The 144,179-nt window shown below is 42.4% G+C and overlaps 1 protein-coding gene and 1 pseudogene across 5 annotated transcripts; one reads left to right on the top strand and one right to left on the bottom strand.

The window, feature by feature from the left end:
* The first annotated feature begins 38,529 nt into the window (after positions 1-38,529).
* LOC147639806 (protein HUA2-LIKE 1-like) lies at positions 38,530-100,107 on the top strand. Of its 5 annotated transcripts, none has more exons than XR_015262009.1 (14): positions 38,534-38,701; positions 38,856-39,235; positions 39,519-39,595; positions 39,902-41,093; positions 41,222-42,537; positions 42,643-43,096; positions 83,291-83,399; positions 83,478-83,590; positions 95,964-96,151; positions 96,506-97,548; positions 97,670-97,921; positions 98,027-98,142; positions 98,230-98,276; positions 99,685-100,107. XR_015262009.1 is itself a non-coding variant. In XM_086774235.1 (13 exons), the coding sequence occupies exons 2-12, from the start codon at positions 39,116-39,118 to the stop codon at positions 98,092-98,094; spliced, it is 4,932 nt and encodes a 1,643-aa protein (XP_086630361.1). In that variant the 5' UTR covers positions 38,530-38,701; positions 38,856-39,115; the 3' UTR covers positions 98,095-98,142; positions 98,230-100,107. The 5 variants fall into 5 exon arrangements, 2 of the variants coding, with proteins under 2 accessions (XP_086630361.1, XP_086630377.1); XR_015262012.1 differs by having other exon boundaries at positions 97,694-97,921; positions 99,682-99,916; XR_015262011.1 differs by having other exon boundaries at positions 99,682-99,916.
* A 24,662-nt stretch (positions 100,108-124,769) lies between these two features.
* Positions 124,770-125,431, bottom strand: LOC147639805 (uncharacterized; annotated as a pseudogene).
* Between the last annotated feature and the right edge of the window lie 18,748 nt (positions 125,432-144,179).

The raw sequence follows: 144,179 nt of genomic DNA, 5'->3' as shown, positions 1-144,179 counted from the left end.
TGAAACTTTTGCAAGACCTTCATTACATCTTTCTATAAGACCATTGCAGTTTGGTAAGTCTCACCTTATATCTACTACTTTCTAAATTCTTTATGGGCCCAAAGTTGGTATAATACCTTTGTCATGAGGTACTACACACAATCCGCATGAAAAAGACTTGAAGAAATCAAAATTAGAAGAGTCAAAGAAAGCATTGTGTTGGAGTTTTCACTCGAAGGAGCTTCTACATGGGCACACTTTTAGTCCCATGTCCATTCGTGACACCTATAATATATATCCATGTGCTTTGCATAGACGCATAGGCACCACTCTTGATTAAGCCACATTGCCCATAATTGTACCATGGCAGTTGTACCACATTTGCCGAGAGAGCTGTACCATGGCAGGCATAAGCGTGGCCCATGGTACCAACCCATTTCCTAGATTTTTCTTAAATTATTAAGACCCTCCTATGGCCTTGTCTTTGACCATACCAACACTTAGTCTACCTTTCCTCTATCCCTAGTGGTTGCTTACACTAAATACCTTAAGCCACAGAGGTCACCCAGGTCCATTGTAGCTATTGGCAAAGCACAGAGGTCACCCAGGTCCATTGTAGCTATTGGCAAAGCCAACTGCCATGCATTAATAATCTAATGATCTTGACTCCTTAAGAAAAGGGATGTTGAGTATAAATGCCAAAGAAAGCAACAAAGAGAGTCAAAGAAAGCAGTTGAGATGGATAAATATTTGAGTTGGAGGAGTACACATCAAATGCCTATCCTTTAACATCCCCTAAACCCTGTATGTATATCCAAAGAGCTTAAATGCATGAAATATTTGCTTTGACTCTAATTTAAGTCCAACATAACCTCACCCTGGTTGACATATTTGCCCCAAAGAAACCTAATCTCTAAGCTCACAATTTGAGATCGAGGCATGTTATCATGTTGTGCCAAAAAATCCAAATCGCCATCTACCCATGCAAATCATTCCATGGTTGTCTTTGCACTCACACCAGGATTGCTTCTACCAACTACCTAATTTTAAAGACTCCTAACTATTTCCCCACAATAGAAGGAGGTCTTACATGAGGAATTTCTACATTGCCTATACCTTCCATGCTACCTCGACAAGGTGCCCAATGCTTATAACCACCGTGCCCTACATTGAGTGATGAATTAGTCCCGAATAATACCATGCACCCTCGCCTACCCACTTCAAGGCATATCATGGACCATCCACAAATTTTCACCCCATGAATAGTTTTACCACCAACCTTGGGTGGTGATGCAAGGATATGAAGGGGAATATTAACCACTCTATATGGTTTCACATCTACCTGACCTACCAGAAGGTGCTTACTATCTTGCCTACTTGAACGGGCACTTACGTTTTGTAAGATGATGCTAAAACATATAAAGTGGCCTTACCTTGAGCTTAATGTCAAGTAGGGAAAGTCTAAGGACTTTGTGTATATACTTGCAATAGAGGCTTAACTATTTTTAGGTTTGGTCGATCTAGTGTGGAAACTAGTCACTTATATATGTGTCATTTTTTAAGTTTGGCTAATCTAGTGTGAAAACTAGTCACTTGTATATAAGTCATTTTTGACACTAAGCAATGGGACAATCATTCCCTTGCAAAATAGAATATTTGTGAGCTTCAAATCCTTACTCTTGCCTTCTTGAAAGCTACTAGATTCATGCATGCTAGATGGATGCTTTCTTGAAAAGGTTTGCTTGTAGGTTTCCCTTAGTTGCTTCTTCTTCCCTTGCCTTTTATGAGAGAGAACCATTGCAATAAGAAAATTGTTCCCTCGTAATAGAATACTTGTGGGCTCTTCTCGTCCCTACATTTGCTTGCTTGTATGATATTAGGCTCATGTATCCTAGATGGATGTTGTTCGCTTGTAGGTTTCCCTCTTGCCATATTAGCTTCTTCTTCTTCCCTCAACATTTTTGAGAGAGAAGCATCGCACAACAAGGCTATCTCTTTCTGCCTCCATCTTGGCATAGAGAGCTCTTCCTCCCCCCCATTAGAAAAGAAGAATTTCAATGTGACAATAGTGTGAGGATGCAATGAATGAGCTAGCGCATCCCTGTCATGTAGTTGTGGTTCTAAGGCATGTCCCAACAATGCACGCTTCGACAAGGTTAAGGCAAGCTCTTGATTCAAACACACATATATAAGCTATTGATTCAAACACTTATATATAAGTGCCTAGTTTTTACACTAAGCCAACCAAACGTAAAAATGGTCCTATTATTATTACTAGTCTTAAATAAGCATGTATATAAAGTCCTTTTTCTTTCCCTATTTGAAATTAAGCTCAAGGTAAGGCCACTTTATATATATTGTAGTACTATTTTACAAAATAAAAGTGCCCGCTTGAGCAAGTAAGATGGCAAAGGGCCTTACGACAGTAGGAGTCTTACTAGGTTGGTGGGCACTAGGCTAACCAAACGTAAAAATGGTTCTATTGTTATTACTAGTCTTAAGTAATCATGTATATAAAGTCTTTTTTCTTTCCCTATTTGAAATTAAGCTTAAGGTAAGGCCACTTTATATATATTCTAGTGCTCTTTTACAAAAGATAAGTGCCCGTTCGAGGAAGTAAGATGGCAAAGGGCCTTACGGTGGAAGGAGGCCTTACAAGGCTGGGCACATGAAACCATGTTAAACTTTGGAGTGGTTAAACACAGTTTAACAATAGGTTTCACATTTGTGAGAATTGGTGCGTGAAAGTTAAGTTTTTTTTTCCAAGTTTCATGTCATGAGACTTGGAGATTCAAGTATGATAATATGAAAGTTCAAGTTTTCACGCCCATGAGAATTAGCACGTATGAAAGTTATGGCTTTAAAAAAAAATTTCTCATGCTATGTGAGAATTAGAGTTTTCACATTCCTGAAAGTTAAAGTTTCATGTGGGTAGGTTTTACATTCACGAGATTTAGAATGTGAAAGTTAAGGTCTTTTTTTGCCCCCCCCACCCCCCCCCCAAGTTTCACACTTTTCATTTACATGAAAGTTAAAGGTTTCATGTGGTGGGTTTTTATGTCCGTGTGAGAATTGGTGCGTGACACTTAAAGTTTTCTTTTCTTTTATTTTTTTGCAGATGCTCACACGGTTTCGCATTATAGGTGAGGGTAGATTTTTGTATTTTTAATAGTTAAGGATGACCTTACACAAATGTAAGGAGCAAAAAGTCAACACCCCCCTCAAATTCTTATGACACCCCTTTTCCTTGTTTAGCTTTTTTACACACGTCATAAGGGATCAACTAAAAGTGAGCACACCCCTTAAATGCTTATGACACCCCTTTCCTTTTTTGGTTTTTTACATATGTCACAAGGGACATGTCATAAGGGATATGGAAGTATTATCTGTACACTGTGGGTCTAGGAGCTCCTCCTGCTAATAGGGAGACGAAGACCCTATAGACCTATCCCCCAAGAGAACAGGAAATTGCTCATCACCTCTGTAACAAAGAGGAAGAGGAAGGGGGTGAGAGGGAACCCCTAACAAACTGATCTAGTGATTGGGAATCTATCCCTAGGGGCCCCCTATATAATGAACTGGATATTGCTGCTTGATAATTGGTTTCATAGAACCACCCCAAGCCTCAATTGCCTACTGTACTCATATGCTAAAGAGTCATACTAGAATTAGTGACATTGGTGAAAGTGGTATACAGATTATCTGCATTTTTTCTCATCCATACTGAAAGGCATAGTCTTCCCTGAATCTAAAGATAGGTGTCTTAGAGAATCATGGGTCCATTAAATATTTTAACCTATGCTCAAGATCGATAATAGAGTAAAGGCATGTGGATGTTTAGTTACCCATTTCAGCCTCTAAATCAGGCCGAAAGGAGGTAGGTTAAGAAAGTGAGCAAGGGTGAAAGTAAAAAATCAAGTCCTAATTTCATTGCGAAAAACTAAGCAACAAACTACTAAATAAACTGTAAATGCAAATTGATCATGCTTACCATCAAACATACTAGAGTTTTCTAACTTCACTATGTGGGCTCTTAAAGTTCCCATTCATCCAGTCAAATAAGTCTCTCCAAAGTTGAGAATTTTATTGTAAAAAAGAGAGCAGCTTAGTAGGTGACAATGGCCACCTTCAAGTTGTGAAGTTGACCACACAAGGCATCTTTTACAACAACTATGGAGTGTGTATGGCTCATATTCCTTTTTGACAAATCTTGGCATTGTGGATAGTTGTCCCCCACCTCCATCTTCACTAACAACAGCTGTTGTGAGAAACTCAATGTTTTATGCTTACAAAAATCACATTGAGGTCAAGAGAGGCTCACTTGTTGCTGGAGAGATTAGCATGGCTTATGTCTCTACACATGACAATGTGGTAGATATATTCACAAAGAAGTTTAAAGCTTTTTATAAAGCTTTGCACTTATTCATTTAGAGATTAATCAACCACGTGGTCCCTATACATGTTCACATCAGCATTATAGGGGGGACGATCAACCATGAGATCCCTATACATGTTCATATCATCACTATAAGGGGGATTTTGAGCCATTTATATGGTGGTGATGTGTGGACATAAGCTAATAATGGGTCAATCCGGGGGTACTTTTTCCCTCCTTAGGAGTTTTTTCCCCCCCCAAGCATGTGTACACACCCTTATGAGTGTGTTATGGCTCGCCCAAAATCCTATCGAAACACATTCAACAAGAAGATTACTTGGCAAACCACAACTGTCATGGGGATCTTTCCGATGGCCGAGCTCATAACCCTTGAGGTCTTTAAGCTCCACCACTCCTTGAGTAGTAGTTTTGACATAGCCTCCCTCGTGTGTTGTCATACCATCGCATTGCACTACATGCACTCTCCCTCCTCTCACCTCACTTCACTCCCACACACTCACTAGAATGCATTAGAGAGAGATTAGCAAGAGGATTGGCAAGAGCCACACTCAATTGCACAATTGGAGAGTCCTTTGTATTATGAGAGATTTTCACTTATATACATGGCCATAAGTGTTCACACTCACTTAAAACTATGGGCCAGCTGGGCACTTTAGGCTTATAAGAGGCCTGATGCTATTACAATGACTACTCTCATAATATATCCATGAAGTACGTTACTTGGGACTTCATTCTAACTTGCTACCACACGCTCTTAAAGCAGAAATTGCCATAAGTATTCCGTCGGACCATTTACGGGCGCTTGTCCAAGTTGTAGATTTGGACACCTTGCTTCATATCTTGAATGTATGACCTTTTGGTGTGTCTACCTTGACTCTTTGATATAAGATAATGGTAGTAGCTCTTATTAACCCTAGAAATGGGGTAACATTCCCTCCTCTTGATGTTGATCGCGTCCTCGTGATCACATTGATCAAGACCTTTGTGTGGGGAGAATTGACAAGCTTTGTTGATGGCTTTTGATATTGAGTGACATAGGCCTAATGATATTACAATGACTACTCTCATAATATATCCATGAAGTACATCACTTTGGGACTTTATTCTAACTTGCTACCACACGCTTTTGAAGCGAAAATTGCCATAAGTATTCCGTCGGACCATTACAGGCATCTATCCAAGTTGTAGATTTGGACACCATTGCTTCATATCTTGAATGTATGACCTTTTGGTGCGTCTACCTTGACTCTTTGATATAAGATAATGGCATTAGCTTTTGTTAACTCTAGAAATGGGTTAACATTCCCCCTTCCTAATGTCGATCATGTCCTCATGACCATGTTGAAGACCTTTGTGTGGGGAGAATTGACAAGCTTTGTTGATGGCTTTTGATGTTGAGTGACGTATGCCTAGTGCTATTACAATGACTACTCTCATAATATATCCATGAAATACATCACTTCTTTGGGACTCCATTCTAACTTGCCACCACACACTCTTGAAGCGAAAATCACCATAAGTATTCCGCTGTCAGATCATTACGGGTGCCTGTCCAAGCTGTAGATTTGGATACCATTGTTTCATATCTTGGATGTATGACCTTTTGGTGTGTCTACCTTGACTCTTTGATATAAGATAATGGTAGTAGATCTTGTTAACCCTAGAAATGGGTTAACATTCCCCCTCTTCTTGATGCCGATCGCATCCTCGTGTGATCACGTTGAAGACCTTTGTGTGGGGAGAATTAACAAGCTTTGTTGTTGGCTTTTGATGTTGAGTGACGTTCAATGGTCCTTGTTCCTCCGAAAGGAATGAGAGAGGCTAGTTATTAAATGATAAGGTTAGTGATTAGCGGACATTCCTGGGTTGTGGATTTTTATTTAGTGATTGCATTTTTATATTTTTGCGAGCTTTTTTTTGTGGGTATATTTTTTGCTCGCTTTGTTTTTAGCAATCATAAGCAGAGTTACATGTTATTCGTGCTAGTTGGGAAACTAAGAGATGTTAATAATGGGGGAGAAGAGAAGGAAGGATCCAGAGGAATGTAGATAAAATCATCATCAGAAGAACGAGATTGTGATTCTCAGTTTCTCATCTGATTCATTGAAGCGACATTGATCAGAACGAGATTGTGATTCTCAGTTGCTCATCTGATTCATCTGATTCATTGAAGCGACATTCATCACTTAAAGAATTTGGCCTTTGATGATGTCCCTTTTTTTTGGCAGGATTATTGTCAAATGTTGTTGAGTGGGACTTGTTCCTAGATATACATGAAGTACATGAGATGAGTCAAATAGACTCTTATTGAGCTGCTTGTTAAAGTAACCACTTATTGGCGAGGCATGAAAGAATTATGGTGACTTGCAAGGCTAATATAGATATATTCACTAAGGATTATATATTAATGTGTTGTGAATACTTAAGTTTTCATTTGGAGAGGTTTGCAATTTGAAGGAAAATCTAGGCGATGTGTAGTACCATTGACTAGGATTTCACTCCCCATGCCCCGCCATCTAAATATGTACCTGGAAAGTTGTCGATGATGAGGCTTTGGTGCCAATGTTCTCTAGTGCATGAGTATGGATATGTACTCATGGAGCAGTTGCTACATTAACTTAGCTAAAAGAAGTAAGCTATAAGCTTAACAAAAATGTATTGGCTATTGAAGATCGTTGGGAGTTTCTTGTGATATTCTACCATTTTTTGGTAGGCCATTTGTTTGAATCCCTTGTCTTGTTATCTTTTTCAAAAATGTTCTTTTTTTTTTGTTACCACCTTGTGAGCAATAGGTTCTTGTGGCTACTCTCCCTTTTGAGAGAATATGTTCTTATGTCCACCACATAGCTTCTACACTCATGCTTCTTATCCATAGGGGTGAAAAGAGCGTTGTGAGTTTGTCCATGATGCACTCGTAAGTCTCCGTTGACGTGAGGATTGATTCTTGAATTTGTGGCTCAAGTGTTGTTGAGAGGCAGTAGGTATAGCTTCTGGTTGATTGCCATTGGTGTTGTGACTAAACACGCAAGCTCTTGTGTATGTATTGTATGCACGAGAGGGGTTGAGTGGCTTGCTTGGTGTTGCTTGCACCTCTATTCTTGTTAAACTTTAGGTGAAGTTCTTGGAATTGAAGTCAGTTGGTGAGGCTTTCTTCACTTTGTTCGATCTTAGCAATCATATGATGGGATTTCCAGCATAATATCCTTGTTCTTGAATCACGTGCACATGCACCCATCTTTGATGAATATTATGAATTGGTGTGGTTGATGCTTTTGGTGCTAAGGTTTCTTTCTTTGTGTAGTTTTAGGTGAATTTTTGATGTGCTTGGGAATCCAAGCTTTGGTATTACCTTGGTAGTACCCTTGAGCTTGCAATAATCTTTTTGATACCCCACACTTGACTGGAGTTCTTTGAGAAACTTGCATAGGCTTTTGTGGACGACGTTGCAGAGTACTTTTATTCTTATTTTTCCTTTGTGTTTTATGTTAAGGAGGAAGAGGCTGTGATCATTGAGGCACAAATTGGATTGGCACCTTCGTAGTAGCCTTGAGCTACAAGTAGTTTCTTTTCCACCCACATTTTGATACCATTAAGATACCTTGATCTTGGTTGTCATGTGGTAGAGTTTTCTTTTTGGCTGAAGTGGAAGGTTTGGGGTCCTTCTTCACATTGATTAGTGATGAGGTTGCGGGTTTGAGACTCATGGGTGTTGTTAAATGAGGCTAGAGTCTCTTGTGGAGTGGTGGTTTGCTGATGTTGAGGCTTTTGAGCATGTATTTTTCTCCCTTGGTGAGGTTGGTTGATGAGGAGTTATCGAGGTCAAGGCTTTTCCGTTGAGGTCATTTTTAGAAGTAGATGGTTGTGCGTGGGGGACTTCATCATTAATGGCTATTGATTGCGAGGTTTTGGCATTGGACTTTGTTGGTGAGGATGGAGTTGAAGGGATAGATGCTTTGTCATAGTTGGTCATTGATGCAGATGGTAGATCTTTGACTAGAGAGGCTTTTGGAGGAAGAGGGTTGTAGCTTTTTACGCTCAGCATCATATAGATCCGTTAGTGTTGGAGCCGTTTCCTTGCAGTATGGTATCATCAACTTTGTGTCATTGACTATCATAATGATGACCCTATTGCTAGTAAAGCACAGTGGTGCTTGGGCAGCAATAGTCCATTTATGCCCCAAGATCAAATCTGCTTCCAACACATACTCAACCACAAAAAACTTGCAAGTAAGCGGGTTAGATTTTATATACATTGTTTGTTTAAAGTACCCCAAACATGGCATGTTCATGTCTTTTGTGAATGGAATTCTTTTAGGATGAGAGTGTTAGCTGACCTAACAAATCCCATAACTCGAGGGTCATGAGATTGTGTTTTCGTGTTTGTGGATAAAGCTGTGCTTGGATTGTGTAAAGTTAAAATCCAACCATAACCCCCTTGGGATATTCTGAGTAAGATATGTTGGGAGTTTGAGCTCCTCCAAGGTATCTTCCTTTTGTAAGAGAAATTTCACAATGCTTGCAGGAGTGTTCAAGGTGACTGTTTTCGCAATGCTTGCAGGAGTGTTCAAGGTGACTGTTCAAGGTGACTGTTCAAGGTGACTGTTTTCATGGATTCGTTAATTGAATACCATGAGTCACGTACCCAAGTTCCACCAAGGATGACATCATTTTTAAGGGAATTTGGGGTTGCATAGAATTCAAATTCCACAATTTGACCGATTGTTTGAGTAGCATAGCTAAAGCAACCTGGAACTTCAATGGTTTCTCCATTGGCACCTATCGCTCGCAAGAGAATTTCCTTTAGGGATGATTGCAGGTTGGCCGAATGATACCCATCTGTCTATTGTCACAAGGTTATGGCTTGCTCGAGAGCTAATCAATGCGCGTTTGTGCTTAACCTTATTTCCCATAGGGAAATGTAACCATACCATGATAGAATCCTCAAGCGGAACCATGGATGTTCTAGTGTTCGTTTCAACTTCAGTTCTTGTTTTGGTTTCATATTCCCATTCACTTTCATCCTCATCTTGGCTCTCAACTTTTTCAAGAGTGCCCAATGTGTACAATGGCACCTTGGGGTCCACTAACCACTTTAACTGAGGTCTATTTGAAAACTTGTGAATCCTTACAGTTTTGTTCTATGTAGCTCTTGAGATCTTGGTATAAATCATGGTTAGTCTTTAAAGGTGCAAGGCCTGAAGCTATGCTAGCCTCACCTCGAAAGAAGAGCACTCCTCCAAATGAGGATTTGATAGACTTCTTAAATTTTGTAAGGGATTCATCAAATTCCTCATGTGCAATTTTTCTCTGATGCCTCTTTTTTTAGCTTGATGAGTTCATTTGTGTAAGAGAGTACATCTTCCTCTTGAAAGGAGAAGCGATAATCCTCCGGTTTTTGTATTTTGGTTACTTTTTTAGGTTTGACATTATGAGGTTCAATCACAACCAGTGATCCTGTTTGACACTCACAACAATGCTAAGCATGCTCTCCTGAGCTTGGTTTTTGTGTTCCTTATATATCATGTGATCATAATTTTCAATTTGAGGTGGTTGGGTGGGTTCTCGTTTCTTGATTGGACTATGATATGCACTGAGTGACGAGTCATAATTTGTTTCTTCCTTACTAAGCGACATACTAGAACTTGTTTCATCTTCTGACTTTCCTTGGATCGTTAGTTTTTCATTATGTTTGTCCATGCGATGAGAACGAACTTTCTTTCTTTCGGGCTTTTGTATCATGTGTCACACATGTGGGTTTTGTGGTTTTAGGGGTAGCCCTTGAGCTAGATGCATTTGCATCATGTGTCACACATGTGGGTTTTGTGGTTTTAGGGGTAGCCCTTGAGCTGGATGCATTTGCATCATGTGTAGCTTTTGGCTCTTTTGGGGTTAGGTCCTCACACACTCCTTTCCCTTGTCCTTTATTTCAACCTTGGTTTTGACAGTTTGTTTGCCCTTATTTTTCTTGGGTTTAGAAGGTTTTTATCCTCTTTTGGTTCTCTTCTACCCATTTCGAAGTGTGTTCTTTTGCACTCTTTTTTACTGTTTCATGTGCCTTGGTTTAGAAGGTTTTGCACTCTTTTTTACTGTTTCGTGTGCCTTGGCTTGCAAGCATGTAAGCACATTCAAGGGTACCATGGACAATTGCCCATTTTGCATACTCATGATGTTAAGAGTTGTATTTTGCGAGACAGGTTGCATTAAAGCAACTCACTTTGGGAAATCTTGGAATATGTGATTGATGCCATATCATTCACATATGGGTTGCAAAGTGTCAATGACTATGGGCATGGAAGTATTCCAAACTATGCAGTCTGCCACTTTGTGCAGTCCACGACAATAGAAACACTGAAGTGTTTGCTTAACTTCTTCCTGAGCAGCTTCTACCCTTTGGACTATTTCTGTTTGAGGTAAGGATGGTTGTAGTATTGATGTAACTGTAGAGGTGAATTAGAACATTGAGATGTGTCATGACCCAAAGCTTTGGAATGTTTGCAAAACTCAAAGACAGGCTTAGGGTATGCACATTAGGGATTGGGGAGGTAGTGGTGGCAATGAACACAAGGCATTAGGTCCACTACCTTGAGAGGCATCAAGGATGTTTTGTCTTGTGAGGGAACTCATTCTCTCTTGGATATTTTGGTTCAAAAGGCTGTGTAGAATTCAAGGAATGACAATTCTGAGATCAATTTTTCTTTAGCCTCCTTTGCTTCACTTGGTTTAGATGAGGAACATCTCATATTGTGATCATCCTCCATCATGTTGTCATCTAAACGTATTGCTTCATTACAACATTGATCGAATGGATACAACGATCAAGTTGTGTAAGATGTTTTCCTTTATGCCCATCATGAAACATCTCTTCAATTAAGCATCGTTTAGTTTCTCCCATGGCTTACATCGTGAGTCCAATATTTTTATCCGAAGGAAAAAATCTCTAATGGTTTCGTTTTGTTGTCACTCAATCGAATAGAGTTCTCTTATTGTACTCCACCAATAACCTTGTCTTGAAAAGTCATGGATAAAGGCTATTTTGAAGGTCTTGAAATTCGTAGGCATCAATGTGATGAACCATCGACTAGCCTTTCCTACTAAGGAAAGGTTCAATGCATATACCTTGGTGGGGCAGTTTAGATCTCTAAAGACTTCACATCTCTATCAAATATTTGCATGAATTGAACAAGATCAGTCGTTCCATCGTACTTTTTCATGATTTTGGAAATCTCTATGGTCGTGTTTCTAGATGAGTCACTTAGATCGTGTGTGGGTGCTCTTGCGGTTAGGACCTCATTTAGTCCTTGGGCAACCTCCCTTCCTAGATTAGTCACAATATGTCCAAGGTTTGGGCATTTAGGAGTTGAAAAGGGTTGGTACTTAGCACTTCTAAAGGTTTAGGAGTTGAAAAGGGTTGGTACTTAGCACTTCTAAAGGTTTAGGACTTGTGGTAGTGCTAGTAGGCAAGGACCAAATCTCGGAGGGATTGATGTGATAGGGGATGTAAAACCCGATGACACGCTTGTTGTTGGTATGGCAAATGGTATTGGGAGGTGCATTTGGGGCATGGATTCTCAATGGCTCAAAGATTTCAGCCATTGGGTTTAGTTTGGGTGTGAGCCCAAACTAAACCCATTGGTATGGCAAATGGTATTGGGAGGTGCATTTGGGGCATGGATTCTCAATGGCTCAAAGATTTCAGCCATTGGGTTTAGTTTGGGTGTGAGCCCACATAATCCCTCTATCATTGCCATATCTTGACGTTTGCCAATTGTTCCTTAATGAGCAAGCACACTCCTGGTTTTTTTTTGCTTTTTAGGTTTTCTTACAGCCCATTATAGCCTCAAGACGCTTGGCGCATCTTTCTTTGGGTTAAACGAAGGTTCGTTTGCCTTAATTGGCTTAGGCGCCAAGTGCACATGAATGACTCTTAGATATATTTTTCTGAAAAAAGTATGTGCCATTGGTGTCTCAGGTGGAAGATGAGGTCTCAAAAGCATATGTGAACGCCCTTAGGATGAACTTTTCTGGAAAAAATCACACCTGTATTTTGGAGATCTCCTTGATTCGATGAGCAATGCCCGCAATTTGATGAGATATTTATGTATGAACATTGTGGCAGTCTCAGGACTTGAAAACGAACCCACCTCAAACTTTTCAACATGTACAACCAACTAACAAGCACTATACCTCGAGAGGCACATCAGTGTGAAAAATTAAAGACTCGTTTAAGGACTCCAAACTAGAAACAACTTGAAAACGCTAACCTACCTACCAGTCACCACACTACTACTGAGGATATGGTAAGAGGATGTTGTAGAGTCCTGGCTCTAGCCCTAAGGCTAAGCCTCTATCTACATCATCCAAATAAATAAAGTCAGCCTCGGTAGTGCCATGAGTTTCATCCGTCCATTCATTGTCGTCAGATATATCTTTTTCGTTTTCCCATCCACATAGACTCATCAAAAATGTAACCATGCGAGGATAGTCATCTTGTGGAAAAGGAAAGTCTTGGGCTATCGGGGATATGTCCTCTACGGAGTAGGGGTCAGCCATGGTCAATAGGCGAATTAGCCATTCTAATTCCTCAACATTTTCCTCTCTGGCTAGTATGTCTATATGATCCAATTCAGTTTTAATTATAGGATAGCACATGTGAAATATCTGAGAAAGGTATAGATGATACCTCTCACCAAAGGTGGGAGTGGATGAAGTGTGTAATGCTCGTGCATCTGCCATATCTGCAAACACAGATATAGCATCACTAGGTCTATGATAGGTCAATCTAGTTCCTAATTGTATACGGGTATTTCTCCTCTTAATGTGCTCTTGCTCTTTTTACTATTTTTTTTTGTTTTTCTTTTCTTTTCTTTTTTGTGTATGAAGCTATATATATACATCCCCTTGAATTTGGCAATTACATAGTCAGGGGAGAAGGTTAGGGAGGAAGCAATAGAATGTCGAGCGTGAGTACATGCTCCCCCTTTCCTTGGGTAGATCATATTTTTTACAATGTTGTTGCAGCCTCTTGGAACCAATTTGTCCAGCGGGTTATAGGTGGTGATGTGGGCAGATAGCTTTTTATGACCCTTGTGGCCACATCAAATTGCAGAGATGGTAGTGTACGCTGCCATGAACGAATGGAGGAAATGGTTTTCGACGATACTTTTACAAGGGGAGACATAGACTCATCGGTCTCTTGTTGGGTGTTGACAAGAGTAGATGTAGAGCATGAAGAAACTTCTATATCAACGTGTGCCTGGCATGAGGAGCTAGAAGCTTCATGTGGCTCCCCCCTTCCTGAGCTAGGTGGTATTGATCGATATCGTTTGGGAATCCAAACTAGCTCTGGAAGAAGTGGTGAGGAGCACTCTGTTACCTTTCCCTTACCACGGTCTTGAATTGTCGTTGGGGTGGCAACACTTAGTTTGCAAGGTTTTACAGGTGATGTAGAGGGATTCACCTTATGGTTAGGGACCTAAATCTGGTCATTCCCTTCGTAGTACCCCTGGGCTACTACTAATTTTTTAGGAATCCATCGTGATGTTACGTTGCCTTTTCTCGGGCGGGTAGTTGCTTTCCTTCTACGAGGCTTCTTATCTGAACGAGATTGAGCAGGGGAGGTAGCTGTTAGCGAAGCTTTTGGGACCCATTTGTATGTACTCTTTGGTATAGTAAGCGGAGCCTTGGAGACCACACTGCCCGTTTCCACTCTTGGCATTGAAGCGTTAAAGGGGTGGCAAACAATCAAAGATGGTTTTGCCACTCGACTTTGTGATTTTTCATTATCTAGCATTTTGTCCAGAGTCGATGGCTTAGGTGTGGGATTTTGAGCGGTGAGACCGAGAGAGCGGGTTCTTGCGTTGTAACTCGCCTGGTTGCCCAATCAATATTGCACTTGGTGGATAACATCCATTTGCGTCCTAAGTTTACAGTCCCCTCCATGGTACCAGCAGCAAGCATAACCAAAAAGCTTTGAATCACGGTCCCCTTGTCATAGGCAACCGGAGTGTGTAGAATTCCTGAGACAGGGGTTTTCTTCTTGTTGATACCTTTAACTTGGATAGCACTCTTGGATAAAGATGGTTTTCCAAGTTGACACCACATGCCATATGATAGCAAATTGTGTTGAGCTCCTGTATCCAATAATGCATTATACAGCACCTCCCTGCTGTAAGGACTCTGTAACTCAATTGGGTATCTTCGAAAAATGCTTGCGTAATCCCCAAGTTGGCTTCTCATTGGCGCCTAGCATGCTGTCGACGTTCTTTGGCTTCAATTCTTGCTTGTATCTTCTTAAGCTCAGCTTGTTCTTTAGCTGCCTTCTTCTGATGGATTGCATGTAACTCCTCTTAGCTCAAGGGGTCATATATCTTTTGAATTTACTCCCATTAAGGAATCCAATGGTTTCAAATCCGTCGAGAGTCGAGAATCTCCACTTGGATGATACCTTGCGGGGTAATTTCACATACTCTATACAGTCCCTTACCAGCATATTTGAGCTTCTTCTTTTTGTTATGCACTCCATACATCAGGACTTTCTTCGTTTAGCCACTCAAGGATATACAGACGCTCTACTAAGGGATTACCATCCCAACCCTCTTGAGTAGCAACACAAAGACTAGGAATGACAAATTCCCACGGCATGACTGCTTCTTGGCCATATACCATTTTGAATGGTGTGCAATTAATAGCCACTTTGTATGCAGTACGATAGGCCCATAGAGTTGTCGTAAGCTTTAGATCCCAATCCGTGCGATGAGCTTCAACAGTCTTTGTCAAAACAGAGATTAAAGTCTTGTTGGTACTCTCGGCTTGTTGGCCATTCGCTTGCGGATAATAAGGAGTAGATTTATGATGGGATATCATGAAATTTGTTGTGTCAGCTCCTTAATCACTTCATTTATAAAATGCGTACCATTGTCGCTCACAAGTTCAAAAGGACAACTGAAGCGTGTGATTATATTTTCAAAGAGGAACTTGGCTGTTGTCCTCGAATTTGCCTTACGTGTCGCTTTCGCTTCAGCCCATTTGGTCATATAGTCAGTGGCCACAATAATATAGCGAGATTGTGTGTAGCGGGCCGCTGGGCTAATTGGACCTACAAAGTCTAAACCCCACTTTTCAAGTGGTTGGTTTACTTTAATTAGCTGTAGGGGCATCTGATCTTTTCGCTGGGGTTTCTTGTATCATTGGCATTCATCGCAACCCTTCACAAAAAGTGATGCATCTTGGAACATAGTGGGCCACCAATACCCTGATTGTAAGATCTTTCATGCAATTAAGTCTCCTGAGAAGTGACCACCGGCTACGCCCATATGTGCCTCTTGCAAAATGTATAGATACTCATCCTCTCGGGCACAACGCCTAAGAACGTCATCCTTTTCTCTTTTATAAAGAGTCCCGACTATCATGCAATAGGGTTCGCATTCCTTGATTAGCTTTCGAGCTAGATCTTTACGAAGCTCCTTGGGTGGAAAGCCATTAACCAAAAAGTTAACAATCTTCTCACTCCATTTAGGCATTGTCTCTACCATGAACAGGGAAGTGTCAAGTAAGTCATCATCAACTCCCGTAGGAGCTTCACCATTAGGTATGAGAGACAAATGATCAGCCATGACATGTTTTTTGCCATGTCTCACAACAACAGTGAAATCAAACTCAAGAAGAATCAATAGCCATCGTGTGATTCTTCCTGTGGAGCATGGTTTGTTTACCAGATACAACAATGCTTGATGATCCACATAGAAAAAAAACTTGGTGGCAAGGAGGTAATAACAAAATTTTCTTACTGCATATATCATTGCCAACCCTTCTCGCTCCGTATAGTGGTGTAGTTTATCAGCATCGTTCAACTGGCGACGAGACTGGCAAAGCTAATGGGGTAGTCTAGTTTGTGTTCTCTAGGTTGAGTTAACACACACCCAATAGCAAAGTTTGATGCATCAATATGCACATGGAAGATTAAATCCCAATTAGGCATTCGCAAGATTGGAGCACTCGCCAAGGCCTTCTTTAATAGCTCATATACACGATCACAATCTTCGGTCCAAAATAAACTCGATGAGAAGCTTATACAATGGTTGAGCTATCTCGACGAAGAATAGAATAAATCTTCGATATAATAACCAACATGGCCCATAAAGCGTTGGACTCCCTTATAGTTGGTGGGTGGGGGCAATTCCAAAATGACCTTGATTTTACTCTCATCGGTGGAAATCCCATTTTTGGACACTATATGCCCTAAGATAACTCCGTGTTTAATCCAGAATTGGCATTTGAAAGGATTCAAGGAGATGCGATATAATCTACACCTTTCAAATATTTTTCGTAAACACATCAAGTGCTCGTCCCAAGAGGAATGAACACAAAGATCATCTAAGAAAGCTTCACAAAAGTCCCTTAGATATTCCTTAAAGGTTGTGTTTATCAATCGTTGGAATGTTGCAGGTGCATTGGTCAAGCCAAAGGCCATGACACGAAAGGCAAACACTCCAAACTCCGTGATAAATGTTGTTTTAGCTTGGTCCTCTACTGCAATTGTGATCTGATTGTAACCAGAGTACCCATCTAAAAAGTTATATGCCTCCTTGCCTGCAACTCTTTCAAGCACATGTTCAGAATACGGCAAGGGGTAATGATCCCTTCTGGTGGCTACATTAACCTTTTTGAGATCAACGCACACTCTGAGTTTCCCATTCTTCTTTGGTACGATGACTATCGGGGAAACCCATTCTGAGTGCTCAATAGGGTATATGAATCCACATTTTATAAGCTTTTCAATTTCCTCTTGTACAATCTTTGTATACTTAGGATTCATTGGGTAGGGACGTTGCTGGACTGGTTTAGCAGTGCTAATCATTGGAATCGTGTGTTGCACCACCGAGGGTGGAACACCCTTCATATCATGGTATGTCCAAGCAAATATGTCTTTGAATTCCTTAAGAAGCTTCTTGAGTGTAGCTTCCTCCGTCTGGGTGAGGTCTAGAATAAAAACTGGGTTAAAACTCCTCATCTGGATCTGCTAGTTCTATCTCCTCACCTGGATCTGCTAGTTCTATCTCCTTAACTACCGTTGGGCCATCGTAGACACTGCTACTCCCATTGGTAGGCGTTCGTTGGGCTTTTGTGTAGACGACTTTACGTTCCCCTGGTAAATGATTTGAAATGCTCGGGTGCGAGGTGTAAGTCTACCGGTTCCTGTTGTGCCAGGTTTTTTTCTTTTAATTCTGCATTCTTTTGTTGCTGAGCTAACTCTTAGTTTTGCCGCCTTCTCGCAGTACGACTTAGTTTTGGCTTCTCTTCGATTTCTAATTGGGCGACGTCATGAGGTTGCGGAATACACCACATGACACTTTGGAGGTATTGTCCCCAATTATCCGCTAACTTCCGATGAGCGTCAATAGCTCCTACATAACTATTCCATTCTGCAGTGGATCTCTCTTTGTTTATTGTAGTCGTACATTAGCTCGATAGCATTGTCGCTTATGTCTCGTTTTCTTCTTACCAAGTTTTTGATTTTTTGTTTCTATCAGATTCGAACTCACTTGGTCGATCTTCACTTGTGCCCCCCTCACTCTCGGATGAACTGTAGGAGGTCATTGTCCTAGGCCTTGAGCACCTTGCTTCCACACTTGGGTGAATATTTGATTCATCTCTCCCATTAAGCTCAAAGTCAGTTTCTTCTTGAGATTTAGACTCAGAATTGCATTGGTCAGAGTCTTCGCTACTTTCAGTGTCAGGGGAGTTTGCCACTTTCTTGCCATCAAGTGCATAACACCTATCATGTTTACTGGCACTAACGGTGCCATATCTTGCCCCTCAGGCGTTACCCAACTTGTGCCTCTATTTCCCCATGTGTCTATGGTTGCCGCTAGGTGTACCCAATCCACATTATCCGACTCAGTCATACCCGGTAGGACATCCATATAAGGAGAATCTTTCCCATCATCAGTCTCTTTTTTGCATGTATAGCAATACTTTAATGGGGCTGAGTGAATAGTGGTATCTGATCGATTATCGATGATAACCTTGCTTCCTAAAGGATGCGCACGACCATTCTCAAGATCAACTCGAATGACAGAGTCCTGGAATTGTAGGTAGACATGGTTTTTTGACCAGTCATGCACCATTTGTGCTTCCCTCATGAAAGGACATCCTAAGATCATTTGATATGACATAGGATGCTTGGAGAAATCCATTACAAGGAAGGTATGTCTTACCTTGTATCCCAAAACCTTGATCTTGAGGTCCCTTAACATCCCAATAGGTTTAGCAATAGTTCCGTTTACCATCTTAACCACTATGTTTGTGACTTTGAGGTGAGGTCTTTCCATAGATTCCCAACAGTTTTTAGTCACAATGCTCACTCTAGCACCACCATCAAGGATTCCCTTTAGAGTTAATCCCTTGGTAGTAAAATAGGGAGGGTTGCATTAGATTCATCACCTTCAAAGTACTGTCCCAACTTGTTAACAGGTATTTCAATAACCGAGTCTTCATCTAGGTTGGGTTGTAGATCCAAATGTTCCTCCTCATCTTGAAGCGTGTCGGGTCTATCCATATTTGCAAATTGCGGTAACCCTGTCTTCAGTTCTCCATTGAGAAATGCTCGAAGAGCTAAGAATAGCTCAGGATCTCCGTATAACTTGGATATGATCGTGGTTCTGATTTCAAAGGACATGAAATCCATTAGCTTGGACACATTCAACGGTACTTTTTGAGATATCGCCCCTTGACTAGGGACTGGTGAAGATGGAATCACTTCCTCTTCGATGGGGTCAGGCATTCCCTCACTAAACATTCTTTCAAGCAAAAAGGGTGGTTGCCCACTTCCTGATGTCCTATCCTCACTTTCTTCCCGAATGATACTAGGTATAGCTAACGGTTTATGGCTCCTGTGAGGCTGAACTTGTGTAGGAAACACTGTGTCTGGAATTTTGATTCTTCTAGGGTCTGCTGGCTCCAGTTCTCTTTGTGTTTCTTCCACCAAACCCCTTAAGTGTTGCACTTGTTCAATCTCCTCAACTGGGTTTGGGTAAGTTCCAATCTTTTTCTTGAGGGTTTTTGGCCCACGTGGCTTGTCTTGGGGAGTCTCAGTCAGTTTGGGTGGCTAAGAGGGCATTAGCTAACTTGGTTGTGGGGCCGGGGGAGTTTCCTTTCATTTCCCCTGATTTATGTATCACTTGATTCTCCTTCGTTGATCTCCCGAGTGGGTTCCTCCCTTAAGGTAGTGGCTTTGGTCCCCATGGTTTCTATTGAATCAGAATCATCTTCAGGATCATTCATATACACGGGGTCGTCTCCTGTTCCTATGTTAGTCCTTGAACTAGGCTTGGAGCTCGTGGCATTAAGCGATCTCTTCCGTCGCGTTTTCTTTTTCTTTGCTCGAGCAATTGATGCAGTATCCCTCTCTTCAAGAATGTAGTTTTGATTTTGAAGCATTGATCGTGTGACTACATTCGCAGCGGATACAACAAGTGTGGTTCCTCGTGTCTCGTTGGTGACCTCAACCAAATTCAATGGCATAATCTTGGGTGCACTAGGATTATGTGGACATTAAGCAATCAAATGATCTATGCCACAACAATTACATGTAAGTACCGGCATTCCCGATGTGCTCCCTTGATTCGGTTGCATTTGAGTAGCGATCTTCTGTAGCCTATTAGGGCACTCCGCTACACGATGCGCTCCACCACAATCGTAGCATTGAAGAGGTGGTCTCCTCTTGCCAAGGTATTAAGGTTTTGCCCTCTTGTGGGGCGAGAGCAGCCGCTTGATATACAGGCTTGACTTGCCCGAAATGATCCTCCATGTAGTACTGGGGAGTCATTTCAAACGTATCAATCCCATTGGAGCAGTGGGGTCTATCTCCTCGTCATAATCCCCACACGCACTATGTGACTCACAACCCATCTGGTTTATAGGGGTAATCCTTGGATGTGGAGGTTGTGGTCCTAGCACTGGCGGTGGTAACGGCACAGACTGGCCTACATTTGGGTTCCTTGGAACTATGTGTTGTGGCGGTTGCTCGACCGGTGGTGCAGGCATCAATGCGGGTACTTGAGGTGTGTTTGACCAGGCTAGTGGTGCTTGATTTGCTAACATACACTTAAGTACTAGGCAATCCTTAGATTGATGGCCATACTTACCACATGCATTGCAATTCCCATTGAATTTAACTCTAAATATACGACATTCACTCGTGCTATGTGGTCCTAAGAAAACCGAACACCATTGTTGCTCTCTTCTTAGGTACATATGGCTATTTTGAGGAGCTCGATTACCCCTAAAGTATTCTTGGAGAGCCTTAGTAAGGTCAGTCACACAGACATTTCAGGTATCTTGGGCTCCTTGGCAATAGGTTTTACGGTCATTGGCACGTGCCCAGATACTTGCGAACTAACAGATTTTGTCTCTGAAGACACCTTTTTACCTGCAATCATCAAGTTGTCTTCTAACTGGATTGCATTGGTAGTGACCGCTTCCCACGTTGTAAGACCTCGAATGACTAGGCCATTGTATATGTCCTCGTGGTGCAATCCTCGGATGAATCTATCAAGCAGTTGGTTGTTATTGAAGCGCTCATCAGGAGTGCAGCGAGAATTTAGATGCTTTAATCGACTAATAAAGTCTCTCACTGACTCCCCTTCCTCGCGTTCAGCTTTTTGGAGTTGAGATGCTACTCCCCAAAGCACACACGTATGTATTCCTTCAAGAACAATCTCTTGAGAGTGGGATAGTGAGTACGCTCTTCAACCCTTAAAGTTCGATACCAATCTCCGGCTTTTCCACTCAAGGTTAAGCCTAAGGCTTTACATTTATGTAGCTCATTGTGCTCTTCCAAGGAATCACACACGTGTTCAAAAACTTCAATGTGCTTCTAACATCTTTGTTACCCCACTGAAGTTCTGAGTGAGCTTAGCCACTTGTACCGCCTTGCTTCTAGGTTCTCTCTCAGGCATGCCCCGCATGTTTTCCGCAATAGATCGTCCGATCGTCTGAGCAAACGCTGCGAGATCACCTAGGTGAGCAGGCATAGCTGGTGGAGGCACTTCTCGGATAGCCGCCGTTGATAGGAGTTGGCATTGGTCTTGGTATGTATGCAGCTGACGTAGGATATGATATGTGATAAGGCGGTCGTGGAGCATATGCCATTGGCATAACAAGGGGCATAGAAGCTACATTAGCATGAGTAGCAATGGGTACATATGGTTGATATGCACTGGTACGCACTGTTGTAGGTACTCTACCACTAAGTAGCGATGTTGTACTAACTACAGTGGTAAAACTGGTGCACTTTCCGTCATGCTCATCATCGGAGTAGGCATTGTGGATTCCCTAATGGAAAGTTGAGCCAAGGTTGGAAAGCCAAAGTTACTGCTCGTGGGCTCAACCTGAATTGAGACTCCAGGCGAAACAACATACGAAGGGTCTATGGGACTCACCGGGGGAGTCTCAATGCAGGTTGAGCCCACGAGCAGTAACTTTGGCTCAACCTGCATTGAGACTCCAGGCGAAACAACATACGAAGGGTCTATGGGAGTCTCCAATTGTGACAGGGTTGGTTGTTTGGCCTTGCCCGTATCCAAAAATTTCATAGGGCCAATGGAAACTAGGTTCACTCCCCTATTTTGCCTCTCGAATTGGATAATTCTATAAATAACCTCACATATCATTTGTTGTTGCTCCTCTAGATTAGTGACACTAGATGTAGATCGTATGACTTCTAACCAACCTACATGGTATGTGTAACCCGTGTATAGGTCAGTCAGAGTCTCCGTGTGTAGATCATATTCCCAATTTTCATTGAGAAATATCCCATCTGGACTTGGCATGCCAAACGGTTCTCTTGAAGTGGACGCAATGTCACTTCTTATGGCCAAGATGCTAACGTGGAGGGATGGTGTGAGCCTACGTAAACTGAAATGCTTTCTAGTTGCTCAGACTCTAGCACCCGACCAGAGCATAGATGCATGTGACGTGGGTACCCTACGGGCGTTGGTAACTACCCTTGAAGCCCACCCAAGTGGTTTCTCGGGTGTTTCGCACCCCGTTTTTACTTGTTTTTGTATTGTTTTCAACCCGTTTTTTACCCCCTTACTTATGGTCGAACCTGGACTACGGCGTGTGATAGCTCGAGACGAGCGTATCGTTCAAGAGGTCCTAGCGTGCTTTACAGCACAATGTTCGCCTATCCGGAGCTCCCGTGGTCCTCAAAACACTCTATTTGCTTGTGGGAGAAAGGTGAAGGCTTTATCCCACATGCTCACTCCACTCCTTGGGTGTGGACTACATATAGAGCTCCACTTCCCTTAAGCTTTCACTTGAAAGAAAGCTATGGAGGCTCACTCTCCTATATATATATATATATCAAAAGATCGAGGTCGAGGTCAATTGGGGGTTTTTTCTTTTCAAATTTTTTTTCTCCAAATAAAAAATTTCTTTCCTCTCTACGCGGGTTTCGTTTTCTTTTTTTTTTAATTTTTTTTTTATTTTTTTTTGAATTTTAAATTTAATTTTATCTTTTTTTTATTTTTTTTTCAAATAAAGTTTTCTAGGGTTTGTTTTCTAGGGTTTGGGCTTGGCCGCGGCACCTTACTACTCGCACACAGCGTAGACCTAAGGATTCAGAAATCCCCTCGTCCGTGTTCCCGTGCACGTGCACAACTCAGAAAACCAGAAAATAGAGCGCGTGCACACTACGCGCGGAACAAGAAAATAACCAAGAAAATCGAAATTGCAGAAAACAAAAAACGTCAACACTACACACAATCGCCTTTCCTGCAGTATAAATTTCACTTCACACAGAAGCCTGAGCTGCAAACTGGAGCTTGGTGCATGGCATTTCCCCGACAGCGGTGCCAAAAATGTGCACTTTTACCGCACAAGTCGAAGCTGGGGACTTGCCGAACACCGTATGCGAGCCACGAATGGCTGCAAGCATACAACCACAAATTAGCAAGCTCAAACAGGAAGCAAAGGTGTGTCACTCACTACTCAAACCGCCGTCGTGAAGGATTCTCGTGTTGCAGTGAAGAAGGAGCCGCCGTCGCTGCCTATCGCCTCGCCACCGCCGTGCCGCCACACAGTGGCTCGATCGCTCTCTCTCTCTCTCTCTCTCTCTCTCTCACACACACACACACACACACACACGCACACGCACACGCACGCACACGCAGGAGAAGGGAGCAAGAAGATAAGGCAAGAGCACACTTTGTATTTAACACATTGAGAATAAGAGTTTTAGGATTACATTTGACTCTTATAGGTGACCTAGCCGTTCACACATGGACGTCCATACATGGTCGGTCAATCCTAACTCTTATCCTGCTGACATTCGAGGTGCGCCTCTCATCGGCGATCACCCAATCCCTTTATCCTTTACATGTGGTGCCGATAATCCTGGCCCGTGACTCAAAATACTTAAATTAATTACATGACATAAAACATAGTATGTCTCAATGTCTGTCTCATAGGTTAACACAGAGAGAGAGAGAGAGAGAGAGAGAGAGAGAGAGAGAGAGAGAGAGAGAGAGAGAGAGAGAGCAAGTGTGTATATGTGTGTGCATGGGAGAGAGAGAGAGAGTTTCAACATTTGAGAGTGTGTGTACGTGACAGATAGAGGGAGAGGGCCATGTGCATGTGCATGTGTGTGTGTGTGTGTGAAAGAGAGAGAGATGGTTGTAGAGAGGGAATAGTTCTTTTCTGGAACCTTGGTCAGCCGCCGCAGCAATGCGCGAGTGCAATACTAGTACATATAAAGTGGCATGGAATGCATCGAAAGAGAAATGTCCTGGCTCCAAAGAACATAGGATCGTGTCGACACTTGTGTGGAGACCAAATAAACACAACTCAAGGTTGGCATCATGCAAGATCAAATGTGAACCAATACCCTCATCCCATGTAGTGCCACTCGAACAATCAATAGCACGATCCACTACATCTATGTGTGTATAAACATGATCCCAACTATGCAACATACCCTCTACTAGGTCAATCTCTCCAATAACTAGATCTAGGAAAAACCCTAAGACAAATGAGTAACTCTTTAGATCCGTATGCATCAACCTGCCTCTCCTACGAGGCCTCACCTTAATAAAGTCCACATTACTCTTATAAACAATGCCTGACTACTCTAATATGTGAACTACATCCAAACAAACACTGCTAGGTAGGCTATGAGAGCTAAGAGTAGTGGTAGGGACAATATCATGAATGTCTCCACATGTGGAAGTCTTAAAAGAATACCCTATCCTATCTAGCATAAAGAACTCAAGCCTATGTCCACCGAGAACTCACAAGTAAAGTATCACTAAACTCATGTGCTATAATGGATGTATCACTAATTAAATGCACACTATCTCTAAAATGCTCCCATGATCAACTAATGTATCCAGAGGATCCATAGGAAGGAAGATAGGCATGGTAGTATTGATGCATGATGTGTTCGCTGCCATCTCTACCCTCAAGACCATGCCCGCATGATCCAACTCTACACATCACGATCATCATCATGTACATATGTGGCAATAGCATCATATGCATGTGTATCAATATAATCATATGCATGTGCACCACTATGATCATGTGCACGTGTACCAATATCATCATGTGTGTGCAGTACATCATCATGTGTATGTTAGAATCACGAGTATCATGTATGTGTACAAAGTGATTAGTATTAATCCTACACTAATATAATATGATTAATCTAATCTAAGGTGGGTGGCATTTAAGCACACACATGATGAAATTGCTAATCTAAGTAGAGGAATCAAGCACAATTAGGTTACAAGATTAAGACTTGTACACATAGAGAGGCTTGAGAGCTTGCTTCATGATTCATTACTTAAAATGGCCCCCTTTTATATGAGGAGGTACACCCTTGGGCTTGTACATCAATGTGGGATAATTCATGTTTGCTCATGTGGAAGCTCTCTAGGCTTTGCTTTTACTTGGCTACTCATACTCACTCCCTACCTCCTCCTTGTGCTCAATGGCACCACATTTCTCCACACCCCCCTTGGTGCCATGTTTCTTAGGCTACTTCAAGGTGGTTGGATGTGAGGTTTACAAATACTTCACCCCCCCCTTAATGTAGGTGGTAGGTGGATTGACATTTTGACTTGAACATGGGACATCTCCCCCCTGGGTGCTTAATTAGCTACTCTCAGATGGTCAAGAATGTTTGCATTTACATCACTTCCCCTAAGTGCTCTCGATTGTAAAACGTGCTTACAAACAGATAGATTTGCCTACTTATATAGTGGCTTACGACATATGAATTGATTAGGCTAGGGTAGTGGTTGGTATCTCCTTCATTGCTCAATGATGCTACTTGCTTGAGATCTCCTTGCTTTTGCTTAATGAATATCCCTTATTGTTTCCTTCATGTTTCATGTCAATATTGTGTCCTTGTGTCCTTCTTAGCATTGTTGGATGCTTCTTGGCTCTTGGTCTTTGCTCCTTTGACTACTTGTCCTTGCTTGTCTTTGTGTCCACCTTTTGGTGTTGTCTTCTTCATTATGCCTTTGGTATAGACTTTGCCACTCGATGCTTCTTCTTGGTGTTGTGATGCTTTGTTCTTGATTTCCTTATGTGCCTTTAATACATTTAATGTGGATGCCATGCTGTGTATTATGGTTATCTCATGAACTTGTGCTTTGGGCATGCTTAGGATAGTGTTTAATGCACTGTTTCTTTGCTTTTGATGCTTATGCACATGTGTTTTCCCATGATGAGCTTCCCAAGGATTTAACCCTTCCCCAAATGATGCTTTGAAATGCAAAATGCCTGCCATTTGAGAAGGTCTTACTAATGAGCTTGTGTTTTGTTGCACTAGCAGTGTTTAATCTCATACAAGATTGACAATGTGTCTAGATTTTCATGCAATGATGATTTCAAGCTGATGCAAGCGATTAAAATACAGACAATGTGCTAAAAATGAACTAAATGCACTGAAAAATCACTTAAATTAAGCAATGCAAGTGGATGAGATGGACTTTGATGCAAGAGAGGGTTTCCCCCAATAGTGGAATAATACTCAAATTTTTTAATTTTCACTTTAATTCTCTAAGATGAGAAAGGAGAGAACTGTTATATGCACATTATGTGTGCATATACTAGGAGGCTAACCCACATTAGGCTTGTGAGCATGGGAGCATGGGAACAAGCTCTAGTGGAGCATGGGTTAGGACTAACCTTAAGGGTTAAGGTTAGGGTCAGGCTCCACGGGTCACACATGGAAAATGGAGCGTCAAGAGTCACTTGAGGGCCCTCCTATATAATAGGGGCATGGGGCACACTCAAGGGAGGCTTAGGCTATGGTCTCTTGATGTTATCTTGAGGCTAGGTTATGTTAATTGTTATGCATAAACATGCATAAATCAGGCATAAACTCATTCACATGACCACCCCCAAGCCCAAGGGATGCACACATAAATTATAATAAAGTACATTTTACCTTTACCTTGATGTCCCATACCATCAAAAGGTGTAACTCCAATACAGTAGCATGTAGCTATAGTGTGAAATGGTAGGTGAGTAGATATAATCCTCTATACAAGAGAACATCATATCATAACCTAACCTCAAGATAACATAACCTTAGCCTCCCTTGAGTGTGACCCATGCCTCTATTATATAGGAGGGCCCTCAAGTGACTCTTGACTCTCCATTTCCCATGTGTGACCCTTGGATGCCTGACCCTAACCTTAACCCTTAAGGTTAGTCCTAACCCATGCTCCACTAGAGCTTGTTCCCATGCTCCCATGCTCACAAGCCTAATGTGGGTTAGCCTCCTAGTATATGCACACATAATGTGCATATAACATATGTTAAAACCCTAAGATCTCTCTAGATAATTATTATGCATAAACATGCATAAACTCATCCACCCGACCACCCCCGAGCCCAAGGGATGCACACACGAATTATAATGTACATTATACCTTTACATTGATGTCCCATACCATCAAGAGGTATAACTCCAATCCAGTAGCATGTAGCTATAGTGTGAAATGGTAGGTGAGTAGATATAATCCTCTATACAAGAGAACATCATATCATAACCTAGCCTCAAGATAACATAGCCTTAGCCCCAAGATATCATAGCCTTAGCCTCAAGATATCATAGACTTAGCCCCAAGATATCATAGACTTAGCCCCAAGATAAGATATCATAGCCTTAGCCTCTCTTGAGTGTGCCCCATGCCCCTATTATATAGGAGGGCCCCTCAAGTGACCCTTGACTCTCCATTTCCCATGTGTGGAGGTAATTTAAGTTCATACGCAACCATGCCAATCCGATGTATAAATCGAAATGGACCATAATATCTAGAAGATAAATTCATGCATTTTCCTTTTGACAAAGTCTGTGAATCTTTAGGAACTTTTAAATAAACCAATGCTCGTGGTTCAAAAGACCAAGTTGAGCGTCCTCTATCAGCATAGAACCGTGCCCTATCCTGAGCACACCTGATAGAATCCCGAGCTTCGGTTAACATTTCTTACATATCACGCAAGAAATTAGAAATGCCAACAAAGGAAAAATCCAAATTTCCTTAATCCGGACACAACAAAAACTCGTTGAACTCTAAAGAAAGAGATTTCAACAAGTGAAAATGCCGACGAGATTACACTCATCAATACATGCAGGCTATAGATAAAAGAAGTTTATCTAGAGAATGCCCACACAATAACTTTAAATGAATTCAGAAAATGAGATTGTCTTTGAATGTTAAGGTCAACATGCTAAGTGATGTAAGCAAAGTAACAATCTTGAGCACAAATTATCCCATAAGATAATATATGTGAGGGATTGCTAGCGTCCCATACCACCATGATACCATACATACCTTACCAATTTGAAACTCCCTAGTATGCCGTTGTGAGGTGAAAACAAGAAAAAAAGACCATGCCTCTATAGCCCTTCACCTCCCAAACTTTTAAAACAAGAACATGAATAGGGGCACCACCAGCCACCGGCTGGAACACTTCTCTCACGGTTCACCACACCACCCACACCAAAAAGACAGCACAAAACAGGGGCACCACAGACAAAGTAAACACCCAGCAATATATTCCTAGTCAACACATCATACAAGCTTCTCCCGACACAGAAGCCTTACCCACACAGCTTACAACACTCAGGCCTGGATTTACTGCCAAGGGAATTCCACCACGGCCACACCACCTCAGGAATTACGACCTTTCGTCTGACGACCAAGCCTTTGCAACCACAAACACATCAACACTCTGACCTGTCACACTGCCGAGGATACACCACATCCTCAATCACCGCCACGAACCTCTCGCCTGCGTGCTGTGCCAATCACACCAGAAAGAACCCGGCCACTCTCTCTTCAGAGGGCGCCCCACCAGCTAACCCTCAACTCTCTCTGCAGCCCATCACTTCTGTGTGTGTCGCCAGCAGCAGCTACTCCAACATCTCTCTCTCTCTCTCTCTCTCTCTCTCTCTCTCTCTCTCTCTCTCTCTCTCTCTCTCTCTCTCTCTCTCATGATCCTCTGCCAGCCTCACAACAAACCCAAGCACCACCTGCCCCTTGAACCCTTCTCTTTGGCGTGCTATCAGCCCCACCAGCCTCTGCACGATCACTTGTCTTTCTCTCTGCTTCACTCGGCACCCGCTCACGCTGTCCACACTGTGTCGGCTTCAGCACCTGCCTTTGCTTCCACATCCGACTTCACCTACGCGGCCCACACTAGCCACACTCTTTGCGCCTGTCAACCCCTTGCCAGCTTCTCTGCGCCAACCAGCCCATTTGCTATTCGCCCAGCCTCTGCTCTCCGCTCTGCAGACGACCACCACCTCAAGAGCCGCCAGCAACTGCTCGACCACACTCTGGCATCCGGCGCCCTCTTGCGCTAGTCAGCTGCTGCGCTACTTGCTCTCCGCCTAGCCACGCTAGCCCTTCGACTCCACACCATCTCAAAGGCGGCAGCTCCCTTATGCGTGTGCCTTTGCAGCTGAATGACCCGAGCCCCACCTTAATACGAGGCGGCAACCAACCTTCCTATCGCCTACAGCGGTCTCCTCTCTTTGGCGGCTCCCTTGCTTGTGTCTGTGGTGGCTGCTCTTCACACTAGAGTCCTTGGCTCCACACCAGCGCATCTTCTTCTTGCGCCTGTGTGGTGGCTGCCGCTAGCCACACAAACAAAAGGCCCTTACTATCTTGCGCTCCCAGCTCTTTCTTCTTCGCCATCCTTCCAGAGAAAACCTGCTGGCAGCTACGTTGGCAACAAAATAAACAGCCATGTGGCTCTCAATAAGTTGGCCATGTAGTTATCATTTTTTAATTTTTTCCTAAGGCCAAGAAGATGGCCACCTCAATGCCTTCCATTTCACACCGATTTAAAGGCAACATTTGCCCCTTCAACCTTTAATTGCCCATGCTTCCATACCTTCTTTCAAATGCAACTTACGAGTGCCCAATTATCTCTTGGACACATACACATTCAGAGCCATCGAAGGGCTGATACCATCTCCAGCAAACCACGTTCCGGACAGGCCTGCACAAGTCCAAAACAAAACCGTCCACCCTGTACACCTGCCAACGCATTCCCGGGCAAAACTCTCCACACGCCACGCATTCCATATGTACACAAGCCCAAAACATCTTTTAGAAAAACGCCTGACACCGTCTAGGAAATATGAATAAAATCATGTATAAAAGGAATAAGATGGACTTATCATAGACTTTCACATACTAAAACCTATCTCTATATACCTGAGACTACATCAAGGAATAACTCTTTCCGAGTATATCATTAGAAAAGATTTTAAATTATTAGGCTTGTGAGCATGGGAGCATGGGAACAAGCTCTAGCATGGGTTAGGACTAACCTTAAGGGTTAAGTTTAGGGTTAGGCATCCAAGGGTCACACATGGGAAATGGAGAGTCAAGAGTCACTTGAGGGCCCTCCTATATAATAGGGACATGGGGCATACTCAAGGGAGGCTTAGGCTATGGTCTCTTGATGTTATCTTGAGGCTAGGTTATGTTATGCTCTCTTGTGTAGAGGGTCACAACTACTCACCTACCATTTCACACTATAGCTTCATGCTATTGGATTGGAGTTATACCTCTTGATGGTATGGGACATCAAGGTAAAGGTATGATGTACTTTATTATAATTCATGTGTGCATCCCTTGGGCTTGGGGGTGGTCGGGTGGATGAGTTTATGCCTGATTTATGCATGTTTATGCATAACAATTATCTAGAGAGATCTTAGGGTTTTAACAAGGACTTAATCCTCCTATTTAAAGGGAAAGAACACAAGATGGACTCTATAACTTAGGCTAGAATGGAAGTGAGTTCTCCTTCACCCATGATCTCTCTATATATAGTCAAATGTAGGGCCATCTTGTCAGGATGTGTATGACACTTGGAGAAGAATTCTATTTCTCAACACAATAATTAAAGAAAACAAAAGACTTAGAATAAATAGAAAGCATTAATTTTACATTAAAAAAATTAAATAAACAAGAGAACTTGAAAATAGAATGAGATCGCTATCGAAATAAGATTGGTTTGAATCTCCCTTGGATGAGTGTGGCCCGTCGTACCACTCACCCATATTTATATGTAGTAAAAGCTTACTTTTCAAAAAGATAACTCAAAAAACAAAGCATAGGTGCTTTTGAGTTTTTGAGCTTAAAAGCTCTTCCAAAAATATAGCAAGCTACAAATGTAAAGTCTTGGGCCTACCAACAGTATAAATACTACTTGGTATATACAACAAAATATCTCATTGTGGTCCAACACATGTTTCACGCACGATTAACAGATAATCCACCACTCAATCATCCCTTATATTTAAAATAATATTGGTTAGCACACATACTATTAAACACATTAATCCTGACTATATCATACTAGTGCACACAACTAACTAAACACATTAATCATGGAAAATGATATAAATAATAGGTGTTTCAAAATAAAATATTCTCAATAAAATAATGGGAGTCCTTATAGAGGCTACGACTAACATTTCCTGTTCTTTGGGTTGCAATTGACCTTAATTACGTGGATGGTATAAGTGGATGAGATTTTGGTAAGAACAGATGAACTTTTATGGCATCCATTTGGCATCTTCAATAGGATGATTCTTGAAAGTCGCAAGTTTCTTAACATAAGTGTTGCATGTGCGTGTAGCAGTGGTCTCATGGGTCAATGACAAACTCAGGCACAAGATGTTCTTCTTCATCTACTGATTCATGAGGTTCTTCTAATATAGGATGAGAAGGTAGAGGTCCTCTAAAAGGTCTCAAAATATTAATGTGAAAAGAATTATAGATATGTCAATTGGAGGATAGCTTCAACTTATATGCATTATCATTTATATTTGCAATAATCTTGAAATGTCTATAAAATCTAGGAGCTAACTTAACGAGATTGGCCTCTACATAATTAAGTCTCCTTTTCTTAATACAAGAAAGTACTAATCATGTTCGTTGAAGATGACATGTTTACGTTTATGATTTGTGTACTTCATGTACTTTCTTGAGCTTTTTGAATGTTTAATTTGAATAACTCATGAATTTGGTGAAAGCTATCTCCGGCATGGGGTCGGCTCCTCCTAGTCATATACAGATGCCTGCCTGCTCTAAGTCCTGACATTGAAGTCCCCTAAAAGGAGAACTTCGCCCAATCATGAGAACTCAACGATGTCTACATGGAGGGGATAAAACTACTCTCCCTCCTCCAGAATAGCATATGGGGACTTCCTAGGTGGGAAGTAACATATTGCGATGTGTATACATCTCTCCAGTGTGACCTGTAACCTCACCCACGTAAAGCATGCCTCTGTGTCTTTGCGAACTATGGTGATCATGGGCTGTAGATGTGTCCTGAATAGTACCGCCGCCACTCCACCTGCATACCCCACCACATGTGTGTGTCTCGTCTCAGTAGGTGGATGCCCACTTATAGCCTAAAATGCATGGTAGCCCTCTCTCTGGGCTCTGGTGGGTCTCTATGAAGAAGATAACATCCTATGGTGTGTGTGTAACAAAGAAGATAGATGTAAGATATGTGTGTGTGTGTGTGTGTGTGTGTGTGTGTGTGTGAGAGAGAGAGAGAGAGAGAGAGAGAGAGAGAGAGAGAGAGAGATTGTGTAAGTAAATTAACGAATATTCACACTTTTCATCCAAGATGGCACCAAACACTTGGCCTACAAAGCATATTGATAGGACATAAGTGTTTCATAAGCTACATCAACTTTGAGCTTGCATCCAATAAAATTGAAGAATTGGATGTGTCAAAATCAATTGGATCGAGGCTTTGCGAGTTAGTAACCCAAGCACTTCTACTCCCCAAAGTTCTTGAAAAAGGAAAGGAAAAGTTTTAGTCAATGCAGATAAGGACATGGGGCCATCAATTTTTTATGACTTTCAAAAAGAGATTTATGTCATAATCTTGCAAGAGTAGTTGTCCATAAACTTTGTAGACATAGAGGAAATCTTCCTAGAGGTGCCATTGATGAACAAGTTGCAAGTAATCCCAGCTATAAGTATTACCCATTAGCCCTTGGAGGAGCTTAAACATATGTTCAATATTCATGGATATGTGGCTTCCATGGGTAAGTTCATTGTGTCAGAGAGTATGCCTGGTGAGCCACGATTGCTTATGATCCAAGCAAGGGATGCAAGGTGGAGTAAGGGTTGGTGGTGCAATCAGCCCAAAGAAAACATGTTGGTGGGCTTATTGCATGGATAGAGAACATGTTGTCAAGTAAGAAGCCCAAAACCACTAGAATTTCCTTTTTTTATGTGTGTAATTTGATTGAGTTTGAACATACTTTAAATCCTATTGCATTTTTAGAATGGGATACACAACCACATAGATATCCTTTGATCAAGTGTCGTGTGGTCAAGTTTGAGAAATGGGAGGAGGAAAAATCTCTAAGGATTCAGAAATCATTAAATAGGTAAGATGTTTTATTTTTGTAACGTTTAGTTTTTTCTTAGCGTCTTTGCAAAGATGTAATAATCTCTTTCTTGTGTATAACTTAGAGTTACATGTGTTCATATTCCACAAACACTAGACCATGAAATCTTCTTCATGCAATGTTTTAGATTAGCTGAGTCTTGCTCTTTATTGGAAAAATTATCTAGCAGAAGAGAAAGTGGGTATATGCTACTCTAACATGTGAGAATTTGAGGTCAAAAGACACGTGGTATTGGCTACCAATGAGTCTATGGGTGTAATTTTTTTTCCAGGTAGCTATAATTTGGACATTAGTAATTGTGATTCTCGAGGTGAGGCTGGGATTTAGCATTTGATAGGCTTTCTTTATGCGGGACGAATTCAAGAAATACGGTGTATCTAAGACAAGGACACTACCATATGAAGAAGATCAAACATGTGATGAGAAGAAACTCTACAAATATGTAGTGGCCAAGGCAAAGGATTATTTTAGAAAGAGAGGTTATAGGATGTTGGCCGCTTGCAACCTTGCAAATGGCATGGAGTGTTTTGACACAATTTTCAAATACCACGACTGGGATATAAAAGGCCAACCTCTCATGTTAGACAAGCTTCAAAATATAGGGGCAACATGCATGTCATTAGAGCAATATATATGTTTATTTTTTACTTGTTCCAGGGTGCATGTACATGATGCATGTAATATTCCAATTAACTATAATTTCACGAATGTTGAAAAACACACTTTGTGATTTGGGAAATGAAAAGTGAGAGTTGCAAATGTTCCCGAAAAGGATAGCCCTTTTCGAAACTACTTGGCAAAGTTTATTTATTGGGATTGATTGAAATGGCTCTCATCTTGATCAGTAAGATTCAAGATGAAGATCATTATGTTGAAATGGTCATCTAACACCTAACCAATGATAATTTTATGGTGTGCAAGGATGATCACTTTGAGTTTGGATTTGCACAATGGCATAAATCCATGAAAGCAAGCAATGTACCCCACATAATTTGCACAACAAGATGATTAATTTATAGGTATGTCTCTAGTATGATATGTATAGTCAAAAGAACGGGTTGCTTTTATTTAAAACTAAGAGAATCATTTATTTGTTTTTGTTATTGTAGATGGTATAAAAAAAATGAAGAGGAGTGCCAACAGTTTGGAGGACAAGGAGATTATAGTGGATGAGTGGGGAAGGAGGGAGAGTGAGGAAAGCTCTATCTACCCAGAATCATGGACTTGCAGGGACAAAAGAGTGGGGATTATGTTCATGGTGGCTCAACTATACACATGGAAAGTACCCACCAAGACAGGCGGGCTTGTTTGCTAATGTCTATCTCCAGAACCTAAATATTATTTTTAGTTGTGGGACTTCATCAATGAAAGAAAGCCCCCAAACCTGATAAGCAAAAAAGGCGTCACCAAGCTCCTAGAAAAAGACCGATGTGGAATCATCCAAAGTAGGTGACAAACTGAAGGAAGGACATGAACACCGTGGCCATAGTGATATGGACGTTTATGGTGGCGTTGAAGATAATGCTACCTTAGAAGATGATCTGTTGCCTCCGCCTAGGCTGGATTAAAAGACAATAAGAGCTAACAGGCATAGGGACACAATAACCTTACCCTCCCAATCTCTATCAGGTACTCTAAAGCTTGTGCAATTTATATATATATATATATATATATATATTCTTTTGTTTGCAATGTATTTTATGCATTGGGTTCTCATCATTACATATTGCATGATAGAGCTAGATACTATATTTGTAGAAGTTACTCCATGACATTTACCCATCCATACATTATGGAAATAGCACTATGTGTGTAAGGCAAACGACAAAGCAAGTTAGTTCCATTATCTCAGATCTTTACCATGCATTGAATGATTTTAAATGCTATCATATCCTAACCCTTATCTATTAATTCTTTGACTCTTACCACGACACATGAGTAATTGAGTAGGTATATGGGTGGGTTAGGAAGAGGTGGGAATATTGTCTATCCCCGTGGATGTTTAGGAGGTTGCTCATCACTGGTGTGGGTGACCTCACTCTCATTTGATCCAGATATTTCTTTCATTTTGTCATGGAATACTTGGACTAAAGAATGTGTGGATGCAACGTGTGTAAAGTGTGTACATGTATGGTGGTGCACGGTCTTTTGTGACTAAAAGCATTGGGGGAACACATTGGTGTGATTATAGAGGCAATGCAAAAAGTGGGGTTTGAGCTTAGATGAACTTTATATTTGCAATTGCAAGATTCCTACCACAACGATGACACTGAGGGGTATGAGGAGGTATATTTCTTGTTTCCAAACACTTAGTAGTTCTTAAAATGCGAACGAGGTAATGGTTCTACTTGCTAATAGTTACTCTCGAAATCTTTGCAGGCTAGCATTTTGATCATGGTCATATTTACAAAGAGGAGCTCTTCTCATCACATAACATACGGGCCACCAATGGGCATGAGTTGCAGGGAATATTCATAGAGTGTTGTCTTGTTGGAGTTAGATGCACTTATGAGACCCAACAATCTCCTATGTTAAAGGGAATGATGGCAAACCACTTTGTGAGCTTTCGTAAATGACCAATAGTACTATCAAGGTGATAAGATGCCAATGCAAACATCATTGATTGGTAGAAGAGATTGATTTACTAACTCCCTTAACATAGTAAGTTTGTCACCATTCACCATGCCTAGTAAGTTTGTCCTAGATTATGTGTTGCTGGGACTAGGAATATGGCAAAAGCGTGTCGAGAATTACATCCCCATTGCATCAGCTTGGAGGATGACCATAATTGCCATTTGTGCATCTTAAATGGCACGTAAGACCTTGGAACACACATGCATTAAGGTGTGGCGTCTTTAAAAAGCATACATCTGTCTCCACCACCATAAATAATAGGGACCCATTTCATTACAGATCCCCCACCACAAGCATTGGGCTCCATTACTCCACCATTCATACATGCTTTGGCTCTAATAAACCTTGTGAGTCATCCATTCGGGCTCCAATATACCCTAAGAGTCATCCACATGCATCCTCCAGTATTCGAGCTCCAATTCCAATATGCCGTGTGAGCCATACAAAGGCATGCTCCATTTTCCATGTACAATATCACCATTTTACATGGCTTCATCTTCCAATGAGGCCATTTGTCCTTTTGGCACTTGAGCGTATTGATGTATCATGACTTTTCAATCAACTATTTTAACTTAAATGATGCTTTTCAATCTTTGCTTACTGTAGCAAAATGGTGATGTATTTTATTTAGCAATCTACTATGTTATTCTGAAAATGCATTTTTTTATTGTTTAGTATTCTATCAAGAAGGAAGGAGAGAGAGAGAGAGAGAGAGAGAGAGAGAGAGAGAGAGAGAGAGAGAGAGAGAGAGAGAGAGAGAGAGAGAGAGAGAGAGAGAGCATATAATTAGCTAATTAAAACCAAGACCATAATAATTTGAAAAAATGGGACAGTTCTATTACTTACTTGAATTAACAGTTCTATTACTTACTTGAATTATGATGTGTGCGTGCTAGAGAGAGGGAGGTGGAGAGAGGGGGGAGGTAGAGGTAGAGGTGTGGGGAGAGGTAGCGAGTGGTGGTAGAGAGAGGGAGGTAGAAAGAGGTGGAGAGAGGAAGGAGGGGTAGAGGGAGGTGGAGAGATTATTTGAGAGGGGGAGGTAGAGGTAGAGAGAGGTGGAGGGGTAGAGTGTGGTAGATAGAGAATATTGAGTGATGTAGAGAGAGGTAGAGGGATAGAGAGATATAAGGCCTAGCTAACAAAACTACTTTATGCTATTAAGCTTTGGGAAATATTATTGACCATTAGTTTATCCCAAATAGTTTAATCCATTTGCCTTTTCTTTGCAACAAGATCACATGCATGTGCCCTACTACAAATCGTATCTTGAAATGAAGGCAACAATGTTGTAGAAGTTTTGGTGCTACGGCTAGCGTTGGTTCTAAGGTAACTGTTGGCGTATGTTGCAAATAGAGAGAAGTTTTGCTGCTTAGGTTAGTGTTGGTGTATATAGCACACACAAGCCAGCATGTATTGTGCTAAGCCAACATATGTCATGTCATATGAGAAGTCTAAAGGATGTGGCATCTAGTTATGGTAAAATTAACTAATTTTTTAAGACGAGAAAGAACTTCTGCTCGTGTGAGTAGATTTATAGATGTTTAAGTACAACATGTGTGGCATCAGTCCAAAGAAGGCGTTCAAATTATGATCTTAGTTTTTGTGGGATAGTTAATGAATTGAGGGTAGATATAATAAATCAGTTGGATTTTATAGTTGATTATTATGTTATGATTGGTGTGTGGGAGATGAATATAATTGATTATAGTGAGAAGGTTTACAGATAATTGATTAAAGCGAGAAGGTTTACAGATAATTTTGTCCAAAAGAATCACTATGGAAAGGCTTTATGCAATATATATTTTATTTAAAAAACAACATGCATTCCATGTCTAGTTTGTCATGTTACCTTTTTGACTTGATTACTAGTTTTCCCATATGCTAGTAAGTGCATCTCTCTCCTCCATAATGAATCAAACATTAGTGCTACAACTATTCACGAATGCACCAAAACATTACATTAGCTAAGGGTCTTGTTGACAGTGTTGGGATTTGTTCGTCAATCTGCTAGCAATTGTGTAGATTACCAATTGTTGCAACTCCCATGATTTCATTGGTGTTCACTAGTAAAACATTCATTCAAGGTGCTATCACTTTTTGAACATGTTGCATTTATCACCTTCTAAAACATTATCGGGTGAATGAAAGGTAATGGCCTAGTAAGGTAATTATAATCGATATGTTATGAAGCACTATTATCATGAGAGGTATCACCACATACTAAGTAATTAAGTTCAAGGTGCTATCACTTTTTGAACATGTTGCTTCTAAAACATTATCGGGTGAATGAAAGGCAATGGCCTAGTAAGGTAATTAGAATCGATATGTTATGAAGCACTATTATCATGAGAGGTATCACCACATACTAAGTAATTAAGTAATTATAGGTAAGATGATTATATATATTGTAATTATATAAAAAAGATTAGTAAATACAAGGTATTTATATATATCAACTTAGTTTGGAAAGGTTATTTACTTTAAACGCGTGATCGGAGGTAACTGACGGCGGCCGTCAAATTAAAAGGGCCGTCAAGGGGAACCCGGGTTAATTGACCTGGTTCAAAGGTTAGGCAGGGGAAGTCACTGGTCAGGGTTGTTCTTTCATCGTCTTTGTCTGTGCGAGGCGCGTTCCTGTGTGCGTATTTTCTTGCCTTGCTACTTTGACGAAGGTGGTGACTCCCGCGAGTACTCTCTCCCTGCAGATCGCTTTGCCGCAGGTAAAACACTCCTTTCTCCCCCCTTTTTTACTCTGCTAGGGTTTCTCTGTCTTTGTGTTCGAATTTCTGTCAGGGCTTGTTTGTGTTTCTTTTAGAATCTCCCCTAGAATCTCTGCTTGGGTCTCTATTCAGAACAGCCGTGTTGCTTCAACAGAGCAAGGGAGACAGGCGTGCTTCAAACAGAAAAGAGACCGTTGTGGTTAGAGCGCGATTGCAGACTCCGCGCAAGACATGTTCAGGCTGGCAATTCGCAGCACTCTGGTCTTGTTTTCATTCTCTCCGGCTGAGCTTCGGGGGGTGCTAGGGTCCCATCACCGGATAAGCTAGGGGAACCTAGTGGCGTGCGTTTCTCTCTATTGGCATCCATTTTTAGGGTTTCATGTCGGTGCAGGAGCTCAGCACATAGCTAGGCTCATGGCTCCAGTTCGGAAGAAAGGGGGTAAGGCTGCTGCTGCTGCAGCATCCAGGCATGTCTGGAACATTGGTGATCTCGTGCTGGCCAAAGTGAAAGGCCATCCATGGTGGCCTGCCCGGGTAATGTCATCTTTCTTTACGTCATTTTTTTGTGATTTACCACGTGGAAGGGTCACTTGTATTATGTTACCTGAATTGGTCTTACATTCTTTGATACTATCTTGCTAAAGTGAAGTTTGTTCTAACCTGCTGGGTAGTTCAGGTTTTTATCTGCTTTTACAAACTTGCAGGATGTTGTCATCTAGCTTTTTTGAACCACTTGCCTATTGAAACACTCTTTTCCTTTTGTTGGGGGAAGGGGTCGTGATCTTCTAACAGTCATGAAATAATGGATGCCTTGCAGGTTAGTGAACCAGAACAGTTTGGCTACTCCAAGGACCGAAGGAAAGTGTTTGTTCACTTCTTCGGGACACAGCAGATGTGAGTAATATTTATAACTATTTGCCTTGTTTGCCAGATGCATGCCATATTATTACATCCAGTAGGAGACAGATTTATTTTTGGATACATTACTAGCCAACATATTCTATTCTAGCTAGCTGCTAGTCATTGTGTTGCTAGACAGACAAGTAGTCACTCACTGTATTCTGCATAGGGATTAACTTTTTTATATTGTAGCTCCTAAATGTTTGGTGCCACTGGCTATTTCGAAGCTGCATCTCAATTGTAATGTCTCTTTACATGCTACATCATGGCACAGTTTTCTAATTTTTATTTGTCTGGTAGAGGATCTGTCCAACCCACGGATGTGAAAGCTTTTACCGCAGAAACCAAGAAAAACTTGCTTGCAAAAACTCAAGTCAAAAGCACAATAACAGATTTTAGTCGTGCAGTGAAAGAAATATGTGAAGCAGACGAAGGGTTGACTGATCCTACTTGTGATGACTCTCAATCAGTAATAAATGAGGTGGTGGACACAACTAATGATGAGGTGTCTGGGTCTGAAGATATAGACAAGAGTAAGGAAAAGGCTGGTGGTGCAGCAGTCTTTGTCGAATGCAAACAAGATGATGATGTGCTGAAAGGGTCTCTGACAGAGCTACAGGAATGCCAGATTGGCAGTCATGGTGGCATCTTTAACAATGGTTCTGAAGCCAGGCATTCTTTGGAGAAGCCACTGGGAATTCAGTGTGGCATCACTTATGAGCCCAATAAGAAGCGGAGAAAAACCGTAGTATGTGATGAAGCTTACCACATGAAAGATTCTTTTGCTGCAAATGTTAAGAGTGCACTTTCTCCAAGAAGATTGAGTTCGAGGTCTGCTCGAACCCTGCAGGTCTCTCAGCTTGGTAGTGCACCCACGTGCATGGATGATAATGCAAATCGTATGGCAAGGGAGCAGACTCTAGAAGAAGTGGCTAACATGTGTCTTGACCAGCACAAGGAAGGTAAGCCGACAAGTAATGTGAATCAGTCAGCTCAATGTTTGGCCGATGTGGGAGCACGGAAGAACAGCTTGTTACATGAGAACAGGAGTTGTGTTATTTACAGCAATCAAATGCCTGGATCTTTTGTCAGTGCGGATGATGTCAGTCTCAAAGACTTGGCGCATGAAGCAAGTTGGCGATTTTCTGTAAATAGGCAGTTGTCTGGAAGTGAAGACTTACCTAAACACTTTGCTGTACCAAAAGAATTAGGGACTGGAAAATTTCCAGAAACCGATGATGACAAAGAGGAAGCTGAGGAATCACTCCAGCAGACATTACTTCCTAAGAAGAAACGCAGAGCTTCAAGGAAGCCTGAGAGAGAAATCAACAGCTTTAACAGCTTTTCTTATGTAGAATCGGACAAGCAGTCACATGCAGCAAGTTCACCTCTCCTACAACAGGAGGCGCAGGCCAAAGCAATCATAGCAGAATACCAGCGGAGGAAGAGGGTTCCAACTCTTATTCACAATCGAGCACAGCCGGATTCTCAGGTTTGTTTTTTATTTTGTTGATTGATTGTTAAGTGTTCTTTTGTACGATTCTTATATTTTGTTCAAAAGACTGGTCTGCTTGTAGTGAAATCTGTTTTGCTTCCTCTTATTTTTCTGCCATTGTAAAGGTGGCTGACTATAACATCAAGCAGAACAGTGCTGGTGTAAAGGAGGAGAGAGGACATGTGGTCCTGAATTTTGATGCTTCTGATCAAATTAAAGACCTGTCTTCAGTCAGTCCAGCCCATGTTTTGAAACGACAAAGAACATCAGATGAGAAATGTGTTATCAAATCAACTGAACAGGAGGAGCAGCATGGGATTGCAAAACCATGGAATTCGGAAGATCTAATATCAAGGGAAGCCAAGCATGCAGTTATTGATGACAAAGATCTTCTTGTTGCCAAGTGGGGTAAAGCTCCTAGTGATTCTTCTACTGGAGTTGAGAGGAAAGCTGAAGTAGCAATTGAAAACCAGCTGAAAAAGGTAATGTCTATAGAGGAACCTATTTCTGATGGTCAGAATGGCGTCAGGTTGAGTGGGAATTCTGCAACTCATGGGAAGCAGGTTACCAAGTCCAGATTTACAGTTGAAAGAGATACAAGTCTGCCACCAAAAGCTGATAAATATCGTATAAGAAGCAGCATTGCTGATGGAGAGGCTGCACTTCCACCATCAAAGCGCAGGCAGCGTGCACTTGAAGCAATGACTGCATGTGCAGCTGAAGCTGCAGCAGTGGTTGAGCTTGGAAGTAGCACCAAGCTGGAGAAACAGCATGATTTGTCAGATGATGTGCAGTCTAGCCATCAAGTTGGAAAAAGTAGCAAGATAAAGGGTGAGAAGACAAGATTGCCAGCTGACTTTAACCCAGAAAATGCTTCAACCAAAACTGATGACTTTGCTTCAGCTACACAGGCTATGCGGTCAGGTTATCCAAAAGTCAATGCATCACAATTGGGGGATGGAATAGAGAAGTTTGCAGATAGCTTGTCTTCTGGTCAACACAGGATTGCAGGTTCCGAGTCAAAATCTAACATTAGTGCAGGTGTGCTGAATCATAGAAAGGATAATGAACTGGCTGCGATGTCGCCAAAGAAAGTGGAAAGTGGAAAGGTTAAACAGTCAAAATTTGTAACTCAGGTTAAAATACTGGATGCCCTGAGAGTTGGTACAGAGAAGTTTGACAACAAACCCAAGCTGAAAACCAAAAACACCCCTGGTCCTGATGGAAATGCTGAGAAGGTTATACATGACACTGCAGGAAAGCATCAGGAGCAGCATGCCAAACAGGCTAGGGTTGCTGGTTTGCCAAGGTTGCCATCAGATACAAAACCAGCGATGAAAGATCTGATTAGGGGCACGAATGCAAGTGGGAGAGGCCGACTTGAGATTTTGGGAGCTTCCAAGGTGCAAGCAGAGTACAGTGCTAACAAAGTGAGAGCGGCGTAAGTGCTACTTTTGGGCATTATTCTGGTAGAGGTGGGTTTATCTTATAGTTTCCTTATCTTCAAAATTTTGATCTTTCATTTACTTGTTCCGAGTTTGTGTAGTGTTGAAGCTGCCAAAGAGGCCCAACAGAAGGCCAAAGAGGCTCTACAGAAGCGGCTAGCAGCATCCTCATCCACGTTTTCAAAGGTTCCAGAGGTGGATAATTTTTCAACTGATCTCATATCCAGTCCATCCCCTGGTGGGAGCTCCTTGCTGAATTCGCCAGCCCATCTTCCAACTTCTGGCCCAGCCCAAGATTCTTTTGAGATGTCACACACACCCAGAGGTATTTCGGTAACTGTTTTGGAAACTCCTGGAATTTCAGGGGAAGAGGCAAGGGTTAGCCCTGGTCATATTTTAAGTTCAAGGGAAGTAATCCTTGCTGGAGATATGGAAGTTTCAGTTGCTAGAGACACTTTTGAAGGAATGTTAGAGACATTGTCACGAACGAAAGAAAGCATTGCACGAGCTACTCGCCATGCCCTTGACTGTGCAAAATTCGGAATTGCTGACCAGGTATTATTCAATGGTGTTTTGGAGTTCTCTTTTTACTGCAACAGCTGTGCATTGTTTGTGGTTATTTAGCTGACTAGATATATAAATTAAGTCGAATGTATATGAGTGTGAGCCTCTTATTTGGATAACGGTTTTAGAAGGGTAGGCTTTCGTTTGCTATGTCTGCTGGTGGCCTAGTTTTTTGTTGATCTTACCGCCTCTGTCCAACAGTTATACCTTATTCCAATTTTTTTTGATGCTCAATTTCATGAAGGTACTAATATACTTTGATAATGTGACAGCGGAAGCTTTCATACCTTAATTGCAGCCCTTAAGCACCCTGTAGTAACCTTAGTGCAAAACATGTGAAAGAGAGAGAGATATATAAACTGTAATTTCAGTACATGAATTATGTATATGAAAAGGTTACATGTATGCTTGGCCAGTGGCCTTCCAAAACATGACTTTTACTTCTATTGATGACTATCTATGACCAATCTCCAAGAGGGAGAGAGATGGACTATGAATGGACTTGACCTAGCCTCATATAGGCGCTTTTTAGAGCAAGTCGGCCAGTATTTTGCTGTCAGGCTCTTCAGAATGTCCATGGCCCATATGAATACATATTTATGCTGAATATGCTGGTCGGCTGAGATCTACTGCTGTACCTTGCGGACCTTCTGTTGCTCCTCTGCATGAGCCTGTTAGAACCTTAATCTACTCTACTGATGCCTAAATTAGGGATTATTGAATCTATGCGGAGATTAGTCAAGTCCACAGCTGTGCACGTGACAAATAAAAAGGCACTAATTTCAAGCTCTCTCTTTCTCTCTCTCACACACACCGTACGTTGGCTGAGAATCCACCAATCCAAGGGCACTGTAGAAGACTCTTCTGGGCCACTTCTGCAAGTCCAGGATAGCTGTAGGACTGCAGATATGCTGGCTGAATGCTAAATAGGGCTTCTGCTTGTTGACTTCAGTTATGATGAATGATTTATACTGAATATGAGGCGCATGCGTTTATATGTATACCTGCTGCTGGTTGGTTAGTTCATGCTGTTGGCCAGTTCTTATTGGACAAATAAATGCATAAAAAAACAACATTTAATGCTGTGCTTACTTCTGCTGCCCCAAGGATGCTGGCTGACTGCCCAATGATTGCTGGCTGACAGGAGCAATAAAGCTCCCTCTTACTGTCGGCTTCTTCTTATTAAATAGCCACCAACTGAGGCCACTAGCCATGGGCTGGCCTTCGGCTGGCCCATAGGCATGCCTTTCCAGCCTCTACATATGCTAATGCTTCTGATGCAAAAACCTAAGCTATGGCTTACTGCTACATGCACTAATCTGAGGGGGTTTTCCAAGTGGGTTAAGAGGACTGTCTCTTGATTGACCTCTATGGCTCGGAGTTTGACCTACGTAGCTCGTGCTTGACTGTCCCTGGATTGAGGGCTCACAATGGGTTCACACCGTACGACAAATGTTCCTAAAAGATAATACTTCTATACAAATGCTGCATTGATAATGATGCCAGTGTGTCACTGTGTATCCCAATGCAGGGTGCACGTGACATTCCCTCCTGCTTAGCTTGGTGGCAGGTTCAGGGCTTCCAAGTAGTTAGCCAATAATTGGGGGTACTCGTGAAAGAGCTCTTCATCCAGCCATACTTCTTCATGTGTTCCTCGGTCCTTGAACTTCTTATAGAATTGTTTGATTCTTTGATCGCAAGCGAGCTATGTCCTCGGTTGTGGCTGTCTGCTTGCATGAAATGAGCATGCAAAACTTATTGAATCTATCCACAATAGTCATGCAATGTGTGTTTCTAGATCCAGATGATGCGGCAGGAAGGCCTACAAAGTCCATTACTGATGTCGTGAAAAGATCTCTCTGAATAGGAAAATGCTGAAGTAGCCCTGCTTGTTTCATCGGATGTTGTCCCTTCATGCTTTCCAAGTCTTTTCCTTGAATTTCAAGCACAGTGGACTACTGCAATGTTTGAATCATGCCTTTATGGTTGAGAGCATGGCCGCTAGCAGGGTTATTCTTACCAAGGACGCATTCGATCATTCCCCCAAACTGCTGGAACAATTGGCTCCATCTGGGTTGCCTGTCACTCCATTGGGCATTGGGCATGGTTTGCAACCATTTAAGTGCCTGGTGATTTGTCTTAATTGAGAAATCTCTTCCGTAAAGGAAATGTTTAAGCGTTGTCATCACTCCCAAAAGCTCTTTGTCATAGGCCGAATAATTCTTTTTGGTGGTATTCAACTTGCAGTTATAATAAGTCACTGGTCTATCATCTTGTTGTAGAACAATTCCAATGGCTAGGTTACTGGCATCGATAATTACCTCGAAAGGATCACCCCATGATGCGAACTTTAAGATTGGTGATGCAGAGGCAACTCTCTTCAATGCTTGGAATGCCTCTAAAGCCTTGCCACTGATGTACTCTAAAAGGCGTCTGCGTCCAAATACAACTTCATGGGTGCCTAGGGATTCTCCACTGGCTAGCACCTCTCTCTTCCAGTACAATATGAAAGCAAAACAAAAACATATGCTGAATTCGATGTCGTTCCTCAGCACAAGAGAGCATTCCCGGCATAAAGCACATGCAGGACAACTATGGACTGCCCATAGCACTCCCACATCAGCCTGGGACAACTCTGCATCTTCACCTTCCTCCTGTATGACTCACAGAACAAGTCAACCAGCTCTGAAGAGCTGTTTACAGCAGTCGACCAGCTCTCAGTAACCACATAAGAAAGTGATCTGCAGCTGTGCACAAGTCTGAAGGCCTTTGATTAGTAGAGAATCTGTCCAGACCAACCCACCAGCTCTTCTCCCTTGTTTCTATGTCCTGACCAGCCGCTTTTTAGGGCTGTGAACTAGTCGGCCAGCAGCAGGGAAGCATCTAGTAGGAGTCGGTGAGCATCGCCCATACACCTGGTGGTGGGTATCTGTCATGGTAGATGGCTGTTTTCAGCCTCTACAACCAGTCGACTAGCTCTCATGCACCATAAAAACATGCGCCTACAACAAATCTGGAGTTCTCCTCAACAATAGAGCTCCTCTGCTAATAATAGATGAAACGTGTGCTTTTTAGGTCTAGAAGGGGGTGCCTACTTGAAGATGGTCCAAATATTGTCTGGAGCTCATCTTTTGGTCGCCACGTCTATTGCCTAGTATGTACAACTTATAAGTTGTCCGGTCACTTATAAGTGTGTGTGAACCTGCCCCCATAATTATTAATGTGTGAAATCATAAGGCTGTAAATTGGGTTTTAAGGGACACTTACCACCTACAAAACACATGTAGACCACTTGTCAGCCCCAAACAGGTGTGCACATACACATCCACAGGGTGCCCAGGTGACAGGAACTTTTTAGTACTGATGTTGGTGGTTCTTGTGTTCGTCAGTCAGAGGAAACTTTACAGGTGACCTATGCTCTGATGTCTTGTAGCATTCGGGACAAAGAAACTCCTGTAGATGAGGATGTTCTTTCCACGGGGACCTCTTGGATAGCCAGGCAGGTGGCAATTGATTACTTGCAGAAGGAGGTGGATTCTCCCGGCTTTGTGGTTCCGGATTCAGAGGGGCTGGTTGACAGGTTTCAGAAGGCCTTGCGTGGTCTTCAGCAGGTTTCCAGGACTTGGCTTTGCACCGTAACAGGTGTTGATCCTTGTGAGTAGTGTGATGCCTCTTTGACTCGAAAACAGAATGGTTCATTGATTTGGTTGATGGATACCAGATTGGACGGGAGCTTCCTGATGAGGCTTTTGAGCTCGTGTTTGCAAATGACTCTTTGGGAGGCAGGATTGCGTATCTTGTGGTTTCTGCAGCATGCGAAGGATCTTGGTCTCTTTTACACAGGAGGGGGATTGATGGATGGAGTCCGACTCCACAGTTAGAGTGACTCAGATTGGGGAGGAGATCCAGACACGAGGAGATCTACTTCAGGCGCAGGACTCCACGGTTGGAGTGACTCAGATTGGGGAGGAGATCCAGACACGAGGAGATCTACTTCAGCCCGAGGAGCAGTTTTATGGAGCAGTAAGAGGCAGTCATCTTTTGCCTTGTCGTCGATAGAGGCAGAGTACCGGGTTGCTTGTGATGTTGCTTGTGAGGTGGTGAGGTTGCAGAGGTTGCTTGGTAGGATTGGGCTTCCATTGGAGGAACCCACGGTCATTTAGAGGCACTTTGTTCATGAACAGATTGTTGCTGATGACATCTTGCTAGAGTTCTGTTTGATGGAGGACAGTACGGTGGACCTCTTTACGAAGTAGCTATCTCAGGATTTGCTCAGGTGGCACCCCAACTCCCTGTGGTTGGTTTCACAGCCAGGAACTAAGAGGGGGTGTCGAAGTCATCTCTTGTCTTTACTGAGACACCAGGGCCTCTGTTGTGGGTGTGCCTGCCCTTGTAGGTGTTGTTCTCATTTTTCCTCATTCCCTGTATTTTTCCCCATATTTTTCCCATTTTTTTCGTGGCTTGGGGGGCAATCCTGTGGTGGCAGGTGGACCTCTTATGCTGGCCGACTGCATTTGTTTATGCTGGAGGGGGTTGATCGTTTTGCTTCAGGTCCACGACCACCCATTTGTGCTGGCCGACTGGTATGTGATGCTGGTCGTGGAGGTTATAGGCCTGTCGGCTGTCCTAGAGCAGGCCGACTGCACTATGGGGGCCATATAAAATGGCCCCACAGCCCTTGCCACTTTTGTATCATTATTCGGAATCTTCCTTGTGTATATAGAGCACAGTTACATGCCTCTATCTTTGTCCTTCTCTTGTGTTGTTTTTCTGCACTGTGTTTGCTCGTGTTTCCAGATTTGGTCATCTCCGCTGCGTACTCCGACAATTTTGTACATTCCTTGCGGCTTCTAAGCAGTTGACTGCAACTGAAAAGCTTTCAAATAGGCCTTTAGAAGCTCTGGATAATCCGCAAAATAATTCTCATCCATCCATTTTACATCCATAGCTGAATAGTTTTTAAACTTCACAAGATACGTGCGTACTAGCTTGCCGTTTGCATGCTTACGCACCTTATGAAAAACTATCTGCGCAGGTTGCAATACCTTCTTAAGTTCATCCACCTCTAGTGGATCTTCCAAAATTGGTTCCATAGGAGGTGGTCCACATATGGCCTCAGCAAACTGACATGAAAGGCATTATGTATTTTCCAGTGACCAGGCAATAACAATATATAAGCCACTTCATTTATCTTGCAGGCTTTTATCTTCTGCAAGATCTGGAATGGCCCATAATACCTATTTGACAGCTTAGGAAATTGGCCTTCTTTGCTTGGCGGCTTCCGAAGCCGTGCTTTCTCAAATTTAAGTAATACCCAATCACCTTCCTTGAAAATAACCTCTTGCCTTTGCTTGTCAGCTGCCTTTTTTTGCTTAGCTTGAGATCTTTCTATGGCTGTCCGAACCTGTGCAAACGCAGTTTCCAAATCTCGGACATACTCATCTGCTGCAGCTTAGGAAATCGACCTTCTTTGACAGTTTAGGAAATCGGCCTTCTTTGCTTGGCCGCTTCCGAAGCCGTGCTTTCTCAAATTTAAGTAATACCCAATCACCTTTCTTGAAAATAACCTCTTGCCTGGGCTTGTCAGCTGCCTTTTTTTTTTGCTTAGCGTGAGATCTTTCTATGGCTGTCAGAACTTGTCAGTTTCCAAATCTCGGACTGAAACCGGCCTTAAGAAATCTGACGGGCGGTGGAACAAACACTCGCACACAAAACACTTCATCATCCATGGGAACCTGAAAAAGAAAAACAAACAGGGGAGCTAGAATGCTCCTGCAAATAGTACAAGGACACCGATTGGCCCCAAAACGCAGTGCCGCCCCTTGCGGTATTTCTTTACTTGTTCAAAAATGAGTACATAGTACAACTTGTAGAATCCTTTACCAATAGGATCCCTTTTAGCTTTTCACCCAGGACTTTCCAAATAAGAACTCTCGTTTAGTCGAGCAAAGCATTCTATAGAGAAGGCACATCTGTACGACACCTTCTTGCTAGAAAAGGTCTTCTCTATCTCAACCATGGATCTCACGAATCCTTTCCCAGACAGCAGTAGGGCTGTACCAAACCATATGTCCTTCCTATAGTCACAGCCTGCATGTAACCTCGAGAAAACTATAACCTGTTCACATGAATCCAGAGACCTGCTTTTCACACGAAACCAAAGACATAAACCATAGACTTGTATCCCATAACCATAGGCCTGTTTTCTCGATACCAAAGTCTTGTTTCTTCTCGAAAAACCAATGTCATGTTTCCATGATAGATAAATCCACATATGCAACATCCAATCACGATGCCAAAAACCTAGAGAGAGAAAGATAGAGGACGTGTCAAGCAATCTCTGAATACACATAGGTCCAAGACGAAGAGCAACACACATCAAGAACATCATCCTGTGCATCTTAACTTGATCCTCTGTATCCAAATCTCATAAACAAAGCCTACTTGCGAAGAGAGAGAGAGAGACCCCTTGGCTGTTAGCCCCTCGGTGCCTCCTTCAGCTCACCTTCTTCCAAGTGAAGGGAGAGAGTTAGGGTTTCATGTGGGAGACATACACAGAGAGAAGGAGAGAGAGAGAGAGAGAGAGAGAGAGAGAGAGAGAGAGAGAGAGAGAGACATGTGGGGATAAGTCAACTCAAGGTATGAGTGTGTGACTCCCCTATCACACATGTATATTTGCTCTAGTACACATAGTGCACTTAGTACATTAAAAGTACTAAGTGTACTATGTACTATAAAACTTATGGGCTAGTACACACTATAAGGGTGGGCATAATGCCTTTACCCCAACAACCTCCCACTTAAAGGCAAAGTGCCCTTAAATGAAGGAAAAGAAAAAATCAGCATGTACATGAAAATATACAAGGCCATATCAAGGCTGAATCCGGCCTCATCCAATGCCCATCAAGTGTCTGCAATGGAGGCAAACTAGATCAGTCGGGTTGTCATCCGTATGAATCTTGACAAGCTGAATCTGCTTGTTCTCTATCACCTCTCTGATGAAGTGATACTTCACATCCACATGCTTCATCTTTGCATGAAAGACAGGGTTCTTTGCCAACTGGATGGCGCACTCTGACAGTCACAATGCAACAATGGAATATCCCCTGTATAACCCAAATCAACCACTAACCGAGATAGCCATAATGCCTCCTTGCAAGTCTCTGTGGCTGCAATATACTTGGCCTCTGTAGTAGATAAGGCAGTGCACTTCTGCATCCTGGATATCCATGACACAGCACCTTCTGTGAATGTAAAGACATAACCGGTAGTAGACTTCCGATTATCTGGATGACCGGCATAATCCGAATCCGTGTAACCATGCACTAATGCATCCTGTTTGCCAAAGCATATGCACATATTCTGTGTGCCCTTCAGGTATCTCATGACACCTTTCACTGCTTCCCAATGCTTCTTGCCAGGGTTGGCCATGTATCTAGAAACCACTCCCACTGCAAATGCAATGTCCGGCCTGGTAGCAACCATGGCATACATGAAACTGCCACAAGCTGAAGCATACAGAATCTTGGCCATATCAGCCCTGCCACTATCCGACTGTGGGCTGTCCATAGCACTGAGTTTCACATATGGAGGCAAAGGAGTACTAGTCTTCTTCCCCCCATCCATATTGAACCTCTGCAAAACTTTGCCAATGTATTCCTTCTGAGACAAATACAACACATGCTGATTTCTGTCCCAAAGTATCCGCATACCCAAAATGTGATTTGCATCACCCAAATCCTTCATATCAAAGGTTTGATGCAGCCTCTTCTTCAAGGCATCCATCTCTTTACGAGATTTCCCGGCAATCAACATATCATCAACATACAAGATGAGGATCAATAGACTGTCATCCAAAGCATTCTTGGTGTATAAGCAGTGATCTATGTCACTCCTCCTGAAATCCTGGGATTTCATGAATGTATCAAATTTATGATACCATTCCCTTGGTGCCTGTTTGAGCCCATAAAGACTCTTTTTCAGCTTGCATACAAGCTTCTCCTTTCCATTTACTGCATAACCCTCTGGCTGTTGCATATATATCTCCTCATGGAGATCACTGTGAAGAAAAGCAGTCTTCACATCCATCTGAATCAAATCCAGATCATCATGAGCAACCAAAGCTAATACAGCTCTAAGTGGGGTCATTTTGACCACTGGAGAGAAGATCTCATCAAAGTCCACACCATATTCCTGCTTGAAGCCCTTAGCCACTAACCTGGCTTTGTATCTTGGCTTTGCATCAGGTGCAACTTTGAGCCTGTAAACCCACTTGCATGGCAAAACCTTCTTGCCTGTAGGCAAATGCACCAACTTCCATGTTCCATTTTTGTGCAGAGAATCCATCTCTGACTTCATAGCACGCTCCCAAAGAGCCTTGTCTGCCCTCTGTAAAGCCTCCTTATAACATGAGGGCTCCCCACAGTCAGTGAGCATCAAGTAGTCAACCCCTGGAACAAACCTGTCAGGGGGTCTGGAGGGTCTTGTGGACCTCCGTACCCAATGACCATCATTTGCAGGTTGCTGTCCAGCCTGCATATCACCTATTGGTGGCTCCTGTTCCATGCCATAAGGTTGAAAGATCATGCCCGGTATCTCCTCTAACTGCGGGATATCCATAGGGATATCTTTTGCCATCTCTGGCTGTCCATTTGGACCATTTTCAGCACCATTTAAGGGCTGGTGTTGATGCTGTAATGGCTGATTTACAGCCCTTGGTTGTTGTCCATGATGTCCATCATCATCAAAGATGACTCTGCCAGGCTCCTGTTGCCTTGCAGGCTCCTTATACATGCATGTTTCATCAAAAATGACATCATTGCTGCTATAATCTTTCTATTCACTGGATCCCAAAGTCTATACCCCATTTCACCTCTGTCACCATATCCTAGGAATATGCATTTGTGAGACTTAGGATCAAGTTTGGTGCGTATTTCCCTGCGTATGTGCACGTACGCAACACAACCAAACACTCTCAAGTGCTTGTAGGACGGAGGCTTCCCTGTCCATACTTCCTCTGGCACTTTCCCACCAAGCCTCGTGTTAGGTGACCTGTTTATAAGATGAACGGCTGTCATAACAGCTTCAGCCCAAAAACCATGAGGTAGCGCAGCATGTGACAACATAGAACGGACCTTCTCCTGAATGGTCCTGTTCATCCTCTTTGCTGTCCCGTTTTGTGGAGGATCATAAGGAGTAGAGAGCTCCCTCTTGATGCCTTTAGCATCACAAAAGTCCTGAAACTGTTTGGACATATACTCTCCACCATTGTCGGAATGCAAAGCCTTTAGTGTTTTGCCAGTTTGATTCTCAATATGAGCAACACCCTTCTCAATCACTGAGAATGTATCACTCTTCAAACAAAGAGGATAAACCCACACCTTGCGTGTGGCATCATCAATAAAAGACACAAAGTATTTTGCCCCTCCCAAAGAAAGCTGAGGCATCTCACATACATCTGTATGCACAAGCTCTAACTGAGCATCTTTCTGTCCAAGAGCTTTCTTGTGGGGGCATTGGAGTTGCCTGTCATATATACAATGCTCACAAAACTGAAAACTTGAAAACTTTAGAGAAGGCAAGTAACCAAAACGAGACAATTGCTTCATTCCTTTGACACTCATGTGTCCCAATCGGCTATGCCACATAGAGATTTCCGGCAGCTCGGTTGCATTTACATTAACATGGTGACAAACACCAGGATGCATGAAGTAAAGAGTGTCCACCTTAGAGCCTCTGGCAACAACCAGTGAACCCTTACTAATCTTCCACTTTCCACGAGCAAATGTGGTAACATAATCAGCACCATCAAGCTGTCTAGTAGAAAGCAGGTTCTTCTTGATCTCAGGCACATGCCTGACATCATGGAGCATAAGCTGTGAGCCATCTGAAAACACAAGCTTCACATCACCTCTGCCAAGAATCTTGCATGCATGGTTGTCACCCAAATAAACTACTCCTTCATTGCCAGCAGTATACCTGACAAACAAGTCTCTGCCTCCTGTGACATGAAAGGAGGCACCTGAATCAATGATCCATGAGTGCATACCATGACCATCTCCTGCAAGGAGTGAATGGGCATCAAGTAAAGACGGGAATAGGACTTCATCCTCACTGTCACCTGCATGTGACACATTGACTTCTTCAATCTTGACTCCACTTTTGCCCTTTGGCTTTGCATCTTTGGCTTCATCTTTGTCTTTGTCCTTTCCTTTGCCCTTTTCCTTTTGATCATTCTTCCATTTGTAGCATTGCTTTTTGATATGTCCCTTCTTGCCACAATAATGGCATTCCAAGTCCTTTTTGGAGCGGGACTTGCTCCTTCCCCGTTCTTGGCTTTTACCCCTTTGCTGGGATCTCCCACGTGCATTCATTGCATTGGACTTTCCAACACAGTTGTTCTTCCTGTTCATCTCCTCTTGAAGGAGAGCACCCTCCACATCTGCATATGACAGCATAGCATTTGAATTGCTAGTGGCCGTCCTGAATGTGTCCCAACTCTCTGGCAAAGTGCATAAGAGAAAGGTGGCTTTGAACTCATCGTCCATTGCCAACTTTTGATTGATGACCTGGCTGACAACACCATTAAACTCATTTAGATGGGCTGTCATAGACGCCCCTTCCTTCATTTGAAGACCTATGAGTTTCTTCAACCAATACACTTTGCTTGAGGCACTTTGCTGGGCATACAAGTCCTGCAATCTCTGCCACATTCCCCAAGCTGTCTTCTCTTCACGTATGCTGAAAAGTAAAGTGTCTGACACAGACAACATGATGGTGGATCTTGCTAGCTCATCCATATCTTCCCATTCTTTAGCAGTAAGAGAAGCGGGCATTACACCCCTTTCTTTGATGGGCTTGTGCTGCTTCTTCTGGAGCAACACATTATAGCACTGGGTTTGCCAAATGTCATAATTATGTGAGCCTTCAAGCTTTTTGATGTGAAGCAATGAAGAGCTCTCACTTGTGGTTGCCATAGCAATATGCAACCTTTGACACAGTCAATGCCTGACTCCCTGCAAGATGTGCAAACACTGCACCAAAACACACAAAGTGCTCACAGTTGTTCTCCCAAAGTTTATCTCCCACTGTGGAAGCACGAATGCAACTCTCCTCCCACTGAATGTGATAAAATCACCAAAATCTGGTTGCTGCAGATTTATGACAGCACCTTAGATGTGCTTTGTTCCCCTTCCAAAGTACTGTACAACAGTACTAAGTGCTCACCAATGATGTACCAAATCTGTACCGGCAAGTACAGCAGCTGAAAATGAACCTTTTCCTCACTCAAATCAATGTACAACCATGCCAAAACTTGTACAAAGTTGTACCAAATCTATACCAGCAAGTACAGTAGCAATAAATGCTCTCCTGGCTGTCCAAATGAGTGAAAATCAGACCTTGACAGTCCCTACCACTGCATACAACAGTCCCGGACAGAAATTGAGCAAAAGCCCCTTGACTGCAAGTGGATTACTGAGGGTTCAAGGCATAAAAGTCTTCCCTGCTGCGTTGCCAAGCTCAACAAGCACAAAATCTTGAAAAGCCCCTTGATTCAAGATCAATTTCTGATCATGAATGGTACATTAATGCACATGAAGGCATCCAGAGTCTTCACAATGCTTCCCCCTGGCCACATATACATCCAATACATAAAAGCCCCTTGATTTACTGGCACATTGAGTGCTTGACAGGCATCAACACATTGCCCAAAGCATCAAATGCCAGTGCTTGCATGCAAATCAACCCAATTGGCACAAAAGCCCTTTGATTTGCACTCCAATTTCTTGCAATTTTACCCCAAATGTGAGATTGCTCACACCATACAGCATGTATGAATGCCCAATGGCACAATTACATCAAAAGCCCGAAATGTTGACACCCAATTTCTTGCAAATTGACCTGGAATGTGACCAATGTCATGCAATGTTGCCAATTTTGCTCAAAATCTAAGCCATTTGGACCTGTACCTTTTCAATTGATGAAAATGGACAAGCAAATCCCAAAATTGAAGCAAATACCTCGTACAAATTTCTGATTTCTTGCGATTTGCAGGTACGGATGCTGTATTCGTGCAGGTGGACGGTAGCGGAGGAGCTCTGCAGTGATCACGCCATGGTGGACCTCACACAACACCTTGACGTATGCCTGGTCGCTTTTGGCCAATGCACACAAAGACTGCGCCCAGCACACACCTAGTCGTATGCCTGGTCGCTTCTGCACACACAGACTGCGCCTAGCACACACCTGGTCGTATGCCTGGTTGCTTCTGGCCAATGCACACATAGGCTGCGCCCAACACACGAGAACCAGCACACACCTGGTCGGATGCTTGGTCGCTTCTTCTCCAGGCTCGAAACTCCCGTAGAAGCTCGCGGGTGAATCTCCCGAGAAGCAGGCGTATGCGTGCGATGTTGGCGTTGGTGCGTAGCTCTCGTCGTGGGTGACAAGACCTCCACAAGTGTAGAAGACGTCGGGTCCAGAGGCTTACGGCACGCTGGTGGGTCACTAGCCCCAACCCCTCCGCTCCGCACTCCTCCGGCCTCACCACGTTGCTGCTGCGCACTCAGGTGTCGCAGTGATGTGCCTTGTGAATGAAGCGTTGGAATCCGCGTTCGTCTAAAGGGTCCCCTTCTCCGCCATAACTGCACCTTGTCTAGACTCCTGCGAACAAGTGCAGTGCTGAAAAGCTAGGGTTCCCACAACCAGGGCTCTGCGCAAGACACAAGAGGGGGAGAGTGGGCGAGTAGCAGAAAACACACAGAAGAGCAACCGAGTTTCAAGACAGGGCGCCTTCACAGGTGGACACGGACACGAAAAATAGTAGGCTCTGATACTAGTTGAAGGGAGAGAGTTAGGGTTTCATGTGGGAGACATACACAGAGAGAAGAAGAGAGAGAGAGAGAGAGAGAGAGAGAGAGAGACATGTGGGGATAAGTCAACTCAAGGTATGAGTGTGTGACTCTCCTATCACACATGTATATTTGCTCTAGTACACATAGTGCACTTAGTACATTAAAAGTACTAAGTGTACTATGTACTATAAAACTTATGGGCTAGTACACACTATAAGGGTGGGCGTAATGCCTTTACCCCAACACCAAGAGAGAGATAGAGTCGTGCTGTCCAATCCAGCAGTCGCCTGGAGATGTCTCTGCTGGCTGCTTCCACACATGCAACCTGCCTGCATCCGCCTGGCTCCTGTTGCTAGTTGGAGCCCACATGCGCAGCCACTTGGTCTTCCACATGTGCAGCCTCTACCTGAAACCTGCCTGGCTGCCCGACTGGATGCAGTCCGTATGTGCAGCCATACTTGGTTGTAGCTTACGCGCAGCAGCGCCTGCTTGAAGCCCATGCATAACAGCACCTGCTTGGAGCCCATGCATAACAGCACCTGCCTGGAGCCCAGGTGCAGCAGTGCCCTGTTGCAAGCCATGTGCATCAGCACCCTGTCAGCACCCAGCAGCAGTACTCGGCAGCAACCCATGTGTGCAAGTGCAGCAACACCCATCAGTAGCAGTACCCGCCTGCAGCAGCAGCAGCACTCGGCGGCAGCAGCAGCACTCAGCTGGTTCCTGCGTAGCAGCACCACCCGTCGCCTGTAGCCATATGTGCAGCAGCGCCACCCGAACAGCTGCCTGTAGCCATATGTGCATCAGCCTGGTAGTCGCTTGGTCACCCGAACAGTTGCCTGTAGCCATATAAAAATGGCAGCCCACCTGGTGCCCACAGCCATGCACAACCCGATGTAGCCCGGCTGGCGCTGTAGCCTTTGTGCGTAGTAGTCGGCGACTCCATAATGCGACGACCTTATGATTCCGCCACCCTTCGCTCTTTTTAAAGATGCGATGTGCTTTTCATTAAAAACGCCAAAAAGCAAAGTTTAAAGGAAACGCATGCTTTTCAAAAATATAATAAGCCTTTAAATCATCAAAGGTTTAAAAACCTTATAACTTTTAAAGTCCCTTTTGTCCTCTTTCACACTTGGGCTGGCCACCATTTATGGGTTTCCTTTTCATATCCAACTTGATGCCGTTCACACTGTCCATCTCGTGCCCGTGCTCGTGACTTGCTTGATGTCCAGAGGAAAAAACATAGGGTCGTAACACGGACATACTCATCTGTTGCAAAGATTTCATCTTTTGTTCGTAAGATAGGTGGAAGCACCACCTTGCCATTGGAGCCTTACTAGTTGAAGAATGAACAGTGTTATTGTATGCAAACTCAACCAAAGCAAATACCTTTCCCAATCTGACTTCTCCTTAGATACATAGCACTCCAGCAAATCAAGTATGGTTGAATTCGCAATTTCACTCTGACCATCTGTTTGAGGATGATAGGCTATCTGTATGCGAAGCTTCCCAACGACGAGTGACCTTGACTTCCTTGCTCTCAAAGGCAACATCTGCGTGAAAATCCACGCCCAACACCTGGGACTTTAGCCCGAGAGGAGTAGCCATCTGAATGGAAATAAAGTTATTTGTAGAGGCATTATCGAAAAGGAATAGAGTTGTTTGATCCTTTTAACATGCCCCAAGCTTTGCATAAAATCCTGCTCTTTGACTCATGTGCGGTATTACCTTGAACATCAGGTATAACATTCACACTAGGTTTTGCATCTTGCACATTATTCCTTTTTGGATTCTGGGGACATTGAGATTTCATGTGATCTTTGCTCCCGCATAAGAAGCACTTCTCCTCTCTCATGCAATAAAAAATATGCTGTTTGGACAGTTTAGGGTCATCCTTTTTACACCCTGGTTTCTTTTCCAAGCCCCCTTTGCATCCCTGTTCCCATTAGACATACTCTTATGTGGCTGTCCACCCTTTTTCTGCTCATTTCTAGGTCTGAATTTTCTCTTGTATGAGCTGAATTCTTATCTTTTTGATGCTCCCTTACCATGTAACTCCTTAGAAATAGTAGTTGAATATATGAGCTCCTGTAGAGTGTTGTGGGGATACATTGCAAGGTTCTTCCGAATGATTCTTTGCAGCCTTGACTCAAACTTTCTTTTCTTCTCGTCCTCACTAATCGTCATGAAAGGTGTGGCCTTGATAAGAATCTGCCAAAACTTATAGACATTGCAAATTGAACTCCAAGCCTATGGTTAAGAAAATAAAGGGAAAATTATTTATGACTAAACAATACAAGCCAATAAAAAGGACTCAAAGGATGGGAGATAATTCATCAACATCTTCATCATTCATTGTCCACTAGGTCTTCAACTCATCATCTTTCCCTCATCATTATCGCCCTCATTCTTTGCATAATCTGGATCCTCCACGTCCTTAGGTATCATATCTCCCTACATACACCAAATATAATTAAATAATGTAATTAATTAATATAACACAAAAATTACATAAATGGACTTATATCATATTTTTATTATGTACTTAATAAACAAGGAGACCACTTACATTCTTATTATTAACACACAACTCAACTCTAGGAGCATGTAACCAATCATAAGTGCTCTCCATTTTGTGCCCATAGCCATATGCCGAGTACTTCTCGAAAGCACTGGCCACCGTCTTGGCTGTCTGGATGTATATCATCGCACAATGTGCGCCTTTCCCGACTGCTCGCTTAGCCTGTAAGTGGCTTATGAGCGAAAAGTTCGGAATTCCTAGCTCACACTTAATGGTCACTGGGGCGTTTGACATATTTCGATTGATCTGGAACGTGTGCTTATCCCACTTGACATCAGGAAGAAACTTGTGAAACCATTGAATGCCCAAAATTATGTCTGCTCTTACAAGAGGGGCAACCATAAAATCACGCACAAATTCTATGCCTTGAATAACTAATTTAGCACCTAGAGCTTCATATTTGACGCTCGTTGTCATGCCTGTGCTAAAACCCTCAACTTGTTTGTCCAGTGAAGTTAGGACGGAATGGGCACGCCTAGCGGCATGTTCCGTGACCACGCATCTGCAATTCAAGCAAAGAGCTCGGTTGCGGTCGTGACCCCGCGAGAGGGTCCCTGTGTCGAGGATCTGGAATTTGGGATACTGAAGGAGAGGGAGGAGGAGATGGAAAACGCGACGCAGGAGAACGGGTATGCTCTTCTAGAGCCAAGATCTGCGCCTTCTACTCTTCCAACTTGGTTGTCTGGTCTGCGATTTCTCACATCATCTGCTGGAACATATCTATTACTCTCAATCCTGGTGCCCTAGCTGGGCCGCCCGGTGCACTCTGGTCCCGTGGTTCTTGGTCTCTCTCGTCGTCGAAGCTCGCCGCATAGCAGGAAAACGCACTTCCTTTCCGGAGCGCAATCTGACCATCCACTATGTGTGTGGGAGACGTCCGGAGGGTGAAAACCAACTGTCCTTCGAGGGACAGGAGTCACTCCGAAAGGGGTAGTCCACCAGCGTCTGAAAACTAACCACACGAGTGAGAAAAAAATCTCGTTTCTTTGCTGAATCTTTGCACTTGAAGTAGGCTCTCATACCACTGTAACATGCGGAAGCTTCGAGGAAGATCAGTAACTTCAATGCTCAGAAATCAGCACACTTTTTGCGATGGAATTAATGCACAAAACTGAATGAAGATGTGTAGAAAATAGAGAGAGAGAGGGAGAGAGGAGGGGACACAGTATTGGGTCCCAAATACCCTCTGTAGGGCCCCCACCACGGATGGTGTATTTGCTTTATTAGAATGATGTAAATCTGAAAAGAAAATACATAAAACTTGACCTTTCTTGGCTGAGATAACTCTTCCCTTGACCTGCAGTCCTTCACCCCTTTGCGTTAGCACTCCTTGGCTGTCTTGGGCCTTGATTGCCTTAGCACTCGGTGAATTATGAGAGAACACAATGGGATTGTGGGCTCACTATTTATACTACTCCATAAAAGCAGTCGCCAGTATTAATCCAGGTGGCTGTCTCCTTTTGCCCACGACTGGAATAAAACAGCATTGAATGCGGGATAAAATCCAATAAAAGCTGTTCTTTTCTTCCCTTTGGTTGGCTGGCACTAGGCGCATGATTCCCTGGGCACTGAATCCCTTTTGTTTTGAGGGCTGGGCAGCTTGTGTGGGCTGCCCCACACTTGCCCTACAGCCATCATAATGCTGGATGTGCTGTCGGCTGCCCTTGGGGCTGTCCTACAGCCCCTCCATGTCTGGTGGGTTCAGCCAGGGCCTTCCTGGCCCTCATGGGGGTGGTTTTACACTATCCCCATGCCCACACAAGGACTTGGGGTAGCCTTATGGGCTGGCCCCTTTTCCTAAAAGCAAACCCTAACTATCTACACAATGATCTGGCATTTAGTACCATACTAGATACACATAATCATTGACATCATTCCAGAGGGAGACTCACGGCACGGACTGGCACTGTTTCATGTGCAGGACAGTGCACACTTGACCTTGGACGATTGTGCAGGACAATGCACACCTGACCTCGGATGACTGGGATGGATCCCTGGCTGACTCGTCTCGGAGTGGGCTCACATGGGACCAGTTTACCATCCTAGGTCTTGGACCTTATGTATAGATACGTCTACGTGGCATCCAAGTGCGGGATGCACGTGACACTTTGCCATCCACCAATCACTTGCAGTCTCTTTAAGATGCATACCCACATGCCTGAGCATAGATTTCTCGGTGAAGTCCTCAGTGCAAAAGGCTATTTCAAATTGCCTTATGAAAGCAAGTGCCTTGGTGGTGTCCAACTTTCCATTATAGCTCTCGAATTTGATGTCCTTGTTCCTTGACTTGAACTCTTTAGCCTTCTTGCTGTGATGACGAGCATCCTGATGCTCTAAAACATCATCCTCTTCGTTATGTCTACGATGGCAACGGTGCCTAGGTCTAGGGTTGAACACCCTCTACTCTGGATAGAACTCTGGGAGTAGGAACATACCTAGAAGGTGGAGATACCACCGACAATGCATGAAGATCTTCTGTATCTCTCAAATGGGCTGAAAAGCCCTTATCATCTACTCGAGCTACATGTCGATGTACATCATCTCCTCGGGCTACATGCCCTCTCACCTCAATTGCATGGGTTGCATGCCTTGTCATAACATTGGATCGGGTTGCATGCCATGCCCATTTACATCACTTGCTGAGCCCTGCATGCCCTCTTACATCACTGGTGTGGGTTGCATACCCTCTCACATCAGTGGTGTGGGTTGCATGCCCTCTCACAACATCATCGGATTTCCCTTCATGGGATAACGTGCGAGGTTGCCGTGTGAAGACCCACTTGCCCTCATCATCAGAAACAACATCACCACGGCTTTTCAAATAAGCAACATCCAATTCTTGAGGTTTGTCAATTCCCATCTGTTGGACAATTGCATCAAAAGTGACTACATCAGCCTTGACATGAGACTCTCAAAAACAGTCCCTGATACCCTCAAACACAATCCCTGAATTGATAGTTTAGGAGGGAGTGGTGAAGAGAGAAAAGAATCTGCCATGCTGCTGTACCACTGTACGGCCTGCTGAAGAGAGAGAGATCTAAAACTGGCTGCTGTCCACTGTACAACCAGTGCAAGGGAGAGGAGAAGAGCTACCCGGCCTACTGTACCACTGTACGGCCGGCTGTACGTGCTGTACGGCCAGCAAACTGAAGAGAGTGGAAAAGCTGCCGCCTGCTGCCCCCTTTTGTACGACCAGTAAAGTGGGAAGAGAGAGAGGAAAAATTTGTCCTGTAGAGAGAGAAAAACTGCTGCTGCAGTTGGCCTGTATCGAGAGAAAAGCTGCTGCTGCAGTCGGCCCGTAGAGAGAGAAAACTGTAAAGCCAGCAAACTGTCCCACAAGGTTTTCAACAGCCAACAAGGCAACGCTTTAAATTACTGATTTGCAGTCCTCTCTTCTTTGTGCAACATCTGGCATAGCTGGTTGCTGGTTTACAGTTTCTGTGGGCTGATTTCTAGAAAGTACAGGCTGATTTCCAGCCATAGGCTGAGTATCTGTATGCCCAACACCTGGTAAGTGTGTCCCGTACAAGGAGAGTATCAAAGAGATCCTGTGAGCCAACAGATGGCTGCCCTTGCATTTAAGCAAGGGCTGAGATGATTTTTCTGCAAATACCTCGTCTCGACTAAGCATAATCCGCTGAGAAGCATGATGGTAGAGACAAGACCCTTTACTCTGCACTTTAGCCCACAAAAATACATTCCACTTCCTTGTCATCAAGCTTGGTACGGTGTTGCTCAGGCACAAGAGCATAAGCCAAGCAATGAAAGACACGCATGAGCCACAGATGTGTCACGTGCATCCACACTTGGATGCCACGTGGACATATTTGAACAGCAAGTACATGACCTGGAGTGGAAAGTGGTCCCATGGAGCCCCAGTCCGAGATGACTAGGGTTCCGCTCTTAGCATCCAAGGTTAGGTGTACAAATCCCATACATGGTCTTGGTCAAGGGTGCACATGAAGCAGTGCCAATCCGTACTGTGAGTCTCCCTTTGGAATGATGTCCGGTGTTCTAAGTGTCTGGTTTGCAACCAGATTCCAGGCATGTGTGTAGAAGCATGTAGCTGCATGTCGAAGGGGGGCAGCCCTTGGGGCTACCCCAAAAAGGGGGTGTTGAATCCCTTGATTGGTCACGCGGTAGGCCTTAGGCCACCTTAAGGGCCCGAGAGGCCCATGGCCTTTGCCCACTAGCCAGGAGTGGCTAGGCTTTAGTCGGCCAGCCCAAGGAAGGACCTGGCAGCCTCTTGGCCAGCCTATGAGCCAGCTGACCAACCTTGGAGGCCAGCCCAGCCAAGCCAAGCCAAGTGGCCAGCCTCAAAGGTGGCTTCGGCAGGCCAGGCACAGGGCAGCCAGCAGCGCACAGCAGTACGCAGCCAACAGGCAGGTGTAAATGCACAAGGCTAAACGCATTAAAATCTAGGTTGTGGAGAAAACAAACAGGTCGACTCCTTTATTCATCCACCGACCAGCGAAGGGCAGTGCTACATCCAAGGTGAAGGTGAAAGGTCAAGAACAGATCATCAGATCTACAGATTTGCGTTATTGTATATCATTCTAATAAAGCAAATACACCATTCATGGTGGGGGCCCTACAGAGGGTATTGTCGATCCCCCCCCCCCCCCCCCCTCTCTCTCTCTCTCTCTCTCTCTCTCTCTTTCTCTCTCTCTTTGCACTTGTTTCTCTACCTTGTGCATTATCTTCGTCACGAGAGATTACTGAATTCTGTCCATTGAAGTTACCGATTCTACCCATCAAGCTTCCGCATGTTACATTGATATCGGATGCTTCTTCAAGTCTGAATATTAAGCCAGAAAAACCATAAAAAAAAAAAGAAAGAAAATTTGTTGCGCTTGTGTGGTTGGTTTCTAGACTCCGGAGGACCACTTGTTTTGGTGTGACTATCGTCCCTAGAAGGACGGTTGGTTTTTAGCCTCCGAAAGCCTATGGAAAGTCTCTCACACGCATAGTGGATGGTTTTATTGCGTTCCGGAAAGGAAGTGCATATTCCCACTATGGAGAGGCTCGACGAGGGGAGGGAACAAAGAACTTCGGAACAAGAAGCACCAGATAGTCCTTTGAGGGCGGTAGACATGAGTGTGCACGTTATGTTCTAGATGATGATGCGTGCGATTGCAGATCAGAGCACCAAGTTGGAAGAGCCGAAGACCCAAATTCTGGCCCTGGAAGAAAGAACCCGTACTTCAGCTCCTTTTTCTCCGTCTTCTTCTCTCTCCCCTTCTCTTTCCCAAAACCCAATAACAGATCCTCTTCTAGACAACTCTCTAGAGGGTGAGCATTGGAGATTGGATTGATGGATGACCGTGCGGCAGCATCTTGTGGTGCTTCACAAGAAGACACCAAGTGGCATGTGGAGCATGAAAGATTTCTTGCGGCTATAGACGCAAGAGCGACACCAACTTCTTCCTCGAGTCATCCTCCTGAGAGGATGAACTTCAGTAAGTATAATGGTAAACTCGACCCCACAACCCTTTATTCTTAGTTGCATCAATTTGAAGCTTATTTTGTTGTTGTTGTAAGAAAAAATGGTACTGATAGAGTGATTGTCACGTGCACACCCTTTGGGTTGCACAGTGAGACAAGCTAGCACCATCAGCATCAGGAGTAGCAACACATCATCTACATCATCATTATCAGCAGCATTAACATCCTAATCACCAAGAGGGCTTGGACCCTTGTCGGTAGCTAGCAAAGCAGTGTGGGCAGGCAGCAGTAGGACCAAAGAGCAGGTGGCAGGCGACTGGAGACAAGGTAGCATATGTGGGTAGCATTCGCAGCAGTTTAAGGATTTTATCCATATTTTTATGTCCACAACAAGCTGACAGCCTCTACAACTGGCCGATTGGCATCCCTCACGTATATATAAGCAAAATACATAATTCAGTCCATAATCAAGTTCATTCATCAGATCAGAAGTTGAAGTCATCATTCAGCATCAACATCATAGATCTGTTCGCAGATCTCATCTTAGTTGTAATCATTTGCATCATTAATATAGTTGCATTGCATTGATCTAAATTCATGTTTACAGTAATTAAGTTCATTAAGGTTGTGATTACTACGATTAACCCTCATCATGTAACATTGATCTTGGCTAGTTGGTATTTAGAAGGCGAGGCTATCCCATGGTGGACTCAGTGGGCTTATGTCCACAGGGGATTATGTATGGTAGCTTATGTCTGGGACAAGTTTGTCTTAGATCTTAAGTGGCGGTTTCTATCGCTCCATTACCTTAAGCGACTCGAAGACGAGTTCAGGGGGGTGCGTCAAAAAGCGCAACCAGTCCTATAGTTTGCCAAAAAAATTTCGAACTTATGTTTGCAAATAGGCATTTCTGATAAGGGCAAGAGAGGGCAGTTCCTTTATGGCCTTGACACGCAAATCCAATGAGAAGTGCATATGTTTCGGCCAGCCACCTTCAAAGATTCACTCTTGCTTGTGTAGAGTGCTGAGATGAAGTACAATGGTGGAAAGCCCAAGACTTCCTAGCCTTCCACTTCCAAGGCACCCGCCTCGGGGGGGAAAAGGCCAGAACTAGATGTGGTCTTCCCGAGAACAGAGCACGGGAGCTTGTGGCTCCAAGAACTCGTCTAACGCGCCCAAGCTTCCTCTAGACCAGAAAGCTCCGATAGGCAAGACCTGTGCGAAATTGAGTGTAGAGGAGACAACTCAGTACAAGGACACACTTCTAAGGATTGTCCAAAGAAGACTACCACCCTGGCCTCCATGGCTTCCGTGTGGTGAGCCCGCTCCCACACAGATCCCAACGGTTGTCCCTAGTTTTTCGAACCCCATTTATTTGGTTGGTGCAATTGTTAGCTGGGAGCTTGAAGATAAGGAAAAGGGCGCCCAAGACCAGGAGTATGAGTGTAACGAATTGCTCAAGATGTTTGGCTACATAGGTGGACAACAAAGAGATGGTGGGCTTGGCTGGGCACATGCGGGACAGGGGTTGAAACTCGTAGTGCCTGGGGGACTAGGGCCTTTGACACACTTGTTGATACATCAATGCATATTAAAACATTCAAACGTAAAAGTTGGACAAAACATCCACAAATACTGAGTGACACCGCATAGAGGCCAGAATGGGCCGACACCAACCCCCCCCCCCCCTCCTGCGCCCCCTTGGACTATTTTATTACCCAAGGAGAATAATATCATGTACAAGCTTTGAGGGCCTACTCTCCCCATGGGAGATGCTGGATTATCCATATACAACCATCGTTGGACCAAACACATGGGCTATCATCAAAAGAAGCCCCTAAATACCATGAATGTGTGTAAACCACCTCTTCCCGTGAGGGTACTGATCTCCCCCATCACCACGGGTCTTCAAGATGCCATATGTGAAAAACTCAGCTGAAGCAAATAATATACCATATGCATCACCATGAACAAGTCGGGCAGCGCCATGGGCAACCAAACAAGCTAGGGCAGCATCAATAGAGCTGGTACAGCAGCTACAGAATTTGAAATAGTAGGGACAGTCCTCCACTCAGTCGGTACAACAGGTACAATGGCTCGTACAACAGGTACAATGGTTGGTACAACAGGTATAGTGGTTGGTACAGTAGGTACAATGGCTATTACATTAGGTACAACAGGTACAAGGGTTGGTACAACAGGTACAATGGTTGGTACAGCCGGTACAAATACTTGTCTCACTTTGATCCCCACTTTCTTGACATGTGTGAGGCCACTTGTCTCACTTTGATCCACTTTCTTGCCACATGTCGCAATCTAAGAGATGGGTTCTCCCATAATCTTTATCTCTAAAAATATCCCAATTGGTAGCCCATTTGTCATAGGTACTTTGACAACTCTTGGTATCTGCCCAATTCCAAACGTAATGGCACGAACAGAATTTCCATGAGAGTTGGGCTAAAAATAGCCACTCTCCTAAATTTTAGGAGTGTGATCCTTTGTATTCTTGGATAATCCCCCATTCCCAAAGCTTGTTCTTTCCGGATATTTGGACGTCCTAGAGTAACCCCTTTCATAATGAAAATGTCTAGGCTGGTGATAGGGGTGCATGAGAGAGACCACCAACGGGCAGCGCGAGCAAGGAGGGGTGGCCTACGCAACGTCACGCCATGTAGAAGGCATAGGCGAGGCAGGGGTGTGAGGGAGAGATCAGTAGTGCGCAGTGCGACCAGGGAGGGGGGGTCTGAGCAGTGTCACGCCATGGAGAGGGTGGAGGCGCGCAATGCAGGAAGGCCGGATGCAATGGCTTGAAGCCTTGAGCAAGAGAAATGGAGCGTGAGCCTCTATGAGGGTGAGCGTGGAGATTCGAAAATCAGAGAGAGAGAGAAAACGTACGATTCTTGGAGTTGGGGTAATGCTTGTGTGCTTTAGAAGCCCACTTACCCTTTTTTATTGTTGTGGCCTTTGGGCCTTTAAAAATAGTCCTAGGCCAAGTTCAATGTGAACTTGGCCAAGACTTTAAAAGTATACATTGAGCCTTATAAAAGGCTATAATACAAGGGAGGCATTTAGCCTTTAACCCAACATTCTGGATGTCCAGAAAAAAAGGACAAAATGAACATGAAATAAACTATGAAAGTACTGAGCTAGTGGGGGGGTGTGATGGATGGAGCACTACTGCTAGAGGCTCAGTATGCAACCTATATGCGCAGGGCATACAAGAATGCAATGCAGATCTGTCTAGCTCCAACGAGTACCATAATGGGGGTGTAATATGTGATACATAGGCGATGGCGAGGCAAAAATACCTCGGAGCATGATCTCCGGGTGTGAGTGTAAGTGAGCTAGCTGCTCTTGGATATGGTGCTGATGTCGAGCCCGTATCTCTGTGATCTCCCTCTGATGTAGTCTGGGAGTCTGGTAGCCTGGTGCTCTTGGTCTCCGTCTGGCTCGGAGGTCCGTAGCGCGCTGAAGCGTAACCCCCTCCTGTGTCAGGATAGGCACTGGGATAGATCTCTGGAAGAAATCAGTGAGCTGGATTTGTCACCCACCTCTCCATGTGGTATGAGTCCGTAGCAGTGTTTCTCTGTGGCGTTGTGTCTCTAGCAAGAACTGGCCAAATCTGCGCTGGTCTGCGGACTCCATGATCTGGCGGAGTGAGGGATGTCCACTGAAGATGGTGGTGTATCTCTCTCTAATGACACTATATGCTCTGCATTTGCATACATAATGTTCCTCACTCTCAACCTCCTCCGAGCATAGTTTGCATATCCTCTCTGCTCTGGGGATCCATGCTACCCTACCTGTCTCAATCTCAAGGTGGTGTGATGACACTCTGAGCTGGCCAATCGCCACTCGGGCACTGTGAGGCATGTACACATCCATGTATCCAGGTCTCTGCATGAATCCATCCGCGGAGATACGCATAAACTGATCTCTGTAGTATGGAGGGGAGTGTGCACAGTTGCAACAAGTGCACATCAGTGCGGGAGGGTGGGTGTGAACAGGCACAGCAAGGGGTGCGGGCAGTGATGGATCTAAGCTTTGGGGTTAGCTCAAGTACATGCTATGGAGGATGAAACTCCATCGTGGGTAGGAGAGAGAGAGAGAGATAAAACAAGCTGTAGAGAGAGAAATGAAAGCGCTGAAGGAAAAGCAAATAGCACGATTCAATGATGATTTTCCACCAAATACATGATTTAATAGGCATAAAGCCTTTTCTTTTGACTCAATCAAACTTGGACTAGTTCTTCCCAAGGAAGCATCCTACACTCTTGCACACTTGCATAATATCTTATCCAAGCCTAAGGGTGGGTTCACACACATAAGCACACTCACACATAAGTGAGCATTCACACCTAGTTACACACTTCGGCTACATGTTTGCCCTTTGACTTTGGAACTTGTACAATGATAAATGGCAGGAGAACATATATCGTCTCCAACAATGGACAACAAAGAGATGGTGGGGCAGGGGTGCGAGAGAGAGAGAGAGAGAGAGAGAGAGAGAGAGAGAGAGAGAGAGAGAGCACCAGCGCGCAACGCGAGTAGGGAGTAGGAACCTTTGCGGCGTCATGCCAGGCAGAGGGTGGAGGCGCGCAATGCAGCACGCGCGGGCAGGGGTGCGAGAGAGAGAGGGAGTATATATTGTGGACCTTATGAAGTTGTTAGAAGAGCTGGGAAGTAGGCTTATGAGTTGGCTCTCCCTCCTCATTTGCATGTGAATAACATTTTTCATGTTAGTTTGATAAAGTAGTATGTTCTAGATCCCCAGCATGTTCTACATGATGACAAAGCCATTCTTGTGTCCTAGGAAGAGTTCAAGGCAAAACCGGGGTAGATCTTAGCGACCATGGAGAAACAACTTTGGAGCAAGACTGTCTAAGAAGCTCTGGTGGAGGGGAAGAGCTACCATGTTGAGGATGCCTATTGGGAAGATTGGGATTAGTTCTAGTCTCATTTTCTAGATTTCTAGAGCTGAGGATAGCTGGGGTGTTGGGGGTGAGAGAGAGAAAGAAAGTTGTATTAATGTCTTCAAAAGCCAAAATGACCTATGACTCGAAAAGATTACAACATCATCTTGGGTACAAAATAGTAATAAAGAAAGATGACAAAAATCTAGAACTATAAAATCTGATCTAGGTACATGAACATAGAGCTCTCATATCACCCTAATACATCCCTCATGGGCCGTTGTGACATGGTGCTCAAGGTGGTAAAACTGAGCCGATGCAAGGAGGTCCTATGATGATGGGAGATGATGGCTCGGATCCTCTTGTGGTGGCGTGGCCGTGGGCGAGGGCCATGGGGTCAAGGGCATCCAGCTCTGCATAACTCCGTGGCTCTGTCTAGTGTCACCCCTCTCGGTTGAGCTCCTGCACTAGCTTGTGGTCCAGGTATGGTGGGTGGATCATCCCTCGGAGTGCTGGTATGGAAGAAGTTGGTGAGAGCTCTCCGTGCTGGTCCTCGAGCAAGTCCAGCTGATCTGGATCTTACTAGGGACTCCCTGTGTCTGCGGAGCTCTAGATGAAAAAGTCACTGGCATCTTTGATCTGGGAAGTCCATGATCCTTGAAAGTGGTCTGAACCCTGCTCGGAAGAGGCAGTGGAACCTCTCCTGAATTTCATAGTATACAAGGCAACGACATATGTAATGATCCTCTGTCTCGGGCTCTGTGTGATAGAGCTGGCATATCCTATCCTCTGGTGCGGCCGCCCTGGGCTCTCATATCTGGTAGCCTCCACTCTGTGCTGGTGGGATGAGGTGTAGATCTGGCCGATCGCACATCTCACCCCAAAAGATAGATGTGTCCATGTAGCGTGGGCGGATGATGAAACCATCCTCTGTCAGGCATAGGAGGTGATCTCTGTAGAAGGCCATCTTCGTCTCGAGTGGACGACTAGGTGAACTCCATGTCTTCTGAGTGTCGAGTTTGACAATGTCCTTCATGACAACCCTGTTCCGCTTTGTGTGGCTGAGAGAAAATGACAGGGCCTCTATACTTTACTGGAACGGGGGGTGTCTTCATCTGCATGCTGTGCATGCCAAACCAAGTGCCTACCTGTGCATACAAGCACTCTGTATCTCCCTCGAGGACTGCAGGGCTAGCCGAGGGTATCTATCTAGTGGAAGCTCCCATAGCCTGTGCCAATGTCACTGGCTGGAATAGAGTCTCTGTCACTATCGATGCAGCCCCCATCTCTGCCCGCACAATCTCATGTAGCACTGATGGCTTACTCCTAATCATGTGCGAGATCATCGCCATTATGGGCCTCTCCATCGGCTTCCACCCATCATATACTTCCTCTGTATCTGTCTCGGCCGGCTTTCTCCTCTATCTCCTCGTGTGGTCGGTTGCAACACTGATGGGGCGAGGCGAGATGGTAAACTCTGGAATGAGTGGGATCAGAGAGGGATCCCATTAGATAGTCAACTGTACTGGCTCCATGTCCGAAGGGGTAGGAGGTCAAGGAGTTGGATGCCATCTCACTAGGCCATTTTAAATGGCTAGCCTATGAGCCCTGCCGAGGGCTCTAAGAGATACTCTCCATAGTCTGTGTGGGCTGCTATATCGTGTGATGTCCACTCCATATCTGTACCCTCCGTGTCAATCTCCTGGTACATGGGGTCATATGTCACAAAGAAGGGTACTTGTGCACATGTGGTTCAGGCATTGAAGTCTCTAGCCAGGAGGATGTCCCCTAGATTGGAAAACTTCATATTGTCATTATAAAGGGGCAGGTACGGAGACTCCATTGGTGGCATATTTAGAAATGGAGGGTGCAAAGTAGCACACTGCAAGGTAGATGTCCCAGGCCCTCTCTGTATGGATCCTCACCCACAAAAACCGTGCAACCTCATCCTGCCTGACCACCTATATCACATGCTGAAGCTCCTCCCTGTATAGTAAAGTCACCCCTCCCAACCCCCGGGCACCCCCTGCTGTGCGTGGCTGTGGGACTCCCATCTGTATCCTCTCACCTCTGGAAGCTGACTCCCTTGGCACTGATGTGTCCCTGTGTATAATAAGACCAAGTCTCCCTCTAAATGTCTCTCGAACAGACCTGCATCTGTCCTCAAGGCACCATTGCAGTTCCAAACCACAATCTCTAGCTTAGGTCTCATAGGTCTCGCATCGGCATTGGGCACAACACTCGGTGATGATCACCCTCCCATCTCTGTACACTGCCCATTTCCCTACCTTCCGTGCATCCAAGATGTGTGTGAGAGAGAGAGAGAGAGAGAGAGAGAGAGAGAGGGAGTCAGACACAGTATTGGGTCCCGAATACCTTTCGTAGGGCCCCCACTATGAATAGTGTATTTGCTTTATTAGAATGATGCACAATAACACAAATCTGTAGATCTGATGAATGGATACAAAAGAGAAAAAAAGTACAAAGTACTCTATAATGTGGAGATAAATCTCCCCTGGCACTGATGTGTCTCTGTGTATAATAAGACCAAGTCTCCCTCTAAATGTCTCCTCAAACAGACCTGCATCTGTCCTCAAGGCACCATTGCAGTACCAAACCACAATCTCTAGCTTGGTCTCATAGGTCTTGCACCGGCATTGGGCACAACACTCGGTGATGATCACCCTCCCATCTCTGTACACTCCCATTTCCCTACCTTCCGTGCATCCAAGATGCGTGTGAGAGAGAGAGAGAGAAATGAAATGAAATGAAATGTTATATTAACGTCTTCAAAAGGCCATAATGACCTATGAGACCAAAAGTTACATCATGGTGGATCTGATACAATGTCTGCATAAAAAAACCCAGAAAATGAAAAATAAAGATGATACTACTGGCACCTAGAAAATGAAACTGGAAATGGAAGGTAAACAGAAACCCTTATAGGGTGTGAATATATATATATATATATATATATATATATATATATATATATATATATATATATATAGAGAGAGAGAGAGAGAGAGAGAGAGAGAGAGAGAGAGAGAGAGAGAGAGAGAGAGATGATGATGATGATGATGATGATGACGACCTATGAGACCAAAAGTTACATCATGGTGGATCTGATACAATGTCTGCATAAAAAAACCCAGAAAATGAAAAATAAAGATGATACTACTGGCACCTAGAAAATGAAACTGGAAATGGAAGGTAAACAGAAACCCTTATAGGGTGTGAATATATATATATATATATATATATATATATATATATATATAGAGAGAGAGAGAGAGAGAGAGAGAGGAGAGAGAGAGAGAGAGAGAGAGAGAGATGATGAAATGAAATGTTATATTAACGTCTTCAAAAGGCCATAATGATCTATGAGACCAAAAAGTTACATCATGGTGGATCTGATATAATGTCTGGATAAAAAACCAGAAAATGAAAAATAAAGATGATACTACTGGCACCTAGAAAATGAAATTGGAACTGGAAGGTAAACAGAAACCCTTATAGGGTGTGAATATAGTGAGGGGGGTGGGGGGGGGGGGGGTACGCTATGGAGGTGAGTGGAGTACAGTGAGGGGATACAATATCATATGGGACGGGGGGGTACACTATGGAGGTGCCTCCATCTCATAATATGTGCCGCATCGGACGCTGGCGGATCTCCTCAGTATCCTCTGTGGTCAGCACCCTGACTGGGTGTCCCGCATATCTCGCAAGAATAATCCGAATCCGCCGCTGCAACCTCCGTCTATGCTGGGATGCCCTCCTCCGTAGTCGTGGGCGTCTGGACCACCCAAGCTCAATCGCACGATCAATCAGTGTACCGCTGGTGTGGGCGGTATCCATGTCTTGCTGCTGCTGTGGTCCATTTGGCGCAGTGATGGCTGGACTAAAGAAGTCTGTAATGTGCCTCTAAGTCTGGCTCTCTGTGCGCCTAAGCAGGCTATCTCTATATCTCCGTAGCCCAAGCAAGAACAATCCCAAACACCTCTGGTCTTGGTACCCCATGACTCTGGAAAGTGGTCCAAAACCCTCTCTGAATAAACAGTGGAAACGACCATGATTTCATAGTATGCAGTACAATGGCATATATAATGCAGCTCTGTCTCTGGCTCCCCATGGCATACTCGGCATATCCTGGCCTTAGCTGGTATACCTCTATATCGGCCAATCTCAATCTCAAGCTGGTGTGAGGATGTGCGAATTTGACCAATAGCACATCGTACTGCATGAGACAAGTGTACATCCATGTAACTGGGTCTGATCACAAAACCATCTGTTGTGAGCTGAAGAAAATGCTCTCTGTAGAAAGCCATCTTCGTACCTAGCTCCTCAGTCGGCTGTATCCATGTCCTCCTAATGTCCAGCTGAACTAAAACCATGTCCCTGGAACCAAGATGTCATCTGTCCATACCAACAAGCCGTGTCTCCCTGTAAAGCTAACTGTCGGGAGGACTCAAGGGCGAGGCGTGCATATCTATCTCGGGGGAGATCCCACAAGCCATGTATGTAGGAGACTGATCTCGTAAGAGCCTCAATCACCAGAGGGGCAGCCGCCAGCTCTGCTCGAATAATCTCATGAGGTACCACGGCCTTGGCTCTAATAATCCTAGCAATCATAGATACCAAGGCCTCTCCATACCTCTCCATCTGCCTGCGCTGTGATGGCCCACTGAAGGTCCCCATATCTGCACTCCATAAAGCATAGCTGATGTCACTAGAGTGTCAAAAAGCCAAAGTTTCGTTCGAGGTTCCTGAAACTGAACCTGCGAACACATCCTCTCCAAACCACCCAGGGCTGCATGTGCTCTAGTCAATCTAGTCTCTGCTGCTCTCCTCATCGAAAACACTGGTCCACTGAATACTACCCCAAGATATGTATATGCATCTGTATACTCCACAATCTCCTGCCCATATGTAAATGTGGGAGCTGATCGCCTAACCCACTGTGGCGTGGTGTTAAACACCATAACCTTGGTTTTGCCAAGGTTGACAGACAATCCACTATCATGTGCAAACTCATGTAAAGCATCCAGATGACGTTGCATACCCTCAGGGGAGTCAGAGATCAACACAATATCATCAGCATATAACAATAGTGGGATCCATGTACCTGCTAGCTGGGCTCCTCTGTCCCCCAATCTCTCAATGTAGTCAGAAGCCTCATCCACATACATACCAAACAATGAAGGAGATAACGGGCAACCTTGCTTCACTCCTATAGTGGAGTGAACCAAAGTAGAGACCCCCTCTGGGGTGCGTACCTGTCTTGCAACTGATCTATATAAAGCCATAATCCCCCATATGAGCTTTGTGGGTACCCCCATCTCCTGTAATCGCCTCATCAATCTGGCTCTGGGCACTGTATCAAATGCTTTGCGGAAGTCCACAAAGCTACAATAAATCCGTCGCCCATGCCACCTGCCCTCCTCAATAATGGCCCGCAGAGTCAAGATGTGGTCAAGAGTAGAGAAACCTCTCCTGAACCCTGCTTGTCCCTCTGCTCAAATGCCCTCTCTCTCTGCCCATCTACTCAACTGCTGCTCAAGAATGGATGCATACAATCGTGCTAGTGTGTGACCAATCATAATAGTGCGATAATTCCCTGGCTCCATAGGGTCCCCTGACTTGAAGATAGGCACGATGGTGGACCTACTCCAAGTCTCGGGTAAGCCTTCACACATAGCACGATTGAACATCACTGCTAGAAGCTATGCCAACATGTCTCTCGCATGAATAAAGTGCTCAGCAACCAATCCATCATGATCATATGCTCTCCCAGTCTTCATCATCCTATCAATGGCCTTCCTTACCATCTCTGCGGTAAAGAAAGTACATGTCTGTGGGCATGGTGCTGGCGGGTCAGGAAAGGTGTCTGTCCAAGAACTGTATATAGAGATGCTGCATAGCTACCCCAGACCTCTGTAGAAGTGATGGCCAAAGCAGGGGAGGACTCATGAAACAAACGCCAAGCCTCCCTCGAATCCTGGCTCAAGAACAGCTGGTATAATTCCTGCTCTAGCTGAGCAAGGAAGGCCCGCTTCTTCCTTCGCACAAGGCAGCAGAAGGCAATACGTGACTGTCGGTGAGTAGTGACTCCCAAAGCAACCTCCCGCTGCAGTTGGGCTCTTGTCTCTCTGCACTCCTCATCATACCAGCTGTTCTGAGGCATTTCTCGGTCTCTGGCTAGGCTGAGTATGTGGATATGCCTCTCTCGCTGCATCCTGTAAAGTCTCTGTTAGTATATGGGTCAGCTCCTCCAAAGGTCTCCCTGGCTCCTCTGTGTACAGACGTCTATAGATCCCATCTGTGTAGACAGCATCAGTCTCTGAAGTAAAAGTATATCGAGTGTGATCTGCCACTCGTGTCCTCTGAGCTGTGGTAAAGTGAAAAGAGATGGTCAATGTCAACAATGCATGATCCACTACTACCCCAATGGGCCGAGATCCAACTGTGAAGTCCTCCATGCATGAAACAAAGCTCGGCATAGCCATAACATAATCCACTGTGCTAGCACCATGTCTATGTGGAAAGCAAGTAAATCCAGCTGCTGCTGACGGAAACCTCTGCAAGCCATTAAGTATGGCCAACCCATGTGCAGTCCCCATATCTACCAAATATCTCCCATACTCTGTGCACTCCACATCCTGTGAGCGTCTATCTAATCCCATATCTAGAGTGTCCAGCTCTCTGAGCATCTCCTCTGAGGTATCATAAAAGGTTGTCTGGCGGTTGCCCGTCCGGGCATTAAAGTCCCCTAACAGGATGATGTCTCCATCCCTAGGGTTCCTAAAAATGCGCCTGGTGACATTGCCTCTCAAGTAAAGCTAAAGCTGCATACCCTCTGGGTGTGAACAGGGCTTAACCAAGGACACTTTTTCCCATGTGGTTTTTCCCCTTGGACATCAAGTGTGAAAGGACACGTATTTTGTACTTCTATATTATATGGATGTGGCACACATGCAAGGGTTGACTTGCATTTTGTGGATACCAGACTTTTGGCTCTCTCTCTCTCTCTCTCTCTCTCTCTCTCTCTCTCTCTCTCTCATTTCTGTGTGAGCTATTCTACCCTGCACCTAACCCTAATTTGCAGGTTTGTGTGTGTGAGTCCAACACCCAACAATTGGTATCAGAGCTTAGAGCTGGGAGCTGGCCCTGAAATTCTGCTACTGGAAGAAAGCCTGCGAAATTCCGTCGACGCTGTGTTTTTCCGTCGCCTGCGAACTTCCGTCGTCGTCCGTCCGTGGATTCCGTCCGACGTTTCGGTCGCTGCTCTACCGTCCGGCCACTAGACACGGGCAGCACTAGTGGGGAGCCCACCACCGCCGCTCAGCTCGCGGGTGGCTCTTCTATCTCCAGCCGGCGGTGATACTCCACCCAGATCCTTCGCCTCCGCCCAGCACCCACTTCGTCCATCCGATGGCGCTCCTATCTGACCGCCCACAGACGCGCCGTCCCGACCACCCGCCCTTGCCGTTCCAAAACGGGCGACGTCCTTCGCGCCGTCTGCTGCTCCGACCTCCGCACGCAGTGCCGTCGTGCTCCATTCCGGTCGGCACGTTCGGCTCCGACCTCCGCTCCCGGCCAGCCCGTTCCAGGCCCCCCTGCGCCCTCTGTGCTGGTCCAAGGCCGCCGGCGGGTCCTGCCTGACTCCAACGCCGCCTCCGTCTGCTGTTCGCACCCTCCGACTTGAGCGCCCGTCACCTGTCGACAGCTCCGACCTGAGCGCCCGACACCTGCCAACACTCTCCAGCGCTGTGCACGACTCCAGGCCGCCGGGTCTTGCTGCAGCTACTAGCGCTTGCTCTTCACCTCAGGCAGCTCGTCGGCGCACCTCAGCCTACCCACCTCGACACCTGCAGCTCCTCGACACTCTGCACGCCTCCATCTGGCTGCTAGTACTGCCCACACGTGCAGGTACCTTTGTTTCAGCAAACAGCAAAATTAAACAAAGTAAACAAAATAAGCTTTGTAGGCACTCCGCTCCAGATTCGACAAATTTGGGGGTTTGCCAGGAAAATTTGAAAGCTTGCAGGTGGTACAGGATTCAGGCAAATTGGGGGATTTCTCAATTTGAGACATTGAAAAAATTGGGCATGTTGCTTTGCCTGCAATTTGGGGATTTTCGAAATTGAGGTCAAAATCAGCAAATTGAACCGCTTTCATTTGCAGAAATTTGGGGCTTTTGTGAAAATTGGCCAATTAGATGCACATTGAAGCGATTGGAGTGCATAAAAATTGGGGATTTTCTGATTGGAGCATGTAATTGGGCATTACAACAGCGATTTGTCACGTATGTATACACATTGTGTGTAATTGGACAATTTGGTGCAGGTTTACACTTGCTTTGGTTTGCAGGCATACATTTGCATAGGACATTTGGTTGCCTGGTAGTGCACATTGGTGCTTGGCTTGCTTGCAGATATATTTTGTTGATATGGCACAGAATGTTACAGATGTATTTGGTGTGCTCACCCAGGACGACAAGCTGGATGGATCTAACTATTCCCTCTGGAGTTTCATGATCCGTAATTTGCTGGTAGCCAAAGGGCTTTGGGGCATCGTGTGTGGTGATGACACACGCCCACTTACCATACAGCCAGCCACGCCTCAAAGGGGAGGTGCTCAAAGAGCTCCTGATGTAGATCTTGCTCCCACACAAGAGCAGAAGAGATGGGACTCTAGAGATGCACAGGCCATGTCATTGATAGCCCTTTCAGTGAAAAGGACTATTATTCCGCACATTCGTTCATCCAAGACATCGAAGCTTGCATGGGACACATTGGAAGCAATGTATCAGGTACGCAACGAGGCAAGAGTTGCCTACTTGAAGAGGCAATTGGATCTTCTTTCTATGGATGAGGGTGACTCCATGGCAGATCATCTCACCAAAGTGAAAGATTTGCAGGAACAATTGCTCAACATTGATGAGGTTATCCCAGACAGACAGATGGTCACCAACACTCTTCATTCTTTACCGCCTTCCTACTTGGGCTTTCACACCTCTCTCAACCTCTCAATGAGAGGAGGTGTTGATCCCGTCACTTTTGAAGAGCTCGTGGGGTTACTCTTGCAGGAAGAGCAAACAAGAGCAAACTTATCGAGCAACCGTGGTGGGGACAAGGCATTTACAGCCAAGGATAAAGGTAAAGCAAAGAGGTTTAGGCATGGTGGACAACAGTCTAGCAAGGCTGGTCATGGACAGCCCTCTTCTGGTGGTGAAAAGTCTGACAAAGGGGATGCAAACAAGCCCAAAAAGAAGGGCAAATGTCACTATTGCCATAAGCCTGGACACTACATGAGTGAATGTAGGAAGCGGATTGCAAAAGAGAAAAGGAAAGAAGCAGGCAATGCAGTAGCAGACTCTTCTGATGACAAAGCACAGTAATCAGCTAATGTAATCCAGGAAGAGTACACTTTTTTGGTCACATGCACTAGTGACATACCAAGTGCTTCAGACACTGATATGTCTTGCATTGCATCTGACAGTCAGAATGCATCATGGTATTTTGATAGTGGTGCTTCGAGCCACATCACTTCATGCAAAGATGTATTTCAGTACTTGGTTTATGCTTCAAAAGGCCGCACTGTTGGTAATGTCATACTTATTGCAGCCAATGGTGCCAATGTATGTATGAAAAATGTATTGTATGTTCCAGGGATAAAGAAAAATCTGCTCTCCGTCTCAGCCATAAACGACCAAGGTTTAAAGGTTGAATTTGAAGACGGGAAGTGTTTGGTAAAAGACCCATCAAAGGGTTATGAAATAGTCACTTCTGGAACACGATACAAAGGCTTGTATAAGCTGGACAGCTGTGACAAGCGCACTTATGATGCAAATACAGTGGTTGCCCACACTCCTACTATGCATGATGCAGAGCTATGGCATGCTCGTTTTGGGCATGTAAATTTTCAGAGTTTGATGCTTTTGCAGAAGCATCATATGGTTGATAATATGCCGCCTCTTGAGTCTCCACCAAGACATGTATGTGAGGGGTGTATTTTGGGAAAGATGCAATGAAAACCATTCCCCAAAGATGGAGCTGTTAGAGCTGAAAGTAATTTACAGCTCATACATAGTGATGTATGTGGTCCAATGCGGACACCATCGATAGGGGGCATCTTTACTTCGTCACATTCATTGATGACTACTCCAGGTTTGCTTGGGCTTACCCTTTGAAAGCGAAAGCAGATGTGTTTACATGCTTTCGACACTTTGTAGCAATGGCTAAAAATATGTGTGGATGTAAAGTCCAAACACTCCGCTCAGATAGAGGTGGAGAATACATGTCAAATGCATTCAAGGATTATATGCTTCAAAAGGGCATCAAACACCAATGTACTGTGCCTTATACACCGCAGTAGAATGGTGTAGCTGAAAGGAAAAATAGATCTCTCATGGAGATGGCAAGATGCATGGTGAAAGCACAAAAGTTGCCTCACAAATTTTGGATGGAAGCTATAATGTGTGCAGCTCATGTGTTGAACAGGTGTCCAACAAAAGCTTTGAAAACCATAACACCATTTGAGGCTTGGTATAGCCGAAAGTCATCAGTGGATTATATGTGTACATTTGGGTGTTTGGCATATGCACATGTGCCAGAGCAACTCTGAACAAAGCTAGATGACAAAGCAATTAAATGCATTTTTGTGGGCTACAGCAATGAGAGCAAAGGATACCGTCTTTATAATCCAACTACACGAAGGATTTTTGTCAGTAGAGATGTGGTATTTGCTGAAAATTCAGAACAGCCCATGTACAGCTTGTATAAAAGCAATGATACAGGCATACAGGACATGTTTGATGAACTTTTACCCATTGCAATTAGGGGGGATTCAGATCAGGCAGCCCCTACACAAGAAAATCCTCATGTAGAACATGTGGAACAGCCACCCATTCAGCCCCCTTCTATGGAAGAAGTGGAAGATCTTGTCAGGGAAGAGCAAACAGCCATAGACACAGCCAAGTCAGTGCCAAGATGGTTGCTGAAAACTTTGCAAGAAAGCAAACTTGCAGCTCCACTCACAGGTAGAACAAGGGCTAGTTCCAGCCATGCTTTGAATGTACATCGTGGGGAGTTTGCATTAGCAATGGGTGGTCTCTTTGATTCAGAAAAGCCTTCTTCTTATGAAGAAGCACATGAGAATGAGCATTGGTTGCAAGCTATGCAAGCTGAAATTTCTTCTATCATGAAGAACAATACATGGGATCTTGTGGAATTGCCTAAAGGCAAGCATGTCATTGGAACAAAGTGGGTGTACAAAGTCAATAAAGTCTGATGGTACTATTGACAGGTACAAAGCAAGACTTGTGGCTAAAGGCTACTCCCAAAAAAAGGGAATAGATTATGAAGAGACTTTTGCTCCTACTTCGAGAATGACCACAATAAGATCAGTGATTGCAATGGCTGCACATAAAGGATGGAAAGTGCATCAACTGGACATCAAAACTGCATTCTTAAATGGGGATTTGCAGGAGGAAGTATATGTAAATCAGCCCATTGGTTTTGTAGTTCCTGGTGAGAAACATAAAGTATGCAGGTTACACAAAGCATTGTATGGGTTAAAGCAAGCTCCAAGAGCTTGGTATGATAAGATACATGCTCATCTAACCAGCCAAGGTTATGAGAATAGTCCAGCTGAAAGCACATTGTATGTGAAGAAAACCGATGCCGATATTCTCATAGTCATCTTGTATGTAGATGACATGCTCATTACAGGTACTAGCAAAGCACAAATTTCAGATTTCAAAGCTGATTTGAAAGCTGAATTTGATATGTCAGATTTGGGGCCTTTACACTATTATCTCGCCATACAGTTTATGCATACAGATGATGGCATTGTTATGCAGCAAACTAAGTACATAAAAAGTTTGCTAAAAAGGTTTCACATGGATGAATGTAAGCCCATTTCTACTCCGGTAGAACCAGGTGTACGGCTTATTATGCATGATATTGGAGAGCCTTTTGAGGCCGGCATTTACAGCCAGGCAGTGGGATGCCTCATTTACTTGTGTAACACGAGGCCAGACATATCTTTTGGGGTGTCTTTGTTGAGCAAATTCATGCACAGCCCAGGCACAAAGCATTGGCAAGCAGTCAAATGCATTTTTCGTTATCTTAAGGGTACCCTGGATCTTGGTTTGTTCTATCCCGGGGGGGGGGGGGGGGGGGGGGGCAGCTTGCAGCTTTATGCATACAGTGATTCAGATTGGGTTGGTGATTATGATACCAGGCAATCCACCAGTGGGAATTGTTTTTTTCTTGGCAGTTCATGCATATCTTGGTTGAGTAAAAAGCAACCCACTGTTGCTACATCTACTTGGAGGGCTGAGTACAGGGCAGTCTTTACAGCTACAGTAGATTGTGTATGGTTGAGGAGACTATTGGCTGATCTTCGTGAGTGTCAACAGACACCCACCACCATTCTCACTGATAGCCAGAGTGCTATGGCCGTGGCACGAAATCCAGTATTTCATGCACGTACTAAGCACATTGAGATTCATTATCACTATGTCAGAGAGAGGCTACATGCAGGGGAGATCAGTTTATCTTACTGCCCTACACAGGATAATGTTGCAGATCTATTTACAAAGGCTTTACCTCGAGAAAAGTTTGAAGCTTTCCGCAAAGCTTTGGGCTTACTCTCATACAGAGAGTGATCTGCTACCTTGTACAGGTTCACACTTCCACTACAGGGGGGATTTGTAGGCATATGCTCACTTATGGTAGTGCTATGTGTGAACAGGGCTTAACCAAGGGCACTTTTTCCCATGTGGTTTTTCCCCTTGGACATCAAGTGTGAAAGGACACTAACATATAATATTTTGTACTTCTATATTATATGGATGTGGCACACATGCAAGGGTTGACTTGCATTTTGTGGATACCACACTTTTGGCTCTCTCTCTCTCTCTCTCTCTCTCATTTGTGTGAGCTATTCTACCCTGCACCTAACCCTAATTTGCAGGTTTGTGTGTGTGAGTGTGTGAGTCCAACACCCAACAATTTGCACGAACAAGATGTGCAAATACAGAAGGTAGAGAAGCACACCTGTATCTTGCAGAATGTCACCAAACTTATTACCTAGTACCGAATACACATTTCCACTAACACATCTGTGAGAGAACCAAAACCTTTCGCAGGTGTAACATGTCTATATATAGAATTCCATTTTCAATATCTTCTACAAGGCTTTTTGGAGCAACCTTGAGAGAGAGAAGTGTCAACGAATTAATAGCTCAGCCCTGAATTAGTAGGTAGTAAGTAGCCTTGGGACAACATGCTACAGTCTTGTACAACCATATGCATTGATAGCTTAACACACATCATTTAGGAGTCCAAATCAGGTCTCAATACAGGGATTTATTAAAAATGACCAGAAGGGATCATGATGGCCAACAAGGTGGTCAGATGGGTAGCGAAGAGTGCACCTCGTAGGGCATGCTTGAGACCCAATACAAAAGGTTTTTCCCCCCCCTCAAAAAGGCCTTTTTGCTAAGCTTCCTCGTTGTATGCCTTCCAGTGCCAGCCTCCCAAAAGTCCTTTGTGGAGCTGTGGGGGCTCACAAATGGCAACCGCCCATACAATCATTTTCCAGACCATTATGTGGAAAGATTGAAGAAACACAAGGATGTCAGAAAACCACATTGCTTCCAAAGAGAAGATGCAGAAGATGAATTCTTACTTGAGAGATTGAAGCGATGATGTTTCATGCTAATACATGACTGTAATCTTTATTTGCTAATTTAACCTTAATTAAGATATGCAAATTGAAACAGGCAGAGGGGGAAAATTTCACCTAATCTAATGTATGCATGAATAATATTGAATATTTGCAATGGTGATTTAGATCTGGTCAATCATCTGTTGTATGCGTCTTCATTTTAGCATGCTCATTTCATGGCAATTGAAACTTGTGTTCTTCTTGTAATGCTCAAATCAACAAACACATTGTCTGCTTCTCTTGATTCAGTTATTTTTTGGGGCCCTTCTGGCAGCTTTTTTTTTTCTTTTTTTGACTGACCATTGGTGCAAAGTCTCAAGCCAAGGGCAAATCTTTGTCGAGGATTACTTGATCAAACTTATTCGATGTAACACCTATTACTGGGTCACAATCTGTAAACGAATGGTTCTTGGAAGATTTGAGGAATTCTTTAGAGCTGGTTCGATGTAGATTGCATTTGATTTGTACTTTTGCTGTCATTCACTATTTGAACATGTTTGTGAGGATCTTTTTTGCATCATGGTCATTCTTCTTAAAGTACTCACTGCTTGCTCTTTGGGTTTTTTCATGGCTGGGCATGCAATTACTTACATTTTTGAATGATTGGTCAACCCTTGATTATCTCGTAGCATAAAGCAATGTATCAACTTTGAAACAGGTTGTAGACCTCATTGTTCAAAGACTAGAAAATGAACCAAGCTTTCATCGCCGAGTGGATTTATTCTTTCTTGTGGATTCAATCACACAGCTTTCTGGGATTACACAGGGTATGTTCTTCCATATGGTCTTATTGTTGTCAAAGTTATACTGGACGTACGAATAGACATCACGTGGCGGATGTGCAGGTGCTGCAGCAGCAGTGTATCCTTCAGCTGTGCAGGCTGCTTTGCCTCGGCTATTGCATGCAGCTGCACCACCGGGAAGTGTGGCTCGGGAGAATCGACGGCAGTGCTTAAAGGTAAGGTTGCGATGTATAGTGATTTGGTGCTGCTATAGTTTAGAAGTGGGATTTAAGTCACTGAACTTTTGACAATCTATGCTAAATCATATCAGTGAACGTAAGGGAGGTCTCTACATACAAGATGTGATTTGTAAGATGAAAGTGTAGAGTGTTCTCATTCAGATCTTCGTTTTTAAATGTTATTTGATTGGGTTTCACCTATCATGACATTTGTTTTGTAGTCCAAACTACATTAGAACTGATGTTGGTCAGTGCTTTGCTTACAAGTATGTCATTATTTGCAAAGTAGCCCACGCGCAGTTCTTATGCTTGCTTTCTCTGTTTCAAAATCCTTTGCTGACTCAACAGAAGTCGGCTAGCCTTTATCATTGTCCGCACTTCTGTAGAACTGATAGAAACTCAGTATGCTGGTTTGTTGATGAAATTTTTTCCACTAGTATGGACATACCTTAATCTGCACCTACTCTTGGGCGCTGAGGATGTGATTGATGATGCCATAGCATGTTGTTTATGCTATGCACAAGGGAGTTGATGATTTGAAGTAGACTCGGATTCTCATGAAGTCACGATCACACTTGTTTTTGTAGTAAATACTCTCTCTCATGGAATCAAGATTGCACTTGTTTTTGTAGTAAATACTTTTCTCTCATGGATTCAAGATTGCACTTGTTTTTGTTAAGTTTGGGAAATCTTTGGAAGCCTAGGTAGAGCTTCTAATCTTTTTTGTGTTTTAAGGGCTAAAGGGGGGCAGAAATAGAAATACAACAACTGCAAGGACGGTTGAGGGAGGGAAAGGAGTGAATGTTCATGGTTATATGCACATATATACGATCACATTATGGGCATGAGTTCTGAGGTTTATGAGAGAGGAAGGGTAAGAAAAGGGGTATTAGTTGATGTGATGGGCATTTCTTATACATGGATGTTGATTTGGGTGCAAAAAACTGAAAAATGTAATATGTAGTAATGGCAGTCTGAAATGTCTTCTCTAGCAGCTGACATTTCAGCCCAGTGTTTTGATGTCGTTTGGACCCTCTGCTGGTCCTGAAACACATTTTGACCCCCGTGAGTGGCCATTTCTGGGTCAGCAATGTGCACCATAATAACCTTGTAATAAAGGTCCACTCGTCACATGTGGGCACCCGGCCACTGACTGACCCAAACCTACTATCTGCCAGATCATTGTGCATGTATGCTTTCCGCCAGCCTGTCCAACCTGGCTGCTGCCTGCACCTAGGTGCCTTCTTCTGCTTAAGCTGGCTGCCAGGCAGAACAGACCAGCCCACGACCGACATAAGACCCACATAAATCAGTTGACCAGCAAACATAGGCCCTATGAATAGTCGCTCCCAACCCCATGATATTTACCAAGCACCTGCACTCAGAGCTCTTTGGCACACAGGATCTGGCAGCAGCCACCATTTGCTGTGAACAATGGAGTTCACCTGCAACTGGGGCTGGGATAAAACTGAGCATTCTTTGTACCTACAGTCAAGACAATCTGTTCTACATAGTTTCTTAATATAATACAAGGATTTGGTTAGGATAATTGATCATTCTTTGTACTTACAGTCTAGACAATCTGTTGTACATAGTTTCTTTATATAATACGAGGATTAGGTTTTATGATTACTTGTATGTGATTGTGTTTGTAAGTCCAGCATCGCACATGTCTGTGTCTCTTAGCACTTAGACAGCACTAATACTTCTACAATTTTTGACACTATTGTTTCATAGAGAAAATGGGTGTTCATCCTTGAGGGCCTCAGCACTGTGGTTTGCATGTGAGGGCCTTGGTCCTGTAGTGAGCATCTTATATTCATAATAAAATATCCTGCAGTCAGTCTTAGGGTTAATGGGCATATATGTGGCAGGTTCTCTAGCAGTGTGGCTGCATGCTACATATGCCTCGAGTTTAGGTATTTACTATTGACCCTGCGCCGTGACACAAAAAAATGCGTTTTGGTCTGGCGAAACTTGCGAAACGTTGTGATAAAACGTTTCTACAAAACCTTCAAAACTGTCATCTTTTTTCTCACAAAAAACGCGTGCGATTGTCGACGTCGATTGCCCCCGATCTGCCCATTGCGCGCTGGGAGCCCTAGAAGTGATACTAGAATTTGTATCACTATCCTGTGTCATGTCTTTGCCTTTTCTCTGAGATGTGATTCTATGGACAAATATCTCATCCACATCAAGGATCTTAGGAAGCAGCTCATCAACATTGATGAGATCATTCTAGATAGTTCACTTGTATCTACTGTACTTCAGGGGTTGCTGGAGTCTTACGAGGGATTTGCCACCACTCTTCGTCTGCTCATGAAGGGTAATCCGAATTTGTACACCTTCAATGAGTTAGTGGCTCTCTTATTGCAGGAAGAGCAGGCTCGTTCAAACAGATATACTATACTTTGTGTAGATCAGGCATTCGGTGCCTTTGATCGCCATAAAGGTAAATCTGAGGCTTCATCCCGTGGTAAGTCTAAGGGAAAACCACTAGTCCGTTTAGATTCTACCTCCTCCAAGGAGAGTGACACCAAGAAGAAGAAGAGGTGCAACTATTGCCAGAAGCCTGGTCATCTTATTGATGAGTGCAGAAAGAGGATTGAGAGTGACAAGAAGCAGCAGCAGTAGGGCTTGGCTACTACAGTGGACACTAAGGAAGAGGCCAACTTTGCCCATGAGGAATATGCATTGGTTGTCACATGCAGTTTGCTTGCTTCTTGTATGTCTATTTCAGCTGGTGATTGTTACTTTGACAATGGTGCTTCTAAGCACATCACTTCATGCAGGTCACTATTTGCTACATTGCAAGATTCTCCTCCAGGTGGCATAGTCATGTGTGCCAATGATGCCTCTTATGCCATTAAAGGCATCGGTAGCGTGGAGCTAACGGCTTGTGGTGGAGACCTGTGACACTTTGTATGTGCCAGGCATTAAGAAGAATCTTATCTCAGTTCCAGCTCTTGCATTATCTTGGTTTAAAGTTCAATTCTCGGACCATTGTTGCTCAGTGTATGACAGAAGAGGCACAGATTCTCATGCACTTTCTGGGACATTGGGCAATGGCTTGTATAAGCTTGATATGTATGACAGGAGTACACACTCTCATGATGCTATGGTTGCTTTCACTTCATGTGTGTTGATACTGAGTTATGGCATGCTCGGTTTGGTCACTTGAATTTCCTCTCTCTTGTATGCTTGTAGAAGCAAAATATGGTGCATGAGCTTCCTCCCATGCAAGTTCCAGTCAAGCATGTATGTGAGGGATGCATTCTTGGAAAGATGCACAAGAATTCCTTTCCTACAGATGGTACTATGAGGGCTGTCCGCCCATTACAGCTCATTCATAGTGATCTTTGTGGCCCTATGAGGGCTCCATTTTTTGGAGGACATTTGTATTTCATTACTTTCATTGACGATTACACTCGTTTCTATTGGGTGTATGGTTTGAAGGTGAAGCTAGTTGCATTTGCAGCTTTCAAAGATTTCCATCCCATGGCTGAAAATGCTTGTGGACACAAGCTTGTCACATTGTGTACAGATCGAGGGGGGGATTATTTGTCCAATGAGTTCATCTTACATGGAGTTACATGGTATTTCCCATCAAGGTACTACCTCCTATACTCCTCAACAGAATGGAGTGGCAGAGAGACGTAATCATACACTCATGGAGATGGCACGGTGCATGCTCAAGAGCAAGGATCTGCCTAGTAAGTTTTGGCTTGAAGCGGTTATGTGTGCAAATTATGTGCTTAACCGTTGCCCCATCAAAGTCTTGAAATCTATGACTGCCTATGAGGCATGGAATGGCAAGATTCCAAATGAGAGTCTTTGGGTGTTTGGCATATGTGCATGTGTCCACACAACAAAGACATAAACTTGATGCAAAGGCAATCAAATGCATTTTTCTTAGTGAGAGCAAGGGATACCAACTCTACGTGCCTTCTACGGGCAAGATTATTGTATCCAAGGAGGCTATCTTTGATGAGTATGCATCTCAACCCCTTCTTTCATGCACAAAACAGCCATCAATTGGGCCAAAGGATGTGTTTGATACATTGTTGCCTTTATTCAATTCAAATGTGGATAATGTGGAGCCCATACAGGCTCATTTACAGCCACCTATGCCTGCTGAAAATCAGTAAAATCAGCAGCTAGATTTCCCCAAATTGATCCTGAAATGCCTCAAATTGATCTGGATATGTTGGGAGATGTATTGGCAAAGGAAGATGCAGATACTAGGAAGTTAATGACTGTTCCTAGATGGCTGGTTGAGACTTCGCGTGATAGCAAACAGTCTTCATTTATGCCAGGTCGTACACGTGCTGCCTCTCGCCATATGCATATTTAGTACATACACCTCTTGTTGCCACCGCATGTAATGAGGAGTCTCTTTCTCATGTTGATTCATTGGAGGATGACAATTGGGTTGCAGACATGCAGTTGGAGTTAGACTCCATTGACAGGAATGGTACATGGGAATTATGTGACTTGCCTCCTGGCAAGCGTGCCATTGGCACAAAATGGGTCTTCAAGCTGAAGCATAAGCCTAATGGTTTCGTTGATCGCCATAAGGCTAGATTGTGTTCCAAAGGGTATGCCCAGCGTGAGGGCATTGACTACGAGGAGACTTTTACTCCCATTTCATGTACGACCACCATACGTACAGTTATAGAATTGGCTGCACAAAGAGGATGGCATGTACCTGAGTTGGATGTCAAACTGCCTTCTTGAATGGTGATTTACAGGAGGAAGTGTATGTATCTCAGCTTCCTGGCTTTGTTCAAAAGGGTGCAAAACACAAGGTATGCCGCTTACATAAAGCACTATATGGCCTGAAGCAGGCTCCTCGTGCTTGGTACCAAAAGATTCATGCATACTTGACTGCCAAAGGGTTTCAGAACAGTTCAGCTGAGAGTACACTTTTATGTCCGTTGTAGGAAGGAGTTGTTAGGGTTAGGGTTTTGGAAGGCACACCAACAGGAAGCGTGAGAGTGAGAGAGAGGAACACGTTTGCTCATATATTGATATTATAAAAAGAGTACAATAGCCACATATAAAAGATGTGACCTAAAGTGGTTCACATGGTCCGGCCATAAACTGTGCCAGGTGGACCAAACCACTTATAAACCGCTATAAGTGAAACTAAGCTAAAGTGGGGGAAAAAACCTCCACTAACTGAAGTAAAAAGTGCCCCAGTAACCTACTGATGATCACTAGCACTCCCCTGGGTGCATACACAGCATAAAACCCAACAAACCCCCTTGGAGTGATATGTGATCACTGTACATCATCCACCAAAAGGAAACAAATTCAAAGCAGTGCGGAATGCTTCGAATTTCGGACGTGGTAGTGCCTTGGTGAAGATGTCTGCCACATTCTGATCTGTAGGGCAGTAAATCAGACTGATATCACCTGCCTGGAGTCTCTCCCGAACAAAGTGATAGTGAATCTCAATGTGTTTCGTGCGAGCATGAAACACAGGATTCCTGGCCACGGCAATGGCACTCTGACTATCAGTATAGATAGGTGTAGGCTCCTCCCCCACTGAAATATCCATATCAGTCATAAGACGATGCAGCCATACACACTCAACGGTAGTAGTGTAGGCTGCTCTGTACTCTGCCTCACAAGACGAAGTGGCCACTGTGGTCTGTTTCTTGCTTAGCCAAGAAATACATGAAGAGCCAAGAAAGAAACAATTTCCACTAGTGGAATGTCTGGTATCAAAATCACCAGCCCAATCTGAATCCCTGTAAGCATATAGCTGCATGTCACCCCCCTTAGGATAAAGCAATCCAAGAGACAAGGTACCCTGCAAATACCGAAATACACGCTTCACAGCTTGCCAATGTGACAATCGCGGGTTGTGCATGAATCTGCTCAACTGAGATACAACCCAATGCCTCTGTTATCCTGCACAAACTGTATGCCCAAATAGTAGTGTACGAGCCCCAAATCAGACATGGCAAATGTCTGTTGCAGTATCTCTTTAAAAGCTGCAATTTTGTCATCATTTGATCCCATGAGCAAAAGATCATCTACATAAAGACTGATGACTAGCAGATCTTTCTCTTCTTTCTTTACATACAAAGTGGCTTCTGATGGATTATTCACAAAGCCTTGAGTGAGCAGGAAAGCATCTATCTTTGCATACCAAGCTCGTGGAGCTTGTTTCAAACCATACAAGGCCTTTTTCAGCCTGCATACTTTCCCTTCGTGACCATGTTCTGCAAAACCTATGGGCTGATGTACATAAACTTCCTCCTCGAGGTCCCCATGTAGGAAAGCAGTCTTGATGTCCAACTGATGAACAACCCAACCACGATGTGCAGCCAATGCAATGACACTCCTAAGTGTCGACATACGGGATGTAGGAGCAAATGTCTCCTCATAATGAATGCCCTTCTTCTGTGCATAGCCCTTTGCAACTAGACGGGCTTTGTACCTGTCAATGGATCCATCTGCATGTCTTTTCAACTTATAGATCCACTTAGTACCAATGGCTTTCTTGCCTTTGGGCAGATCAACCAAATCCCATGTTTGATTCTTTTTAATAGAATCAAGTTTATCCTGCATGGCTTTGTTCCAAATGCACATTGTCTCGTGCATCCACAAATGAATCAGGCTCATCATCATCTTGTAAACTAGCTACCATAACCATATTTAAATCCATGATGTGTGCATGCTCATTGGTCCGTGTCTCCCTATGAGTACGGCCAGCAAGAGGAGCATCTAGATGGCTGTCCTGTAATGTCCTCAAATACCATCTAGGTATATGTCTGACCTGTGGAGCCTGTTGCCCCATATTTGGCTCAACTTCTGGCTCAATCTCCTGCTGAATTTCTGCACCACCTTCATGATTAGCTGGCTGCCCTGCACCCTCATGGGTTGGATCACCAACTGTGGAATGAAACTCCATAGGTAGTAGGCCTTCAAACACATCATTTTCAGCCTGATTTGCATCATAACTAGCCATGGATAATTCTGATTTTTCATCAAAAATCACATCCCGACTAGTGAATATCTTCTTGGACAGTGGGTCATAACCGGTAGCCCTTGCTCTCACGGCTGTACCCAACAAAAATACATTTTGTGGCTTTATCATCCAACTTCCTCCTTAACTCTTTGGGTATGTGTGCATATGCAAGACACCCAAAAGTACGAAAGTGTGATACCGAAGGCTTGCGGCCATGCCAAGCCTCAAAAGGAGTAATGGAAACCAATGCCTTTGTGGGACATCGATTCAAAATTTGACAAGCACACATAACAGCTTCCACCCAAAAGACATGTGGTAGCTTCTTTGCCTTTAACATACATCTGGCCATCTCCATGAGTGACCGATTCTTCCTTTTTGCAACCCCATTTTGCTGTGGAGTATAAGCAGTAGTATACTGATACTTGATACCTCTACTCTTAAGAAAGGAATTCAACATGTGTGACACATATTCTCCCCCTCGGTCAGAACGGAGGGTCTTAACCTTGCATCCTGACTCTGTTTCAGCAAGTACTACAAAGGCCAAAAATGCATCATATACCTATGATTTCCGTGTCAACGGATAGACCCAGCATATACGAGAGAAGTCATCAATAAATGTAGCAAAATAGAAGCAACCTCCTAATGACTTCGTCTGCATGGGACCACAAAGATCACTGTGCATAAGCTGCAACTTTGCAGTTGCTCGTAGAGCCTGATCACGTGGAAAGGAAAACCAATGCATTTTTCCCAAAATACATCCTTCACATATGTGATCTGGAGGCTTCTCCATAAGAGGTAGGTCTGTCAACATGTTATGTCGCTGCATAAGCATAAGACTACCAAAATTTACATGCCCCATTTGAGCAGGCCATAACTCCGCATCAACCATAGCTAGAGTAAGAGTGAATGCATGATAAGCAGACTGATCCACTGGCTGAAATGCATCCAACTGATAGAGTCCATGACATAATGTACCAGTAAGCATCAAGGTCAAATCATTAGCTTTGTCTCTGACCATGCATTTGTCATCATCAAAGTTGACTTGCATACCACACTGTGCTAAAGAAGAAATGGACAACAGATTCTTCTTTATCCATGGTACATATAAGGCATCTGTAAGGTGAAGAATAGAGCCATCAATGGCTGTGAGCTGAATCTCCCCAATGCCACGAACTGGATATGAAGCATTATTGGCACACTGAACGGACTTGCCAACAGGGGCAGGGCATACATTACAAAACAAATCCCTGCGAGATGTAATATGCTTTGAAGCACCACTATCAAAATACCAAGTACATGCATGCTCAGTCACATTGAGTGCCTGTGAAGACCAAGAGGCATCACAACTGCATGTGTAGAAACAGTAATCCCTCTCTACAACAAAGGAAGCAGTCTCCGGAGGAGCTTTAGAGGCATCTTTTATAGACATTCCAGACTCCTTCTCCTTCTCTTTGGCAATCCTCTTCCTACACTCTGTGATGTAGTGACCTGGCTTCTTACAGTAATGGCATTTGCCCTTCTTCTTGGGCTGTCCATCACCTTTCTTGGTATCGTGAGATGAACCACCATCACCTGAATTCTGATTTGAACTCTTTGGCTGAAACTTGCCTTTCCCTTTTTGACCTGTCACAAATGCTTGTTCAGTACTTGTGTTCATGTTCATGTTCTTCATGATTTGCTCTTCCTGTAACAAGAGAGCAACAAGTTCCTGATACTTTAGGGGCTCAATAGCATTCCTCATGCTAAGGTTCAAAGAGGTATGAAAAGCCAAGTAGGATCTTGGCAAAGAGTTTAAGATGGTGGATACAAGCTGTGTCTCAGGAATAATCTCATCCACATTGATGAGTTGCTCTCTCAAATCCTGCGGCTTGTTCAAGTGGCTAGACATATCATCTCCTTCATGCATCTTTTGGTTTTCCAGCTCTCTTTTCAAAAATGAGATCTGTGCCTCATTACGAGCAGCGTACATCTGCTCCAAAGTCACCCATGTATTCCGTGAAGAGCTAGCTGAACGAATATGAGGTATAATAGACCTCTGTACTGATTAGGCAATAAGTGATAAGGCTTGTGCATCTTTGGCATCCCATGTCTTCTGGGCATTTGTTCTTTGAACAGACTGTGGTTGAACCGGTGCCGGTGCCTGTGCCTGTGCCTGTGCCTGTGCCTGTGCCTGTGCCTGTGCCTGTGCCTGTGCCTGTGCCTGTGCCTGTGCCTGTGCCTGTGCCTGTTGTCCTCTTCCACGAGCACCCCCTTGAGGAGGAGTCTCTGGAGCCAATGGACCTCGATGTGGTTCATCACCACTAACAAAAACCCAAAGACGTTTTGCCACGAGCACATTTCTCAGCATGAAACTCCACAAGGAGTAATTCGTGCCATCCAGCTTGTCTTCCTTAGACAAGTACGTGAACACATCACTTTGCTGTTGATTTGCCATTATGCCAGTGCACAATGTTGTACCTGTGTATCAAAAAATCCAAAAACAACCACCCTGAAAGCAACTGTACTCCACTGAGTACAACTGACCCAAATATGCTTGCACTCTCAATCCTCTGAATGTGCAAAACAATGCACCACTGGCTGAGTAGAGCAACAAAAGTGGCTCACACAGTGCCAAAATGCCCAAAATTTCTGCACCCAAAGCCTTGCAAAAGCCTGTAGAGGTTTCTTTGCAAGAAAAACTCTCTGTATGTCTCTGCCAGAAAAACTTTCACAGAAAAAACGCCCAAATTTCAAAACATGTAAAGCTTTAAATTGTACCCGTGTGATTTTGCAGGTACTAGTCGGCTGTAGGCTGTACGGAACAGTTGTCCGGAGCAGTGTACGGAGGAGAAGCGGCGAAGCGGCGACTGTATTGCTGCAGGTATACGCAGCAGGTGCTGGTCGTCTGGCTGTCTGCTGTACGGAGCAGAGTGTACATTGTACGGACTGTACAGAACAGCAGACCAGGCTGTACGGGCAGCAGTACGACGTTTGTACGGAATAGCTGTACGGAACAGCCGGCGCCTGTATGGACAGATAGCATGCCTGTACGGCTGTCTGTGCAGGACTCTACGTGGGCTGGAGATCGGGCAGATGAGTGGCTGCAGCTGATGGCGAGGGCCTGTACGGGCAGCTGATGGTGAGCTGTATGGACAGGGCAGGCGAGGCTGCTCTGATACCAAAGTGTAGGAAGGAGTTGTTAGGGTTAGGGTTTTGGAAGGCACACCAACAGGAAGCGTGAGAGTGAGAGAGAGGAACACGTTTGCTCATATATTGATATTATAAAAAGAGTACAATAGCCACATATAAAAGATGTGACCTAAAGTGTGTTCACATGGTCCGGCCATAAACTGTGCCAGGTGGACCAAACCACTTATAAACCGCTATAAGTGAAACTAAGCTAAAGTGGGGGAAAAAACCTCCACTAACTGAAGTAAAAAGTGCCCCAGTAACCTACTGATGATCACTAGCACTCCCCTGGGTGCATACACAGCATAAAACCCAACATCCGTCACATTGGGGACAATGTACTCATCCTCATTCTTTATGTTGATGACATGCTCATTAGTGGCCATGAAGAGGGTAATATTTCAGCTTTCAAAGCTGATTTACAGCATACATTTGATGTCACAAATATGGGGCATTTGCATTACTACTTGGGCATACAGTTTGTCTCATTTGAGGGGGGTATTATGCTCTCTCAAAAGAGAAATGTTGAGCTGTTGCTTGAGCGGTTTCAAATGTCAGATTGTACACTCCTATGGAACCAGGTTTAAAGCTGTCACTTGAGCATGTTGGAGAGCCATTTGATGTTGCCACCTATCAACAAGTTGTGGGATGCCTCATTTACTTATGCTCTACTCGTTTGGATATTCAGTATGCTGTTTCCCAGTTGAGCAGGTTCATGCATTGTCCAAGCACTATGCATTGGCAAGCATGTAAACGTGTTTTCAGATATCTTAAAGGCACTTCAAACTTTGCCTTACTATATGGTACGTCTTCTACATTATGCTTGCAGGCATACACAAACAATGATTGGGCAGGATGCTATGACACAAGGGTGTCAACCAGTGCTAACTGTTTTCTTCTTGGTGACTCATGCATTTCATGGGTCAGTAAGAAGCAACCTACAGTGGCCACTTCTAGCTGTAGCCTGTGAAGCTGAATACAAGGTAGCATTTACAGCTACTGTGGAATGTGTTTGGTTATGATGCCTATTAGCCGATCTTGGTGTTGGACATCAGTCTCCTACCCATTTATATTGACAGTCAGAGTGCTTTGGCAGTTGGACGAAACCCAGTTTTTCATGCCTGCACAAAGCATATTGAGATTCACTATGATTATGTCAGGGAAAGGCTCCATGCAGGAGAGATTGACTTGGCTTATGTGTCTACACATGCCAATGTAGCAGATGAGTTTACGAAGCCTCTTTCGAGGGAAAAGTTTGAAGCTTTCTGCAAAGCTTTGAACTTATAGCCACTACCAACGTAGTCTGCTACACCCTGTTTCCGTTCACACTGTTCACTTCGGGGGGGTTTGTTGATCATCTGGTCCTCCGGGAAGTCCTAGTGTGAACAGACCTACTCATGGGCATTTTTTCCCTATGATTGGACATAGGCTTTTTCCCCATGTGAACACACTTATGTGTGTTGGGCACTTAGCCCTAGGTTATATTATACTTGTACTTGCACATCTTATTATTATCAAGTACACACTTTCCAGCACCTCACACACTCTCTCTCTCTCCCGTGTTTCTATCTCGGTGTGTGTGCATTAGGGTTGTGCTTCAGGTATCCTCCCCGACCCAACAATCTACCCACGCTGGAGACCCCAGTGCCCCACATCTGCCTCTTGCTTCCGACTGCTGCCCCTTGTGCTCTCTAAGCAGTGAGCCCTTGTCATTGCTGCCCCCTCCTCCCCCTACTTGCCATGAGTTCTAACCATATCACAGTCACCTCTATGATGAGAGAAATTTTATGATGATGCTTTGAAGTTTGATATTTGAATTGTGATTTATTATTTGTCACTCTTGAAGTCTCTTAAAAGTTAAAGTTTTAATTTGTATGTGTACAATACTACATCGTACTACTATGTATATATAAATTAAAATTTCATATGTATTATATTATATTATATATATCCAAAACCTGTGGTTTTGTAGGTGACGGACAAAACCTTTCGAAAAAAAAACCTTCAAAACTCGAAACGTTTCAAAACTCAAAAACGTTTCTGGTGACTATGCTGTGAACTAAATAGGTACAGCTGAGACAAATCCTCAAGAGATGCAAGGGGACTCTAGGGATAAAGCACCGTGGGGGAGAAGTTTCCAGTGGTTAACTAGTTTTGTGATCAATGGATATCATACAAAGTAGAAGGTGGTGTAATGAAATGTTTTCCCTTTTGTGGCAGGTATTGAAGCTCTGGAGCTCGCGAAAAGTCATGCCCGATTCTGTTTTGAGGAGCTACATGAATGAACTGGAGTCTCACAATGATGACAAAGCAAGTGGTGTCTCGCTTAGAAGACCTTCTCGCTTTGAACGTGCTGTGGATGATCCAATCAGAGAAATGGAGGGAATGTATGTGGATGAATATGGAAGGTGAGGAGGGGAGCTTGTTTAGCATAAGATTGTGCTTGGTGTTGTAAACAAAAAAGACCAGGGGCTCCAAGTTTTAAAGCAGTGATTGAATGGTTAGGTTTTAAGGTTGCCTACGTTCTTAATATTTAGAGTAAGATATGGTATGAACGTTAGTGGGGATGTCGTAGTATCTAGTCCATACTATGCATAATGGAGTTGATAGTTATATAGTCTTGTGGCTTGACTACCTTGATTATATAACATGCACGTTCCTAAAAGGTGAATTTGGGCATGTTCGTGGATTTGTCTAGGTGTATATATAAGGTATGATACTGTGACTGGTTTTAACAAATTTTGCATTCAATTTTGTAACAGCAATGCAACGTTCGGCCTGACGGGACTCCTCAGTTCTCGCATGTTTGAGGAGGACGATGACCTTTCTGGTGGTGTAAAACAGGCTGATGATTTCTTCCAATCTCCTGCTGACGAAGCAGAGGAGCCTACTGATGCATTTCCTCTTCCATTTGAGAAACACAGACACATACTGGAAGATGTGGAGGGTGAACTTGAGATGGAGGATGCCTCGCCAGAGGGTAGCATGAGAGATGGTGTTTTGTCACAAGGACTTCAATCACCACCATTACCTGCAGAAGCACCTCCACCACCCCCTCCTGATTGCCCACCTCCATCACCTCCGCCATTGCCTGAATCTCCACCACCACCGCCACCACCACCGCCATCTCCTCCTCCACCACCTCCCTTGTCTCCACCTCCACCACCTCCTGGTTCACCCCCTCCAAGCTCCTTTTCCTCACCTTTTGTGCAGTCTTATGGATCCTCTTCGTTTGCAAATTTACCCTCTTCTCAGCTCTCACCTATCATGCCACAACCAGGACTAGGTGCTGGTTATGTTATGTGCAGAGAACAGCAGACTGTCCTATCCATGATACGAACTCATCAGGTACATGGAATGACCAGTGATGAGAATATGTATGAGCATCATCATCCGCAACAATATCCTATGCAGAACATTATACAGAACTCGTCTCCAGGTGGTGCTCAAATTCTAAACAGGGAATCTTCTTATGGCTCTCCTACAAGCTTTATGATGGCACATACATCTCAGTCCTTCTCTTCTAGTACGCATCCTTCCCACAATGCTACTCAAGTCCATCAAGTTCAGCATGGAGCTGCTTACTCTCAGACACAGTACTCCCGCTTGCCATCTCCACCACCTTTACCTCCCAGGCTACTTCCTTATGGAAATTCAAAAACACCACACCAATCTTCCTCACCTTCTTTTGAGAGAGATCAAAGCCTGCTGCATGTAAAACATGGCGAGCGTGAACATCTCCATTTGCATAGCGATCTTGGCAGGGGGAGGTTTGAAGAGGGGCACATTCCATCTCGAGTTACAGGTGAGGTTTTTTGTTTTTGGATTGGGAGGTTTGGGTCCACAAAATGCTGTTAGTGACACTCACATAGCACTTGTTAAGAAAGCACAACTTTTATGTTGATATATTGAACTGTGGTCTGTAGATCCTGAGAGAGTTCTGATGACAGGCCAAGTCACCTCACAGGACGAGATCTCCCATAGTCAGAAGTACCCATCACACGACTCAAGGCCTAGGCTAGGGTATGCTCGTGGTCCAGCTCCACAAGCACAGGGACCACTGTCCCAAACAGCTATAGGGATTCCTGCCACATTGGCGGCAAGCGTTGAAATGCCAAATGCTTTATACACAGGCCATCTGGCAGGGATGTCTGGAGGCTTGATGCTTGGCGTTGCAGGTAAGCCCTCAAGATCTTCATCATGTCAGATAAAAGGCATTTCCTATTTTGAGGATTTTTTGAGGTTGAATATTTGTATCTACTCATCCAAGTTTTATGGTGTAGCAAATCAAACAAAAGTTCAAGTTTTGGCTAGGCCCAGAGGCTCAACTTCAAAGTGGAGGCCAGATTGATGTGGTCTTGGAGTTCTCCCTCAATACACATCGAGTTATTTAGCCAAGGTTTAACCTTATGTCCCACTTGGATGGATCACTCATCTTTATTTTTTGCGATGATTCTGAGTCGTGACTTTGTTTTGTTGGTATCAGGCTGGCAAGGAGAAGTCCAACTGAAAATCCTGCTGTGAATTTTCCAGGTATTCTTTTTGATGAGCAGATGGAAACCTTGTAAGTTAATAGGTTCTTGACAGGTTTTAGGTCCTGCTTGATTTTGAGAGACATGTACATAATGTCCATCCTGTCTACAATTTCGGATGTATACAATCAATTATGCTCATTGATCTGAGTTCCGTACATACAGTGGAGTGATGGATGTTCTTAGGGGCTGCATATCTCTTCTCCCCTTCAAACACACTTTTCTCAAGTGTCCAATGGATAGCACTTTGTGCATAGTTCAGAGATTGGCTTTGTTGCCGTTGTTGTGTTATCCATGGACATGGTGATTCTGATAGATTTTCGGGTGTAGTTCTGTTGCAAAGCAGCATAGCCAACGAAAATTCAAACAGTCTTCAGTCTACATATTCTTATGAGCATGTGCTTTGGGTGCATTTCAGCATGATGTGGCTAGCTAATGCTTTTTTCTCATTCCTTTCAAGTTTTCGAAAGGAATTTGGTGCCCTGGATAGAGTTCAGAAGTACACCCATGTGTGCTTGGGATGTGGTAAAAAAAAAACGCCTAGATTTCTGTTTCAAAGAGCTGAGCTATTTACATCATAAGTTATGTCGGACTGGTCTGACAAACGCTAGCACTGGCCTACCTATCTTTTTGTTATTCTATACACGTACTCATGGTTAGAAGACTGGGCAGCTCCCCTTTCTAGGCATTGGAAAAGAGGCTACACATTTGATGTTAATCATGGCTTCACAACTGTGCCAATCAGCTAGGGAAATGATGAATTCAGTTCTATAGAGAGCCTTTTGGGAGGATTTTGTATGATGGAGTGCAGTCATCCTCGTGTCCTTCATTGACGCGTTTTCAGTCTCATGTTATGAATGAGGAGCTGAAGCCCAGATTTCTGTCCCATAGGAAGGGCTGTGGCAGTGCGAAAGTTTGTGTGAAAAAATTGGCGACTTTGGGAAATGGTAGCAGAAGAAACTTGACAGGAGTCCTTATAGTTTGAAGCCTTGGGACATCTAGTCATTCCAGTGGCTGTGGCTTCAGCCAGTCTGCAGGAGGAATGGTTGTGTCACAGGAATGTGTGATCAGGGTTGAAGGTGAGTTTTGGCTGGCCTTACACTGGGAGAGGGAACCTGCAAATCCTTGTGATGAAGCCTAAGTGGGTGAAGGACTCTTAGTTGTGCTGAGTTATGGCATCTTCTCTAGCAGCAGTAGACTGCTAGAAAAGCAGCTTCTACCTGCACTGTGTTCTGGGATCCTTGGCAGATGAGGTCGAGTAGTAACAGTCACCTGAAGGTAGAGTATCCTCTCTTTATGTCAGAGGCCAGTAAAATGGTATGTAAACGTGTTTATCATGGTATGGGAAGCCAGCTCAATCTAGTGGATGAAGATAATATTTGGCGATTTTTGTGATGTATTTGCAGCAGATTGGAATTTAACCATCCATGTAAGGCTTTCCTCATTGCAGTGCGACTCGCAGCTCCAAGGTCATCTCAGCTGGACACTTCTTTTGGTTAGTAAGATATTACATATTATGCACACAATAAAATTGATACCCTCTTGATCGTGAATTCCAGTGTGAACATTCAGGGCAATTACGAATCAATTTTTGTTTTTCAAGTTAAGAACTTTAAAGAAATGTTATGGATTGATTCTTGTTATATTTGTTGCGTATGCTGCTCTTGGAGTAGTGATCCCCACATTCTCTCCATGATGTGCAGTGTAGTGCACAGTGAGATCTAGTTGTCTCATGTCCTACGTAAGTTTAAGTCGTGTTTAAAAGGATGTGAGAGACTCAATATGTATATGGGTAAGGGTTCTCAGTATATTTGCAAATAGAAACTTGTGAGTTGAGATTCTCTTCACTGAACAACCGTTAACATCACGTGTGTTCAAGCCCTTAAATCTTGCACTCTTATGGTAGGAAAGTGTAAGGATGGTTGTATTACGAGGACATATTTTCTCAAATATCGCCAAGGACTGGTGGTGGTTGGCATCATCAATGAGTCCTGTTTGGAACAACTTGAAATTGTTCTAAGTTAGTAATGAAAATGATGCGCTTCATCACCGAGATGCTTGGCATTCATCTCAAGTAAGACCAACATCCATTTTCATTACAATACTGGTCTCATATCAATTCACCTAAGGAAAGAGGCATTCGGGTGTGTTTGTTGGATCAAGTTGGTGTAGCTCATCAGTTCTTAAAGAAGTTTGAGCCTCAACCGTGATCAGGCAAGGGCAATTTTAAATTCAGGACCTGTCTCTTGCAAAAAAAGAGAGAGTCAAAGGGCATTCTAGCCTTCTGTGCAACAAGAAGTTAAGTGGACGTACTGCAACTCTGCCCGGGATGAATATAGGACAGACCCAAGGACACTCTTGTAAAGGATGAGCCTATACCGAGTTCAGTTTCAGATTGACACGCTGAATGGGTCTAGGTGATGAGAAAAAGATGCAAGTGCACCGGAGCAGGGGATGCATAGAAAGATTGCTAAATGCCCTGGGATGTCGACACATTTGATTCATTAGAAACCTGAAATGTGATCTCTTCAGCGCTACACAAGACACAGTTTGATCTTTGGTGATCCATGTGCTTGGATCTTCCTCATACCCACTGTGCAGATCATGAGGCGGCTTTGTAACCTTGTTAGGCTTCATGTCCAACATTGTCCTATTTTGCATTTACATTTTGCCTTGTTTAAACAAGAAGGGATGCCTTACATATCTCTCACTGCAGCACATAACCATTGGTCTCATGAGCCATCCTCTCTCTCTTTCAACTAGAAGGATCCTCGCACACTTCTGGAAAAACCATCATCATTTCTACCACCTTCAGTTCTACTCTCTCTCTCTCTCTCTCTCTCTCTCTCTCTCTCTATATATATATATATATATATATATATATATATATATATATATACCACCTTCAGTTCTACTCTCTCTCTCTCTCTCTCTCTCTCTCTCTCTCTCTCTATATATATATATATATATATATATGCACGTGCGTGAGCTCACCCACACACACACACACATTTGTTTTAAAAATAATAAGAATCTATCTACATCTCATCAGAAAGTGAAAATGATGCATTATACAGTATGCCAGCATTACACATTGCAAATGAACTAATATGAGGAGTGGAAGACGGAAGCCGACAGAGATCTGGGCTAGAAGAGAATGTCAAAGAGTGAACCTTCACTTAACGTGCGAAAAATATAAATTGCTTTTACGTGACACTTGGTATGTAGTTTTTTTTAATATAATAATAAAGATAAAGCACAAATGTGCGAGAATGCCTTGTGGGGTTCGAGTTTGCTCCAAATTTCGAAGGCATGCTTTCCATTCGATGTTGTGAATCCTAAAGGAAGAGCAATAATCTAGACAAATAAAATGAGAGACTATACATGGATGTGATGGTAGTGTGACCACACAAACCAATCACTTGAGGCTTTCATTAAATGGTATGGCTTTAGACAACACCCTACCATTATCATTACAATCTTGTAGGAAGAGGGTATAAGGCATGGTGTGGTGGAAGATGTAATTTTATTTTATTAAATTTTCGTTCTCTCATGCAGGGTGATTTATGATGACAAGGTTATCATACCATGAATGATTGCCCTTTAGTGCGTCTTTTAAGTGGAACTCTCTTCAAATCTTGTTAAGTTTTGGTGTAGAAAGTTGCTTCACTTTTTGTAAGATTGAAAAGAAAGGAGCCATGTTGGCTAGAGCATTTGGTAAATGTACCTTGAATGTTATGCTTCTTCACATACACCAAGACTTGAAGACCACTGCCTAGAAGCAAACAATGAACACCCCAAAGTAAAGTAACCATTGCGACTTCACTTTTTTGAGGTGTTATTACACCATCCTTCTACCTACCTCTTTGGACCATGAGTCTTAGGTCTCCTCATCAAGCGTAACTCTCTTCATCTGTATCTCCCTCTCTTCCACACACACTGACTATTTCCCTAAATCGGTAGAGGCTAGACCCTCTAGTGAGTTTAGCACTCATGCCATTGTTAAATTCTTGTACTAGCAAGTCATTTCTAGATTTGGATGCTCATTAGAGCTTGTAAGGGATCAAGGATCACATTTTGTCTATGGTGATTTGCAAAAAGTCCTCACCTTATTACACCCAAGCCAATGTGGTGGCTAGGCCGAAAGCACTAACAAAACCTTGTGTGCAATTCTTACAAAAGATTGTTAAGGCTAAGCCAAAATGATTGAGAACATAAGCTCACAATTGCACTTTGGGTGTACACCATTCTGATGGACATATGGAGTGGATGTAGTGATACCCATGGAGTATGTAGTGCCAAGCGGGATAATTATTATTATTGAAAGAATCTGAGAATGCTATGGTGGTAAGGTTGATAGATCTAGAAAAGTTGCAAGAGCTCGGGTTGATACTTGTGCATGGCTTAATATTAGAGAAGTTTCCAAGGAAAATAAATGGTTTGACTCAAATGTAAAGACAAGGAACTTAAGAAAAGCAACTTATTCTCTTGTTTGGAACTTAAGAATGGCAACTTATTCTCTTGTTTGGGATAAGTAGCAATAAAAAGAACAAGTTTAAGTACGAGGGAATGTGATCATTGAGAATCATTATCTCACTCTACAAGGATGATCTTGGTTGGCATCAAGTCGGAGGACATATCAATAGGAGGAAGCTAAAGAACTACTATGGAGCCCTAACCCAAGATGTGTTAACACATGTACACAAAAAGAAACAAGAAAAATGAGAGGCAGAAAGCATGAAGAAATAAGCTTAAAGGGCCCATATAGCCAAGGCTAATGTGAGACCTTAGAACAAAGCCTTAAATGTAAATATGGCTACAATTGTTTGGTGACGACTTGGATATTGAGCTGGCAAGGCTTAAGGGTTAATGTGTTTGGTTCTAGTAAACATACCCCTAGTATTGCATTAATAGACACATGGGCAAGTTATAACTATGACTTGTTACCTCTATGCATGGCATATATTGTGTACGCTCTGTCTTCCTTTTCCAACATAAACACTTCAATCAAATATAATTAGAAAATACGATGATAGAGAATTGATAGAGCTTTTTAATCATGCTAGTAGAATTCTTTCCCTTGGAGGGATAATTCTAGAGCATGTAAATCACTCCTTTTCACGTTGGGATTAAGAATAGAAAAAGCCAATTTTAAAACGTAAAATTATCTATAAAACAATAACTGAGATTGATATGAAGAAGTGAGCATAACAAGCCACTTTACTTTTTTGAGGTATTATCATGCCATCCTTCTACCTCTTTGGACTATGAGTCTTAGGTCTCCTCATCAAGCTTAACTCCCTTTATCTTTCTCTCTTCCACACATTGATTATTTCATTAAATGAGTAGAGGCTAGACCCTCTAGCAAACTTGACGCTCGTGCCATTGTTAAATTCATGTACGAGCAAGTCATTTCTAGATTTGGATGCTCATGAGAGCTTGTGAGGGATCAAGGATCACATTTCGTCAAATGGTGATTTACCAAAAAGCCTCACTTTATTACACACAAGCCAATGGTGGTGGCTAGGCCAAAAGCACTAATAAAACCTTGTGTAATTCTTACAAAAGACTGTTGAGGCTCAGCTAAAATAATTGTGAATACAAGCTTATAGTTTTGCTTTGAGCTTACCATTTTGATTGACGTATGGAGAGGACGATTGGGAACATAAGCTAACATTTTCGCTTTGGGCTTACACCATTCCGATTGACGTGGATGTAGTGATGCCCATGGATTATTTAGTACCAAGCGTGAGAATTACAATTACTGAAAGAATGATTGAGAATGCTATGGTTGAAAGATTGGTAGATCTGGAAAAGTTGCAAGAGCTCGGGTTGATAGCCATGCATGGCTTAATAGTATAAAAGTTTCCAAGGAAAAAAAAATGGTTTGACTCAAATGTAAAGACAAGGAATGTAAGAAAGGAAACTTATTCTCTTGTTTGTGATAAGTAGCAATAAAAAGAGGAAGTTTATCGAGGAATGAGATCCTTCAGAATCATTATCTTACTCTACAAGGGTGACCCTTGTTGGCATCAAGACGTTGGATACATCAATAGGTGGAAGCTAAAGAACTATTATGGAGCCCTAACCCAAGATGTGTTAACAAAGATAAACAAAAAGAAACAAGAAAAACGAGAAGCAGAAAGCATAAACTAACAAGCCCAAGAGGTCCGTATAGCCAAGGCTAATGTGAGACTTCAGAAAGAAACCTTGAATGTAAATATGACTACACTTGTCTAGAGTGACGACTTGGATATTGAGCTAGCAAGGCTTAAGGGTTAATGTGTTTGCCTCTAGTAAACATACCCCTATCATTGCATTAATAGACACATGGGCAAGCCATAACTATGACTTGCATTAATAGACACAACGACAAGTCATAACTTGCTTTCCTATGAAACATGGGATGGGAAACCTTCGGTAAACCAAATCTTGAGCCTAGAAATGCTAAGGTTCGGAGTGTGCATCATTCAAGTATGGTTAAGGCTGAAGGATAATTGGAAGTCCACATTTCCATAGTAAATAATCCATTGGCCTGAAAGGTTTATATAATGCTTACAGAAACAATCGAAGAGTAGGTGTTGCTAGGAAGGACTTGGATTAATACAACCAATTACATAATACAATGGGCTATTGGCAAAACCACTCACCTAAGGTGACATGGAAACAATGCTACTATGGAGCCTCACCAAGGTAATATATAATTCCACTATATGCTAAGACGTTTGAACACCGAGCAGAACTGGAACTTGGTTTCGATGAAGAAGCTTTCATAATGGTCTCCTTTAGAAGGTGGGACTTTTGCTTGCAATGTGTGTGCTTACTGACAGGTTTGTGGATTGTTTGCCTCTGATGGAATTACAAAAGACACATGTCGTGATTGTGGTAACTATGGTTGTTGGGATGCTAAGCCATTGCCAGCTTAGGGCAAACCCAACTTATGATCGACACCTGAAAAGTTTAAAACATTTGTGGTATCCAATATAGTTTGTGCACTTTTGGTGGGAGAGCGAACCTTGAGGTTCTTAGTCTTGCTCTGGCTCCTTCATTGGTGCTTTGACCAAAAATAGGGTGGTTTAATGCCCTTTTCACAAAGTTAATGGCACTATTCATTGAGCGTCTTGGTGAATGTGGGGTGCTTGGAGAACCGTGGCTGCCATTTCCTAAGGGTTCCATTGTTACTCCTCTCACGTCTGTGTTTAATTGGATTATTTCATCCCAAATGTCCTCGCTTGAGGTACATTTGAAGAAGTGAGAAATAGGAGGGACATGCAAAGCTACAATAATGCATCAAGCCTTCATGAAGACCAATTGAATAAAGTTCTTGTCACTTCTATGCATGGCATATATTGTGTACACTCTATCTTCCTTTTCCAACATAAGCTTCAATCAAACATAAGTAGAAAATATGATAACAGAGAATTGAGAGCGTTTTTTTATCATGCCAGTAGAACTCTTTCTCTTGGGAGGGAAGATTCTAGAGCCTGTAAACCACTCCTTTTCGCGTTGGAATGAAGAATAGAAAAAACCAATTTTAAAAAATAAAATTATCTATAAAACAATTGGTATGAAGAAGTAGAGTAGAACAAGTCAAATGAAACACACACACACACACACACACACACACACACACACACACACATAACATCTAACTTGCTTTACTATCTTCTAGAAATTACGCAGATTGCCTTGAGGTTTTCTTGTTTGTCTTCATCACAGTCAAACCTCCGTGATGTATGATATTCCCAATCTTAAACCTTTTCTGTGTACTTGTAGAAGCACAAAGATTCAACCTCATTACAACCCACCGATTCTATACAAGCAAGAACCAAAAACATATATAAGGATTTCCATACCTAACTTCATGCACTCGTTTTCTCATATGCATCGTAGGTTTCTATAAAGCTTGAATCATTGTACATGCAAGTTTTTCTTGACTCTTCATACTTGCATGCATTCAGCTTGTTAAGTTACAAGGGAGCACATTAAAAATGAAGATTATTGTAAAAAATGATATAAAACTAGACGTGTAGAGGCTTAATGCCTGCGATGTTTCCAATTAGGAATATAGCCAAAACCCAAGAATGGCCATATTTTCACGTATATTTCTCCTTCAATATCCTTTAACCATGCTTTTGTGTGATGGTTTTCCTCCGAAATGCAAAATCTTTTGCCTTGCAAGCTGTGGATTGCAAAGTCTATCAGCTAGCTCTCTCTTGATCTATTCAATTACATCCTTCCGTAGTTTTATTAATGACTTATTTGAGAAGCCTCTTTTCGAGGGGGATGTGCTAGAGGTTACACCATTCACACACACAACCCTACAGTGTGAGGGCTCGAAACCATGACCTCTTGGGTAAGGTGGGTCATGATGACCTTTTGGGTAGGCTGGGTTGTGATACCATGACCTCTTGGGTAGGGTGGGTCGTGATGACCTTTTGGGTAGGGTGGGTCGTGAAACCATGACTTCTTGGGTAGGGTGGGTCGTAATTGATGACCTTTTGGATAGGGTGGGTCGTGAAACCATGACCTCTTGAGTAGGATGGGTTGTGATGATCTGAGGCACCTGGGCAAGTCCCTCTGGCGGCCCAATGACTTCTTTTGATGATCCATTGAATTGTCCGGCTGACTCAATGACTTCTTTTTATGATTGGAAACACAAAGAGGAAACATACTTGGCTCTTTTACAAACTCAACCTTCAAATTTAGTAAATTGTCTCTCAAGCCATGGACTCTAGTGTTGATCATGCCCCTAGGAAGAAGAGGGGGTGGCTGGGGGTGGGTTTCATCACCACAGTTGATGCTTGGACCCACCATGGATGTAATGTATTTCTTTGAATAACACTATGGCTGTGGTGATGAAACCCACCCCTAGCCATAGTGTTATTCAAAGAAATACATTGCATCCATGGTGTGCTATAGCCATCACCATGGCATTAGGAAAAAAGGGAGCTCATTTTGGGACCTTTTACGGTTTGGAAAAATAAGCTCTCAACCAATCAACAGAGGGCCAACATAACGTTAGAAATTCACAAAAATAAGAGAAAACAGATAAAAGAAACAATATTTTATGTAGGTACAAGCGTGCTACATTAATGTGGAGATTGGTTTTTTATTCTCACAAGATCTTTGGACATGAAGATAGAATCTAGTCTAACATTTTCTCTGACAAGGGCCTTCCCGCTTCCACCTTCCTTTGAACTTTGAAATGTTGTGCTGCCTTTCTTTTGAAAGGTCTATCATTCTACACCACTGCCTCATTGTGCAACATCCTCTTCTTTTCCAAAACTGCTCCCTTGATCCTGTCTGTCTGCCCACTTTCTCTTTCTTGAAACTTCACTTTGTTATCTTGTTTACATTACTTTGCTGTGGTTACAGATTCACAAGGTCTGCATGGTGAATAAAAACTATGGCCGTTCTTGTGGAAGACGCTCTGTGGATGATAATGCTATAAAGGCAGAATTATACCATACATCTTTACCCCGTCGACCTGCTTCTTCTATTTCTTCGGTAGAGAATTCAAGTACAGACAAAACGGAAGGAACTTGGGAAAGGTTTAGTGTTTCGAAAGGAGCATGGGTGCTCATGCAACCTAGAAAAAGAAAGAGACCCCAGACAAAAAACATTTTCTTGGCGTCATGGAAGGGAAGAGTACGAGATTTTAAAATCACCAGAGGAAAGATATCGGTGAAAGAAGTTTTGATTTAGCATGTGTACATGCATAAAGAACTTGTCTTGCGAGACTATCCAAATGATCTTCCGCAACACAGGCCTAATTGTATATTTTTCTATTGTGGTTTTATTCTTTATGAGGTGTATGGATTTTTAAGATAAAGCTTTATTTCTTTGCTTATTGACATTCTTGTGTTATTTTATTTCAGATTTATACCCTTCATCGTATGAGACATGGCAAAACATCGATTGTATTCTGGGATTTATAGATGTTTTGCATGGATCGATAGGAGAACAACAATACCAAGGTCGATGTGCAACAGAGCTAGCTCAATCGGGTATATTTTTTACTAATCATTTTTATCAGTTGCTGGACAATGCTAACACACATGGTGTGTTAAGAAAACAAGACCTTCCGGCATGGAATTCAGTGGATTGGCCTCTCCCACATTTTAGTGTTACAGAGGCATATAGGGCCAAGCTTTTCAAAGAAGTACAGAAAGCTCTGAGGCCCAATATTGCCACAAGGATAATAAAAATTTCTTTATGCATGCCTCTCACAGTTTTTGTAGACTTGTTTAATACCTTTCCAGTGAAGGTTTCAAAAATAATGTTCACAGTTAAAGTAACAAGTCTGGCATGCATGCCACAATTTTTGGATAAAGGTTGGGATAAGAAGACATGTAGTTCAGTGTTTTGTGAGGTTGTCCAACCTTCTATGCAACTGAAGTACATGGTTGCATCACAAAATTTTATTTTTTCTTTTTATTATAAACATAGTCGAATGCTAGGTACAAAACTAGTCCCAATAGATCAAGATGAAGATTCTTTTGGTGTAGAAAATAAACTTCTTGATATTGATGTTGTTGAGAATGGTGATGTGCTAGTCAATATCGCATTAAGACAATGTTGCTCCCTAGCTCAATTGCGCAATGACATTCTGTTTGAGACAGAAGGTTCTATTTCAAAGGACTTTTTATTTATCTACAACAATAAGAAGGTATACCATCTGACTTATCCTAGTCTCATTAAGCATTGCTCTTAGTTTACTTTACCCTATTGTTTCATATTGCTTTTTTGCAGGTGCTCAAAAGAAGAGAGAGTTCAATAAAATGCAAAGACATTGAAAATTTAAAAATTGAGATAACATAGACTCCATAAACAAAGGTATTATATTCAATAAAGTAAAATTTTGTTCAGAAGTGTTTAATTATATATGTAGAACATATTCTTGACAACCATTTTCTATTTATCTACAGGCTGATCCAGAGGCTGCTCTACATGGTCCAAGCTCACCGTATCATCTTTTTTTGGAGAATCTATTTTCTGCTGCTCCATCCTGTCGTGTACAGTCTCTTGGTGCTGCTCCATCCTGTCGTGTACAGTCTCTTGGTGCTGCTCCATTGTCTCCTCTACTGCCCCTGGAGCATTTGCTTGCTACTGCTCCATCTTCTCCTCAATAACATCAGCAGCAGGTCCTTGTTCTTGTGGCTTCTCCTCATCAGCACTAGGTCCTTGTTCCTGTGGCACCACATCAGCATCATCTGTGTCATCAAGGTGTATGACACCTTCTCGGACTTTAGAGCTCTCACCCAACTCGACATAGCTGGTACAATAGGTTTGGGGAAGGCATACTTCAAAAACTTCCAAATTGTATCAGCTCTGAAACTATATACATAGTTCGAGCTGAAGCTATCTTCTCTCATCTGCAATGAGATATGATGATTTAGAACACTTTGTACCAATATCAATTTTTGAAGCTAAATGAAAATTATTTTTTCTTACAAGCTCTGGTTGTCCTATCTCAAAATAGCTCGAAAGTATATATTTGGCACTAATCAGCACTCTGTAGCCGCAGCTACTTGAATCATCTTGTTGTGGTGTCTGGACAGTTGGAAAGATATGTTAGAAACTGTTAATATCTGAACAAAATAAAATTATTTAATAAGTTCAAAGGTATAGCATGAAATAGACATCAGTAGAGGGAACGACTTTCTACCTCTAAATCTATTGGCTCTATTGAATCCAAAAGATTGACATTAGGAGGACAGTGATCCAATGCATCTAGAAGCCTTCTAATATAACTGCAATAGATATAATTCAGTTAGTGTGCATTAAATCAAAATAATGAAGTTTAAAGTTAAAAATAGCACACACACCACTTACAATTTCAGCTCTCTGTGTGTGTTTCTAAGAGAGTTGAATAAAAAGCATTGCTTCTGCTGGATGTCAATAGAAGCAAAGCTCCAGTGATCACTGCATAAGGAAAAAAGCATTAAGAAATCAAAGGCTATAAGAGTTCTCAATCTCGAAGAAAAATCCCAAAAGAAGCAGTCACCCACATACTTGTTATGGTATGGAAGTAGCAAAATATCGACCACATCAAAATCGCAGTGTTTGAACCAATTGGAAATATCCATGGGAGTTTCCTTTGGATCTCTTAACTTGAAGGAAATGGCAGGATCAATAATATGAACTGTATGCTGTACAGCATGGTTAAGCCAGCTTCTCATCATGCTACATTGGACCAAACAATAATTAGGGTAGGGTATAAAGGAGGAGGTACAATAAGGATTGTTTTGCAAACAAATGTAAAATAAAAGACACTTACTAGAGCATTGCAAGAATGATAGTATCTGAGCAATACTCATTCTTATGAGCCAATGCTGCCAAGCATGGTTTTGTCAAGTCAAAATTATTCTCTGAAGTTTCATCCTCAATATGGACAACTATGTTAGGGCCCAGCTCCTGTAACCTTCTCTGTATCTGCAGCTCCATCTGTATAGTCTCCACATCTATAGCAGATTTGGATTCTTTTATTTGCTGCTTGAGTGACTCCTCATAAGCAGCTTTCCCTGTGCTCTTTGAGTGGGTTACTTCAACAACCTTAACCTCATCTACCTTCAACTTTCTTGTGAGTGGAATTAATAATATGTCTCTCATTTTTATGTCCTGCCATTCTACAGGATGGACCAGCTTGTCATACCTCCATCTCACTCTGGACAAAGTGTTGAAGTCTTTGGCCATCAGAGTTACCCTGTGAGCATGGGCTGCTACCAGCATTGCATCTTCAAAATATTTCTCTAAGTAATCCTTTGCCATTTCCTGTAAGGAAAGAATGGCAGTCCTGTTCCACCTGAAACCAAGGTGCCAACTATCACATATGTCTCTCACTAGTCTCTGAAAAGGTGCCTTGGGGATTGCAAAGCCTATAGCTTTCTGTTGCTTCCTGATCTCCTTTAGCACACCTGCACCATGTTTCAATCTCTTGGACTTTTGCTGGAGCAGGCTCATTGGCTTCCCCTTCCTGCCATGTCTCTTCCCTTTGGAGGCACACTACATTCCTTGATACCTGCCCCAGTTGCTATTGCTGCAAGCCCTGGCCAGCCCTCCTTGCAGTTGACTTGGTTCTTGCCATCACTCTGAAAAGCTGCATACAAAGCAATGGAAAGAGATTACAGCCATGGAGAACATGGAATGATAAAAGAAGGCAATGACAGGGGTGGATGAATCAATTTTTAAAATTTGCAACAAAACGCGATTTTGACAATTTGAAATTCCTAACAGCTTTCCCTCGCGTTTTCCTGCAAATACCTGAAGTACCATGCTATTACATTCCTACAGTGAATTCTCTATCTTTACAACTAAAAACAATATGGATTGAGTTTATGCAAGGAGTGTACAGCCTTGAATAGGCTAGAAAGTCACAAAATCACAATAAAAAGGGGTTGATGAAGCAACAGTTTTATATTTGCAACAAAATGCGATTTGGGCTGTTTGAACTTCCTAAAGCCTTCTCCTCGCGTTTTCCTGCAAATTCATGAGGCAGCATATTGGAACATGCCTTCAGTCATTTCACTGTGTTTGCAACTTGGTGCAAGATGGATTGAGTCTATAGAAGGCAAAAAGTGATCAATCTCTCACTCAACAAACCCAATTCAAAAGTCTTTCTGCTTGTGGTTGCAGTGGAAAAAGCTAAGGAATGCATATAATATTTATCATAATATCTAAGCTACATCACATCACTCAGTACCTTATCCTAATATACTATTAAACAAGAAGAAAAGGATATAGAGTGTCTTACTGACCTGGAAGCTATCTGTAGGTGTATTGTGCTGGTGATGAGTACCCTGTGCTGGGGATGAACCTGTGCTGCTGGTCAGGATGCTGATGGTGCAGAGTAGGGAGGTAGAGAGGCAAGAGAGCTGAGAGGGGAGACCCTAGATAGGAGAGATTAAACAAGAGGGAAAAGATTAGTGCAAAATACAAAAAAAGTAGCTAATAAATACCACACATGTGGAATGTAGTCGTTTTTTCACACGTGTGGATGGGACCTAGACCTTTTGGAGTTTGAAACTCGGCAGGTGTGAATGGCACTTTTTGCCTTGGAACTTGTGCCAATCATGATTTCATAATCAGATCCATTAACACTCTTCCCTTCCCGTCTTTCATCCCTGCCAGCACCCTCCCATCATCCTTTTCCTTCCCCCTTTGATCACTTTCTACCCACCAACACACTCCATCCACGCTGCAACCTGCCTGAAAACTACTACCACTGCCAGATCTCCAGGTTACCTAGGCTACAGCTCAAGTCTGGAAGAGAGCAGAAGAATCACCAGTGCAACTCCAACAGCATGGAAAAGGAAAAGAAAGGTCAGAGATCTATATTCTTTTCAATGTTTTTTGATATATATTTCTTCCATCCATAGAATTCTTGAATCTTACTGCCCAGGAATCTGGTACATCACCCTAGGATTTGATTGGAGATGGATATCAATAGGACCTAGAAGTTTGCAACAAAATGCGAGGAGAGTGCTTAACATTTTCCAAATGGCTCTATATCGCGTTTTCCTACAAATTCTTGTATTAGTTTTGGTTTTCATTTCTTCCTCATTGTTTTGCTCTCTTTGGCCCTGGGAAATTCTTCCTGGTATCATCTATTGTCCAGGACACTGTAAGATGATCCTAGCATTTGATTGGAGATGGATGTCAATAGAAATGGGGACATGATCTTCCATGGCAAAAGGAAAAGATCATTTTAATAGAGAGGTTGTCTGCCATAGATATATTTGGGGATTATGTGAATAAGCAGGCCTCTAGGGCCTCTAGCTTTTTGTCTTACACTTCTTATGCATTAGCATGTGGTGTTAAGGAGCCCAAATGTCTAGAGGGCTATGGAAAGCACAAGCTCATAAGGTTTCGAGAGCCACCCATGATTGGATCAGGCCACACAATCCAAGAAGAAGAACACGTGGAGATAGCTAAAGACAAGGATACCCCTCCCAGACAAGCAACAGAGGCAAGCATTGATAAACAGACAGTCGACATCAAGCCAACAAGGAAGAAAAAGAGTCCAATCAAGTTCAAAAAGAGAGTTCCGACTGGCAGGCCTTGGGAGTAATAGGATTTAGTCATCAAATATAGCACAAACATTATGTTGAAGTTGAACTGATTTGTACAAAGTCTTTGATCCTCATCAGTTCCTTGTCCGTACGGACGATCAGTACTCTTTTGCATTTTTCCCATCACCGTACGACACTTCAGTACTCTTCCCACACTCAGTAGCTTCTAAAAGCGTTTGACACTCAGTACCTTATTGGTAAGGATCAATAGTGTGTCTAGCATAATTAAGTAGTATTGATTGAATTTTTTGTATGTAGCTCATGGATGTATTGATGCTTGTTAATATAGATCACATGTTTCACAAAAGAAATACTTTTGATGGAGTCTCAAAACATATAGGCATAACACCAAGATCCACAGAATAAAAATCTATTGATTGAGTTTGAAAACATGTGGACATAACACCAATAAGTTACAAACTGCTATTCATGTTTACTTGTCCATTTATGGTTTCTAAATATCTTCGAATCCCTCCATTGTCTATGTCTCTCTGCTGCCATTGAATTGTCCAAAGTTTGTCTTCGTCTTTGCTTTTGGGCTAGAATAAAAGCAAGCTTGACTTTGGAACTAGCAACTTTTCTTTTAGCATGCAGCCTCTGTAGAATGCCTCGGTAAAACCATTGGAAGACTTCCTTCAGACTATTTGCCTTTTGACTCCCTCCATAGTGTTGTGTGTGTCTGAAAAATGCATTACGTGCCATGTAGTGAGACTTCTCCATGCCTTGGGTAGACCAAATTGCTGGGCATCCATACTTTTTGACAAAATAGGGAAGGTGGTTGTAGATGATATGCTGTTTTCACAGAGACATAAGAATGCATAATAAGTTATAAAAAAAAAGAGGATCACACTTAAGTAAAAGAAGAAGACATAACTTTACCATGTAGTGAGTTATATTGCAAGCTGTCCACGCGTCTTTCATTGACTTCCCAAAATGTTTAATTGCCTCTTCAAAGTTCTTGTAATCACTCTTTGTCCATGTTACATTGTCACAGAACATGAAGAGTTGATCAAGAGACCTCCACACCTCTGCCTTCACATTTCATGCTTCCCCATCTGCCTTATGATCTTTCACGGCATTATGGACTTGCTTCCACAATCCATAATTAATCCTTGAAACTGTTCTACCTTGCCTTACTTGCTTACTACTGTGTTTGGGTCGAGACAAGAATCTTCTTGCCTTAACACCACCAATAGAGGGCTTGATTGGTACCTCCTTGCCATTGGTAGACTTTTTAAAATCCTTTGTGATATGAACATCACCTCCATGCAGACCTATATCGGATAACACTTTTTCCAATGCTTGAAGAGCATGCTTTCTATTTTTTTCGAGATGGAATTTCCAAGCAAATCCAATATACAAAAATACCAATTTCTCAATAATTCGACATAGAGCATGCAATGTGCATATGTGAACATTACATAGTGGAATGTCAAGAATGGCCTTGAAGTCAGGGTCAACTTTATCTCTCTTAGGTGCTCTCTTCCACCATTTGGAATCCATTACTTGAGTTGATTCTTTGCAGTAAAGACAAGGAGACTTTGAGTTGCCTCCTTTACTAACGTTATACATACACTTAAGTGTTTTAAGATCCCCCGCCATGTGCCACTCTACTTGAAAATCACCTTTTCCTGCAACATGGAGATTCTCTCCTTGCACTTGTCTTTTAATTATTCTTGGTATTTCCGTGTGGTGAAACACCCAATCTCGTGTTTCATGGTCTTCTGTCTTCACCTGTGATTATAGAAAACAACAGTCTTTCTATAAAAGATTTGAAAACAATGACTAAAATCAAGTACGAAACAAAAAATGATCATACCTGGAACGAGCCTGACCACCATATGTGTTTCTTTGACTGCACACTAAAATACTTCGAACTCGCTTCAGTCAATGATGTATCAAGTGCTCCATTCATCAATGTAATAGTAATCCTTTCCATTTTCTTTTCCTTTACAACCTCACACTCATCTAGTTTGATAACAAATTTCAGAATGCCTTTGCACTCCTCAAATGTTATTCCATAAAACTCGACCATTCTTCTTTGAAGTTGTTGTAGATCTACAAATATATTGTTCCAAGGGTCATACATAGTGGCTCCTTTACCATCATGAAATATTTCTTCAATATGGATATATTGCCCAATAAACTCATCTATACTTTCATTCAAATGACCTCTTATCCTCCACACGGTTGCTGGATTTGGCAGTAAAACTCGTTTAATCCTTTGATCTCTCAAAGTTGAGGATATCGCATGGAGTCGCATGGAAAATCAAACTATATCCCTTCCTGCTAACTCCACTAACATCAAGAGCCTCTTGGATTGTAGTACCATCAACTTGATTATTGGATATAAAGTCCTCTACAACATTGTGTTTGATTGTTTTGTATTTTTTTTCTTCAATCAAACCTTTTGCTACACCACAAGAAAGCAATCCTTTCATTTGTTTAATAGGAAGAAGGTTGGGATCCACATTTTCTTTTGCAGGCTCCAATAGTTTCCTATAGTAACAACACAATATGTCTATATTATTCAACACCTCCAATCTTGTTTTGCGTTAATAGACAAAATAGATATAGTCATTTGAGAGCCTTTTTGAGTATAAAAAATGAAAAATTTCAAACTAGCCTTGCTTTCTGAATTCTTCGCTTGCATCCACCAGTCCCAACCTTCAAATTTGCAATGTTTTTAATCTTCTTGCTTCGTTGTCTGTCTCCAAGCACGGTTCTCTTCCTTCTTGCTCTTTTCAACTCTTTTTTACTCTTTGAATGCTCCTCAATTTCATTCTGCAAAACTGATGCTCCAATTTTGCACGAATGGCTATCTCTTGCATCCTGGCCCCCTTTTCTTGTAGGTACATCGTTTTATATGTTTCTGCAAATGCTGACTGTGCTGAAATATAACCAAGAAGTCCATTTTGTCCATCGCCCGCAAACCTCAGTAGTAGTGTGATTGGATTGACAAATGGAGGTGTAGAGTTTTTTACTAGACATTTTGGATATATGCTTCCATCGCACCATAAGTCAATATGTTGAAGCCCTTCTCTTCTCATATTTTTCCGTTGTTGAGCATTCAGCACCGTATACTTTCGTCTTTTTTGTGCTGGAGCATATTGTTCTTCTAAGTCGATGTGAAGATGGTGTAATCGCTTCTTCTGAGATTGTGACTCACAAGTATCGGCCATTTTTTGTGCTTATGAGGTTGCAAAGTTTGCTTGTCAATCTCATAGTCTTTTTGTAACATGAATTATGGAAGTGTGGCGGTATCCATGCAATCATTAAGTTCAGTGATGGATTCTTTATGAGAGGCCTGCACACGTCGTCAAAAGAGATGCGGAATCTTCGAAAAATAAAAAAAAAACTAAGGAGATATTTAATGCAAAATCGTGTTAGTTAGACAAAAGATTATCTTATTCCTTCCTGAACTGACAGTTCGGTAGTCCTTACTGACAGTTCTGAGCCACGTTTCCATATTTTATTATTTTTGAGATCTTTTAGGAGAGAAATAAATCAAAAAACAGTGAATTTCTTACAGGGCCCCAAAATGAGCTCCCTTTTTCCCTAATGCCTATCCACCTCCATGTTTTTCTATAGCCATAGCCATTGCCATAGCCATCATCATTTATCTATCAAAGGAAGCTATGGTGGTAGTTGGTCATGCAATCTGCAGCCATTACCATTCCCAAAGGAAAGCTAAGGATGAAAATGGTGGGAAGTTTATTCATGAAATTATTTCACTCCTCTAATGAGAAGCTCTTGTTAGTGTAGAGATTTTGTGAGGCATAGTTAGTTCCATGAGTGACTAGCTCATGATTTGTGGATATAGAGAAATTATCTTTAAAGCAAATTATTATTATTAGCCCATAACTCACTTATATCTTAGCCATTGACATAGTTTCTATCAACTAATTTTTTAAAACTTTTTGGTGTAGCTATGCATGTTTACACGCATATGATCCTTGTGCCGTCCTACCTATATATAATGAGAGACCATGCTTGTAAGAAGTTTTTTATCACAAATGTGTTAATTTTGTCCCAAAAAGAATATATTACTTTATAGCTTACATGGCTACTCTATAGATTTCCACCAACATGGTTAAGGAGGGTTACAATATGTGGGCCAGTAGGAGAAAGTATCCATTCACTTGGAACTTCAACCTTTTAACCAACTAGGCTACACTATGGGGACTATTTAGCATCTTTGTGAAAAATGATAAGCATTAAAAAAAAAGGAAAATCAGTTCCATAGTTTTCTTCATAATATCATGAAAGTTTTGATTTCAGTTATTATTTGCACAACATGCCATGATTAATCTCCACTTCTCAACAAATACCTCCAATACTTAAGATGGCATGATTAATGTCCACTTCCCAATTGCAATTCTTAAACCCCTTCACTTTATTTGCATAAGGTGACATGATTAATCTCCACTTCTCAACAAATACCTCCACTACTCGTAAACGCCTTCAGTTTATCTTGTAAGAGCTAAAGCACTATAAGTGAAAAAATAGTGTAGTATTTTTTACTATCTTATATCCTTCATACTCTAAGTATTCATCAATTATGTTTTTTCTCTCACATTTTCAATATCAACAAAACCATCAATTCAGAACTACTAGATTATTTATATGCCTCAAACCACATGAAGCATGTGTAAATCCTTCTTTCTTTTTAGTAAATAATAGGCAAAAATACATGAAAACCTATACATAATATAATTCTATTAAACTTTAAAGAATTTACATTACCATATAAATCACAAAAATAAAGTTTTTTTTAATCCCTTAAACTTTAAAGAATTTGCATTACCATGTAGATAACAAAAAATAAATCTTTTTAATCCATTAAACTTTAAAGAATCTACATTACTGTGTAGATCACAAAAAATAAACCTTTTTTAATTCATTAAATCTAATGAAATCCATTAAATCTTATGATAACACATGGAACTATATCCTTAAGTTATGAAAGCCACATGTACCTAAAAAAGAACCCACCCTTTTTTTAATCCATTAGACCTAAGTTTATAAATTGGACATACACCTTTTTTGAATCCATTAAAATTTAATTTAGGGTAGAAGCATGTTAACGTGCTACGCTTTTTATGCTAGTTCACATGTGTGAACAAGCATTCCCCTAGTTAGCATAAGTTTAGGCATGTAAGTCACTATATTAGTAATCATATTTAAAACTTCTGGCTGATACAAAAAGCTCAAATGAGCACTTCAAAAAAAAAAGAATAATCAATGAAAGTTGTGGTATATTGAATTACGAGCTAGTCTTTGAAGCTAGTTAGCACGGGCGTTGTTACAGCGGAGTGGTGGGGTGATGAAGTGCAAAGGCCAGAGCACCATGGAGCCCGCAAGCAAGGCGACGCATTTGCGTTCTCCTATACACAGAAAACGCAGAGCCCCTTCTGCTTCTCCATCTCCCTGCAAAAGCGCAAAGCGATCTCAAGGTTCCCCAATGTCCCTCTCGGGTACTCTCTCTCTCTCTCTCTCTCTCTCTCTCTCTCTCTCTCTCTCTCTCTCGTGCGGGTTCTGTGTGTTTTCTCTTCTACTTTCGGCTTTAGTACCACAAGAAGCTCCATGCAATACAGTTGAGCACATTTCCATGCAATATAGTTGAGCACGTTTTCCTTTACAGTTGAGCACATTTCCCTTTGATGTGTGCAGGCCGATGGAAAGCTCCGAAGGTCGTGATCCCCATGCAGGAAAAATTCTGTAGAACTTTGGTAGAGTTCAATGCTGCTTATGGCCTTTCCATGGAGGGTTTAGATCCCAAAATGGTTAGGTGGGAGCAGGTCACTGATGCTGAATGGTTCAGTGTGCTCAAACAAACAAAGGATCCCAGCCATTACCGAATTAAATGCAGCACCATCCACACCGAAATGTATGAGTCGATGATGAAACTGCACTACAATGTATACCAGAAGGCCCCAACCAACATGGAAATTTCCTCTGCATTTGCAAAGGGTTTCGTGAAAGAATTCAGTCCTGCCGTGATTGCAAAGTGGGACAGCCATTAGGTTCAATTGGGCCAAGTTTGCAGTGCAGTACTTGCAGGATATTCGAGAGAAGGGCTATTATGAGGGCCATGTTAACAAGTGGAGACTACGCAATCTTCAGCTTCCAGCTTCAAAAATTGAGGATGAGTTTGCTGACATCTGCGAGGAAAACATGGCATTGGTAGGAAAGAGTACTGCCAAATCTACCAAGGCCACACTTCAGCCTCATCAAGATAGTCGATAGGAGATGGAAGCTTCTTCATTTTGTGGGTTAGAGGAATGGCAGTGCATGAAGGCAGCTGTCCTTCAAATGAAAACACGGCTACATTATGAGAAACAGAATTTAAACAATGTGCAAGAGGGCCTGGAACTTGCTAGGGCTTTGAATGCAAAAAATGCGAAGGTCACTCCTATTGTCACGGCCATGAGACAGAGGTTGCAAGCAGCTGAGATGGAGTTGCAGGCTCTATTGCAAAGCAATGATGTGGATGCCCGGGAGCTTGAAGTCAGAACAGAGACAACCAAAGACACCATAGAGGCTATGGGGTTTCCTCTTCGTGAAGATGACCCCATAGATAGTGACATAGACATAACCTGTAAACTGGTAAGTGTCCATAAGTTTCATCTCTACACTTTATGTTTGGTACATGTGCTCAGGTAACTCATGTACTTACCATGCTCTTTTTGTCTTGGTTTTGTAGGTTGAGGTGGAAATTGCAAAATCCAAGGTGCAGAACTCTGAAAGCTAAGTTGAACTTCTGATGCACATGTAGTCCAAGCTGCAGGGCTCGTTTCTCCAAACTGCCCTAACTAATCTAGCCCTTGCTAGTTTTATGAAGGATAGAGAGGTGCAAGACAGCATCGGAACAAACCTGTGTACTGGCTGTGGTCTGCCCCTTGAGGTCCAACCATTCCTTGCAATGGTCAAGCTCCCTTGTGAGCATAATTATCACCTTCTGTGCTTTTCTGCTACATGCTCCCTTGGGACCGTATGTAGGGCTCCCTTCTACAAAAAAAGCATACCTACCGCATGGTTGTGCAACCTTGTAACACGACATCCAACCACACCAGAGATTGGTAAGAAACCATACTTGAATGTATGCTTGCTAGCTAGCATATAGGACATATAGTCTGTAAGCTTGATCATCTTGGGAATAAAAGGTGTGCTAGTTAGCATAATGAATATGCTAATTAGCATGCCAGGTATGGTAGTTATCATACTAGATATGCTAGTTAGCATATACAATATGATAGTTAGCATATTGCATATGCTAATTAACATATCCAGTATACTAGTTAGCATACTAGATATGCTAGTAGGATGCTAACTAGCATATACCGTATATGCTAGTTAGCATACCCTGCATGCTAACTAGCATACTCTGTATGCTAACTAGCATCCTAGTAAGCATACCCTGTATACTAACTAGCATAGCATATATGCTAGTTAGCATACCCAATACGCTAACAAGCATACCGGATATGCTAATTAGTATATCAAGTAGGCCTACTAGCATATCCAGTATGCTAACTAGCATACGAGATATGTTAACTAGCATGCTAACTAGCATACCGAATATGCTAAAAAGCGTATCCAGAATGCTAATAAACACAACGGATATGCTAGTTAGGATACTGGATACGCTAACTAGCATACAAGATACGTTAATTAGCGTAACCAGTATGCTAACTAGCACATTGGATATGCTAGTTGGATGAGTGGATGCTAATTAGCATATCCAATATGCTAGTAAGCATATTGGGTATGCTTATTAGCATACCGAAGTTAGCATATTGAATGCTAATTAGCATATCCAGTATGCTAGTTAGCATATTGGATTGCTATCTGAAATGCTAATTAGCATATCTTGTATGCTAACTAGCATACTGGTTATGCTAATTAGCATACTGAATATGCTAGTTAGCATATTTGATATGCTAATTACCAATTTTTAATTTTTATATGCTAGTAAGCATTTTGGAGCATATTGGATTAGCTTAGAGGTTATAAGGTCTACTAGTTAGCATACTAGGTATGCTAGTTAGCATATTGGATATGCTTATTAGCATACCGGATATGCTAGCTGGAATGATAGTTAGCATACAGGATATACTAATTAGCATATCCAGTATGCTGGTTAGTATACTGGATATGCTAATTAGCATATCCTGTATGCTAACTAGCATACTAGATATGCTAATTAGTATACTTGATATGCTATTAAGCATGTTGGATATGCTAATTAGCATATACTATGCTCTAGTAAGCACATAGAAGCTTTTGGGTACACTTGAATTGCTTAGAGATTATAAGGTTTACTAGTTAGCATACCTGGTATGCTTGTTAGCATACTTAATATTCTAGTTAGCATATATGATTATGCTAGCTAACATACACGGGAATGCTAATTAGCATACTGGCCTAGCTGCATACATAGTTAGCATATGAAACATACTATGTAGCATACATGACATGCTTATAAAGGGTGTAATCAAAGATTTTTTTGTTGCAGGCCTCTCAAAGCCCCTACATGATGTGGGCAGTGTGCATGACACCAAAGGTAAGGGAAAGACTGCAACTGAGAACCCTTCGACTGAGAAGGGTGGTGAGCTAGATACAATGAATGAAGGAGTAGATGCGAGATCCCAGCAAATGCAAAGTGCAAGCATGAAAACAACAGAGGAAGGCGGTGACGTGAGCAGTAAATCAGAAGAAGATAATTTTTTTGTCATGGTTCCTCATGCGCGTGCCATGCCTACTCTGCAAACAACTGACACAGTAAAAACTTCTCAGCAGACAATGGCTAGTGCTAGTGCATCAAGGGAAACATTGAAGACTAACAACATAGAGGACCCGCAGGAAGTTGGTGATAACAGCCCTCTCGAGGGTTTTTTGTGAAAGGCTAAGGCAAAGAGAAAAGTGGGCCCGGAAGAGGTACCTGAAGAAACTGCAAGCAATGGCTATGGTTTCCCAAAGAAGATGGAGGACAAAGCTGAAAGCACCAAAGGTGAAAAGAAAGCCACCCACTCAAGAGCTTGCAAAAAACTGTGTTAAGACCTTTCCTTTTTTGCCCAGATTCTATACTGTAAGCAGGCAACTATCACTGTTCAGTTGTTTAGCCTTTACTTAGTGTTCCCATACCTATGCCCTTCACTCTTATGGCTATGCCATTTTGAAAACCTAATGCCTCTTGTGGCTGTCATGTATTTTTTTTTATTTTTCCGGTGAAAATGTCTTTGTGTAATATAATGTTGATGAGTAGCAGTCCATTATAATTTTTTGCCAATCTATGAACTTCTTCACTTCGTATCGTTGTTTCTTAGCAGAGGAAGAGAAACTGGCATTAATTGCCTTGCCTGATGTAAATGCAGCCATGCAATGGCAAAAATTACGGAAATGGCGAGTCCGCAAAGCCAGGCAAATAAGGAGACAAAAATTAGAGATTGAAAAGCGGCTCGAACGATATTCACAGCGTGCCCGTAGAATTTTTGAGCGCCTAAATTATGTTCACCCATCAGGGGAGGTTATATATGCTGAATGGTATCCTCTTCCAGACCCAATATGGGTGCCTAAGCGACTGTGTGATGAAAAAAGGGCTCTTTTACTAGATCTCAACGGTCTTTTGCTGAGGGTGGTAGAGACTCGCTTCAGCAAAAAGCCCCCTGCATATGCAGACGAAATGTTAAAATACAATGTAGAGGATAAGCAGGTGTTCTGTCGCAAGGACAGCCACATGTTTTTGGACTGGTGTCTTCAGTTCTTCAGTGTGTATATTTGGAGCACAAGCATGCATCGTAAAGTCATGAATATTTACAGGGCTGTTTTTAAATTGCAGGTGCCAAGGATTGTCGGTTTTTTTGCGCAAGAGCACTGCAGTCTGCAACCCTGGCAGATCTTGAATAAACCTGTGTTTATGAAAGATTTAGCCTTGTTTTGGAAATACAATCCGGTGTGTAGAACGCCCAAAACACGCTTTTGATTGATGATAGCCTCTACAAAGTGTTTCAGAACCCAACACAAGCTTGGCTCGTTACTCCGAAGCTAGAGGACCAGAGTGCTGAGGAGAGACAAGAGTTTCTTATAGAAACTTTGAAAGACTAGCTTTTTCTTTGGCTGCAGTCGGATGATCGGGCAGCGTATGTGGCTGACAATTTCTTTGATACAGGCTCTGATAACTTCTCTGATGCAGTCATTAAACAGTTTTGCTAGAGGCTGAGAGACAAGCAGAACTTCGTCACGCAACCAAAAGGAAGATGACCTAGAAGCAGAGAGAGAGGAGAAAGCTAGGTTGGAGAGGGAAAGAAAAGAAAAGGAACAGCAGAGAGGCGACCTAGAAGCAGAGAGAAAAGAAAAAGCAGAGGAAAAGGAGAAAGCAGAGAAAAAGGAGGGAGCAAAAAAGCCCGGTCACTACAAACGCCCTCTGAGGAGGCCTAAAGATTTTTGCCGGGTATGACTCATTGTAAAATTAAACCCTATGTAATGTTATTTGATGCTGGAAGTTAATGATGAGATAATCTTTTCAACAGTTGCCTCCTACTATTCCATTTTTATGTGTTACAGAATTATGTATTGGGTTTTTTGTTAGGTAGCACACACTATAAAGTAGCAAGTATACAGTTAGCATATACTGTGGTAGTTAGCATACACTATATGCTAGTTAGCATAATCCTGTATGCTAGTTAGCACACTATATAGTAGCTAGTTAGTATACAGTTAGCATATACTGTGCTTGTTAGCATACACTATATGCTAGTTAGCATATACTGTGCTTGTTAGCATACACTATATGCTAGTTAGCATATAGTGTATATGCTAGTCAGCATATACTGTTTGCTAGTTAGCATACAGTATATGCTAACTAGCATATACTGTATGCTAGTTAGCATACGCTTTATGCTAGTTAGCACACACTATGTAGAAGCTTGTTAGTAAACAATTATCATATACTGTGGTAGTTAGCATACACTATATGCTAGTTAGCATATACTGTATGCTAGTAAGCACACGCTATATAGTAGCTAGTGTGCATACAGTTAGCATATACTGTGCTAGTTAGCATACACTATATGCTAGTTATTTAGCATACACTATATGCTAGTTGGCATGCTAGTTGGCATATACTGTATGCCATACGCTATATGCTAGTAAGCACACAATATAAATTAGGTAGTTAGTATACAGTTAACATATACTGTGCGAGTTAGCATACAGTATATGCTAGTTAGCCTATACTATATACTAGTTAGTATACTTTATATGCTAGTTATTAGGATACACTGTATGCTAGTTAGCATACGCTTTATGCTAGCTAGCACACACTTTGTAGAAGCTTGTTAGTACACAATTAGCATATACTGTGGTAGTAGTAAGCATACACAAGATACAAAATAGAATAAAAGACCATGATGCTCATGTCAAAAACCGAATGGCATGCTGTTATGGATTGCTTCATAATCTTCGGGGGTGATTGTGTACATTTGCCTTCTCTTTTGCATGTGTTTATGGGTATCTTGATACAACGTACAAGATTTGAAAGTATGTGAACAACAGGTTGATTGTAGTCTAGTTTGAAGGTGTATGCATCCACTTGCTTGTAATACAGTCCTTGCACGACATAAGAGCCTTTGTCAATTACATTGTTCCACTCATCAATGTAACCCTGTTTTGCCTTTTCTTTTACTGCAATGCACTTTACCAAGTAAAAGTCTACATTCTCATCATTGGTTGTAGCATCCGGATTCACTGCAAAAGTGTCACCAACACACAAAGCACTACTTAATGCATCATGGTGGCCTTCATACACGAATTTTTCATATCCAATGATCTGTCCTTCAAGGGCATCATCAGTCGGAGTGTCTTCTTCATCCTCAACTTCATCAGACAATGGCATCAGAATGTGATAATCCCAAGGCTGCACATGAGATTTGTTAGTGCAGCGATTCCAACTATGGTTCATGCATGCATCACAAAAGCATGCCAATGGTCTTGTGGCAATGGCAGTTGCATCCTGCCGGTTGTGACCGCGAAAAGCATGCAAGGTGCGAGACTTCTCAACCGTGGCACAATTCCATTTAACCTCCCTGTTTACATCACCTACTTTGATCTCCCAAAACACACGGGCACATTCCCTTTCTTTTAGAGGATATGATGCAGTTGCTCCCTTTGATAGGTTGGCTTGGCAATAGGCAACCACATCTGCAGCACACTTTAAAGTGGCCCCATTAGGCTTCAACTATTCATGTGTCAACGATCTTTTAACAACTACGCCTGCACCGTCATGCTCTCCCTTGCCATGTCCTGATCCAAAGAAGAACCAGCTCATCTCCATTCCTGTCAGTCCAGCATACCTTGCAACAAAATAGAAAGGCCTAGCAGCCTTAAACTATGAGGCAGCACCATCTGACCAGACCCAGTGACGTTTTGGAGTGACACCTTCTCTTTGTAACCAGCCACAATGCAGCATAAAACAATGTTGGACAAACAATGTGTCATGCACTTTGTCATCTGATCTGAAGAAGTGGATTTTCTTGACTACTTCCCCTTCCCTGCGGTAGTATGTTATGTGCACAAAAATAGTTACTTTACTTGAGTGCCAATGCATGGATTGAATCTCATTTTGCTCCTTGAATGCATAGTTTTCTGCAAAGTCTACAACCGACACAACCACATCGTCAGGAAATCTAAGAATACAATCCTTGAACTGTTGTGCTTGCCATCGAGCGATATAGTTATGTTTGATAAAAACCTTCAGCTTGGTCTATAAGAGTTGAAGAAACTCCCAGCATTGCATTTCTTTAGTCACAAGATCTTTTCTCTTTTTTTTGTCTCCGTGCTTATCTGTTGCCTCCACATATGTAAACAATTTTACAAAGATATTCTTACCTGGGCTTTGTGTCTCTAAGCAGCATGTTTCTAGCTTTTTCACACCACATTTCTTACATTCGCCCATCAAACACTCACTATTATGGTAACCAGCATCTATCTGCTTCGGGCAGAGAACTGACTCCCATAGATGTGTGACACCTTTGAAAGTTTGACATAAAGCCATGCAACCCCTGCTAGTTTCATCACCTCTGACGCAAACGCTGCATGTACATCTGCATTGGGCTCCATGCAGCCCGAATGACTGAGACCGCATATGGTTAAGTGTGTCCTTTAAAAAGGACATCTGCACATGATATTCGCAGCAGCATGTGTATCTATTTTTCAGCCGCCGTACAAAAAATGGCTTCATCATCTCAAACATTCTCATACCTATTTTGCAATCTGGATGCTTTTCTTTGAATCTGTAGAAGAGCTCAACCTGCAATTATGAGAGTTAGAAGGCGGTTATTATGCTAGTTATGCTAATTAGTATACAGGCCATGCACGGAAGCATACTGTGTGTAACCAACACTTACAGTATGCTAACTAGCACTTACAGTATGCTTCCATGCATGTGCAGTATGTTAACTAGCACTCACAATATGCCAACTACACTAGCACTTATAGAATGCTAACTAGCACTGACAGTATGCTAACTAACACATTTAATAGGCTAATTGGTACATTCACTATGCTAAGTAGCACATTCAGTTAGCTAATTGGTACATTCAGTGTGCTAACTAGCACAAACAGTGCTAAACTAGCACAAACAGTATGCTAACAACCACATTCATTATGCTAACTAGCACATTCAGTATGCTAAGTAGCACTTACAGTATGCTAACCAACACTTAAAGTATGCTAATTAGCACTCACAGTATGCTAATAAGCACATGCAGAGTGCTAACTATCACTAATCATATGCTAACTAGCACACTTACAGTATGCTAAGATGCACCTACATTATGCTAACTAGCACCTTGAGTATGCTAACTAGCACTTAGAATATGCTAACTAGCACTTAGAGTATGCTAACTAGCACTTACAGTATGCTAATCAGCACCTACCATATGCGAACTAGCACTCACAGCATGCTTACTAGAATTTACATGCTAACTAGCATGTAGAGTGTGCTAATTAGCACATAGAGTATGCTAACTAGCATACACAGTCTGCTAACTAGCATTTACAGTGTGCCTCCAGGTATGGCTTGTATACTAACTAGCATGTAGAGTGTGCTAATTAGCACATAGAGTATGCTAACTAGCATACACAGTCTGCTAACTAGCATTTACAGTGTGCCTCCAGGTATGGCTTGTATACTAATTAGCATTACTAATATGATAAATAACGCACTCTGTAAGGTGATCAACATATTGAAGATTTGAACTAGCATATACAGTATAGCATGTTCTAGCATGTAGAGTGTGCTAATTAGCACATAGAGTATGTTAACTAGCATACACAGTCTGCTAACTAGCATTTACAGTGTGCCTCCAGGTATGGCTTGTATACTAATTAGCATTACTAATATGATAAATAACACACTCTGTAAGGTGATCAACATATTGAAGATTTGAACTAGCATATACAGTATAGCATGTTCTAGCTAGAATAAACCATAAACAACCACAATGTAAATAACAACCAGTATGCTAACTGTAAAGTTTCACATGCTTTTTAGTGTACTCGAATAATGGTGCTTTGGTTAGATCAATTACCTGAGGTTCATCAAGGAGGTGTACAGGGTGCTTTATATAATTTTTTCTCCCCATCCTCTTTCGACAAACATCTTTTTTGTTAGGGGATACACGTGTCTCATCCCTCCAAAATGTGTAAACCAGCTCTTTCATTTCATCTGTGATTGTGCTACGACAGGCATGTTTTTGACATGCAGCCAATGAAAACATTCCACCATCAACATTCGATGTCACTTAGCCTTGTACAAGGATCGACGTGGAACTTTAAGGAGTCTCGAAACTTTTGACATTTGCATGTTCTCCTTTGAATTCAACATCATGGACAATGCTGTATGCTTCAAATACAACTCCTCATTACAGCTTGGCTGCTTTACAAGCACCAAGGTGTTACGAACATTGCACATGATTGCACTTTGAATAGTAGACTCCTCTGGACACACTGCTTGCACGACAGGATGATGAGATACTAGATTCCAAATTTCTTGCTTGTCTTCTGTACTAATTCCTTCAGTCCTCCTCTTGAACAGTGCCACAATCTCAGATGAGATTTTCTTCTTCTTTTCCTCCTCAAAGGCAAGCTCTTGAACCTGAACCTGCTTAAGTTTTTTCTTCTCTTGTTGTTTCCTCTTTCTTTGTCTCTCATAATCCCTAATGGCAGTACAAGTTGGGTCCTCCAAGTTCGGATTCATTGTCTGTAAAGGATCCCTTCTGCTACCTTCATCTGCTGCCCTTGAACGCGCAAGTAAACGTACCAGTTCAGATTGCAAGGTATGGTTCGCCATAACTCTATGAGATGGGGAGGAAGTGGGCTACACGGAGAGAATGCGAGGCAAAGGGAGAGGGTGAGATTGTTTGAGCAGCATCACAGAGAGAGAGAGAGAGAGAGAGAGAGAGAGAGAGAGAGAGAGAGAGAGAGAGAGAGAGAGAGAGAGAGAGAGAGAGAGAGAGAGAGAGAGAGCTTGGCTTACACAGATCATGGAGAACCTCGAGAGAGCAAGAGAGAGAGAGAGAGAGACACAGAGACAGAAAGATAGAGAGAGAGAGAGAGAGAGAGAGAGAGAGAGAGAGAGAGAGAGAGAGAGAGAGAGAGAGAGAGAGAGAGAGCGCTCATCCACTACACCATGACTTCAGTAACTGAAAAGATGCTACATTTGAATTTGGCGCCGAGTAAATTTAACATTAATTATGAAAAGTTTATTTCAAAATGGACATATTCTTGGCTCTCGAATGTATGCTAACAAGCACTACTACTAGCATTGTCCGGGACAACATTTTTTGTGCACGTTAACATGCTTCTACCCAAAGAGAGAGTTTTCCAAGAATGGGGACTAGGATGCAATGCCCATGTGAGAAGTGTTCGGCATGAAGATCTATTTTGTAGCTTTAGAGGGACCTAGTGACATAGGTAGCATTGAAGAGGATGGCTAAGGTAGGGTTTTTATTTTGTATATATGGCTTGTGTGCCTTATAAGAGTAATATTTTGTAAGGCCTAAGGTGCCTCCAAGGAGTAGTACACACCACAAGGAAAACATGTTGTAAAGACACTCTAAATTATGCCAACCTATCAAGTTTAAAAAGTTACATGTCATCTAAAAAAGTCATATTGGACATGCCACATATTTACTTTATGGTTGTTTTTATTTTTTTGGAACATAGAGGGTGTTGTATTGAGACACCAAAGACTTTCAAGAAATGCGTAAATGCCATAAAATACTTTTGGGGGCAAATTGGGATTATTGTCCCCCATATTCAAGGATATATAGGGTATGCACTATCATAGAGTAGAGTAGAGTAGTTTATTATCGTCCACCAACGGAAGGCCAAATTATGACCCATGGGACCTTTCCAGATATACAATGAGTCTCCTCCCCCATGGTAGGAAAGGGTAGCTACGGTGAAAGAAAGAACTATGCAGCGTGGTTCTCCCAAAAGCGTAACATGCGGGTGACGAGAGCCCCTAACTTCGATATAGGAGTAGTGGTCAGAAACTGGTGAAGTGGCCCCTGTAAAGGGATATCAAAGTCAGCCTGTATGTGTGCATATGTTGGGCATGTCATAATCATGTGCTTCTCAAGTGGATATAGAGGAGTACATTTTATAAATATGGCCACCTTATTATGAGATTCACAAGATATTCCACTATCTTTTTTAAGATGGTGGATTCGGCCCTCTCATGGGTTATACAATATATGTGAATTGTTACTCCTTTTCACACTTTTTGTAATCCTGACTTAGCTTAAGTGATTCACATTATATATGGCTAGGGGCCCACCTTTGTAATGGAAGCTAGCCATATAAGGCTTGTACATGTAAAGAGAACATTTTGGGCACCCCATAAGTGTGAATGACCACAACAAACCCACATGTATATAAGTGACATGGTCACCAAGGGAGCTTAGTGGAGGGAGCTTTTCTTGGTTGCCCTCTTTCTCTACTTGAACAACCTCTCTCTAACTATTGCCACCACCATCTCCTCCCACCACCACCGCCCAACCCAGCCTTGCCCACACCACCAACCTTGCTCCTTCCTTTGTCTCTCTATCTATTACCACCATTCCTTCCTCTCCCACCCTCCCTCTCTCTCCTTCTCCCACCCTCTTCCCTCCCCCTCTCTCACTCTCCTTCATCTCCCTCTCCTACCCTCTATCCTCTCTCTCTCTCTCTCTCTCTCTCTCTCTCTCTCTCTCTCTCTCTATCCCTCTCTCACTCTCTCTATCCTTCTCTTTGCTAACTCTCTCTATCCTTTGCTCTCTTTGGTAGCTCTCTCTATCCTCCCCCCCTCTCTCTCTCTCCTTCATTTCCCTCTCCCTCCCTCCCTTTAACTCTCCCACCCTCCTCTCTCTCTCCTTCTCTTACCTCTTATCCTCCTTCCCTCTCGCTCTCTATATCCTCCTATCTCTCTCTATCCAGCTCTTCGCTCACTCTATCTATCCTTCTCTTTACTCACTCTCTCTATCCTCCCTCGCTAACTCTCTTTGTCCTTCTCACTTTTTGCTAACTCTCTCTATTCTCTGCCTCTCACTTTATCTACGCTTCTCTTTTCTGACTCTCTCTATCCTCCCTCGTTTACTCTCTCTATCCTTCTCTTTACTCACTCTCTCTATCCTCCCCCCCTCTCTCTCTGTATCCTTCTCTTGTCTCTCTCTCTCTCTCTCTCTCTCTCTCTCTCTCTCTCTCTCTCTCTCTATCCTTCTCTTTGCTCAGTCTCTCTATCTTTCTCTATCTTTTGTAGCTCTCTTTGTCTTCTCCTTGTCTCACTCTCTCTATCATTCTCTTTACTCACTCTCTCTATCCTCTCCATGTATCTCTCTCTCTACCCTTCTCTTTGCTCTCTCTCTCTCTCTCTCTCTCTCTCTCTCTCTCTCTCACCCTTTCTGTCTTTCTATCCTTCTCTTTGCTCTCTCTCTCTCTCTCTCTCTCTCTCTCTCTCTCTCTCTCTCTCTCTCTCTCTCTCTCTCCTTCTCTTTACTCACTCTCTCTATATTTCCTTCTCATTTCTCAACACAGCATACTTAACTCATATTTTGCGTAGAGATCCTCGAGTCTACAAACTCTTCACATCCACACAATATAGAAAATGTTGATTCTTTATTGGTTTGTACGACATGTTGTACATAAATATTGTTGTAAATGTGAATGATGTCTTATTGTTAAACCCCAACATAAATTGCTCTCGTCCTCTTTCTCTCTTTTTAAATATTAAAAATAAGATCATGACACAATCATAAACAAATGCTAAACCCAGTCATTTGAATATTCACAAATAAATATGTTTACTGCACTACAATGAAATCTTCATCAAGACACCCTCCACGACATCTTCTTCGGGATCAATACAAACAATGTTCATGCCTAATTTTTGTGCCTCCATATAGCACAATCTCCGCATCTAGCATAAAGCTCATTATCACTTACCCTTGCTTTACATGACGCTTTAGACAGGCTATCCCAAAAGTCATATCCACGCTTTAAACAGGCTATCCCAAAAGTCATATCAGAATGACATACATAAAAAGCATAAGCATGACATACATGAAACATATACACAACAACACATAAGGTCTTAATGAAAGGGAAATTATCTCATCACTCACATGTGCTGAGATTCCATGGTGTAACAATGTCATCAGGGTAGCCATAAATAGAACCTCCTGTGGGCAACCTCAGAACAATACAATCACAAGTTGTGCTTGTATTGACACCTTTAATAGTAAAGGTCTTGTCTTCCTCTTTGACCTTCTGCAACATATCAAAGACATGTACTAGCTCTTGTGGACACTCATGGTTCAAAACTGCATGGCCTATCTTCAAAGGATCCCCAACAAATTCCCTCGTCTTTATAGAATGCTGTCCTGCTACACCATGTTGAGTAGAGTTACACATCAATTATCATTATAGGATATAAAAGACACCTTTACAATTCTTTCATATGTGGTCACAATTGATTATTACACCTATTAACGCGAGGCTTCTATAACGATAGAGGAACTAGCACTTTGATGTTCGCTCTCTGGAACGTCGAGGACTACTGTCATGGTACAACGAGACACTCCTACAAAGCATACATTTTGTTTTAAGTGCATGCACCATACATATACATTACATTATCATTATACCAATGAGTAAAATCATACCTGGAAAATTCATTTGGATTGGGGTCAAGTCACCCAGGCTAGGTGGATTAATATGTCGCAATGGTGCATTTAGCACCTCACCTCTTGCCCAGCTTATCTGGATCCATAACTTAATCAATGTTAGTATCCAAATAATGTAATAATAATACAAATGATCCACAAGTAAAAGAGTGCCCTGCTTGTGTTGCTGCATGAACCACTTCTTCAACTTTTAGGGTTGTCTCGATCTTGCGAGTGCTATCATCAGAATTATTTTTGTCATGGCATCAAGCAGGTTGGAAGCTGACATTAGGTCAAAAGCTAATGTGGCATTTGGTAGCCTTAGCAGGGTTTGAAGCTACCACAGCTTGTTTCTTCAGGGATCCCACCATTTCCTTGAACAACTTTCCAAAAAATAGTCTCTTAAGATTGGGGCGAGGTCCTCCAGGAATGTATATAGGAAAATTATCTTGTACTTTTTTGATATTTTTGCAAGGACGACTACACCATGTGCTCCAATCTCAAGATATATGACTTCTCTTTGAAGCCAATCCCTGAATAAACTTGCATTTGTTGCATTTCCATTGTAATTGCGTTGCCTATCCTCTGTCAAACAATTTGGTTTCTCGTCTCAATCAACTTGCACTAGTCGTCTGCAACACAACACCAAAATTAAACTACAACATTAAAACCATAAAATGTTATTACCTACGAAATAGATAGAGGAAAGAGTGTAGGATTTCTTACTCAAATAAACCTTCCCCTTGTGTAGGGTTTGCAACTCGGGGGGGAGGGGGGGGGTCACTCATAAATATGTAAGCATAGCACGTGGGTTCAAAAACAGAAGAGATTTTTAAAATCCTTTTTTACACAATTTTTACATATAGAAGGGTACCATTTAAAGGGGGTATTCACAGGTTGAATAGAAAAAGGGTATGTTTTATTCATGAAAAATTCACAGATAAGGGATTTTTAAAATAGACCTTAAATGCACGTGATACTATAGAGGGTTTAGTTATAGTGAACACCCCGAGGTTTGCAATCACCTCCAACTGCCTTGGAGCATGCCTCCACTTTCTTTCATCTTTATAACATGCAGTTCTCCATTTCTCTTCAAAATCATGTGCAGGTAAGCTATCTAATAGGGGGTCAATATCTCGGGTGGCTGCGAGGTACTTATCTTATTATTCACGAATTACAACAATAGTTGATAATATGCAAATGTTAATCATATATTACAAGTGTCAAAAAATTGAAGATTTACCTGGAATACTATTTGGGAAAGTCTCGAAAGCTCGCAGTTATACCAGGATGGGCGACCCTATTTTTCTATGTCGAGGCATGCTTGTCCATCCATGCCTTGTTCATCTCTCTAGTGTGCTTCATAATTGTTTCTTTGTTTGCCAGTCCAAGAGTCCTAATGAGCCACACTTTGTCCACAAGAGACGAAGAAATATAGCCCACCTCATTCATCCTATGGAAAAATATTTAAGGTTATGATGAAAGATTGAGACATAGTACGTCGAATATTCCAAATTCAAAGAGACTTAAGACATATTCTCTTACTTGTTTAAGCAAGCTATCACTGTGAGAACCTCCCCCTCGCTATCCTCATTGAATGCAATAAGGATCAACACAAGGATGTCTTGATACAACATTCTTGAATGCTATAGTTAGATAATGTGAATCTAATTCGTCCCAAAACTATTTTATAATACTAAAGATCGCATTCAAAAATTAGGCAATTTAAGTAGACTCACATTTATTAATCTTCTCTTTCCATGCCACAACTTGATGCTTATCGTCCCGCACATAAAACATCTTGTTGCTCTTGAATTTCCACTCCGTGTTTTTGATTATTCTCAAACTTCTCATTTTTCAATGGCCAAATGTCATCCCATGCAATAACATCATCTTGAGTCACTTCTCTAAAAGGATTATGGGATGAGGAGATAGAGAAAATGAACCTACATCTACTAAGTAACATAGCCATTCATATAGAATTCCCTTGCCATTTTCTTGTACCTAAATTGCACTCTTTGTATAGAGGGGTTAGGCACAAGGTGGCAAAGGAGTAGATTTCATCATCTACAATGTACACACACACACACACACGTTATGCTTTGTAATCCAAAAAATGCCTTATGTAAGACTTGATAAAATGTGGATAACAATTAGCTTCACTCTTTTTAAGACTGTCTTGTAGGAGTTCTAATCGTAAGCGAGTTACATGAGTCACCATGAAACCCTCTTCATTCTCGCCTTCTTTTTCAATTCCCTCATCCACATCTCCTACTTTCATAGTTTCTTTAATAGATTTTGAAGAAGAACCTTTCTTACTACTGAGTAACTCTACCTGGATTCCTTCGAGGAGGAGTCCAGTCATCATCATCTTCCTCTTGCATTTTTTCCTCTTCTTCGTACTTGTCACTTCTTGGCTTGCTCTTTACATATTTTGCACACTTTGGATGTGGGGTTTCCTTTGATGTGTTTGCAACAATTTAAACACATCAACATATATAAGACAAATTGCTCTTAAAAAAACCACTAAAAAGGAGCATAATTAGAAAGGTGGAGAGAGATGAATAACACTTACGCAATCTTTGGCTGGCCACACAATGATGTAGCCTTTGGTATGATTTAACTTGTCGATATCATTTCACGACGTGAAACCTTATCTCTTCACGACGTGAACTTTTTCTGCAATCTCATGCCTTAATCAAATCAAACTCACGAACTTGGTATAGTAGATTAAGGCTAATGAAGTATTGAAAAAATTGAAACCCATAACAAGGTAATGGGAAATTTTGATTCCAAAAGCAAAAATTTTAAACACGTGAAAGTGCAGAAAATCGTCACTCACGACGTGAAATGTTTTTTGACACTTCATGCTGTGAACTATTCTCTACAATCTCATGGCCTCAAAAACACGTCGACAGAATCTGATCAAAACTTGGTTGTAATAACAAAATAGCTTATCAAATCATACATACATGCACTTAAGGTCTAGAAAGCTCATCGGAGATGATCTTACACTTGACGATAGTGCATCAAATCACCCAGGATCTTTCTATAAAAAAAGTGTGGGTTTAGGCCACTCAGTAAGCACTCACTTGAGTGTCTTAAGGAATCTAACCACCGGTGAAACTAGTAGTGAAGAATCCATGGAAGAAGGGCTACGATGCTCTGGGTTTGGGGAAGGAGAAACCACCCTCCCCAACCAGATCCAGTGGTATCATTGATATTGCATGGGGATTTTTTGGTCTCCAAACTAGCCATGACAAAGAAGCACAATCTGCGGGCATGGGTCTGTCAACCAGCGCTGGACTTGGTCTAAGGCAAGAAGTGCCCATCCAAACGTCAAATTCAAGGCTGTTGAACACCGACACCCCCCGAATGAGAAGAGACATGGAAAATGCGGCTAGCACGGGTCAAGTATTCTTCGCAACCTTAGAGGAAGTAGAGTTAGATCTAAAAAGGATCAAGGTGGAGTGACAGCTAACGAGAGTTGAGCTTAAGGAAACAAGAGCTCAATACTTGAAGGGCGAGAGCCGAACAAAAGGAGATGGGAAGTGTAAACTTACTCCAATCACGAGGTAAGGAGCCAAAAATAGTCATGGAAAGAAGTGAGGGAGAAATTCCAAACTTAGAACCCATAAATGAAGAGCACAGAGCTGAGAAAGGTTTTGTAACCCTAGAAGAAGAGGATAACCTAGCAAGAGCGGCAGGCGAAGTGGAGGATTGTCTATACACACCAAAAAGAACATCGAGAAGATGATCAATCATCCTACATTCCTATAGGATATGGACCTCTTAATTCGGCAAAGGCATACAGAGCCAACTAATGATGAGCCATTCCAAGGTGCAGTGGCAGGACCATCCCATGGACCGGAGGTCCCTAGAAGAGCCAACATAGGAAGAGGACGAGGTCTAGGTAGGGGAGGAGCAATTCCTCAAAGACCAAGGGTGGATCCAACCCTTGATCTTAATGGAACCATAAGGACGGATCTGTTGAATATGGCCCCGCAGAAATGGATTGAGGAATGGTCAGGGAACTAGACATTGCTCTAGAATACCGACCATCTCAAATGAAGCCACATATCATTTCTAAGCTCGTTCAAAAATTATGTGGGGATGGGGATCCTATTCAACATGTGGAGATTTTTGAATCCACATGCGAAACCTGTGGGCCAGTCAATGATGTGACAATGATTCATGCTTTCTCATTAACCCTAGAAGGGAAAGTGCATCAGTGGTTCCGAACCCTCAAACCCGAGAATAAGGTTAACTTCACACGACTGAAGAATGTGTTTGTGCCCAATTTTCCAAAAGTGGCGAGACAGATGGAACCCTATGGTACATAGGCACAATATCAAACAAAAGGAAATGGAGTCGATGAGAGACTATGTGTCTTGACTAAAGCACTTAAATTCAAGGTGCAAACTACGGGAGAGGCTAACTGACGATCAGTTATTGCCTTGCTTCTGAAGAGGAGTTAGAGACCACAAGATACATGATTATCTGGCACTAGCCTAACCAGCCACTCTAGATGCAATGTTGCAAATTGGCAATTGAATATGAAGATAATATGCTGGAATTGCTGCAACAACCGAAAGATGTCAGAATATCTTCAGCAACAGCAACGACTTTGTGTGTTTTGAGTCACCAAGAGATTGGAACTCGGAGCAAGCAACTCGAAAACATGACTGTGGATGAGCTCAGTAACGCAATACTAGAGAAATTGAAGGTAAAGGAGGGAAGAGGAACATCTGGGCATGGGCATAACCATCTTTACCCCTATAGGGAATTGGTGTGGTGCTCCATGTGCAGATTGAATCACACTACCACCAAATGTCCACAGTTAAGAGTAAGGCCACTACTCTATTGTGCACACTGTGTATTATTAGGGAATCATGACACTTCAATGTATAGATATCCAAGGTTCCAAACAGTTGCACAACTACCGGAACCTAGAGCTCCATTGGCCTTACAAGCACCACCTGTACAAATCACTGTAGCTGCAAGACAACCCAACTCTTCCTATTTGCCTAGGGGGATGTTTTGTGTACATGACACTTCACCTCTACCACCACAACCACCACAGGCTAAAATTAACCAAGTATTGATAGAAGAGCCATCAGAAGATATTGATATGGTACGTGAAGTAGAACTTAGTTAAAAGATCCTTGCCCCCTCCGCGCAACGAATTCGGAGGTGCTAGCAGAGCGGAAGTAGCACTTCTTGTGTGGGACAGAGCCTCTCACTCAGGGCCTCGCCCACGGATATCTGGACAAGAGACTAATCCCTCGGTTCTTCCAAAATCGAACCTGGAAGACTTCCCTCGCCCAGAAAGCACGGGCGATTCCTCCAGGATATTTTTATTCTAACATGGTCAAGGTCATCACTAACCAAACTGATCCAACTGAACCCGTAAGTCAGATGGTCATATCAAGGAAAAGAATTACACTTGGATCATAGAGACCAATGCTTTTTTCCTCATCGAGAGGCACAGCCGTTGATTCTTTTCCATAGAAGGGTTGTTGCAAGATCAAGGTGTCCAGTTTTGTCCAGTTTTGTCCAGTTTATGCTGGGACTGGGACAATGCTTGGAGAGTAAATTTGGGGGGGCCAGGTACTTCAAATGAGATCAAGAAGCTAATAGAAAATACATATGCACTCAAATTAACCCAATATAGCTTAAATTAATATAAATTAGTCTAATTAATCAGAACATAAAAAATATGATGAAATGATTAAAAAATGATCTTCCATACTTAGAGTGATCTAATTTTTTTTCCACCATCGATCCACCATTACAAGTACACTAGTCTCTATAGGTTTTAGATGTTTTACATCAAAAATGTAGTTTTACTAATTAGATTATTAATATTTGCAGGCCTTCTGATAGCTTGGAAGAATTTTGGAAAAGAGATCATTAAAAATCCAACCATTGGATTTGCAATTTTGACTAACCACCACATTCTACTAATGTCTCACTATCTACCACTCTTTTGATCTACAAGATTGGGCATTTTAAGTGGTAGTTATTGTGGGTACAAAAAGTGGTATATATTATAACACTTTAAAGACCTTGAAATATTTAATTAAAATAGAAAATAAGCTTAAAGTTTTCTAAAAAAATCAAATTAATCTCTTTATTATGTGAAGATCTAAGGTGCAAAGTGGGAATCTCATATGAGTTTATATGTAAAAGATATTAGCATGTTATGGAATCAGTCCGAACTTGGGACAGGGTGTATACATTGACTTTGTACCTAAGGAAATGAGTACTTTAGACTATCTAATGATTAATCAAATTATGCAACTATATTGCCAACTTTGCATGTGATGTTCCAACAAAAGAACTTGAAAGGAAATTCCCTTGTTAGCTAGGAGAGATTAGCGACTAAAGGTAAACCAATGCCTATTTTTTTACTTTTTTACAGGATACTTGAGTGGACAAAACTGGGCACCCTGCTCTTGCAACCACCCAGAACAAGGACTGTCCAAGATTTACTTCATCTATCGTACCATAACAGAATTGAGTCTCATTTTAGGAACCCATCAGTCCAGCCTATCCAATCCCAAGGGTTAGCCAACTGATCAACCACTGTAGTGATAGGATCCAATTAGGAATTTGGTTATGTTTTATCCCGAGTACCAGGGAAAAGAGTTCCCAGGCCCCCTAGCCGGCGCTTCATGCAAACTTCAAGATAGTCACACCACTTACACACCCCCAATATGAAATTTCCTATTTCACAGATTCAGCTAACTTTAAAACAATCTTTTAATGAAATCATAGTATCACTGATCATAGTCCTCCAAAATACCCGATTGAATTCTAGTTTCCAATCATTCCTTCATCAGTGTACCTATGGCATCATTGGCAACCAGAATGCTCACCACCTGTCCACTCAGGGCCTTTTCAATAGTTCCGAGCTCATAGTACCCGGAATTATATTCACTTATAAAAAGCCAGATGGATTCTTCGTTGGAGATCAGCAAGATCAACCAACAGATCCATATAAAAGAGCCATGGACTCATCCATTGAGGACCAGCAAGGTTAATCAACCAAATCCACGCCCGAATTCAGAAAACAACTCTTACTCCTTGTTCCAATATCTTCCTTGACGCAGCGTGGGTATATTCGGTGACCCAGAGCCCGAGCACCGTATGGTCAACATCCTAGGATCCTTTGCAAGTCACCTAGCGCTTCACTCATAGGCCGCTTCCTTGGTCCCTCATCGATCGTACTGGAAGCTCACCATTTAAATCGCTGGTCAAGACCTCGGCCGACCGTGCTACGCGAGACGTCCTCCGTTGACTCTCCGTCACAGTTGTTGCAACTTTATCACTTAGGTCTCCACGACCTCATTCACAAGACAGTCAAAATGCTTCCCCAGCATTCTTGACATAAAACAGTCATTTAAAAATAGGTCATAAATACAGTTTCTATAACGAACTCTCATCTTTCCACATTGTTCCACATCAATCCACATTACTTAATCCAAGTCCAATCATATGTATTCCCATCCAATCACATCATTCCCATCCAATCACATCATTTTCCATCTCATCACATCTTTCCACATTTATACTCATCACATCTCATCCACTCGCATCTACCCATATCCACATCTCATCACATCACATTCATTCACATCTTATCCAATCATATGTATTCCCATCGTCCTTCATCCATTCCCATCCAATCACATCATTTTCCATCTCATCACATCTTTCCACATTATAATCATCACATCTCATCCACTCGCATCTACCCATATCCACATCTCATCACATCACATTCATTCACATCTTATCCATTCACATCTTATCCATTCATATCTACCCCGATCCACATCATATCACATCATATCCATTTCACCTCATATCTCATTCATTCACATCTATCTCGATTCACATCCCATCACATCTTATCCATTCACATCACATCTCATTCATTCACATCTATCCCGATTCACATCACATCCATTCACATCACATATCATCCGTTCACATCCATTCACATCACATATCATCCGTTCACATCTATCCCAATTTACATCACATCTCATTCATTCACATCTATCCCGATTCACATCACATCACATCCATTCACATCACATATCATCCATTCACATCACATATCATCCATTCACATCTATCCAAATTTACATCATATCATATCACATCCATTTCACATCACATCTCACCCATTCACACTTATCCCGACTCACATCACATCACATCCATTCACATTCTTCACATTCATTGTATCCCCATTCTATCACATACATTCTATCCACATTACATCACGTCCACATCATATCTCATTCATTCCATCCACTTTACATCACATCCACATCATATCTCATTCATACACATCCCATCTCATTCATCCACATCCATCCAATCATTCACATCCACATATATTCACATCACATCATATTTCATCCACATCTATCCATACATTCACATCTATCACTTCACATCTATCCACATCTATCCATACATTCACATCTATCACTTCACATCCACATATATTCACATCACATCATATTTCATCCACATCTCTTTACATCACATCACATCTCATCCACATCCACATCTATCCATACATTCACATCTATCACTTCACATCCACATATATTCACATCACATCATATTTCATCCACATCTCTTTACATCACATCTATCCATACATCTATCCACATCTATCCATACATTCACATCTATCAAATCACATCCACATATATTCACATCACATCATATTTCATCCACATCTCTTTACATCACATCACATCTCATCCACATCCACATCACATTCACATCCACATCTCTTTACATTACATCACATCTCATCCACATCCACATCACATTCATATCCACATCTCTTTACATTACATCACATCTCATCCACATCCACATCGCATTCACATCCACATCCCCTTTACATCACATCACATCTCATCCACATCCACATCCACATCTCTTTTCAGCACATCACATCTCATCCACATCCACATCCACATCACTTTCACATCCACATCCCTTTACATTACATTCTTTCACATACACATCCACATCCATTTATATCACATTCTTTCACATACACATCCACATCCATTTACTTCCCATCTCACCCTTTCGCATATCCACATCCCTTTACATCACATTCTTTCACATACACATCCACATCCATTTACATCACATTCTTTCACATACACATCCACATCCATTTACTTCCCATCTCACCCTTTTGCATATCCTTCTTCTCATTCTCATCTCATCATTCACATCCACATCCATTTACTTCACATCTCATCCACATTCATTTTCATCACACCACATCCTATCACATCCCATTCACATCTTATCACATCCACTCACATCCTATTGCATCCCATTTACATCTATTCACATCCTATCACATCCCATTTACATCTTATCACATCTATTCTCATCCCATTCACATCTTATCGCATCCCATTCACATCTTATCACATCCCGTTCACATCTTATCACATCTATTCACATCCTATCACATCCCATTTACATCTTATCGCATCCCGTTCACATCTTATCACATCTATTCACATCCTATCACATCCCATTCACATCTTATCACATCCCGTTCACATCTTATCACATCTATTCACATCCTATCACATCCCATTTACATATTATCACATCTATTCACATCCCATTCACATCTTATCGCATCCCATTAACATCTATTCACATCCTATCACATCCCATTTACATCTTATTCCCATTTAGTAGCTTTTTCTACTTCGATACCTATAATGGGACTTTTTCTAAATTTCTACTAATTGTTTGGCTTAGATAAAGGTTCTTTTTCTCGAGGACTATTTCCATATTCTTTCTCAATTTCTCAAATGAATTATATTCAATATTCCTCTTTTGAATAAAAGAATTCATGGGATTTACAAAAATCAATTCTACCCATATTTTCACTTTTGATAAATATTCATAAATTGAATTATACTAAAAATTTCTCTTTTTTCCATTTAATTTCTTGGATCTCAAATATCATGGAAATTCCTTTTTTTACATTTAATTGCTTTATGGATTTAACTCATAAGATTACCATAATTTACTAGCACCTCTAGTTTGACAAGCCTAGAGTTTGATTTGTGAATTGAGAATTTCTCCATGAGAAGCATCAATTGAATAGAGAATTGGTCATAGGAATGACCATTCTTTGGGGGAGAGAGAGATAAACATAAAAAGCATCCTAATTAAGCATAAATGTAAACTTTTCTTAATTATTCATTACAACTCTTAAGAAAAGCTTGATTTGCATTATAAACACTTAATTTAGAAACTTCTCAAGCTTGAGAGGGGTTGAGAAGTGAAAACATTGAGAATAGTAGAGAAAAAACCATAAAATTACACTTTACCTCTCGTTTTTGCTTGCTTCTTTATCTTAGAAGAAGCCCCCAACCAATCAATTGGTTAGTGTGTTGAAAGGAAAGCTCCAAGGATGGTTGAAGAGAGAGAGGCTCCACTCTCTCCAAAAGTAGAGGATTTTTAAGGGATAATAAAAAATATCATTATTTTAATGTAATACTCGCATGGTATAGTTCACAGATTTTTTTACAAAAGACTAAGGATCTATTTATAGGTGAGGGAGGCCTCTAACCAAGTCCAACTAGGTTCTAGAATTTTCCAAGTTCAGTTTGGCTGAATTTGAACAAGATTTGGACCTAGTTTGGCTCCCTTCTTTTGATTTGGTTTGATCCAAGGAGAGAGGAGAGATAAAAATATCACATTTTTTTGGAGTTAAAAACTCCACCACATGTGTGAAATAGGCACCTCCTTGAAGTCTCCCCCCTCCAAGGTGTCAAAAATGTATCATTATACCAAAATATCTCATTTTTTTAATAATATCTCATAGTTTTTAACTAATAAACCTTGTACTTAGTCAACTCTTCATCTTATGTGGGCATTTACTCAATTTTGGGTATTTTCTTTTATTCATTAGATTTATCTCCTCCCCACACTTGGATTGATCCTATTGGCCCATAGGAACCTTAATTGGACCATAATCCAAAAATTTCTGAAAATCTAGACCCTTAGGCTAAGGTCCTTTATACACATTTTCAATTAATTCCAATTGCACATTGGAAAGTTCTTTTTGAATTTCAGTTTCAGGGGAAATTATTTTAGACACTAGGAGGATTTTTATATCAAAAAATATCTTAATTTTGGATTACCTCTCTCTAGACATTTTCTCTCTCCAAGCCAAAACAGGGTAAAACAGGATCTTTCTTCTATTTCAGAGAGGGAAATAATTACAAGATCAGAAGGGGAGGTTCTTACACCTGTACACCTCAAAAGCTGGAGGGAAGAATCTTTACATTAGTGGAGAGTACTATGAGGAAGCTGCGGAGATCGCACCTAAATTCTATGTCCTACAAAATAACACGCTAGTACTTGTGTTTCAAACTAGGGTACAGTGGAAGGGTAAGGACATGAACTTAAACATGAGGAGAGGACTGCTTACAATGTTTTGGCTATGGTGGGCCGCATCGAATCGCTGAGTGTCCAAACAAGAATTGCTACAATGTTTTGGCTGTGGTGGGCTGCATCGAATCGCTGTGGTTCAACGCACCAACC

The sequence above is a fragment of the Cibotium barometz genome, chromosome 3 (assembly GCF_041138505.1).
Source record: "Cibotium barometz isolate CiBa-2024 chromosome 3, ASM4113850v1, whole genome shotgun sequence".
Lineage (NCBI taxonomy): Eukaryota > Viridiplantae > Streptophyta > Polypodiopsida > Cyatheales > Cibotiaceae > Cibotium > Cibotium barometz.
This window is presented reverse-complemented; position numbering and strand designations above follow the sequence as displayed.

What these genes read in the sequence shown, in the direction of transcription:
- LOC147639806 (XM_086774235.1), top strand. Translation starts at nt 39,116, where the DNA reads ATGGCTCCAGTTCGGAAGAAAGGGGGTAAGGCTGCTGCTGCTGCAGCA. An exon ending in GAGCACAGCCGGATTCTCAG is followed by an intron (nt 41,094 to 41,221) that starts GTTTGTTTTTTA and finishes GCCATTGTAAAG; the next exon opens with GTGGCTGACTATAACATCAA. An exon ending in TATGTGGATGAATATGGAAG is followed by an intron (nt 96,152 to 96,505) that starts GTGAGGAGGGGA and finishes ATTTTGTAACAG; the next exon opens with CAATGCAACGTTCGGCCTGA.